Source organism: Tiliqua scincoides, chromosome 1 (assembly GCF_035046505.1).
Source record: "Tiliqua scincoides isolate rTilSci1 chromosome 1, rTilSci1.hap2, whole genome shotgun sequence".
Classification (NCBI taxonomy): Eukaryota; Metazoa; Chordata; class Lepidosauria; order Squamata; family Scincidae; genus Tiliqua; species Tiliqua scincoides.
In genome coordinates, this window is record NC_089821.1 from 4,586,551 (window position 1) to 4,710,530 (window position 123,980).

General features: G+C 43.8%; 2 protein-coding genes across 4 annotated transcripts; both read left to right on the forward strand.

The window, feature by feature from the left end:
• Positions 1–13,530: 13,530 nt before the first annotated feature.
• DTD2 (D-aminoacyl-tRNA deacylase 2) lies at positions 13,531–24,627 on the forward strand. The gene is made up of 3 exons (XM_066634428.1): positions 13,531–13,655; positions 17,301–17,370; positions 20,038–24,627. Exons 1-3 carry the CDS (start codon positions 13,539–13,541, stop codon positions 20,361–20,363), a joined length of 513 nt encoding a protein of 170 aa, XP_066490525.1. The 5' UTR covers positions 13,531–13,538; the 3' UTR covers positions 20,364–24,627.
• Positions 24,628–30,660: 6,033 nt separating this feature from the next.
• Positions 30,661–111,241, forward strand: HEATR5A (HEAT repeat containing 5A). 3 transcript variants are annotated; one of them, XM_066630626.1, is made up of 37 exons: positions 30,661–30,846; positions 43,950–44,175; positions 44,734–44,945; positions 45,665–45,773; positions 47,037–47,186; positions 49,391–49,562; positions 51,311–51,471; positions 53,876–54,131; positions 55,090–55,245; positions 56,554–56,804; positions 59,730–59,841; positions 62,751–62,903; positions 65,117–65,216; positions 66,115–66,224; positions 67,372–67,535; positions 67,627–67,802; positions 72,180–72,285; positions 73,246–73,436; positions 76,886–77,045; positions 77,832–78,021; positions 78,892–79,061; positions 82,663–82,689; positions 84,688–84,826; positions 85,045–85,224; positions 85,940–86,179; positions 91,225–91,406; positions 91,825–91,893; positions 93,465–93,644; positions 96,097–96,331; positions 96,688–96,936; positions 98,230–98,357; positions 99,874–100,021; positions 100,344–100,616; positions 101,541–101,765; positions 103,888–104,039; positions 106,892–107,105; positions 108,362–111,241. In XM_066630626.1, the coding sequence occupies exons 2-37, from the start codon at positions 44,050–44,052 to the stop codon at positions 108,664–108,666; spliced, it is 6,171 nt and encodes a 2,056-aa protein (XP_066486723.1). In that variant the 5' UTR covers positions 30,661–30,846; positions 43,950–44,049; the 3' UTR covers positions 108,667–111,241. The 3 variants fall into 3 exon arrangements, with proteins under 3 accessions (XP_066486723.1, XP_066486731.1, XP_066486738.1); XM_066630634.1 differs by having other exon boundaries at positions 30,661–30,810; XM_066630641.1 differs by lacking the exon at positions 82,663–82,689.
• Positions 111,242–123,980: the final 12,739 nt, after the last annotated feature.

Below are 123,980 nucleotides of genomic sequence, written 5' to 3' on the forward strand. Positions count from 1 at the left end.
AGAAGGAAGGCCCATAGCCAGGGAGACAGACCAGGGACACACTACACTTGCTCCCAGTGTGGAAGGGATTGTCGCTCCTGAATCAGCCTTTTCAGCCACACTAGACGCTGTTCCAGAACCACCATTCAGACCGCGATACCATAGTCTTTTGAGACTGACGGTTGCCAACTACTCACATGGCTTGCAAAACACTACATGTTGCTCAGAGCCACACCACAGGCGTGCAAGCAGCACCCTCCCCTTCAGAGCCCAGAATGGAGGGGGAAGGGGGTGCACCTTTTTCATGCATCAAATCTTCAGAGGGATTGGGCTGCCATCCCGTACACACTGACCTGGGAGCAAGGCCCATTGACTATAATGGGACTTACTTCTGAGCAGACATGGCTAGGCTTGGGCTCTTGTGCTCTGATCCCGAGTGGCAAACTGCCTTCTTGGAAGGACACACGTTTCCAAGTGGCAGGAAAAAGGGGAGCCAGTGAAGGGCAGGATGAGGATGGTGATGATGCTGTCAGGGGGAGCCCCCAGCAAGTGACCTCCCTCCCAGTGGTGTAGCTAAGCGGGTGCAGGGGGTAGCAGTCGCACCGGGCAACAAGCTTTAGGGGGGTAACAAGCTGAGCTTGACACTAGTGGCCAAAATTGTGAAAATCTTGGTATGTACAAATAGTACCATCATATTATATATCATTGGAAAGGTAATTTAATGCAGAATGCAATGAAACAAACCACATTAGAATATCTGTTTTCTATCAAAATTTATGGACAATTAACCAGAAAACGAAAACACAACTTCCTTAAGGAACAAAAAGTGGATTTCTTTAACTCAAAACTGACCTATAAGACTGATTGTTCTGAGAGTCAATGAGATGTTGTTATGATACAGCATAGAACCAATAAGGTGTTAATATGAGTCAGCTCTCATTTCCATGTACCTCAATATAGTTACTCCTGCTAACTTGTAAAGAGGTACTTTTTCAAGTGGTGCTCCTCTTATATTTAGCAGGGGGAGGATAACCATCCACCCCAGCACAGTGTCTTGAACCAATAAGTTTTATTTCTTTACTTAAGAAAGTACATGTTTTATTTCTTTACTTAATTAAATTTGATTTTGTCATGAAGGGGAGCTACAGAATCTTCTTTGATCCTAGGTAGCAGATAGCTGCCTTAGCTATGCCACTGGCTGGTGGGAGGTGGCAGATCAATTGGGTGGTGAGCTGCTGGGTGTAGGAGCCAGGTTTCCCCCCAATCTGCACTTTTAAAAAAGCCCAGGCGTGCTGTCACTTCTGGTTGTGACATCACTTCCGGGGCAACATTTTGAGCTTTGCACTACATGTTCATTAGTTACGCCACTGCTCCCTTGCACAGCTGGTCCTGGGCTTGCCACCTACCCGCGAGAGAGGCGAACCCCTTTTCTCCCGGATTCCGGCCAAGCTGCAGGGCGCCACCAGCAAGGGAAGTGCACTGGGCTGCATTTGCTAGGGGCTTGGGCTGCAATCCCATGCGTGCTTCCTGGGATCCAGCCCCATTGAACTCAGTGGGGCTTACCTCTGAGTGGACACACACAGGATTGTGCTGTTGGAGTCCAATCCTAGGCATGTCTACTCAGTAGTTAAGTCCCATTGAGTTCAATGGGGCTGACTCCCAGGAAAGTATGCAGAGGATTGCAGGCTTGGGGGAGGGATGCTGGTGTCTTTTGCAGCTCAGTGGCGTAGCCAGACGGAGGGGGGGCAAAGCACTAAGTTTTGCAGGGAGCCTCCCTGCTGCGTGCAAGCAACCCCTCCCCTGGGGGGAGCAAAACTGAGGCATTCCGAAGTGGAGGGGAGCCCCTTGCACTCTGCAGTGAGGCTCCCTGCAAAACTTAGTGCTTTGCACCCCCTCTGACTACGCCACTGCTGTTGCTTTCTGGACCCTGACAGCAGTGGGCACGGGAGTGGTGCTAGCCTCACCCCCAAACACTGGGGACAGAATGTCGACCCCTCAGCCCTATTGGCACCCTCTTGTGGGTTGCATCCCGCCCCCAACCCCCGCAGTCTACTGCCTCCTTCCCTGCCTCAAAGCTGTTTCAAAGCTTCCCTGTTTCAAAGCTGTGCCTGATGCTTCTTCTCTGCCACAGAAAGTCTCCAAAGGCAGCAGGCCCCTTCCCCAGTGGTAACGCTGTAGGTGGCCATGGTGGGAGGAGAAGTCCTGGGGCGCCACCTTCTTGGGGTGACCTGATGTCCTAACCGCCAAAGAGGACCAGGAACCGCAAAATGTAGGACCTCCAAAAAACATTTTGGACATGAGAAAATAAAAGCTAAAAACATTCCTGTAGAGATTTCATGTGGTTAATTTAAACACTATATTTCTTATTATTAAATTTAAAACTATATTACCTATAATGCTGAGGAGCCTGGGTGGACATCCGATCTTGGGGAGAATCTTGAAGAGGCCGTCCCTGCTGACCAGGTCGAAAGCCTTCGTGAGATCTATGAAGGCTTATAAAGAGTGGCTGTCGTTGTTCCCTGCATTTCTCAGCATCATCAGATCCTTCCACAAGGACATGAAGGGCACTGTTGTCTTCGATGGCTCCACATCAGACCCCTTTGACATCCGAAGCGGAGTGAAGCAGAGCTGTGTTCTTGCACCAACCTTGTTTGGGATTTTCTTCGCTGTCCTGCTGAAGCATGCCTTTGGAACTGCAACAGAAGGCATCTATCTCTGGACCAGATCAGACGGAAAGCTCTTCAACCTCTCCAGACTAAGAGCAAAGTCCAAAGTCCAGCTGAAATGTCTTCATGACTTCCTCTTTGCCAACGATGCAGCTGTCACTACCCACTCTGCCAAAGATCTCCAGCAGCTCATGGATCGTTTTAGCAAGGTCTGCCAAGATTTTGGACAGCCTAAAGAAAACACAGGTCATGGTTCAGGATGTGGACTCACCTCCCTGCATTACAATCTCTGCGCATGAACTGGAGGTTGTCCATGACTTTGTGTACCTTGGCTCAACGATCTCCGACACTCTTTCTCTCGATACTGAGCTAAACAAACGCATCGGTAAAGCAGCTACCACGTTTTCCAGACTCACAAAGAGAGTCTGGTCCAACAAGAAGCTGACAGAACATACCAAGATCCAGGTCTACAGAGCTTGCGTCCTGAGTACACTTCTGTACTGCAGCGAGTCATGGACTCTCCGCTCACAACAGGAGAGGAAACTGAACGCTTTCCACATGCGCTGCCTCAGGCGCATTCTCGGCATCACCTGGCAGGACAAAGTTCCTAACAACACAGTCCTGGAACGTGCTAGAATCACTAGCATGTATTCACTGCTGAAACAGAGACGCCTGCGTTGGCTCGGTCATGTCGTGAGAATGGATGATGGCCGGATCCCAAAGGATCTCCTCTATGGAGAACTTGTGCAAGGTAAGCGCCCTACAGGTAGACCACAGCTGCGATACAAGGACATGTGCAAGAGGGATCTGAAGGCCTTAGGGATGGACCTTAACAAGTGGGAAACCCTGGCCTCTGAGCGGCCTGCTTGGAGGCAGGCTGTGCAGCATGGCCTTTCCCAGTTTGAAGAGACACTTTGCCAGCAGTCTGAGGCAAAGAAGGAAGGCCCATAGCCAGGGAGACAGACCAGGGACAGACTGCACTTGCTCCCGGTGTGGAAGGGATTGTCACTCCCGGATTGGCCTTTTCAGCCACACTAGACGCTGTGCCAGAACCACCTTCCAGAGCGCGATACCATAGTCTTTCGAGACTGAAGGTTGCCAATAAGTATAAGTATTACCTATAATTTATTAATTCCAAGAAGGTTCTGTGCTGCCCACTCACATGGAAAAGGAGGGCATTTCAGTTCTTTTCAAGGATACGAGGCTAAAAAAGAGGACATGTCCTGAAAAAAAGAGGACGTCTGGTCACCCTGCACCCTTCTGTCCCCGACATCTTTGGCTAGGCATCAAGCTTGCCGCAGGGTGCTTCATAAAGGAGAGAGAAAACTGGCAACACATTCCAGTCGCTTTCAGCCTCACCTAGCTCACAGGGTTGTTGTGAGGACAAAAGGAGGGGAGGAATCATCCACACCACCCTAAGCTCCTTGGAGGAAGGAAGGGCGGCATAAAAGTGTGAAAAAGAAAATTAATAAAACAAATAAACAAAATCTGCCCCCACTGTGTAATTACACATTCCTTGTGCTGAAAAGATTTTGTTGTAGAAGAAATCACATAATCTGAGAATTGGCTCTGAGACTGCAAAACTAGGTCCCCAACCTGAGTTTTTCCTGAACTGTTTAACATTTGTTTGCTCTCGTGACCTCCAGAGAAATCTGTCTACTAAGGGATGCTGCCCCCTCCCCAAGAGATCTGTGCTGGTCAGGTCTACTGCTGCAGAGCCATCTTCCACCCTTTTCCCTGGGTTGCAGGACATCTGAGATTTGCAGGTCTTCTTAATACCTGTTCCAGAGAACCCTGCCTTCCCCCATGTCCTGCCAGTCATCTTCATTTCCATTGTTGTGTCACAGTTGTACAGTCATTATGGTCTCGTGGTGCCTCTGTGTGAATTTTTTATATGTATGTATGTCAGTTGTGTAAAGGATTGATGGGGAAAACAATGCATGCAGATTACAGTGTATCTCATGTACACGTGCATTCATAGATGCACACAATTGTTTACAGGGTTGATCCAGCTGGTACATGCCCCTGACAGCAACCACACATCCATCAGGATTGATCCTTGTCACTAATATGCTAGTGGGGATTTTAATGGTCAAGAGACGCTGTTGCTGGCATCCAGTGGCATAGCTAGAGGGGGTGCAAAGCAGGCCCTTTCCTTTGGAGCCATTCAGTACAGAGGGAGCAAAACAGCAGCATTTGCCTTCACTGTCCTTGTGCTCCATCCTGCATTCACCTCCATTTTGTTCCCACCACCAAGAATGGCTCCGAAGGGGAGGGGCCACTTGCATGGCACATTCAGGCACCTACAAAGAGCTTTGCACCCCCTCTAGCTACTCCGCTGCTGGCATCAGTTCTAGACTGAAAAGCTACCTGTTCCCCTTTACATCCCCACTGATTATGTTCTTATGATTCCTTGGCCACAGCTATATGCCTGCAGCATCTTCAGTGGCCAGGAGGAGAATCACGGTAGCCTTTTAGTGATGCTCTAGCACCAGGCCTTTGGGTGGCAAGTTTGAAAGGAATAGGAGGCGCCTGTTGACATTTCCACTCTTTTTGGTCAACCCCAGGGGTGTTTATACTAAAATCTCTCTGCTTCCCTTGGAGCCCCTCTCATGCAGGAAGAGGAAACAAAAGAAGATGCAGGGGTGCATCATAGCTCCCTACAAAGTGAATGAAATAAAACATATATTCAGAGTATAGCTGTTAGTTTTTCTCTACTTTCTTCAGTTAAAGTTAAGGGGGGTTGAAGAAACAGAGATGTAATTCAAAAGTCCTCCAGTACCGAAGAACCTTTGTACTGTGTAATGGGAGAATTGTTATGAGAAGTGACTTATTTTGAACTTGTAACATGTGAAGCAGCCTTAAGTGATTATGTGACTTCCTGTCTGCAAACCTAGTATTTCTCATGTTCCTCTGATATTTTTTTCTAATTGCTCCCTGCTCCCTCTAATGGAAAATAATTGAATAGCACCCATGCCAGGTAAAAAGCACTTCCTCCTAAGGATTTAATGTGGGTGAAGTTATACGAAATACAGTTGGCATGTGCTTAATGAGCAAGTGTTGCTTGCAAACAGCAATATGAATTAGAGTAGTTTGCAAAGTACTCTTCAGCATATGTAGTGTCCGTCATAATACTTAACTCAATCAACTGGAGAAGGGCTGTGCTTCAGCAATTGATTCATCTGCATTGCATACAAAAAAGTGCAATCCTGACATCTCCAGGTACAGCAGAGAAAAAAAAATCCATCTTGGACAATGCTGGTGGACCAATGGTCTGATTAGGTATAAGGCAGCTTCCTATGACCTGGAAGAAAGAGAACAACTGCTAACGTAGCCACTGAGTTGACCATGCAGAATATCCTACATTATCTCTCTTCTCTCCATAGAAATTTAGATGATAAACTCTTTAATGCAGGAGCCTGCTGTGTTTTTCTCCTGTGTCTACAACAGTGGTTCTCAAATTTTTCACACCGGTACTCACTTTTCAGAATGAGAATCTGTCAGGACCCACTGGAAGTGATGTCATGACCGCAAGTGACATCATCAAGCAGGAACATTTTTAACAAACCTAGGCTGCGAACCTACCCACACTTACCCAGGAGTCGATTCCATTTACAATCATTCTTAAAAGCAGTGGCGTTGCTAGGGGGTGCGGGGGTGCGGCCGCACCGGGTGATGCACCAGGGGGGTGACGCGCCCTGGGGGGGAGTGACAAGCTAACATAGTGGCATTAGGAGCTACTGCATCATGCCATACACCGTTGGATGTGGAATGTCCAGTGGAAAGCAATGCAAAAACAGAATTGAAATAGCTCCTTTCGTTCAAAAGTTATGGCCAAAAAACTGGAAAGAAAAAATGTATGGAGCCCTATGGAAAGTGAAAGTGAGCTATATCACACGTTTACTCGTGAGTAGGCATACTTGCCATAGTCTGCCAGAAAGGGTAGGCTGAGAGGACTCCAAGGATGTCAGAATGGTCGATCCAATGAATGCAGCCCCCAAAAACATCTGAGAAGGAGGTTCCTCCCTCCCTCCCAGTTGCAAAGCAAAGCAAAGCAGTCTCATGGTCGCATTTACTCATGAGTAGGCAGACTGCCTTGGCTGGTGTTCAGGCTAGGCAAAGGGGAATGTGAGGACACCAGAATGGTCCAGAGCCAAAGGAGCTGGAGCACAATGAATGCTCCAGCTCCATTGAGCATTGGAGCACAATGGAGCATTGCTCCATTGGAGCACAATGAATGCTCCAGCTCCATCCAGAAGGCATCCTTCTCCCCTCCCCCCGAAAAGTGCCCCCCCCTGAAAAGGACAAAAAAGAGGCTTCAACTGGTAAGGGGAAAGTTTTCTGTTTTGCACTTGAAAAGCCAGGTGGGTCTTGTATTGATATGACTGAAATAGAAGAACTTTAAACTGGGCACTGGGACGGCTGAAAATCTCACTGATTCTTTTGGGGGGGGGGGTGTTATTGCAGGCAGACTACAGAGTAAGCTCCATTGACCATTATGGGACTTACTTCTGAGTAGAAATGCATAGGCTGAGTAGACATGCTCACAGGCTGCAATTCTACCCACACTTTCCTGAGAGTAAGCCCCATTGACCACTATGGGACTTACTTCAGAGTAGATACACTTGGTAGAACAGGACTGGCTCCCCACTTATTTAATTACCTTTAATTTAATTACCTTATTTGTCACCTCTGGTCATGACATCATTCTGGTGGGTCCTTACAGATTTATTTTAATTTAATTATTTATAATTATTTATTTTAATTTGCTTGATGATGTCACTTCTGGCCATGACATCACTTCCAATGGGTCCTGGACAGATTGTCATTCTAAAAAGTGGGTCCCAGTGCTAAAAGTTTGAGAACTGCTGCAATAAGGTGTTAGTGAGTTGACAAGGGGTGTGTATGTGTGAGACTCTACAAGTTTTCAGAATCACTAAAATCAGAATTTGGAGGAATAATCCCATCCCATCACGCATCATTCAATGCGCAATATCATGCAGAATGCAATGAAACAAACCACATTCAATATCTGTGTTCTAACAAAAGATGCAGCCAAAAAACCAGTGGGGGTGGGGTGATGGTACATCACCATGCCCTCCACCTGGGGCGTTGCCCCGCCCACTGCATGGGGCGATGCGCAGGTCTCCTGCACCGGGTGACACAAATCCTAGTGATGCCACTGGTTAAAAGCATGTACATAATAGCCAAGTGTTTCTCAAACTGTGGCTCAGAACCCACTAGGTGAGTCGCAACCCAATTTCAAGTGGGTCCCCATTCATTTCCATATTTTATTTTTAATATATTAGACTTGATGCTACCATGGTATGTGACTGCATCTGGGGAAATGTTATAATAATAATAATAACAGGTATTTATATACCGCCTTTCTTGGTCTTTATTCAAGACTTTATTCAAGGTGGTTCACATAGGCAGGCTTTATTAAATCCCTTATTAAATAGGGATTTTTACAATTTCAAAGAAGGTTCTTTCTTTCAAGAACGACTACATTCAAGGTGTTTCATTCCGATCTGGCTTCACATTCTGGCCTCCATCCTCCCACGCTCAGAGCAGATGGAATTGCTCGGCTTCAGCTTGTCAGCTGCTTCAAGGTCGCACGGTGCCGGTGGCCTCGAACTGGCGACCTTGTGGATGTTATCTTCAGGCAGACGGAGGCTCTACCCTCTAGACCAGACCTCCTGCCCAATGTTACAGATCTGTACTTTTAACAGGCTCCTATGTAGATGCTTTTAACAATGATAGTAAGTGGGACTTACTCCTGGGTAGGTGTGGGAAGGATTTCAGCCTAGGATTATTAAAAAATTTTCCTGCCTGATGATGTCACCTCTGGGCATGACATCATTCTGGTGGGTCCTAACAGATTCTCATTCTAATAAGTGGGTCCCAGTGTGTGATAACCACTGTAATAGGCTATTAAAATTATAGATCTGTAATATTTCCCCAAATGCAGTTACATGCCATGGGAGTATCAAGTCTACTATATTAAAACTAAAATATTTAAATGAATGGGACCCACCTGAAATTGGTTCATGGCCCCACCTAGTGGATCCCAACCCACAGTTTGAGAAACACTGGTCTACAAGATACCTTGTATGTGGATACTTATTTATTGAAGAGTCTGCTTTAATTCTACCAGAACTTTATCCACAGTGTGGCAAGCTGAACACTCCCCTCCAGCTGAGAAAAAGTTACTTATTGAATTTTTTCCCATCATGCATTTATTAAAAGCATAGGAGCTGGGGGGGATGGCATTCTAATGTTGATAAATCAGTACAGTTTATCTCTTGGGAAAATCCAGTAGATCTTGATGTAGGAGATCATGATATAGCAGCTACATCCATCCCTATTGTGACATTACAAAACTGTGCAAAAGCAACTAATACAATTTGGATGGATAGTGAAATTCTTCTTCTTCCTGTTTCCCTTCATACTATAACTATTTTATACTGACTACATCTTTTTGTTATCCTTCTGTTTAATATTCACAGTAACAGAAAGAGAAAGAAAAGCACTTTTGATGATATTAAAATGCCAGTGTAAAAATGCACTTTCTAGCCTGAGATGCTTCTTAAGCCATGGTTGTCCTCAGTGAAGTTTGCATAAATGCAGTTTAAACAACCAGACCTTGAATGATTCAGAACAAAAAGGGGTTAAGTATGGGCTGGTCTGCATTAGTGGCACCTGGAGATTTCATACACACTATTGGATATAGTTTCATTCACACATGAGGACAACTAAGGTATCTGGCCAGCAGTAGTGACCCACAACTTTTGCACAGTGGTTTAGTAGACCGTCTCCTGTTTTCTATTGACTGTCTGCTTCCCTAAACCCTGCCTTCCAAATCTTGGAAGTATGCCATAGTTTGAGTTCTTGGTTGATAGCTCTGCTTTGGGTCAGAGATCAATGAAAACTGCCACAGTACTCTTCTGCAATTGTTTTGTGTCCATTCTAATCAGAAAAGTTTGCTCTGGCATTCTTCAGGAAACTTTATTCCATAATATCAAATGTGAAATGAGATGCTTTACCTCTCTTTAAAAAAAAATGTTGAGAAAAATAAAATATTCTTTCTCAATGCTGATAAAACTATAAAGCTTAAAACTGTATTACAAGTCTAATCATGAAGCAACGCTGGCACGCAGCCTATGTCTTATTAGGCTAAATGCATATTCATTAAGAATTTGAAAGTGTTAGCTTATTTGGTTGTTTCATTTAGTTATTTTTTTTCTCCTCCGAAAGCCAAAAGAAAAACAGCACCTGGATGGCTATTAAGGGCCCAATCCTATCCAACTTTCCAGCACAGGTGCAGCCAAATTGCAGCCCGATGGTAAAGGAACAAATGTTCCCATACCTTGAAGAGGCCTCTGGAACTGTCCTCTGGAACCTGGAGGCCTCTGGAACCTTGAGGAGGCCTCTGAAACACCACAGGATGCAGTTCATTGGCACAGCTGCACTAGCCCTGGAAAATGGGATAGGACTGGGCCCCAAGTCTGATCAAAACTTTATGAAAAGGGTGAGACTAGTGAAGCAAGCAGAGTATTGCATTAACGGAGGCAAGTTACTACAAAATGAGGGCTGACTTCACACCAAGTAGGATTCCGTGGTTGTTCAGGCTGCGATTTTTTCTGGCCATCTATTTCTCTTTTTAAAAGTGCTGAATGTATCCTACAAATATTTTTACTATAGAAGAAAGGATTTAGATCAGCAAAGAAATCTGTCGCAATCTTTTGCTTTTATTTAGTTTTTAAGTTGTAGACATCATCACTGTTCTTTGACCATGTCAATAGCTGTTTCGGATGTGCTGCTGCTATAATCACTGGATGAGGCTTCAGAACTACTTCATATTCTAAGTTAAATCTAGTTTAGTTACTTCTGGAAATCAAGTGTTAGTTCTGCACATCCCCACGGAGCAGGAATGAAAGTAATATACTCGTGATCTTTAAAACATTAGTTAGATTCCTCTTCATACAATGCATCACACCCGCATCCCTTTGTAGAGGAGACACTATGGAATACCCAGGCCAAGCGTGATGTTCAGAAAGATCTGAGGAATAAGTACACTGTGTGGCAAAGTTCTTGTTACCAAAATAATTCGTAAAATTTCATATAAATCACTGAGTGAAGGCCTCCAGAAACAGGCAAGGACCATGGGAAAGGGATGCGCATCATTCAGCAATGCTACACATGTGTGCGGAATATGGAAAGTACTTTTTCGCGCATGCGCTCACACACACCAATGTCAGTATTGCCTGCAAAACAATATTGGGGTAGGGGGGCTGGTGTGCTGTAGATGCATAATGAAAGTGGAATATAGTACCAACATATCAATTCCTTCGGTGTAACTGATGCAACCTTTGGCCCTGGGTGTGACAAAGTTGTAAAGAAGGAAACTGGGATAGTCAACACACCTGGATAAAGTTACTTTATTTCTAGGTTTTTCCTGTACGCATCACATTACATTGTTTGATTATTATCTCGATTAACAGATCTTATACTTTCTTGCGCCTTTTTACATGTACTTCCAGTCGTTACATATTCATAACTCTTAGTGGATTTGACATTAAAGTAGACAGTCTCAGCATTGTTGGGTGAATTATTTAAAATCAAAGTAACACACTGACTCTTAATTATTTTAAGTAATAGCAAACACAAGTTAGAACACCACCTTAGGGCCAAACTGGATTTTCTAAAATGCTGCCATTCTCTGCCTCTTCACTCTCTCTTCCTCAGACCAGTTAATACAAACAAAGTATGGTATAAAGTCATGCTGCTAAGCATCTTCCAATCCCCCCAGCCAAAGGTATGATGTAATGGCAGCAAGAGGGCCAGCATGATGATGGCACAGCACTTATTGTTGGCATTAGATGTTACAAGGAAGAAAAAGCAAACACAGTTGAGCAGCAGCAGGAAGAGCTGCAAAATGTCAGGTTTGGTCTTACATACAATAAATGTTTACCTTATCGTTAAAGAAGCGAACAGCCTTTCTATTTTTACCAACACACATTTATTATTTTCCTATTAAAGGCCACTGTTTATGAGTACTTTTTTTCCATTCTTTATCATCAAAAAGCAGCTGGCTCCCATTTTGAGGCAAACCAATTTCATAGGCTTAGCCTTACTACATTCAGATTAAGGAAATATACCAATAAGGACAAGAATTAACAACATCTATTTCAGTGGCAATGCATGAGTAGCCATTTCTGGGCCTGCAGCACAAAATTTTGTGAAGACTAATGTAATATTTCAAGAGCTGCAGAGGATTCACAGTCTGAACCCGGTTTCATAATTTGCACAATAGATTTTCTTACCTGCAAGGAAATGTTCTGCTCTCTTTCTTGCACCTCCAAAGCAACATGTGCTTTTGAAATGGTTGCATTAAAAATATATAAGGGCCCAGTCCCATCCAACTTTCCAGCACTGATGCAGCCATGGGGCGTGTGCTGCACCCTGTGATGGGGGGGCAGACATGTTCAAGGTGAGGTAATGCATTGCAGCTGCATCAGTGCTGGAATGTTGGATTGGACTGTGTCCTGAGTGAAGCAATTTATTTTCGAAATTGGCAGAAGGTGTGTTTGGTGACATTATAGACACTAGCCAATCAGTGGAATATGCTGGTTAGACAATCCTTTACACATTCATTTTATGCGGGTTTGCATACGCATCAAAAGATGCAATAGATTCAAAAGATTCATCCAGCCAATCCAATAGGGTCTTGATGAATATCATAGACCAGTGTTTCTCAAACTGTGGGTCGGGACCCATTAGGTGGGTCACGAGCCAATTTCAGGTGGGTCCCCATTCATTTCCATATTTTATTTTTAATATATTAGTCTTGATTCTACCATGTATGTGACTGCCTCTGGGGTAATGTTACAGCTCTGTACTTTTAACAAGCTACTATGTATGTGCTTTTAACAGTGATAGTAATTGAAACTTACTCCTGGGTAAGTATGGGTAGGATTGCAGCCTAGGATTGTTAAAAATGTTCCTGCTTGATGATGCCACTTCCGGTCATGACATCACTTCCGGTGGGTCACAACCGATTCTCATTCTAAAAAGTGGGCCCCAGTGCTACAACTGTGAGAACCACTGTATTGACCAGGAGTCTCCAAACCCTGGCCCAGGGGCCAGATGCGGCCTGTGGCAAGCCTCTATCCAGCCCACAGACAGCCTCTTGTCCCCTGAAAGCCCCTGGCCCACTTTGCCGAACATGACTGGAGCTGTGCTCTGGTTGCATCTGGAGGGTGTTCTAAGGGCCAGAGAGGTTGAATGAATGAGCCCATTCCTTCATTTATTCACACATCTAAGTTCCAGCTCTAACTTACTTATATAAATTTTATAATTAAATTTTTTTCCCAGCTCTCAGAACCGTGCCAGACATTTGATGCAGCCCGCTGGTCAAAAAGTTTGGAGACCCCTGGTATAGAGCAATGGTTCCCAGGCTCTTTGCCCTAGAAGCTGCTGCCCAATGCTGCCAGGGGGTGTGGCTATCATGGTGAGCAGGCAGCAGGGCACCCCCCAGTAGCAGCTTGTTGAACCCTTGATGCCCAGAGCCTCATCTGCCCCGTCTGGCTCATGACCCACTGGTGGGTCCGGGACCCACAGTTTGGGAACGGCTGTAGGATGATGAGCGCAACTACAGTGGGTGGAGCCCGGAATCTCTGCACCTGGGCAGGGAAGTGCTGGCTGGAGGAGAGGGCGAGCGGAGCTGGTTCCTGCGCAGGCCTGCTGGGGGCCGGCTCTTCCCGGCAGAGGCGCAGGAGGAGAGCGGCGTGCAGGGAGGCCCTTCTCCTGGCCGCTCCCCGCCAGCTCGGCCTCGGGAGCGCAGAGGGCGGCGCGTCCCTCCCGGAGGCGGTGCCGCGGAGGAGGGTCTCCATGGCCGGCTCCGGCAGCGCAGCCTCGCCGCTGGCGCGCGCGCTCCTCCAGCAGTGCCTGTCGGCCCGGCTGCAGGTGAAGCCCCCCGAGCCGGGCTCCGAGGCGCGCTGGGTGCAGGTGAGCTCCCGCCGGGGCAGCCGCTTCCTCTTCCCGGCTTTGCAAGGCGGAGCGTCTCCCTGGCCCGATCGGGGCTCCAGGGACAGGCTGCGCGCTGGGGGCTCCTCGCGGCCCCTCCTCAAGTAGTGCTCCAGGACGGGCATGTGGACGGGAGGGAGGGCAGGTGAGGCAGAGCCTCCCCGCTGGAGCCTTTCCAAGTGCGCTGCCCTCGTGGGAGGTGTGCAAGCACTCGGTGCCCTTTTCCAAGGACGCTGGTGAGGAGGCTCTGCCACACCTGCTTCCCCACCCCGAACCTCAAAGGCGATGCACTTCTCAAAGGACTCTGGAAGGGAGGCTGTGTCTCACCTGCCTCCCCACCCACTGCACATCTCTGGTCCAGGGGTGGGGGGAACCATGTGGGTTCTGAGTGCCTGTACATCTGACAGGGCAGCAGTGCTTCTTGGAGGGCTCTGGTGGAGAGGCTCTGACTCACCTGCTTCCCCTCCCCACCCGACCCCCACACATCCCTGCAGTATACTAATTGTATACTAATAGTATACTAACCCCTACTAATTGGGTAAGAGGCACTTTTTCAAGTGGGTGCTCCTTTTTTTAGCAGGGGGAGAGTAACTGGCCCACCTCACCCCAGCACTGTCTGTTCTAGTGGCTCTCTGCTGGTATTCATTTGCATCTTTTTAGATTGTGAGCCCTTTTGGGACAGGGAGCCATTTAGTTATTTGATTTTTCTCTGTAAACCGCTTTGTGAACTTTTAGTTGAAAAGCGGTATATAAATACTGTTAATAATAATAATAATAAATACTACCAGTACTTGTCATGCCAGGGTGAAACCTGAACACATTTTTAGGACAGAGTCCTGTGTTCTGCATTAAGAAAATGCTTCAAAGGCAATTTAAGCCTTGTGCATGAAAATGCAGGGACAGTACAGTCTTATATTTGTCTACTCAGACGTAAGCTCCATTGAGTTCAGTGGGACTTACTCCCATCTAAGTGTGTATAGACCTGCAGTCCAAGAGACTGAAGAGTGAGTGATGAAGCTTCTGGTTTAAAAGCCACAATTTCACTTGTTGGCATTGGGCATATCACAGACTCTCAGCATATGGAATTACAGAGATAGTTATACTGAATATTACTGAATATACTGAATAGGCCCATAGCCAGGGAGACAGACCAGGGACACACTACACTTGCTCCCAGTGTGGAAGGGATTGTCACTCCCGGTTTGGCCTTTTCAGCCACACTAGATGCTGTGCCAGAACCACCTTTCAGAGCGCGATACCAGAGTCTTTTGAGACTGAAGGTTGCCAATACAATATACTGAATATTACAATGAACTGTGGAAAAGTGTTGAATATGTTAAGTTGTTTAATGGCATAAATGCCAAGTGATGTAATTCTTGCAATAATTCCGTACAGTAGTAAAATACTGTACTGTGATCATCAACAAATGATCCAGAATCATCCAAAAATGGGTTAAGGGCACTCACAGTGCAACCTTCTGCATATCTACTCAGAAGTAAATCCCACTCTGTTCAGTAGGACTTACTCCCATAACAGTTTTTTATGGAAGCCCACATAATGCTTTGAGATAACCAGCAAGTGCTGTAGTTGTAGGCCTCTGGGCTGCATTTTTCAATCCATGCCATTTTTCAGTTGATGTACAAAAAATGGCTTTTTTTGGCACAATTTTTCTAATAGTATATCATTTATATAATTTTATATATAAATAATAGTATATATATTTAAATATTTAAATAATAATATTATATAAAAATATATATAATTTTAGAAACATTTTGCTGACTCTCCTGTGACTACATTTCAGACCTGTGTATGCAAAAACACACACACACACACACACACACACACAAAACTAGATAGCTATTTGTTCAAGAAATATAGAGTTGTATCCTAACAAACTTACAGCACTATCCTAAGGCTCCCTTGAGCCAATGCAGTTGTCCCCGTGCTGGCTCAGAGTTTCATAAATATGCCATAATAATAATACAGGTATTTATATACTGCCTTTCTTGGTTGTCAGATTTCTCCTCAGACTTTATTCAAGGCAGGCTATCCTAAATCCCCGTAGGGATTTTTACAATTGAAAGAAGGTTTTATCTTTCAAGAGCCACAACAATTCAGATGTTTCATTCTGATCTGGCCTCCATCCTCCCACGCTCAGAGCAGATGGAATAGCTCGGCTCAGCTTGCCAGCTGCTTCAAGGTCGCACGGTGCTAGTGGCCTCAAACTGGCGACCTGTGGATGTTATCTTCAGGCAAAGGGAGGCTCTACCCTCTAGAGCAGGGGTGCTCAAACTTTCAACTTTAGGGATGCTGGACCTTTAACAAGTGTATAGAAGTGAGAATTTCAGCAGGTGTAACTTGTCATCCCACAGATGACAAGCTGCACCTGCTGAAATTATCTCTCCTACACAATTTTATAGGTCCAGGATCCCTAAAATTGAAAGTCTGAGCACCCTTGCTCTAGACCAGACCTCCTGCGGCTACTCAAGAGCCAGCTGGGCCAGCATGAAGACCCATGCTGGCTTGGCAGCACCACATCGCATCCCTGTGCCAGCCAGCACAGGTACGATTGCACTGGGCAGCACAGGCTGGGAGAGGGTGGTGGGAGCGTGTGTTGGAGGTGAGGAGGGGGCATTGTTGGCAGGGGAGGGTGGAATTGGGATGATCTGGCCTGAGAGGAAGGTGGGATCAGTGGCAGCAGGGCAGCTACATTTAAACCCCAGCTCTGTAAGAAGCTTCTTGGATTTCTGCCAGCAATATAGCTTGCATGGATCTGAGCAGCCCCATAGGGATGGCTGGGGCTTTATCTGGGTTAAGGGGAAAAATATCCCTTCAACCGCCATGTGGACTCACTGCACCAGTGCAGTTAAGGATTGAGCTATCATTCCTTATTGCAATCCTAACCACACTTTCCTGAGAGTAAGCCCCATTGAACAAAATAGGACTTGCTTATGAGTAGACCAGGTTAGGATTGTGCCCTTAGAGAGCCAAGTTACAGCCCTATCCTATCTGCACTTTCCTGGGAGTAAGCCCCATTGAATCTTATGGGGACTTACTTCTGAGTAGACATGCATAGGATTGGGCTCTTTGTTGGATTAACACAAGATTTAGGAATCCTAAAACTGCAATCCTAAACACACGTGCTAAGGAGTAAGCCCCAGTGAACACTGAACAAACATGCATAGGATTGCTAAGAAACATTCCTCTGATAGAACCCAAAGAATATGGAAACAATAGTTTCTCACAGAGGCTGTTGCTTTTAAAAGCATGACATTTGGGATGCAGTAAAATGTATATTCTGTGTAGAAAAATTGTTCATTTTATTCCAAAGGGCTCTTAAAGGATTTCCTAACCCTGAAAGAAATGGAGCATGTGACCTTTTTTGACTATGGTGACATTTTATTTCAGCATGCCAGCAACTGAAAAATTGCCTTTGTTTTAGTCAAAATATTTTCATTGCTGTGAAATGTGTACTGTGTACTGAAGTGTACAAGTGTACTGAAATGTGTGGTTTCACAAATTAAGTGAGGTTTCATGCACAGAGCAAATTGGTCTGCTCAGTTATAGAGAAATACTGTGCAGCTATATGGTGGTATAAATATATTTCTTTGTTGGTTTGTGTAGATTGAACGAGGACTTATTATTTACATCTGTTTCTTCAAAGGGACCACGGAGGAAATTGTTCCAAAAATGGGTAAGTTTTTAGATGAAATAGTCTTAAAGCAGGTGATTTGAAAACAACAGTGCTAAAATAAAATACACACAGAGCAGCTGTTAAACCTAGCATAAGATAAGTTGTAAGAAAATTACAGGATTTCATGTAATGAAGTTTTGTAATTAGATGCTTTGATACAATGAAAACTGCTGGGGGGAATTATACCGAGCGAGTATTTCATTCATTCAGAGTCCTGCTGCATGCAAGTTAAATACACTTTTTAATTAACTTGCTCTTATTAAGATGGCTGTTAATAAACTTGTTGAGGCAGAATGTATTATTAATATAGTGCCATATTTAGCCTTAGAGTTGAGGCACTATTGAAGGAAGAGGATTTTTTTTACCTTTTCTGTTTATACTTGGGGTGAAATGCAGATTCTAATCATCCATTAGTGATTGTAAGCATGAACCTGGGAAAAGAGAAGAAATTGCTATTCCAGAATAGTTAGTGTAAGTTAGTATATGTGGATCATCTTGGCTCTGTAAACTGTCTTGTGAATGTTTTTTGTTGAATGTTGGTATATAAATGTTCTAAACTATACTGGGTAATAGTCCCTTGGCAGGCCATTCCAGTGTAGTGCATAGGGCAGTGGTTCCCAAACTGTTTAGCACCAGGACCCAATTTTTAGAATGACAATCTTTTGGGACCCACCTCAAGTGATGTCATTAACCTGGAAATGACATCATGGCCAGAAATAACATCAGTTTAGGTCTGAAACCTAAGCTGTGATCAGCCAAAGGTCCCTTTACACATCGCGCTTATGCTGTTATTTTGCATAGCTCAGAATTAAAACATTCCAGTTCGGAAGTCAAAGCAGAATGCAGACTTGGATCCTTCTCCAACCAGACAGTCCTCCCCCCTTTCAAGCATCCCATCTTTCCACCTATTCAAGGCAAAGCATCATGCCTCTCTCCCACCAAGAGTGTGCTCTGCCCAGCAGCTTTGTACCCTGTATTTTCAGCTCTGTATTTTCAATGGTGGCTGAGGTATGTGCTAAGCAACCCACCTTAAATTGGTTCACGACTCACCTAGTGGGCCCAAAACCACAGTTTGAAAAACACTGGCCGAGGATATGGGCAGAAAGGCCCAGATTTAGGGCCCAATCCTATCCAGCACAGGAATGGCAGTTCCAAACGACCAACACACTCCCTGATCTTGTGTTGGATTCAACCCCTTACCCCGAATAAAGCCCCAGCCTGCTCAATGGGGCTTCTCAAGTAAATGCCAGTTATTACACTGGCACAGACTCGAGAAGCCCCATGTCAGACTTTTGAGCTCGACAAAGGGCATAGAATTTGGTGGAGGAGGTCTCTGTCGGTCCCAACCGCCTCCTGGAGGTGTTGCCCCCCATTCTGCCCTCCCCCTGCACACTCAGCTTTTACCTGCCAGCAGCCAGGGATCGATCTGTGGTGTTGACAGAGTGGTGTAGGCCTCCCCATCACTGGAGCTGCAGCACCAGCAGTAGGGCAGCCTCGGATGGGGCTGCCCAATTCCTTCATAGCTATGAAACTTGCTGGAGATCTTAAGAATTTACTCAGCATAATTTACAAGATAATTTACTGCAAGGCTGCAATAAAGTAAGAATAGAATAAAGGAGTAGTTCTCAAACTGGGGTGTCGCGACGCCTCACCCTGAGGGCCCTGGACTCTGCCCCCTTAAGGGGCTGGGGAAGGCAGCGACACAATCCCCAGGATCACTAAGGGGGGGGCGCAGGGGCTGGCATGTACTTACCAGTCTCTGCAGCAGCCTTCTGGGGGTGCGGGGAGCCCTGCGTGACCCTCCACAGGGCTCCTCGAGCTTTAGAAATTGAAAGTGGTTTAAGGTTTAGAAAACCTTTGTTTTCTGAAGATTGGGGAGCCCTGCGGAGAGTCGCATAGGGCTCCCCTCACTCCCAGGAGGCTGCTGTAGGGACTGGTAAGAACATGGCAGCCCTTGTACCCCCTTTGGCAACACGATCCTGGGGATCGCGTCGCTGCCTTACCTGCTCTCCTGTACACATTTACAGTGGTTCTGGGAGATTGAGAACCTCTGGAATAAAGTGCAATAAAGTAAGAATACAGTACATTGGCCCTGAGCCCTCAAATGCTGAAAATTAAATTGTGTTTTTCCTTTCTGTCACTGGCACTTTTCAGATGAATTGTTGGGTTTACCATAAAGGGGCTTCATATGTGATAGCAGGCCAATTAAGAGAGCACATTTCAGGCTTGCATGTCACCCCTCTTCTTTGTGTTAGGCACATTCACTATACATAAGTGAATCTTCAGTTAGGGTTCACTTAGTAGTTGGTTATGTTGAATCTGCTGTTCTAGTTGTTAGTTTTATCTACTGTGTTTGTTACTCAATAGAATACCAAGTGATAAACCCAGCACAGCTTAGAAGGATTAGAGTTGCACATGTATTTCAAAAAAAACATTATATCAGGTAGCCAGTAGAGGGAGCTGATAGACAGGTAAATTTATTTCTCTTGGGCTGATGTGGAAGAGGCTGGGCATTTAAATTTCCAAATAATTGAAACAATTTATAGCTCTACAATTCATTGTGTGAGATGTCTTGACTTCTGTCATCATGGGTAGAATTTAACATGCCTCTTTGTTGAGGTCCAACAATTTAAAGACCTGCTAATACTAATCTCTTTATGTTTGCAGTAAATACACTCCTGAATGTGAAGTTAAGTGAGACTGAAGGTGGCAAATACGTTTCCATTCTGGATTTGCCAGGCAGTATATTAATAATACCTCAGGCCACCCTGGGTGGTAAATTGAAGGGAAGAAACATGCAATATCATGCCAACATTGAAAAGGAAAGAGGGAATGTCCTGTATTCCCTGTTGGTGACTCTGTGTGAAAGAGAATTGATGGCCAATGCCAAATGTTCCGAGGCGGGTGTTGTTCTGAAGCATGGCACATATGGAAACCGGCAGGTCTTGAAAGTGGACACAAATGGACCTTTCACTCATATGATTGAGTTTTGAAAAAGGAGCTGTTTTCTCTGGAACATGCTGGCCAGTCAAAATTGCACTGTTGTGCCAGCAGGTAACGAGATCCTTAAATTGCTCAGAATGTTTGGAAGCAAAGAACTTCAGTAAAATGATACCCAGCTGAATACACTGAATTATTCAGTTGGTCTCAAATGTCTCCTGCCTTTCTGTATATCTTGGGGTAAATCTGTGGTTGCCAACCTTTGATAAAAATAGGCTTATGAGCAGAATTCTGTTTTTGTCCACAAGTCTGTTCGGCCAAGCCCCTAATTTGGACCCCTTTCCTTCCTGCCCTGATGCTCACTTGTTATAGCATCCTGACTCCATATTACACATACATAGTTAGGAATCAATATCTTCTTAAAAACAACCCCACCCTAAAAGATAAGAGTTGATCTTCTCTTAACCAGTAACCCTAAAATGGAAAACCAGAATCACATATAACTGATTTATTGTGACAAAAAGAAGTTGGAAATGAAATCCGTACAAAGTTGACTATTCTTTTCACCGCTCTGAGTGGCATACACTTAACCGCCAGTAATCATCATATGCAGTAGGCATTTCTCCATCAATCTGCCATGACGTATAGCCCCATTCTATCTTAAATTCCCATGTAACAATGCAGTGGCGCTAGCACAGCTTCCACTACATCCCATTGGGGATTTTCAGCTGCTGGAGGTCTCCCTTGGGCTACGAGGACATTAGTCCCCTTGCCCCGGGGTAAACCCCAGCAGCTGCTGTAGGGCAACTCAGATCTGTGCCAGCTCAATCACTGGCACAAGTCCATATTGTTCTGTGAAGGTGGATCAGAACTGGGAAGGGGCTTGGGATTTGGCACACAGGGCCACTGATCCCGCCCCCTTCCTGGGCCTGAGCCACCTTCCTCATTGCCCACATCACTGCCCATTCCAACCCCCCCCCCACATTCTGTCCTTCCCTGCTCTGTTCAACTTCTCTTCGCCTCCAATCCCCTGCATAGGGTTACCTGCTCCAACCTTGCTGGTGTGGGCCTTGCTGGTCATTTTGTCTTGCTGGTGTATGGGAAGCCTCTGTGCTCATCTAAGGATGCTGCTTTATGACAGCCATAAAGCAGCCTCTGCTGGTGCAACATTAGGTGGAGAGGGCAAAAGAAACTGCATTGGGGCAAAAGAAACTGGATATTTAGCATAACAAAGATCAAGGGATGAGAAGCATTCACAGACTCATAACTTCCTGCCACACCTTGCCATATCTCTTCAAAATTCATTCTTTTTTGAGTCAGTGGAAGAGCAGGTCTTGAAACTTATCCAAATACAGAAGAGTCCAACAGTCATTGAGATTAGATGCAAGAGAAAGAAGGGATGGAGATTCTCTTAGATGGCCAGAAGAACAGGACTAAGAGACCACTGTGTCCCCTGATGCAGTCCAGCTGCCTTCCTGATTCTCAAGTGTAAGTCATCAGGTTAAGGAGATGAGCATTACACATCCAGCAGCACTGTTGGCTTTGGAAATAAAATACTGTCCATCAGGCCAACAAGCATTTTCATAAATTAACTGTACTGAATCTTCCCATTTGTGTTTTGTTCTTCATATGTTGTGGAAGGCTTCTGTCTGGGTTGGAATTGAGAAATGAGGTATTCAAAGGGACTCTTCATTACAGAAAACGAGTGCCTGCACACCCTCTCTGTTATGTAGTACTTTTAATTTCAATTTTATAGACCCATAGGTTGTTTGAGTATGGGCTCCCAACTCTAGTTTTCCATTTTCTATTCTGATAGTTACACAATGGCCATGGTTCCCAGACTTTTTCGACTGGTAGCTCCCTTGACCTACTGGGCCATTGGCCACAGCTCCCCAGTTGGGGCCCAATCCTATCCAACTTTCCAGCTCCAGTGTAGCCACAATGCAGCCCCATGGTAAGGGAACACATGTTCCAAACCTTTAAAAGGCTCCAGTGACTACCCCTCCCAGACAGGATATAGCCTATATCCCAGTGGCACCATTTCACCAGCATTGGATGGGATTGGGCCCTTGGGCTACAATCCTATACAGGTATAGAGTGGCAGGTTTTTCATGTGGATTTCACGGCTCCCCTAGTTGGTTTCCATGGTACCCCAGGGAACCACAGCTCAGTTTGGGAACCACTGCAAAATGGCCTTGCCTACCCCCTAGACCACAGAATTCTCTTGAAAATATGAAAAATCATGTAAATTACATTATCTAAGAAAGACTTCAATCGCATATATGCTTATCTGGGAGTAAGTCCCATTGAATTAAGTGAGTAAACATGCCTAGGATTCCACTGAAATAGCATGTATATAACTTTTACTATTTGACAGCTCTGAATTTCACTGTTGTATTTTATACACATTTTTTAATAGTCTTTGGATATCTGTCATAGTGAATCCTCTTATATCATCACATACTAAAACTGTGAATGTAAGGAACTTAAGGCTATTGAGATTGCAACATATTTTGGATTACTGATGAAGAGGAAAGGGTACTGAGGAGACCTTAATAATTGGGAAGGTGGCCTCATCTGCACCGTACTTAACACTTGTTTATTGCTATGTGAGAATAATGCATTTTTAAAACAGTAGACATGCCATGTTTCAAGGCAGAGGGAGATAAATGTATTTAAAGTCACCATAATTGTCTCTCCTTATTCAAACTTGTTCAAACTAGATAGAAGTTCTTTTTAACTAGATTATTATATTATATTGGGTAATATTTATAATTTTATAAATTATAATATAATTTATATATATTATATAGGGTAATTTCACACTTCATTTTCAAATTGCAGTTTATAATTATTGTACAGTGGTTTAGAACTAATACGGGAGGTATAATACCTACTTAGAAACAGTTTTGCAGATATGTAAATCACTGTTGTCTAGTGCAGTTATATTGCTGACTTTCTACAAACACAAAAGAGAGAATATTTGCTCTAGGGAAATAAGTCAATTTGTCAGAACTGGCTCCTGTTTTCCAAACTAGTTTGCAAGGAGCCAGTGTTACATTTGTGCCAAACACTGTACATTGATGACTGTGTATAACAATTATTACAATTTTTTTCTCTCTCTAATGCTTTAAGGGCCTTCTTTTCCAAGTAATATTAAAACCAGCTTTACTTGGTAGAGGGAATTTAATTATTAGAGAGTAATAAAAACAGATGTGAGGAATTTCTAATAGTAGTGACTTACTACTATGAGTAATTAACCTACCCAAGTGCCATGTTCATGGATGACATTATATAAATGAGAAATACTTTAGATTTACTATCAGAGAGAGAGTGAGAACTATGGACTATGTCAACCTTTTGTGCCAAGGTACAAGCCATAACAAGATACCAGTTTTATTGCATTAGTCAATAAAAATGTCTATAATACTTAGGCTGCAATCCTATCTACTGTTTCCTGGGAGTAAACCACATTGACTATATGGGACTTACTTCTGAATAGACAGGCATAGGCTTGGGTCTGAGTACAATAATTCTTCAAATACATATACCGTACCATGGCTGTAGAGATCAACACCATTCATAGGTAAATAGTGAAAATTAGCAAACCAGTAAAAAACTACAATTGTTAGAAAAGTATAATGCAGTCAGTAAAAATTGAACAAATTAATAAAAACATTTCCAAATTATTTGGCATCATCCACCTCCACATCATCCACATCCACCCCACCAGCATGTGGGCCCCAGACTCTGCCTCCTTAAGGGGCGGGGGGGGGGAAGGCATCAATGCAATCCCCAGGATCCATTGCTAAGGGGGCACAAGGTCATCTAACCCAACCCCGTCGGTAGCAGGTAATCGTGCAGGTGCCTGCTAAACCTCTGCCTGAAGATCTATAGTGAACTACCTCCCTTGGCAATCTGTTCCACTGCCAAACCTTACTGTCAAGAGTTTCTTTCTAATATCGAAATTAAGATAAAGGTGGTGCCTTTGTATCCACAGAGGATCTGTCTCTGGACCCCCTGAGGATAACAAAAACCATGGATAATCAAATCTGTAGTTTTTGGCCCACCTAAGCTCTGAATACGACTGGAGCCTTTCTGAACCCTGAAGCTCAGAATGCCATCTGGAGCCTTTTTAAGGCGACTTCTGGTTTCGCCAAATACCAGAAGCCTTGGGGAGGCAGCACACAGCCTCTCCGAGGCTCAGAAAACCTCTCAGACGTAACCAGAACAAGGTTCCGGTCACGTCTGGAAGGTCTGCAGAGGGGCGATCCAGGGGTTCAGCTTCTGTGATAAGGCAAATTGGCTGATGCCAAACCTGTGGATAAAGATTAAAATAAAAAACTAATGCATAATTGCTGATGTGTTTTCTTTTTTGAATTAGTACATACCAAGTTCTCCACTTATGCATTTTATGGTGATAAATTGCTCCACATTAGAGGCAGTGTTCTCTGATTAGATCATTGTGTGTAATAGCTACAAAGTGAATGAAATCAAAGATTCAGATTGGTTCACATTTTTTTGATTGCAGCAGGTAAATAAATGGGAAAAAATCATCATTACATTGATGGTAGAGCTGAGTTTGGCTCCAGGATCCTAGTCAGAGCCAGGTGCTGCGGTCTTTCCCAGCACATTTAGAGAAATAGGCTAGTTCACATCTATTCCTGTCATCTTCAGGAAAGGTCTGGCCCTAATTCTGCCCACAAGCAGTGCATTTCTCTTAATGTGCTGGCTGCTGTCCCGTTAAGGGCAGCGATTTTCATCACTTCTTTTTGGAGAAGCCGGAATTAGAACTCACATATCAAAAAGCAGGAAGAGGCTATGCAGATTCTTCAAACTTAAACATGCTGACATAACAGCAGAGCTTCCAGTTATTGGTTGTCAGAAATGTTCTCTTCACCAACCCTGCAGCAGAAAATTAAGCAGTGACATATATACACAGCTCCTTAAAGCTGGCAGTATCTATAGAAGATGGCCTCTTCTTTGAAAACAATGATACAATGGAGGACAGAGTGCTTATACCTTCAATCATTGTGTAGGAAGGAATTTTGACAAGTGCAGCTCAATAAGGGCTTTAAAAGCTGTACCTGCCAAAAGTCCTCTTCTATACAATGGTTAAAGGTATAGGCACTCTGCCCTCCATTGTATCTGGTCACCCTGAGGGGAGGGCTGATAGAAGAATGCAACTAGAAGAAATTCAACTGGGATGAGCTACAGTTGAAAATTGCATTGGCTGGAAGTTTCCACACTTTTTCTTCCTGTTTCTGTAATGGACTTCAGAGGGAGGGATAGAAATCACGGAGTGGCAAGGAGTCCACTCTTAGCATTATCTAAGCATTATCTATAAAAGAAAATTCAGCAAGAACAATGCATGAAAACAACCATTATACTTTCCAAAAGGCCCAGAGAAATGCAATAATATGTAGTAAGGCACATGTACTTCTAAGTAAACCTCATTTATTCCATTGGAATTACTGTACTTCCAAGTAAATGTATTTACAATCGTAATGTAAGTGATTTTGAGTGTGTGTGGGGGTGGTGGTGGTGTGAAGTTCTGCTTGTTCCTGCTTGTTAGCATTTTACTTATTATTATATTAAGGAAAGGAATAAATATATGGAGACATATAAAAAAGTATAAAATAGCATTCCAACCAATAATTACATGCAGCATTTGTACAGGTTTCCCCCCCCCCTTTTGGGTGTGCAAAGTGCTTCAAATGTATACATTATCTTGACGTAATCCTGACAACATCCCAGTGAGGTAAATAAGATTATCTCCATATTGCAGTTGGGGAGGAGAAAGAGTTAAGAACATAAGAATAGCCCCACTGGATCAGGCCATAGGCCCACCCAGCTTCCTGTAACTCACAGCGGCCCACCAAATGCCCCAGTTGTGTGCTTAGGGCCATATACAGCACAATCCTATGATGTCTATTCAGATGTAGTTTCTTGATGTTCACCAAAAGTGAGTAGCCACTCCCTGTTCTTAGTCCAGCAGTTGCAAAAGGAAGCAGTGGTGACTGAGGCAACACATTGCACAGCAAAAGACACGAAAGCCCAGAATGCAGGAGACAGAGATGCAGTTGCTGAGTTCCACTATGACCAGTAGCACTTACTCCCAAGTAATTGTGCATAGGTCTAATAGCTTCACAGCCTAATGGACAGAAGAATAACTGATTCCTTAAACTACTGGCACCCTGGTTCTCTGCAGGCAAGGGCTCAAACTGCTTGGCAACCCAAGGAGCATCAGCTTGCAAACAATCCACTTTTGCCAGCAGCAGGAACTGTCATTTCAATCCCAAGTCAGGTGCATAGCCTAGCTATGGAACCCAAGGGACAACATGTTAAATGTGCAGGAGAGCAAGCAGTTGTCGCACTCTAATAACTCTAGTCAGAGTGTTTGAACCTTTCTGCTGGTGTAATGTTACTGTCACTGGGGATGGAACTGAATTAGCCAACTAAGGGCCCAATCCTATCCAATTTTCTAGCACCAGTGCAGCTGCAATGCAGCCCCAATGTAAGGGAACAAATGTTCCCATACCTTAAGGAGGCCTCTGTGATTGCTGTCCCACCACAAGATACAGTGCATGCCCCATTGGCACAGCTGCACGGGCACTGGAAAATTGGATAGGATTGGGCCCTAAAATAGGATTCTGACTAAGCCCCCCTACGAATAACTAAGTGCACAATCCTAACCCCTTATGTCAGTGCTTTCCAGCACTGGCTTAGCAGTGCCAATGGGACATGTGCTGCATCCTGCAGTTGGGTGTCACCCAGCACCGGTGCTGGAAAATTGGATAGGATTGGGCCTTTAGTTGGCTAATTCAGTTCCATCCCCTTGTTGTTGGCAACCTTCAGTCTCGAGAGACTATGGTATTCGCGCTCTGAAAGGTGGTTCTGGAACATCGTCTAGTGTGGCTGAAAAGGCCAATTCGGGAGTGACAATCCCTTCCACAACGGGAGCAAGTGCAGTCTGTCCCTGGTCTGTCTCCCTGGCTATGGGCCTTCCTTCTTTGCCTCTTAGCCTCAGACTGTTGGCCAAGTGTCTCTTCAAACTGGGAAAGGCCATGCTGCACAGCCTGCCTCCAAGCGGGCCGCTCAGAGGCCAGGGTTTCCCACTTGTTGAGGTCCACTCCTAAGGCCTTCAGATCCCTCTTGCAGATGTCCTTGTATCGCAGCTGTGGTCTACCTGTAGGGCGCTTTCCTTGCACGAGTTCTCCATAGAGGAGATCCTTTGGGATCTGGCCATCATCCATTCTCACGACATGACCGAGCCAACGCAGGCGTCTCTGTTTCAGCAGTGCATACATGCTAGGGATTCCAGCACGTTCCAGGACTGTGTTGTTTGGAACTTTGTCCTGCCAGGTGATGCCGAGAATGCGTCGGAGGCAGCGCATGTGGAAAGCGTTCAGTTTCCTCTCCTGTTGTGAGCGAAGAGTCCATGACTCGCTGCAGTACAGAAGTGTACTCAGGACGCAAGCTCTGTAGACCTGGATCTTGGTATGTTCCGTCAGCTTCTTGTTGGACCAGACTCTCTTTGTGAGTCTGGAAAACGTGGTAGCTGCTTTACTGATGCATTTGTTTAGTTCGGTATCGAGAGAAAGAGTGTCGGAGATCGTTGAGCCAAGGTACACAAAGTCATGGACAACCTCCAGTTCATGCACAGAGATTGTAATGCAGGGAGGTGAGTCCACATCCTGAACCATGACCTGTGTTTTCTTCAGGCTGATTGTCAGTCCAAAATCTTGGCAGGCCTTGCTAAAATGATCCATGAGCTGCTGGAGATCTTTGGCAGAGTGGGTAGTGACAGCTGCATCGTCGGCAAAGAGGAAGTCACGCAGACATTTCAGCTGGACTTTGGACTTTGCTCTCAGTCTGGAGAAGTTGAAGAGCTTTCCATCTGATCTGGTCCGGAGATAGATGCCTTCTGTTGCAGTTCCAAAGGCATGCTTCAGCAGGACAGTGAAGAAAATCCCAAACAAGGTTGGTGCAAGAACACAGCCCTGCTTCACTCCGCTTCGGATGTCAAAGGGGTCTGATGTGGAGCCATCGAAGACAACAGTGCCCTTCATGTCCTTGTGGAAGGATCGGATGATGCTGAGGAGCCTGGGTGGACATCCAATCTTGGGGAGAATCTTGAAGAGGCCATCCCTGCTGACTAGGTCGAAAGCCTTCGTGAGATCTATGAAGGCTATAGAGTGGCTGTCGTTCCCTGCATTTCTCCTGCAGTTGTCTAAGGGAGAATACCATATCAGTGGTGGACCTGTTGGCTCGGAATCCGCACTGTGATTCTGGATAAACGCTCTCTGCAAGTACCTGGAGCCTCTTTAGTGCAACTCGGGCAAACAACTTTCCTACAACGCTAAGGAGAGAGATGCCACGGTAGTTATTGCAGTCACCCCTGTCGCCTTTGTTCTTGTACAAAGAATGTTTGCATCCCTCATGTCTTGAGGTACTCCACCTTCTCTCCAGCAGAGACAGAGGATTTCATGCAGCTCAGTGATGATGATCTCTTTGCAGCACTTTAGGACTTCAGCAGGGATGCTGTCTTTTCCAGGTGCCTTGCCAAAGGCAAGGGAGTCCAGGGCCACGTGAAGTTCTTCTAGGGTTGGTTCACTGTCAAGCTCCTCCAGCACAGGCAGGCACTCAATGTTGTTCAGCGCTTCTTTGGTGACTACATTTTCTCTGGAATATAGCTCAGAGTAGTGCTTCACCCAGCGTTCCATCTGCTGCGTCCGATCCTGGATGACCTCGCCTGTGGCAGACTTCAGAGGGGCAATTTTCTTCTGTGTTGGACCTAGGTTCCATCCCCAGTGACAGGATAACATTACACCAACAGAAAGGTTCAGACACTCTGACTAGAGTTATTAGAGTAACTGACATAAGGGGTTAGGATTGTGCCCTAAAGAGTACAGTTGTGTCTTACAGTGTATCCTAAGAAGTGTATCTGGTGCATATTGTGGGCTTAAATGCAGGTTTCAGGATGCACTGATGAAGCACACTAACCCCACAATGAAGCCTCTTTAGCTCTATGTTATTAGAGTAACTGCTTGCTCTCCTGCACATTTAGCTCTATGGAACTTGCATTCATTTCCTACCAGTGTAGGGCTGGGAAGAGGAGCTTATGTGTGGCTGCATTTTGAAATGGAGCAAGTTTGTCAGTTAAGCATATTTCCACAATAAGACTGCTGAGTTGTGATTGCACAAAATGGGACTGGGAGGACTGGGAAGAGCTCCAGAAAATGTTTCCTTAAAATGAAGACTATCTGGTACATAAGAACCTAAGAAGAGCCCTGCTGGATCAGGCCAAAGGGGGCCCATCTAGTCCAGCTTCCTGTATCTCCCAGTGGCCCACCAGATGCTTCAGGGAGCACAGAAGACAAGAGACCTACGTCCTGGTACCACCTCCTTGAACCTGGCATTCTGAGGTAACCTACCTCTACATCCAGGAGGTGGCACATGCCCATCACTGCTTGTCACCTGTGATGGACCTTTCTTCCAGAATTCTGTCTAATCCCCCTGAGCTCTAGGCCAGGTGCCACCCCCCACACCCAGTGGCAAGGAGTTCCACAGACTGTTATATGCACAAACCCATCATGGATTGCAAACTGTGATGGACGTTTCCTCCAAAAATGGGTCTAGACCCCTTTTAAAGTCATCCTGGCCAGGTGCCACCCCCACATTCCATGGCAAGGAGTTCCACAGACACCCCATTTTCCTGTGGGTTCCCTGGCTCTGGGGCTGTGTGAAGGCATGTGGGTCAGTGGTCACCCCCGTGTCCTGTGGCAAGGAGTTCCACAGATACCCCATTTTCCTGCGGGTTCCCTGGCTCTGGGGCTGTGTGAAGGCATGTGGGTCAGTGGTCACCCCCGCGTCCTGTGGCAAGGAGTTCCACAGACACCCCATTTTCCTGGGGGTCCCCTGGCTCGGGCTGTGTGAAGGCATGTGGGTCAGTGGTCACCCCCGCGTCCCGTGGCAAGGAGTTCCACAGACCAAGCACACGCCAGCCAGCCCGCGGGGGGGGCAAAACGGCTCCGTTTCCCCCCCCCCGGGAATGGCTCCGAAGGGAGAGGCCGCTTGCCAGCCTGAGCGCCTCGCCCCCCAGCTACGCCACCGGGGCCTTCCTGCGCCCGCCCGCCTCGCCTCCCTCCCCGAGTGGCGGCGCCGGCTGGAAGCCTCCTCGGCCCGCCTCCTGAGCCGCAGCTCCTCCCGCTCCTCCGCCCCGCCGAGGGGAGGACGCGGTTCCCCGCCTCAGCCGCCCGCCCGCCGCTGGAGCCCGCGGCAGCCCGGCCAGCTGAGCCCCGCCCGGCCCTGCGGAGGAGACGCTGCTCGGGACGGCTCCAGGCCGCCAGTAACCGGGCCTCGCCCGCCCGCCGGGACGGGGAGGGGCAGCAGCCTCCGAGGTGGGGGCGGCCTCGGGGTCCCCAGGCGCCTCAGAAGCCCCCGGGAGTGCCTGTCGCCGGCGCTTCAGGGCCCCGTTCTGGGCTGGTCTACTCCGGAGTAAGTCCCTTTGTAGTCAGTGGAGCTTACTCTCAGGTAAGTGAGGGTAGGACTGCAGCCTTGGAGTCCAAGTCTGTGCCTGTCTACTCAGAAGTAAGCCCCACTGTAGTCATTGGAGCTTACGCCTAAGAAAGTGAGGAAAGGGTCGCTTATGCCTGTCTGCTCAGAGGTAAGTCCAATTGTAGTCAATGGAGCTTACTCCCAGGAAAGTGAAGATAGGATTGCAGCCTTGGAGTCCAAGCCTATGCCTGTCTACTCAGAAGTAAGTCCCATTATAATCAGTGGAGCTTACTCCCAGGAAAGTGAAGATAGGATTGCAGCCTTGGAGTCCAAGCCTATGCCTGTCTACTCAGAAGTAAGTCCCACTATAATCAGTGGAGCTTACTCCCAGGAAAGTGAAGATAGGATTGCAGCCTTGGAGTCCAAGCCTATGCCTGTCTACTCAGAAGTAAGTCCCCTTATAATCAATGGAGCTTACTCCCAGGAAAGTGAAGATAGGATTGCAGCCTTGGAATCCAAGCCTATGCCTGTCTACTCAGAAGTAAGTCCCATTATAATCAGTGGAGCTTACTCTCAGGAAAGTTAGGATAGGATGGCAACCCTGGAGTCCAAGCCTGTGCCTGTCTACTCAGAAGTAAGTCCCATTATAATCAATGGGGCTTACTTCCAGGAACGATAGCATTGCTGCCTTATCTCCCTCCCCTCCTGTGGTCTCCTCTTGGGCTTGATTCAAAGTCCAGAGGGGTCCATGGCAGTGGGCAAGTGGCTGTCAAAGTAAGTCTGTCAGGATCCCTCCATAAAGGGAAGGAGGGTTGGAAGAAAGGAGAGACCCCCAAATATCCTAGCCCAGTCAGGTGTCAGCCCACTCCTATGCTTGTCTACTCAGAAGCAAGTCCCACTTCAGTTAGTAGAGCTTCCTCCCAGATAACTGTGGATAGGATGGCAGCCTTGGAGTCCAATCCTATGTGTGTCTACTCAGAAGTAAGCTCCATTGTAGTCCAGGGGGCTTCCTCCCAGGTAAGTGTGAACAGGATGGCACCTAAGTGCTTTGCCCCCCTCTAGTTACACCTCTGCAGCAGAGGTCATAGGGTGCTTGGCTCTCTATGTATGTGAAATAGACACTAGCTTCTGATTGCAGAACCCAGCCCAAGTCCAAGATCTCTTAAGGTGGATGAGTTGCTCCCTATTAAACTCTCTATCAGGGTGTTGAAGAGGAGTGATGGCTGTTACTGGTGAGAGACTAGGTTGAACTTGTCTTTTCAGTGTGTTTTTGCATGTATTTTCATTTGCTGATTTAGTGTCCAGTCTAGAATTATTCATGTCAAGGACAAATCTTATGTATGTAGTTCAGTGGCTGTAGAATGAATGTGAACTCCTATTGAATGAGGGAAAGTTTGAGCTGTAATCCATCCACACTCACCTGGGAGTAACCCCATTGACTACAGTGGGATTTACTAGGTAGACATGCATAGGATTGAGCTCTTAGCCTCTCTCTCTCTCTCTCTCTCTCTCTCTCATTTAATGAAAAAAATTAAGTTAAGCATCCATTGTTCCAAGGATTAAATAAGATAACTTCTTGTTGGTTGTTTTTATTCTTGGTATCAGTCAATTTGGGGTAAAAGCTGTTCTCTGGGTTCTGTACTCTGCCTGCTACCAATATGGAGCAGAATAACTACTGTTAACATATGTTAACCTGGATTAAAAGTGTTGGGAAAGCTCACTCTTTTACCAGTGTGTTGATATAAAAAGGGTGTTTAAAGGCTTTAGTCCTATGCATACTTATTTGGGAGTAAGTCCAGTTGAATTCATTGATGCTTACTGTCACAAAAACATGCACACAGTCAAGCTAAAAAAGGAGTAAAGAGAAACACTGAAAGATCTTGGAACATTTAGATAATGACCTGTTGCATTGATAACTGATTTTTGAACACACACACAAAGGAGAAAGAAAAACAGAGAAGGCTTAATCTTCTACCTAGTATCTATAAGCTATCGAAGCCAGTGAGTTTGCATGCATGTAACTAGTTGAGTGAGGACTGAAAACACAGTACAGCAGTCTTGCCAAAGCTAGAAAGACCTGCATCCTGTCAGAACATAGGAGAGTCTACTTGGGAACTCCAAATACCCTGCCTTGAGCTTCCTGGAAGGAAGGGGAGATATGAAACAAAGTAAAATACTTTGTGCAAACTATTAGGTACGTGGTTAGTTTCACACAAAAGGGAGCCAGGGTTGGACTAAAACCTAGAGTGCACAAATAGTAGATTGTCTGCATTCAAATAAATATATCCCAAGCTGGATAAATGCAGTGTTGGACACTTTGCAGGCATTCTGGTAGCAGGATTGGGAAAGACCATTCCATGAGGTCTTGGGAAGCAGCTGACTGAGAGCCCAATCCTGAGCTTGGCGCTCCAGCTTTCCACCGGAACGCACTATTGCAAATGTGCCATTAAGGCATGTCTGTAGGGCCAGGTGGGAGCCGGACCGCCAAGCTGCCGCGTAAGTGGGGGTGGGGTAGATGCGTTCCAGGGAGGGGGGAGGCGTGGGGAGGGCGGAGAGGGGAAGCGTGGGAGGCGTGCCGAGGGGAGGAAGGAAGGCGGGTTCCGTGGAGCTCCACTTCACTAAATCCAAGGCGTTCGTGTGGGGCTCGGCACCCTACACGAATGCCTTTACCACCAACCTTTTGTTTGGCAGTAAAGTGAGTAGCTCCATTGCAGGGCTGCTTCCCTTACCCAGGAGAAGGGGATGAAAGTCCCTTTCTCCGGAGGCGCTGCTCGCTGCAGGTGCAGCGCCACTGCAGCCGCCCACCCCGGGCAGCTCAGGATTGGGCTGTGAGTGGCCAGTGTTGGTGAGATGGTCTGTCTTGGTGTGAGATAGCGTCATATGGGTTATGAAGGCAGAGTGGTGGGTATAAGGAAAAGCAAGAAGACACCGCATCTTTTAACTACAATTTGATGACTAAAGGGGGTAAGTAAGGCCCCAGTCCTTTCCTCTGCCCCATTACAGCATGGAGCTATGCTAACAGAGGCTTTCGCTGCATGCTGTGGTGGGGAGGCCATTGGACAGTCTGCTGGAAGTAAGTAAAAATATTTTTATTTATCTTCTGGCTGCCTGATTGCCTCTGGGTCTCTTTGGGCATGCACCAGCCAACACGCCCCATTGTTCCCCTTCCCTTCCCATGAAGGGCCCCCAACCTGAGCTTACCTGCTCTAGTGCAGACCACTGACCACAAGAAGTGGCCTCTATTGCAGCCTCTATCGGAAATGGCCACAATGAGTTGTCAGAGCTAATTTATGACCATAGGACAGTGTCCCACTGCTGTGAATCCGATGATAGGATTGGACAGTAAGACATTAACTGATAGACCACATATGTTCCCAGCTAGTGGCATTTACAGAAGGAAAGACATTTGAGTTATGTTGATACTCATTTTCTTTGTGGTGTTCACACTGAAATTGCTCAGGTTACTAGGAGGGCTGGGATCAGGAAAGTCTCTTGGACAGATAGGACTCATCATTAACATCTTGTCTAGTTTTGGTCTCAGTTATGCCAGTGGTATTGCTTAAGTTTTAAATTTCCTAATTTGCTTGGGCTCTGTCTTTGTGTAAGGGCCTAACTGAATTTGTTTGGGAATGAATTAACAATATCTAAGGTTATGGCGTTTATGCTTGGTATACTTCTAAAGTCATACTATTAATTTTTGATCCTCTTCCACCAGCAAGAACACTTGATTTTATTACTGCTTGTGTGTTTGAGTGGTGACATGGACAATATTCCAGTTTTTCTTTGGTAGAATGAGGGGAAAAGCAAGTGGATCATAGCTTGCAAAAACTGCTGAAGCCTACTGAGCTACAGCAGCCCTCTGCAGATGCTGATGTGGCTCTGTGTAATGAGACTGAGGGCTGTTTTATGTGGTTAAAAAAGGTCACAGCCCTGTTGTAGAACAAACTTCCTTAAGACTTCAGTGTCTGGAAAGCATGTTAAAAAGTGTGGAGTGTTGGATAGAGAATCCTAAATATTTTAAGGTTTGATTATACTTTTCATTGTGCTGTATCTACTTGTGTGCGTGTGTGTGTGTGTGTGTGTGTGTGTGTGTGATTGAGTCTTTAAATCCAACTCCGTTTCTGTATCCACTTACATAGATGGATATTATTGTTTACTATCTCATACAAACTAAAATTGGGGTTTATACTAAGCTTGCTGTTAACATTTATCATCGTCTTTAATACTGGGATATATCTTTTAATTTTATCATGACTTAGTTTTTCTAAGCTGTCCTAATAATTGGGAAGATATTAGACATTAGAAGAAAACAGAATAGTTCTTGACATTAAGATCAGGAGGACCATTTATGTAAAATACATTCTCTGTACATTACAACTGACTCATGGAATTTGATTCCATTTTCAGATGGCTCATTTTAGATGGTTCTAGCGAATCCACAAATTATTGCACCTGACAAAATGGGAATTTGGGATGGATTCCAAAACTATTTTTATGTGCACTCTTGTTCACATTGCTAAAGTTTAAAAGAGCAAACGTCATTGTAATGATCTGAGGTGAAAATTTCTATACAGATTCTAGGTCCCAGTTTCAGTTATGGTGTCATGGCACAGGTTTGATCCTCTTGGATAGAAAAAAGCCTTTCCTTTGAAAGGTAGACAACTCCTCAAAGATAATTGTAATTTACACTTGAAAGTTGCTTAATCACACAATAAGGGTGGAACATTGATTGTCCTGTCATGCAGTTTGCTGATGAGTGAAGAAGCCCTCATTAAATTTTTACATAGCCACATAAGAGCAAAAATAATTAGAAGACGTAATAGTAACTTAGGTTTGTTAGGTTGGAAGGGAATGTATAGATAACAGACTCTCTAGCCTTCTGTAAAATTTTATCTCCTACAATAAAATAGGGAGAAAACTTAGATTGAGTTTCTCTTGCTGGGTAATAATTAGAATATTTGCATACTGTTATTCAACAGAGGAATTTCACAAAATAGTTTGCATAGCAAAGGAATAAGAAAATGGTTTTCTGTCTAGAAAAGGGTCTGAAAAGAAACACAAAATTAAGACAGGAGCAACAGACACGAAGCAAGAAGAGCAGGAACAAATAGGCAAAAGCGGTAGGCGCAAAAACATGAGCAACAGTCATTAGGAGGGATGCTATAATGGAATAGTTGCTATCCCACTAAATCAGGGGTCTCCAAACCCCAACCCAGGGGCCAGTTGCAGCCTGCAACAAGCCTCTATCTGGCTCACAGGAAGCCTCTGGTCCCCTGCAAGCCTCTGGCCTGCTGGAACGAATGTGACCAGAGTTGTGCTCCAGTTGTGTCTGGCTGGGGAGGCCAAGCATCTTTCCTCAGAATGCTTTCAGAATGCTTTTCTGAAAAAACAGAAGTGACATTTTTGGGCTATGTCTTAGGTTTTCTGAGGCTTTCTAGTGTATTTATTTAAATGTTATATTTATTGATTTATTTATTTTTCCAGCCCTTGACACCATGCCAGATAATTGATGGCCCTCTGGCCTAAAAGTTTAGAGACTAATGAGTATGTATGCATTCGCTGGCTGAGAAAGAGGTGTTAATGCCTTCAGCGGTTCCACTTGGAGAATAAAACTTACAATTACTTTGTAGATACTATCTTTCCTTATCAAAGTATTACTGGAATTGGCTGTAGTTTTTTATTTGGGCAGAAGGGGAAATTATAACTGCTACGCATTGCTAAGTTCTCTGCCCTCTTCCTTTGCTGCCTAGAAAATAAGGCTGGTTGAATTGTCTTCACTATACCTTGGATGTGTATTTCAGGACAATGTATGTTTTCTGTCCACTGTGTACCGGACAATGTATGTGTCAAGTTGGGCTTATTGGGCCACCTTGCAAATAAATTCTTGGTCTGCTTACTTTTAGAAACTTGATTACTTTCATGTGATTCATAAGAGCCATTCTGGTATTTGTGTACATGGTAGGGTTGTGCACATAATTGGTTTGCTTTGTGTACATTATGGTTGTGTAGGAGGTTGCTTCTTAGATTGAATAAAGTTATGAAAGTGATTTAGCTGGATTCTGCCAGCAGTGTTGAGCAGAAGTCTGGTCAATGTGCACCAAAGAACTAAGAGATTGAAAAGGGGAGAAGCAGCTTCTACAAATTTCCCATATGATTCCTATGATGGGGATCCTGAATGCTACTGTATTCAGAACAAAAAGAAAGTGTGAAGCAAATAATTTTCCAAAATGGGCAATGAAGACTGGTGAGAGAGAAAAGCAGGGGGCTTTGCAGTGAGCAGGATGGGAGCAAGGGTTTATCACGGGGAGAAAAGGGCCAGTGATGGAGAAAGAAGGGATTCCATTGTTAAACAACTTTGAATGCACGTTGCAGAAGGCGGCATACATGTTTTTAGAACAAATAAATCTGGGCATAGTGGGCCTGGATTCTTATTATATAGACCATTATCCCTTGAATTTTTAAAGGATGAAAGAATTGTTCTGTTGGATGCTTCATCTGTTTAGTATTTCAACTTGTAGAATCTCCAGGTCAGGATTGCGTAAATTGGGCAAAGACTATTTGTTTTCTTCCAACTATTCATTCATTCTCAAAACTACAGCATACCAAATTATATCCGTTGTTCTTATTACCTGGCGATTGACAGAGATGGTTGTGCAAAACTTCTTGAGTTGGAGCCCATCTTTCACCAGGTGAAAGAGAGGTGTGCTTCATGAAATCGTGTGTGGCTTCTCATTATTTCATTTTCACTTACTTTGGATGTAACCCAGTATTTGAGCATGATGAATATGAAGCAGCCACACAGTCAGCAGACCTTTGTATCATTCAGTATCTTGGTTGTTTTGGAATGGATATAGGATACTACAGTATTTGTTTATACTGCTAGCTTATGAAAATATGTATAATTTTTTTTTTATCAGAATGCTCCATGCACAATTTTGTTTGAAGGATTCCTGAGATAATGTAAGAGACTTCAAAAGCATTACTCTCCACATTACTCCCCACATACCACAGGCTTAGGTTAATTCCTGGTTCCCACTAGGTGACTAGGTTAATTCCTCGTTCAGCACAGAGTTGCTGAAGTAACTTGAATGAGGACCTGAAGTTGAACACCTTCATTCCCCAAATAGCACTTGGGCCCAACTCAAATACACATGCTACCAGAAAACTGTGTCCTTTGAAGTGTCCTAGCATCATGTCTAGCTCAAAACTTGATTTTCTTACAGGGCACTCGGTTATGATGCTCCTCTGCCAATTATATTCTTTCCTTGCAAATACAGGTGACAGATAAGGAATGAGGAACACAATTCACCAAAATAAGCCTTAGGCAGAAACAATTGTAGAGTGAGTTAGGCTAATGAGTTAATACGTTTTCATGAATTAGAAGCTGCTTGATCAGATCAGTGGCTTCTGACAAACAACAAGAAGCCTAACAACTTTACTGTGGCACTGGAGAGGACACTCTGTTCCAGAACCACTATTCAGAGCGCGATGCCATAGTCTTCCGAGACTGAAGGATGCCAACAATTGACAGATCCATTTGATCAGATCTTCTGTCCATGAAATGCCACAGTAAAGTTGTTAGGCTTCTTGTTGTTTGTCAGGTTGTTTTAGAGAGAATCTATGGATAGCGTGAACAGTGAGATCTTAAATTCTCTTAATGAAATGTTTACTGATAGCTATAAATATTTCTTTTGCTAAGACATTTCCTAAGACATTGGTTCCCAAACTGTGAACTGTGGCTCCCAGGGTAGCTGCAGAATCCTCACAAAAAACCCCTTGCCCTGTATAGGATTGTGCTCCTAATGGGGAGTTGTGGCCAGTGGCCCAGTAGGTCAAGCGAGCCACCAGTTGAAAAAGTTTTGGAAACGCTGTGCTAAGAGTATATTCAAAATCAGTTACTATATATTGTATTGTAGTTCAGGAAATGATTCCCAAGCTATTAGGTAGTGTTACCAGCCGTTCACCCATTTTATGGGTTAAATGGAGAATTTGCACACCATCTACTGTAATTCACTAGGGAGATGAAAACTGTAATGTGGGTAGAACTTGCTTATCTACTTATATGTCAGACCTGTGTATGACTGAGCAGGCCTTGGATGTAAATTCACATTTTGATTGTTAACAAGACAAAGACTTTGGGTATATTTTGTTCCTGAACATACTTGGAAGTAAGTCTTGTACTTGGTAAGTTTCTTAAGTATGAATGATAGAGAGCTTAAATTGGGGTGCACTGGGGCAGGGGTTCTTCCTATGTTAGAAAGTAGCTAGCATGACTGTATCAATTAATGGGACCTTTCTCTTGAACCATAACAGATAATTGCATCTTGCTGGATAGGGAGGCCTTCAGCTGCATTCATGTTTATCACTTCCTCCCATGGAGTTGTACTCTTAGAAAATGATCAAAGGCATTAAAGAAAATGCTCATGCGGTCCAGATCAAATATTATGATCTGGAAGGGTGAAGTGTAGGCCAACTAACTGGTTTTGCTGGTGTCATTCATCTTTTCCAATAATTACTTTTTCTTCACATTGGTTACTATGTTGTCTTCTTAATTTAGCATCTTAAATCGATTTATGCTTATGTCCCGTGGAGCCTATTTTATTCCTATTTCATCCACTGCTGCAGTGTCCAACCCTAGCTGATGCATGCCATGAGACCAAAAGTCATATTTCCTCATAAGGAAATAGCTTCTGGTCCCAAACCACCATTTACTTCTGCATTCTAATCCCGCCAAATGACTTTGGCAGACTCAGAAAGCAAGGAGCAGAGGTGTGTGTGGTGTGCTTTTCTGTCTCCCTGCTGCACCATTCTGGCTTCTTCTTCTCAAATAGCTTCTGATAAACTGGTCCCCAAATGTCTCTATTTTTTTGGAAAAAAATACACTTCTAGAAGGATGTACTCCTCTGTATTTTGTATTCTCCTTTGTAAACGGTCATTAAAACTGACAGAGGAAATAAATTGTTACGTAATGACTGTGAAATGCATTACAGGATAGAGTGCTGTGGTCTGTGGTGCCACATGTAACGGAATCATCATACAAAGAGGTGATTCATACTAAAAAAATTGTGGAGTCATTGCGGGGCATGAAGGTATTCTCAACTGAACTGCCAGTGTTCCGTTAGTTTTATGCAGTAATTTGAAACTGAGGATGTTGGTTTTTCAGCTGCAGCCCTTTCAGTAACTCATTCGTACCTCATTTTTATTCTGGTTTTTGGAATAAATCAGCCTTAAATTGTGACTGTGAGATCCTCTGAGAAAAGTATATTTCATATAAAGTATTGTATAAATGCTTTCGTTTCTACCACCAGGTTCTTATAGTTATGTATGTACGTAGCCATTATTTTAACTGATGGAGTCTAAATTTCTGTGAGATTTTGATACTAAACTTCATGTCAACTGAAGCACTCTTTCTTTCAATGTCAAGAAATGCTTCATGCCTGCAGTACTGAAGAATGAATAAAGAATGGCTTTTTTGTAGAAATGTTTACTGTGCACTATATTCAGGTATGTTGTAACTTCTAGGGCAGGGCGATCCAGCTTCAGCATCCAGGGGGCTGCATGACCCTTGTGTGACCCCCACCTGTGCCAACCCGGATGTAATTGGCAGTGACATCATCACGTCACCACCAGTTATTTCTGCATTCTAATTCTGCCAGAGTCATTTGGCAGGCTCAGAATGCAAGCAGCAGTGGTGGGTGTGGTAGGGCTTTTCTTTCTCAACTAATGCACCATTTGGCTCCTTCTCCAAAGGAGAAGCTGGAAAGGCATGGCAGGGAGACAAAAAAAAAAGTCTGAAGTGGGAGGAGGTGGGGAGGAGGCCAGGGTTTGGGGGGCTGCCAAAAAGGGTCTTGTGGACTGTGGGCCTTGTGTTGGACCACCTGCCTGGGGTGTTTTCCCCATCGTCCATAATGGGAGGTCCACCACTGGGTACGGCACAGCTACCTTACATAAGCATATTAAAGAACACCTGTAAATCATGTACCTTATGTACCTAATCAAGCTCAATTAACTTGTTTCCTTGCCATCCTATGAAACTGCATAAATCTTTCTGGGTTGGGTAGCGTTAGAGAAGTTTTTACTGCTCATAAAGTATGTTACTACCATTGCAATTAGCTGTGTGCATTGTTTAAGAAGCGAAAAACTAAGATAATATCAGCAGTTTGGCACCCTGATCCTGTAAATGTGTATACATGAAGGAAGGCAGAATGGTGGTACTTTTTGGTTCGATCTTAAATTGATTTTATATTAACATTTCTGTCCAACGTTGCATATACGCAACAGGAACCAAATGTGAAACCTGTGGGCCAGGCAAAAAAGTCACACCATATGGGGTACAGGGGTTCCCTAGAGGCCCTGTCTCACTTGTCCTCCCAGGTAGGGGGAACCTGTAGCTCTCCCTGACCATGACTATGCACCTTGAAAGGACACTTCAGGGTATAGCTTTGGAACTTGTTGTACGGGAAAGAGGTTCCCAACTATAGGATGTGGATGATCTTTTCTCTTCCTACATAAGAAAGTACTGAGATCACTGCCTCCCTTCGTAAGGCCATGAGGGACTCTTCAATCTTGCATTCTTCTTTCATTCGACTTGGGCCAGGAATGAATCTCTAACTGTTCAGTTGCATATTCTCTGTTGAGGTGTGGCATGGGTAAGGATTGGGGCCTTACCCAGGCACCTGGTCCATATGGGTGTTCTATCCTTGGCCCCACTGTCCCAACACATAGCAGCCCAGGATCTTCCATGCCCAATTTAGTTCTTAGGCAGACTAGGCACTTAAGGGAACCCATTATCAGTGTCAGGCCTACAGTTTTTGGTTGGAGTTCTTCCTTTACTTAGTCTCACAACATACCTCAAGACAGCACGGCATAGTTCTTAGCCAAATAAAACAAATTAGAGTACCAAATCTTGGTAGGACTGCCACCACCCTGTAAGTTCCTCAGTAAGTTTTGAAGTAAGAACTTGGTAAGTTCCTGTAAGTTTTGCCAGTTCCTCAGCTCAGGGACTCTGAGGACCTATGGGCTTACACCAGCCCCTGCAGACTCTGGGCTCCCTGCTACGCAGGGACCCATACCTCAAGGCTAGACTTTTACGTTGGTAGCTAGACTAAGCAGCTAGGCTGGATAACTGACTCCCATTCCACAGTACTCAAGATCAAACACAAGCCTATAAAATAAATTTTTGTTTATTAAAGATTATCCCATTTTTACCCAGCCCACAGAGACATTTGGTCTCTATGGCTTGTATGCACAGTTGGGCAGAAATGTCTTAAGGTTACACATAAATGACAAGGCAGCAATTGCATGAGTTAGACTTACAGGAATAAACCAGTTCTAAAATAATAAAACTAGCTACCTAAACTACATTTCCTGTCTCTCAGCCGTTTCATCCAACCATGAGAGAAAGCAAATGGCTCCCAGGCTACCTGTCCTGCCAGGTACCCGTGTTAGAAGTCAGAGCCAAATGAATATGAGCGGCAAGCAAGAGACACCCCTTACCCTTAATGGTCCTTTGATGGCCCTTATGATAATTACACTTGGTGCAGCCAGCCAGAATGCAGAATGGTCAGAAAGGCTGGGCAAGCAGGCTACTTTCGGACACTGCTCTGCTCCTCTCAGCCAGAAGCCAACCCATTGTAAGCAATCTTCTTTGATGAGTGCATCCTTGGGCACCTGACTCCATCACCTAGTTCTTTCCTAGTTTCTTTCCCACCAACTGTAGGGAGGCAGTTGCAGGTTCCAAGATGGAGGCACCCTTGGGCATAGCTCTTACCCAGGGGTGCTCAATAGGTGGATCGCGATCTACCGGTAGTTCGCGAGGCAAAATGAGTAGATCGCGGAGTGCCGACCCCCCCTTCAGGTGCCTCTGGGAGGAAACGCCAGGAGTAAGGCCCATTGTACTCAGTGGGGCTTACTCCCAGGCAAGTGTGGCTCACAGCCTAATCCTAGGCATGTCTAGTCAGGAGTAAGTCCTGTTATACTCAGTGGGGCTCAAGGTACACCAACATACATTGTACACATAAATGTTATATGTTATGATGGCGCGAACATTGTAAAAAAAACTCTGGTAGATCTCCGGGCCTTGCTGGGTTTCAAAGTAGCTCTCGAGCCAAAAAAGTGTGAGCACCCCTGTTCATGACATGGGGTTGATTGGTTGCACGTGTTCCATTAGAGCTTATCCAGTCATAGGCAACTGTTGTGCTGGAGCTGGAATGTGACCCGTATTTTGCTCCTATTGCCCTAGTAATGGAGCATCTCCCTGGAAAATGTGCCTACTTGTTCTGTATTCATTGGGTGATTCTGGCAATCTGTTTGTTTGGAGTGAAGAAGACGGTTCGTGGCATGGCAGCTGGCCAGGTAGACTGAGGAGGTCTGCCTTGGCAGGCATACCCAGATATTCCATTCATGTAAGGGATGAGAATCTCTCTGATTTCCCTCTGCAGGCCTCTCTTGGGGGAATGACACAGGAGGCTGTTGTGCTGGGGGGGGGGCAGCAGGTACATCTGTTTGCATGCTGTTTAGACCCTAACCCAGAGTTCAAACTGTGGCCCGGAAGCCGGATCCAGCATTTGTGCGGATCTGCTTGCCCGGTGAGCAGACCTTTCTGTTCCGCTCAGGCCCCATGCAAGGCCCCCCCTCGATCGGGGGACAGGGATGCTCTGGGCAGTTGCATCTGCCCAGACCATCCTGACACACGGCTTTTTGGGATGCCAGGCAGATAACACAACTGCCCAAATGAGGAGGACTTCGCCTGGATGGGGACAGCATTCTGGGCACGCAGCAGTTGCAACTTTGAGTGCCGCTGCCCTAACCCAAAGTAGCTACAGCATAGTTTTCTGCTTGATTTGCAAGGCTAGTCCATCCTAACAGGCTGCATGATGTTCTGGTGTCATGCTTAGCACCTGAAAACCTGCTATTGTGGTGTAGCAGCTGGTGTTGGCAGCACTGTACTGCTGCAGTTCCCTTGACTCTGCCTCCCAGTGCAAGTGTGCGGCCACTGCTTGTCATGTTACAGCCGAGCAATTGCTAGGTCCCATCCTGATCCTTTCTGCTCATGGTGCAACCCACGAAATCTGATATTAAGCCTGAAATGTATGGTGCAACACTTTTCCTCTGAACATTTAATATGTCTGTTTATTCAGGTGATCTGCTGGTGGATAAGTAATGGTAATACTACTTTGCAACCATCCTGTGTGTCTTCATGAGTGACTTTTGGATATTGGGAAAGCAGCGGTTTAAGGAATGGAGCTGGCTCACAGCTTATTACTTAATGAAGAAGCCTATAACCAGTTGGGTGATTTCCAGAAAGCAGAATTTGCTTTTGAATGGCTGAGATTTTTGGAAAAACTTTTACCAGCAACCAGTCCGGTAAATATTATACAACTGGAATCACATTTTAAGAAAATGATCTTTGTTTATGCTAAAATATTATCCTAGAAAGCCATAGTGTGGGCTGGGAAAAAATGCTTGCTTGGTTTTAAGGAGTTTTTCAAGGTTTTGTTCAAATTATCACCTGCTGGAATTGGCAAGCAGGTTTTAAATGAGAAGCAACTTGCCTTTTCTATAAGGTGAGAGATTGCAGTGAACACATTCAGTTTGGATCCAGCTATGCTCACACTTCTCCCTTGTAGAGCAAACAAATTACCATCATTTTAAGCAAAGTTTTAAGAAAAAAATGTTCAATCAAACATACACCTCTTGGGTCAGTAGGACAAAATATGTTTGATGCTCAAAAGGCATTGAATAACTTTATGATTAAAGTAGCTTGAATGCTAACATTTAAAATACTTTGTTTTCTTTCCTTGTGTGCAGAAATGTCAGCAGTCAGAAAGAATGCCTCTTGCAGGTTTCTTTATGTTGGGGAAAATGTACAAGTCTCTCAATCCCAAAATTGCATTCTAACTTTTGTTATACTTTTGTTTTCAGGCTGATATAAGGGAAAAGCAGAGACACCTTGTTGTACAACTGACATCATTATTAACCAGCTCACCAGGACCGCCTGCCAGACAGCTCATTGCCAAGAACCTTGCTATCCTTTACAGCTCTGGAGACACATTCTCTGTTCATCAGACCATTGACAAATGCAATGAACTTATTCGCAGTAAAGATGATTCACCAAGCTATTTACCCACAAAACTGTAAGTATAAAATGCTGCAAATAAGTCATTGTTGGCTACTCTTTTTTCATTATAAACAGAAGAGGATCGCTGTGGGACCTTGAATAGAAAGTTAACAAATGATTCTGGATTGAGCTTTCAAAGGTAAGAGCAGGACTCTTGGGCTCATTTGAAAAGTGGAGGCAAATTCAAGTTTCTTATTCATGTAATAATGAAATCAGTCTGATATTTGGTTCTTTTATTTGTTAAACTGCTTATGAAATAATCATAGCGAATGCAACTCTGATGGTTGTCCATAGTTTAGTCTAGGGGTGTCAAACTCATTTCATATCGAGGGCCGAATAGTATTCACGATGCCTGCTGAAGGCCGGAAGTGATGTCATTAAACAGGTCAAAACCAAAAATAAGCACTGTTTCTCAGTTAGGAACTCATTAGCTGCAAATAACAGAAGAGAAAACACACAAAACCTGATCATATTTCAAGAGATTGGAGAGCCCAATTTTCAGGTGGGCTGCCCTTTCAGTAGTAACTCCTCAGCACTGTTCAGCAGCTGAGAGCTTGAGGGCTTGATAAAAAGCTTCCGTGGGCCACATTCGGCCTCCGGGCCTTATGTTTGACACCCCTGGTTTAGACGCTTCTATTGTACACCGTAAAATGCTGACTGTCAATTTTTCAATGAAAATAGTGTTTCATAAACATTCATGCAAAGTCTTTGTGTTTCTAATGTTTTCTTAAACAGTGCTGCAGTGGTTTGTTTGGGCTATTTGTACAAAAAACTGGGAAGAATTTTGGGCAACAGCTTTGTGGATACCATAGGGAATGTCCTTAAAGCAATGAAGAATGCAGAGGTAAGGCTCAACAGACTCAAAAGCAGAAGGGGGGAAAAGTGAGACTGGATGGGAGAATGTTCAAAAAATGAACCAATTTATTGGTGAAATATTATAGTTGCTGAAAACTTTTTTTTTCCACTGAGAATTGAGCTGTAGAACTGTGAGATGATGAGGCTTGACAATTAACTTTTTGTGTGTATGTTAGAGCAGTATGTATATTATTATACATTTAATGGAAACATCTGCAGAACCACTTTTTCACATGAATCAAACTTCATAAGAACATAAGAACAGCCCCACTGGATCAGGCCATAGGCCCATCTAGTCCAGCTTCCTGTATCTCACAGCGGCCCACCAAATGCCCCAGGGAGCACACCAGATAACAAGAGACCTCATCCTGGTGCCCTCCCCTGCATCTGACATTCTGACATAACTAAGCTTGTCCTTTTGCCTTAATATAGAGCCTTTCTAATAGTATTAATTGTTGGTTCCTTTGTCTGTATGTGGACAGACTTTAACCAGAAATCTCTCTTCATACCCTTTAAGTGATTTTCTTGCAAAGATTTCTTTCTTGTCCATAACTATTCATAACTAAGCTTGTCCTTTTGCCTTAATATTTGTATTGGCAACCTTCAGTCTCAAAAGACTATGGTATCGCGCTCTGAAAGGTGGTTCTGGCACAGCGTCTAGTGTGGCTGAAAAGGCCGATTCGGGAGTGACAATCCCTTCCACACCGGGAGCAAGTGCAGTCTGTCCCTGGTCTGTCTCCCTGGCTATGGGCCTTCCTTCTTTGCCTCTTAGCCTCAGACTGTTGGCAAAGTGTCTCTTCAAACTGGGAAAGGCCATGCTGCACAGCTGCCTTAATATAGAGCCTTTCTAATAGTATTAATTGATGGTTCCTTTGTCTGTATGCGGACAGACTTTAACCAGAAATCTCTCTTCATACCCTTTAAGTGATTTTCTTGCAAAGATTTCAGCCCTAATCATAGTTTAATTGAGGATTTGTACTCAGACAAATTTTGGTCCCACTATGGTACAAATACTGAAATACTAGAGCTGGATGGATGGATGGAAACCTTGCTCAAGATCCCCGCCCGCCACCAGGACCGTCACTGATTGGTCTTAGGTTAGGTGAAGTGATCTTGTCTATCTCACCTCAGTGCTATGATTCTGAAACTCTTGGTCTGAGCTCTTTGGAGAAGGAATGGGATGAAAGTGTAAGGAACAGAACAATGCGCTTATGTTGCAAAATGAGATGACCTTTTTCTCTTACCTTCTCAGTCTCAAGGGCGATATGAGATCATGCTAAGCTTGCAAAACATATTGAAAGGTCTGGGAGCTGCTGCTATTCCATGCCACAGAGATATTTACAAAGCTGCCCGTTCGTGCTTAACTGATAGATCAATGGCAGTTCGCTGTGCTGCCGCAAAGGTAAAGTGCCTGATGGATTTGTGTGTGTGTAATTAATCTTCCAGTATACAGTTGCATATGTTAAATTTGGAATAAAACGATCATTTTTCTCCCTCGCGCCACAGAAAGGGTTTTGCTCTATCTAAACTTAACTTTTGGTAAACAGTAACTCTATACCATTTCACATGTCTTTGCTAGGAAGTCATTCCATCATGAAAATAAATGCTTGCATTTTTAATCACTTTTCTGTGGAACCTTATATTGTAGAGCAGCGATTTTCAACCACTGTGCCATGGCACACTGGTGTGCCACGAGTGGTCCACAGGTGTGCCACAGGAATTTGGGGAAGGTCATTTATTAGGGCCAGTGGGGGATGTGAGCTCCCACTGGCGGCATGGTGTACCTTGTCAATTGTCAAAAACCTGATGGTGTGCCTTGAGAACTTTAGTGCCTTGTCAGTGTGCCATGAGATGAAAAGGGTTGAAAATCACTGTTGTAGAGCAGGGATATCAAAGTTTATGGCAGGAGGGCCACATTGTCTCTCTGATACTGTGCAGGGTGCCGGGGGGGGGGGTGGAAGGAATTAATTTACATTTAAAATTTGAATAAATTTACATAAGTTTGCATAAATGAATATATTAAAGATGAACTTATATGAATGAATGAAGGTCTTGCAATAGCTCAAGGCCTATAAAAGGCTTTGCACAAAGCAAGGCTGGCCTTTCCTTTGCTGCGGCTACTGCATCACAGACGTGAAACAACAAGCAGTGGAGGGAGCTCTCATCCCACAGCTCACGCAAGAGGTCAAACAGTCGCCCTCAAGCTGAGAGCAGTTGCGTTGGGCCAGTGTGGGCTCCAACAAATCTCCGGAGGGCCAGAGGCTCATTGGAGACTGGGGGCTCCCTGAGGGCCGCATTGAGAGGCCTCGAGGGCCACAAGTGGCCCCAGGGCCGGGGTTTGGGCACCCCTGTTGTAGAGTAAGAGTTTTGTGTCATCCAAATGAACTACAGTATTTGCAGTCTTGACTGCTCTTGTACATGTTTAGCTCTGACTGCAGCGAGATGCAGACAATGTGTTTCTGATTTTTAATGATTTCAGGTCCCCTTCCTGTACTCAGTGTACAGGAAATCCTCAATTAATGGGGAGAAGACAGTGAAATCCACAATTCTCATTCTTTATTCCCCACCTTTAGTTTAATTGGCCTGCCTTAGCCTTCTGAAAAGAGATCAGGGCCTCTCTGGCCCCCATGTAACTTGGACCCTGAAACTGACTCGCAGCTGTAGGTCTGTGTCAATGAACAGATATTTTCTTTTCTTTTTTTTTTAAGCTCCATGCATTCATGCTTTTGTTATCACCATTCATTCCTATGTACTGGAAGGTGATACTGGCATTTTGAACCAGCAGCTTTTTCCTCTTCCCGCCCAAGAAAGCAATCTCCTTTTTAGTTTGCAGGACTTGAAAGTAGACTAGCAGGCTTGGGCCCCCATTAAAAGAAGGCTAAGGAGGTCCTCTGGCTTACCTGAAGGTGCTTTTTCTTTTCATGCCAGGTTGACTTCATAGTCACAGTTGCACAGTTTCTTCATTGTAAAGAAAAGGGGAGTCTCGGCTGCCTGCACTGGTAGAAAGTTGGGACTTGCATTTTGATTTGAGGAGTTCTCTTTCTGTGTGGAGGGGCTTCCACAACGAAGGCAAAGATGTGGGCATCCTCTGTTTGTCTGCTCAGATATTTTGCTTTATAGGCATAGTGGTGCTTTTCAGCAATACAGTAATATGGATCTTTTGGGTATAATAGGCTGGGAGTACTTGGAAACTTGATTATCTTGTTTTCAGACTTACTCAAGTGGAGCTAAGTTCAAATGGAAGTCATTCCCATCCTCATCTCCAGCAGCAGCCTCTTGCGCTTTCCCCAAAGATTAGAGTTGGGGGATGCTAGGGAACAACTTGGAAACGTGGTGCAGGTACCGTAATTGCAGTGCATCTCTGCTGAAGGTGTCCTTGCCCAGTTTCTGAGTCTACCCTGCTTTTGCTGCAGTTTCTCCTCCTTCTGCTGCAGACTCCTTGCCATATCCAGAGGAGCTTATAGGAGGGGGAGGGAGCTGTGATGGGGAGCAGGGATGGGAAGATTCCCCTGCACGCCTTTGCACCAGTCTAGATCAAAGCCAATAAGTGTAGATTTTTGTGCACTCTTGAATCACTTCCTTTTGCCTTTGCTTTTTTTGGTACAGTGTCTTCTAGAACTTCAGAGTGAAGCCACATTTATGTGGAGTACAGACTTGGATAGTGTTGTGACTTTGTGCTTTAAGGCCTTTGAAAGTTCTAACTATGAAGTACGATTAGCGGTTTCTAAGCTCTTAGGCCATGTGTTGGTTAGTGCTGTAGCATCTAAACAAGGCACAGGTAAGATGAATATTGTTCTAATATTACATGAATATTACATTAAGAGTTTAAAATATAAGTGCTGCAGATTGCATAGGGACATTGGGGTTATCATACTCTTCTTTTTTTTTAACCTTTCTCCTGTGTATATTTAGTGGAGTGGCCAAATAGTAGTTTGGGAAGAACATGTAGATCCTGAGTAGCTCAGATGGGGAGGGGTGGTGGCTTCCTGGCTGCTCAAAAACTGAAAGTTGAATTAGGATTGCACCCCATTGATGCTTTCCCTCCATAGGAAGGGTAAAAAAAAAAAAAACAGTGTTCAGATACAAGTGAGAATGAGAGATGCCTGTTGTGCCAGGTAATTACTGATTGGCAGTGAACTGCCTTCCAAACAAATGCACATGTGGTTAAAACACATGGAAGTGTTTGTAGATTCTTTCCTACATGTTGCAAACTCATGTAGGAAAACATGAAGAATGGTTCAGTATCTCTACTGTGCATTTGCGGTGGGGCAAAATTTAAAAAGGAACAACTTCTTTTCCTCACATACTGGGATGGAAGGGAAAAGGTAAGGAAAAAAGGAATGTGTAGCATTAGTACCCCAGCTCCAGTCCTGGGTATTTGAGGGATCGCCTCCTTCCTTACACTCCTGCCCGTACTCTTAGATCATCTGGGGGGGCCCTTTTGACTGTGTCGCCACCAAGAGAGGTGAGAGGGGTGGCGGCCAGGAAGAGGGTCTTCTCGGTGGTGGCCCCCGAACTTTGGAATACCCTCCCCTTAGAATTGAGAACTGCTCCCTCATTGCTAATATTTCGGTGTGGACTGAAGACCTTTTTATTTCAAAAAGCTTTTAACTGTTGACAGGCTGGCTGGCTGTCTTTCTCCTTTTATATTAGAATCCACGGGGTTTGTTTTAGATGTTTAATCATTGAGAATTGTTTTAATTATTGTTTTTAATTGTTAATTTTGTATTTTTAATTGTCGTAGGCCGCCTTGTGTGCCCATGGGGCAAAAAGGCGGGATATAAATCAATAAAATAATAATAATAATAGTGTGGTTGGTGGTGTCCCAATATACAAATCTTGATTAATTGTTAACTAAACTTAGCATGAATAGTGGAAGATAGAAAGGGCAACTGTTTCTGGAGAAGAATGAATGTTGGGGCTGTGGTTCACTTGACTTTTACAGTCCGACTCCTGCTCAAAGCATTCCTCAACATATCCGGTTGCTTTTGGGAGCTCAAGTCAAGCCTCCATCATAGGTTTGGAACCTGTGGTTAGTTAAAACTGCAAGTTCCAAATCTGGACATATAGAATCTGTATATAATGGGTGAGAAGGCGCTATTAATACAGGCATCCGTTGTTTACATATCCGCAGGGAGTCCCGGGAACTGATCCCCGTGGATATGGGATCATGCCTGTATATATTTAGGATCAGGCTGCATAGCACTTTTCAGACCTTCCATGCAGTAATGCTGTTTTGGTAATAGCATAATATTAATGGTAATATTAAAAAATTTAATATTTGGATTTGTTATACTGTCTGAAAAACAAAGGGTGGTAACCAGAAGTTATGTGACCGCATAAGTGGAAATCTCTTTCCAAAGCCTTTGAGCCCTCTGGAAAGTCTGTAAGAGTCTTAGCAGAGGTATGGGATAGAGCAGTGAGGGAACTTCTGGGGAAGGGAGAACTGCAGCAGTAGAACAAGTGTATAGCGCTTTCAGCTAATTATTCTGATACATCATTTCCCCCCTTTCTTCAAATGAAAAGCATCTTCCAGACAAAATGTTCGCAAAATTTCATTTGAGGAAGCTTTGGAACTGCTGGGGACAGGCTTCCTTCGTGGGAGTTCAGGATTTCTACGAACCAGTGGTGATATTTTGAAAGGGACCAGTTCAGTGAGCCGGGATGTTAGAGTTGGAATCACTCAGGTTTGGCTTATAGTACATATGTATTTTTAAAATGGCTTTACTGTAGTGTGCTGCTCTTTCATTTTCTTATTTCAGGGAAGTTACCTGCTGGATCATATGATGTATTGATGACATAGCTTGAGTATGTTACAGCATGCTATTTGTCTTCTAATGCTTTCTAGTAGTATACCTTGGATGCTAATGTTGCTAATTGTTGATAGCAAATTGACTAGCATTTATTCACAATTTCCTGTTATGATGTTGAAAACACATCTCCTTTTCTATATGGTTTCTAACATTTGAAGTTGTAATAAGTTGATTATTATTATTTTTTTTAAAGTTTGCTTCCTAACTTAGAAAAGGACTTGCCTTTTAGCAGGAAAACTGTTCAGCAGCTTGCAGTGCTGCAGCCCAGATTCCTGACCTTTTATAAAAACTGAATTCTCCTCAATTTATGTCTGAAAAAACTTGCTCCTTACAAACATACCAAAGCTTTCATGGCTGGATGAGCCATAGCATGACATAATTTGAAATGTTTTTCAAGTTTTTAAGCTATGGATTAAAGCACATTGTAGGATCTAGTTCCAACGTTTCACTTTCAGCCGTGGAAAGCATTTTCAGGGGTTACAAAGCATTTGTAGAATTGTACAAAGAATTGTTCAAAATTGAGAGGACACAAATTCTTTGTAACCCCTGAAAATGCTTTCCACAGCTGAAAGTGAAACATTGGAACTAGATCCTACAATGTGCTTTAATCGGTGGCTTAAAGACTTTAGAAACATTTCAAATTATGTTTTGAACTTGCTCCTTGATTGTGTATGAAAAAGCTACTGTTAGGCAAATCTTTCACGTTTCCCAGAAAGTGACTGTTGGGGCCAATCACATAACTGACTTCAAGGTTAGATACCATTAGAGATGGAGAAAAATAGCAAATTCTGTAACAACCATGTTTTGCAAGCTGGTATCTGACCATGTTCTACAGTGTCAATTGACTGACTGCTGCACGGTCAGTTTATGAATTTCCTTTGGGGACTTCAGTACAAATCCAGCATTTCAGAGGTGAAGGGGAGAGACTTAGGCCCAATGGGACGTGTGCTGCATCCTGCAGTTGGGGAATCAGATTGGTAGGGGAAATTCACAGGGTGCCAGTTCTGTGCTTGCCTTTAAATATGTATGTGTGCAAGTCTTCTGTTCCCCCCCCCCCATGATGCATTCACCAAACTGCAAAAGTCTAGTCCTGAGAATAAGTGTTTGGATGAAAGATAAATTCATGCAATAGCCTTACTCTTCTAAGTTTTTAGTATTGTAATACACAGAAAGCGCCACTGAAATTGTTGAAAACATTTTTGCCCTGACCTTTTATATCATTAAAATGACTCTTAAGGGAGCTGACAAGTGGTCTAATATCTTAAAGATAATAGTAGCATTAAGAATTTTAAAGAATTAAAGGAGATTGGAGTAACAGAACAAAATGTAATCAGTTTTAGAAATTAAAAATAATTGGCCTTGCGTATTATGTGAATTATTACTGTGATGAAGGGTTTTCCCCTTTTTCTCTGTACTTAATGAAATGAGAACATGTACTAAAATAATTTCTGAAATTAGTTAGTTGGCTGCAACATGATTTTATTAATGAGGATAGTGATCGGTGTCCTCACTGCTTATTGTAGCTGCTTATCTGGGCGAGTGCAGTATTTATAAGTAAACCAACTCATTACTTGATGAGTTCAGGTTGATGCATAGCAACATAGGTGACCTTCAGAGTAAATCTGTGAAAAGAGCTCTACATTCTGCTTTTTAGTTGCAATTCCCATAGGTGAATAAAGGTTAAGATTGATATGCAATGAGCAGGAATATTTCAGTAGTTGCATATATTCTCTAATTCAAATTGGTTGGGTGGAGGAAGAATTGCCAAATCCTCACAAGGCTGTATGCCTTTGGAACCTAACAGTTCTTAAAATTCATTCATACATAAATTTGTACTCCATGTACAGAATGTTTAAACAGCTTGGAGCTCTATTCACTGAAGTCAAATCCAACATTTTACATAACAGATAACTCCTCTGCAGTGTAACATAGCATGAACAATGACCCAAATTGATATTATAACCAAGCCAGGCTTGATGTTGCTACTGTTCAGTTTCAGAGCATTTTTTTAGTGGTATTTCTAATTTTAGCTAACGAGGAATAGGGACAAATGATTAAAAGCTAAAATGTTCTCGCCTTACTTCAGTTATGGAATATAGTGGAATGTTGCCTTTTAAAGATGCTTTAACAAAATAGGGTGGGTGTATTTTTTTTTGTATAGTACCTAACAGTGTTGGCTGTTTGCTTCTTGAAACTGAAGTGTTTACAATTTTGAAGATGCATGACAATTTTGTGGTGGTTTTGATTTAAAACTTTTCTTTAATCAAATCTCTTTCAGGCATATGTGGTATTTATCTCCACATTAGGAGGGCAGTGGCTTGAAAGAAATTTCTCTGCCTTGCTTTCCCATCTTTTAGACCTGGTCTCTCAGTCTCACCCCAAAGCTATTCAGACTCAGATGGACGCAATCTGCTGCCGCCGCTGTATTTCATTCATCCTCCGGGCTACAGTAGGAGGCCTTCTTGGGGAAAAAGCTCAAATTGCAACTGCCAAGGAGATTTGTCAAGCCATCTGGAAGCTGAAGAAAGTTGTGGGTATGGGTCTAACAGGATTATGTGCTTGCCGCCTTCTGCCCTTTTCGCCAGCGCTTGTATCATTTTCTAATCTACTCATGAAGGATATGGAGTGATGTTTCCTTGATATAATACCATACAAAACAATTTAGCACAGTCCTCTGAAAAAGTGTGTTTCAGAGTAGTTGTTATAAATCATAAAGTTGGCACTAATTTAAGCCTTAACTGTGTCAAGGCTGATTAGGGGAATTCACACTGTAGAGAGAAACGGCTATAGAGAGGAAGCACATGATTTTTTGACCTGTTCCCATTGTTAAGGAATTGGGAGTGTTTTGTGTGCAGCTTGCTCATTGGGTTAACTGCTTGGTATGTTTTCTGTTTGGGTATGATATTACTTCAAAATATTGCCTGCCAACAGTTCAGTCCTAATAGCAGTGGCGACTGCTGTATCAACCGGCCCCACTGGTGCTGCTGGAGGCCTGCTCAGGAGAAGGGGACTTTCATCCCCTTCCTCCCAAGTAAGGGCACAGGGTCTGCAGTGGATCTCCTCCAGTCTGCACTGGCTATTTTGCCGGCACAAACTGGAAGAGCTTCATGTTGGGCTTTTTAGCCCAACATGGAGGATAGGATCTGGCAGAGCAGGGCTCTGTTGGTCCCACCCTCCCCCCCCCACTCTGGAATGCCTGTCCTCCCGCCCAGAAACTCTGCACCGTCTCCCGGTGGTGTGCTTTACCTCTATCACTTGCTCAGTGTTGGCCTCCGGGCATTGGGCTCGGCGCCAGTGCTCTTTGCTCTCCCAGTACCATAAACATACCACATGTTTACAACACCCAGCATTGGTGCTGGAGCTCAGCATCAGCACTGGGAAAGGATAGGATACGGCCCTAACAGTCATACCCACTAGGTTCCTTCCCCCCCCCCCCCAAAAGTTAATCTTTTAACTTAATGTGACAAATAATTACCTTTTTCATACTGCTAGATGCTGCAATGAGTGACTGTAATGTGGAAATCCGGGTCAGTACAACAGATGTAGTAGCAAGCCAACATATGCTGATATGTGCCCTAGAAGAGCTTGGAAATCTCATACAGAGTTTAAGCACTACTGCTGCACCAGTGCTACAAGATTCCAGTATAGGTAATAGATTGCTCTGTATCTGAACATGTCTTGGGATTCTTGAGCCTCTGGAAATGTGGAAATAACAAGTAAAGAGTAGGAGAGGTAGAAAATGCAGCAGATCCTAAAGTTGACTTTTTCTGAAGTGTTCAATGCTAACAGTATCAACACTACTTTTTCTTGGGCTTTTTACCCAAGTTAACACAAGCCTTTTAGAACACAACCATATTTTAATATTATTATTTATGAAGGACTTGAAATTACTAGGCACTGTACAGAAATTAAAACTGAAAATGGCCCTTCTTGTTTGCGTACAGCTTACCAAAAACAAGACAGAAGGGGCTGAAAGGGGAACAAGGTGAAAGGAAGAAGTGTCAGTCTGGAGAAGACAGGGTGAAAAGATGGCTTGAAGATATGCATGATCTTGGAGAGGAGAGTGGGATGCTGGTCAGAAGGACGTTGAAGTGATGGGGAGCTGCAGGGGAAATTGAATGGAGAGGGTGATCTTAGATTTAACTTGGACAGTGGTTCTTATAGAGCAGCAGTCTCCAAACCGGCCTGCAGTGCGCTCCAGGATTAGCCTTCCGGGCACAACATGGGCAAAACCTGACTGTTCTGCACTGCAGCCTCCAGTTTTTGCAGCTGATCTTTGCACAAACTCACACTGGGCAGCTGCTTCTGCTTTCTGTTGCACCAGAAAGCTCTGCCCCTGATTTGTGGAGGGGGGGAGAGCGGCTGCCCAGTGTGAGTTTGTGCAAAGATTGGTTGTAAAAACTGGAGGCTGCAGTGCAGAACAGTAAGGCTTTGCCCACACTGCCCGGAAGGCTAATCCTGGAGTGCAGCACAGAATGGTAAGACTTCGCCTGCGCTGTGCCTGGAAGGCTAATCCTGGCATGCTGAATGCAGTCCACAGGCCAGTGGGCTCATTGGAGGCCCCTGTTGTAGTTGAAAAGAGTCCAGGCAGAAAGTAATAAGGATCTAAATTAAAACTGGCCATGTCCGTAGGCAGAGAACAAATTTTGAGATACTTGTATATGAGGAGAGACAGTTCAGTTGAAAAGGAGCATTTGACAAGAACGTAGATGGAGAAAAGGATGGACAAGTATCAGAGTGTTGCAAGATTTTGAGCCTGTGGAGAAGAACAAGCAACAAGGTAATCAAGCCAGAGGGAGCAAGGTTGAGATGTGTTAATGACATACAGTATCCCGCTTAATGGAGTTTGTTATCCAACATACTTAGTGTGTCCAGTATGAATACATCTTGATCCCTCTTTGTTCTCTGATCCCAAAATTGCTATACTAACTCGGCAAAATTTCTGTGACTTTCCAGGGGTTCTGGATGCCGTCATCTCCATTATTCTTCATCCTAGCATTTCAGTCCAGCTAGCAGCAGCGTGGTGCTTGCGTTGCATCACTGTAGCGTTGCCCTGCTTTGTGTCTCCACTTCTGGATCGTTGTATCGAGCGGCTCACAGCCCTGAAATCCTCTCCAGAGGCAGTGACCGGCTATAGCTTTGCTATTGCTGCCTTGTTAGGAGCTGCCAAACAGTGTCCTTTAGGGCTTCCTCACTGCAAAGGGAAGGTAATTATTAGAACTATGTCTTGAGTATTTATTCCAGTGTTACAATCACATTTGTCAATTACATTTTGATATTGCTACAGGTGACTGAAGTACATGATTTGAATACTGAGCTGTGTTTTTGTGGTTGCCTGGAGTTTTTTGTAAGAACACTGCCTATTCATTTCACGTGCATGTTCCTATGATGATTTTTCTCATATGGCTTCAAGTTGTGCAACTGGAGAGCTGGCTTTGCAGTTGATGAAGAAGGTGATGATCAAAAGCTTGTAATATTTTTAATGACTTATTCCAATTCAACGGTTTGGTTCATAAGCCCTGTATTTTTTCATTAATTAATAATTTCATTAACCGTTAAACACAGTCTAATACTTTTATTATGAAGCCTACATTCAAGTTTATATACTTACACTGTCTTAAATTTTGAATTTATTTTTGGATGCGTTCAATCACCGACTTTAGTTTTTGAACAAGGTTTGTGGAAGACTGAAAATAACTACTGTGTGGTTCTTGGGTAAACAGACTGGTAGAGAAATCAGCATTACTGTTAATAATGGAGATTTGATTCAAAGAATACTGGATTATTTTTTTGTCTGAAGAAGTTTCCTGGAGTTGTTTTCAGAATTCCTGTCATTTAAGTAACAAATTTTTCTTTCTCAATGTATTTGTTTTTTGTTCTTTTTTTGTGAAAAGAGCTAGTGAAATCCTTAGAAGATTCAAGCTTCTATAACTTCATCCTGGCTTCATTAGTCTTAAATTGGCAGGTTACCATAGCTCGCCAGTTTCCCACAGCCATCACAGTTTTATCAATGGGGAAGAAAACAAAATCCGTGGCTATGTTCTTACACAATGCAAGTGAAACTCATTCACCCTTGCCAAGGAAAAGATTTCCTTTCAAAATGGCTGGTTGGCAACCTTCAGTCTCGAAAGACTATGGTATAAGCCTACAGCACCTGGTTTCCCAGGCAGTCTCCCATCTAAGCACTAACCAGGCCTGACCCTGCTTAGCTTCCAAGATCAGGCATGTGGAGGGTAACAGTGGCTAATTAGAAGTATATTCACAGATTGTTTGTTTCCACTGCAAGGCAACTTTGACCCAAGGGTTTGCATATTCCATGCTGCTGTTCTTCATAATTACTTTTCTGGGTGAGAAGTAGGTGATTTGCACACCTACTGCTTACCTTAGACCTCATAAATGTTCATTGGGCTCCTTCTCTGGAAATGAACTCTGATTCCCCATCATCATCATCATCATCATCATCATCATCATCATCATCATTATTATTATTATTATTATTATTAACAACAGTATTTATATACTGCTTTTCAACTAAAAGTTCACAAAGCGGTTTACAGAGAAAAATCAAATAACTAAATGGCTCCCTGTCCTAAAAGGGCTCACAATCTAAAAAGATGCAACACCAGCAGACAGCCACTAGAACAGACACTGCTGGGGTGAGATGGACCAGTTACTCTCCCCCTGCTAAAAAAAGGAGCACCCACTTGAAAAAGTGCCTCTTAGCTGTTAACTGTCCTGTATCTGAAGGATATGGTGAGCTACAAAGATACGCATAAGGAATATTTGAGTCAGCTGACACCTTCCACCACTTTTTAATGCAGTGCTGTCCCAGACCATAACACATGCCAACACATATTTTGCTTCCTTAAACGTTACACCGATTCCTGGGTATATTTGGGGTGCCGATTCCAAAAATGGCATCCGTTTTGCCCTATCACATCTAGTTTTGGAGACATGGCATAGCCTCTTCAGTGAATGGTTCAAGCAGCTTCCTCATGAGGAAGTTGCTTGAACCATTCACTAATGAGGCTATACGATATCTCCGAAACTTGACGTGACAGGGCAAAACGGATACCATTTTTGGAATCAGCACCCCAAATTCTTATCAAACCACCATGAAGTTTGGGAAGAACTTTTCTGACCATCAGTTTTGTAGGCCTGTGTAATCTGTGTTTTAAGATCCATTTCAGCTGCAGAAGTGCATACATCCATGCAGCTTTACCCCATTTTTTCACATTTTTATACTCCCTTCCTCCAAGGAACTCGGGGTGGTGTACATAGTTTCTTTCCCCCTCTTGTCCTCACAACAGCCCTGTGAAGTAGGTGAGGCTGAGTGATACTGACTGGCCCAAGTTCAACCAGGAAGCTTCATGGCTGAGCAGGGATTTGAACCTGAATCTTCCCCACCTTAAAGCCAACTCAACAGTTTATTCCAGTTCATGGACACTCCTGATGGGACTGATCCTCCTTTTTGCTTCATCAGAATCGCTTAAGCGCAAGAATAGCTACTGAGTGGTGGCTGGGATTTCTTTTGACTCTTTAACCTGCATGTGATATCTGCTTGTGGTTAAAATCCAATTTCTGGCATAAAATGCACTCAAAAGATATTTAAACACTAAAAATCTTAAAATCTAGAAGAGATAAATGCAGCAAAACATCTGAGAAAAATATACATTAAGTGCAAGTCTGAATTTAAAAAAGTTTTTCACAACCCATTTAGAAGTTAGTAAAGAGGAAGATGGTTGGTTCTTCCCAGGGAATTCCACAACTGTGGCTCTGCCACTTCATATGTTAAATTTCCACTACACCTGTGTGTATAGCCATCAATGCTGCTGCTTCATCCATCTGATGGAATTATGTCTGGTCCACAAAAGCCTATGTCACAGTATATTTATTCTCACATGTGACAAACCTCTTTCACGAATAACAAAACTGCTACTCTGGAATGTTAATGAAAGAGTTAAGAGTCTTCCTGACTGCTTTACCCTTGCCTTTTTCAGGTGATGTTCACAAGCATGAAACGTTACTTTGGAAACTGTCATGTGCAGAAGCAGCATGTTTCATTATCTCTGAAAGGGTTGAATTTTTTTACATGCCATGTTAAGACAACAGTGGCTTTTGCTTTCCTGTAGGTTATTATGGCTGTAGCTGAGGATTTACTGCGTTCTGCTTCTCAAAATAGTCGCATTTCAGTGCAGCGAATGCAGTCAGGATGGCTACTGATAGCTGCTCTAATGACACTAGGTAAGATTGACCTTTGTTATATCTCTTCAGTCTGTATTTCCTTGTACTTTTTAAGTGTTTCAATATAGAAATATGCTTTTCTGTCCTATAATCTGGTATTCTTTGTATTTCACAAATCTGAATTTCTGTCCATATGTATCTTAATTATTGGCCATGGTCAACAGTTTCCTTCATCTGATAGACTTTTTTCCTTCAAATGTACCTGTGATGACAGTTCTGAATTCTGAAGAACAGTTCTGTAATTGTAATTTTTCTGAGACATCCATTTGCAATATATGATACATTTTGGGTTTTTTCAAATAACATATGTCCATGTCTGCCTTGTAAAGTATGCAATGACTTGAAAGTCTGTCTTGTGCTGCATCTGTATGTTTCCATGTTGTGTACATTGTGAAGGAGGGTATTGGTTTTGAGAACAAAACAGCTAATATTATAATGCCATTGTACAAATCAATGGTAAGGCCACACCTGGAGTATTGTGTCCAGTTCTGGTCGCTACATCTCAAAAAGGATATGGTGGAAATGGAAAAGATGCAAAAGAGAGCAACTGAGATGATTACTGGGCTGGGGCACCTTCCTTATGAGGAAAGGCTACGGTATTTGGGCCTCTTCAGCCTAGAAAAGAGGCGCCTGAGGGGGGACATGACTGAGACTTACAAAATTATGAACGGAACGGATAGAGTGGATAGAGAGATGCTCTTTACATTCTCACATAACACCAGAACCAGGGGACATCCACTAAAATTGAGTGCTGGGAGAGTTAGGACAGACAAAAGAAAATATTTCTTTACTCTGCGTGTTTTTGAACTGTGGAACTCCTTGCCATAGGATGTGGTGATCTGGCATCTGGCCTTTAAAAGGGGATTGGACAAATTTCTGAAGGAAAAATCCATTACAGGTTACAAGACATGATGTGTAAGTGCAACCTCCTGATTTCAGAAATGGGCTATGCCAGATGCAAGGGAGGGCACCAGGGTGTGCTCCCTGCGGCATTTGGTGGGCCACTGTGATATACAGGAAACTGGACTAGATGGGCCTATGGCCTGATCCAGTGGGGCTGTTCTTTTGTTCTTATGAGGGGAGTTGTGTAATTGCCTTATATTTTGTAGAGTAGAAGTGGATGCACACAGTTTCTTTCATTTATACCAGTTTCTATAGAGACAGGTACATGCGAATTGGCCCTGTGCTGTGAAACTTGTGTTGCCTGAGCCTTTAAACTGCCAGTCAGCATCCATACTTGGGGCATATGTTTTGGAGAGAATGTTTGAGAACAGTGTTGTTGTGCTCTGGCCAGTGGGCAGTTAAGCTTAATGTATTATTTAGGAAGATGTGTGCTTGCCAAAATGGGAGCTCAGATTTGCCAGACCTTAGAGAAGGTTGACGCACAAGTGCTTGCAGTGATTCAGGCAGCAGGCATTGATCAGAATCAGGATCACTGATCCTAAGAGTCAATGGCTCTTAGGTAGCATGATCTTGATTAGAAAGGGAAGCTATGCGGCACCCCCTCTAGGGAGAAGCCCTTGATGACCTTCTGGAATAGCTGTCAAGGAGTCAAGATGTAGTTAGGAGAGACTGTACTTTTGGAAAAGGGTGCCATTAGCAGTACCTGCCATCACCCCAATAACCAGGAATGAATTGGGTAGGGAGCAGAGGGGAGTATGCTGTTCTGCTACTTTTCATTGGTGGAGCAGAAGTTAAAGATTCACTTAGGCCAAAGTTTGCTAAGGGTTAATGAAATTGTTGAAAACTGTTTTGAACTGCACGAACGGCAAACCTCTTTGTATTGCTTGGCGGTCCTCCACAGCAGTGTTTCTCAAACTGTGGGTCGGGACCCACTAAATGGGTCACAAACCAATTTAAGGTGAGTCCCCCCCGCTCATTTCAATATTTTATTTTTAATATATTAGACTTGATGCTACCATGGTATGTGACTGTATTTGGGGACATGTTACAGACCTGTACTTTTAACAAGCTACTGTGTATATTCTTTTAACAGTGATAGTCAATGGGACTTACTCCTGGGTAAGTGTGGTAGGATTGCAGCCTAGTTCCTGCTTGATGATGTTACTTCCAGTCATGATACCACTTCTGGTGGGTCCTGACAGATTCTCCTTCTAAAAAGTGGGTCCTGGTGCTAAATGTGTGAGAACCACTGCTTTGCATACTTATTATATAGTATGGCACGGTGGTTCCCAAGCTTTTTAGAGGCTCTAGAGGCTGCTGCCTGATTTATAAATGCCAAGGGATATGATAATAATGGTGATTGGATGACAGTGCCTATGGCCCCCCCCCAGCAGCTTTTTTAACCTTTGATGCACATAGCCTAATCTGCCCTGTCAGTTCTGCGAACCAGCAAAAATAGGGTCACAACTCGCTGGTGGGTTCCATACCCACAGTTTGAGAACCACTGGCATGGTGCATTGTGGACCCCTATGCCATTCGCACTATGTAGTGCAGTCACGTCTGCCAAACAGTTCTGATTTGGATAACAGCCCATCCTAGAGATGGGGGGGAAGGTATTATAAGCTTGCAGGCATTTGTAAGACACATCCCTCTAGCCTCTGAAAGATCAACGTCTAGTGATTTTTGTGATGGTCCCAGTTTTTTCTGGCTGTTCTTGGATTTTGTAAGCTGCTCCACAAAAGATACCAGAAAATAGTGCTTTGAAATTTTCTTGCTAGAACTGGGGAAACAATCTTGAATTGAGTAACCAGCACTAACATTTAACTTCAGGTGTCTGTGGGCTTGTATGCAGCATGTATTGTGGAGCTAGCAGTGAGCTCTTTTTGCAAATCTGAAAAAAAAAAAAATGAACTGTGCCCCCCTGGGCAGCTGATGTGGTCTTTGGGGACTCGCATAATAGCCGGCTCAAACTTGTTTGAGAAAATTGCCAATCTTAAAAATTACAGGTCCTGCAGTTATCCAGCATCATCTTCCAAGAATGCTGTTACTCTGGAAGTGTGTGTTCCCACTGTCTCCGAAAGATTTGGAAACTGAGAAGTGCCGGGGAGATTCGTTCACATGGCAGGTGACCCTGGAAGGACGTGCTGGTGCTCTCTGTGGTAGGTGGTATGTGCTGTTGGGTGTTTTTCCTCTCTCCTTTTTGAGCTTTCAAAAAATGTACAATAATAGTATTAGTTGCACTTTTTTTGCTCTTTGGAAATATAATATACAGCAGACACCGCCATAGTGCGGGAACAATGCTAGGAAGAAAAGAGAAGAAGATATATAATATACAGTGGAGTGTCAAACTCGTTTCATATAGCGGGCTGAATACCATTCATGATTATGACATCATGGAGATAAGCTTTTTTTTTCTCAGGAACACATTAGCTTGTGCAAATCAACATATGCATCAGCTTATGCAAAACTTGATCATATTTCAAGATAATGGAGAACCAAATTATCATGTGGGCTGCCCTTTCAGCAGTGCCACCTCAGCACTGCTCAGCAGCTGAGAGCTTGAGGGCCAGATAAAAAGCTAAAGCGTGCCATATCTGGTCCCCAGGCCTTGACACCCCTGATATATCTCTCTTTGTGTGTGAGAGAGAGAGAGAGTTTCAATCTATATCAGAGGTGCCCAAACCCCGGCTCTGGGGCCACTTGCAGCCCTCAAGGACCCCCAGTCCGGCCCTCAGGGAGCCCCCAGTCTCCAGTGAGCCTCTGGCTCTCCGGAGACTTGCTGGAGCCCACGCTGACCTGATGCAACTGCTCTTAGCTCTCAGTCAACAGTTCAACCTCTCATGTGAGCTGTGGGATGAGGGCTTTCTCCACTGCTTGCTGTTTCACATCTGTGATGCAGCAGCAACAACAAAGAAAGGCTGGCCTTGCTTTGTGCAAGGCCTTTTATAGGCCTTGAGCTATTGCAAGACCTTCATTCTTCCATGTAAGTTCCATCTCTAATATATTCATTTATGTAAATTTATTCAAATTTGGAATGTAAATTCTTTTCCCCCCGGCCCCGACATTGTCAGAGAGATGATGTGGCCCTCCTGCCAAAAAGTTTGGACACCCCTGATCTATATATCTAGCATCACTGTGTGTATCTTGTTAAATTAGCCTTTGCTCCCATAGCATTGTTGGATACTTACGTCACAAAACTGCTGTTATTATTACACCGTCAGTGTAAATGCTGCTTTACATCAGTGGTTTCCAAACTGCAGAACTGCTGCGTTTCCGAAAAGCCCTCCCCGTTGTGCGTGTCTCTTACTGTTCCGCATGGCTGCTCCTTATCTTGATACTAAGCTAGGCAGCATTGTTGCACAAAGTCCCTGACATGGCCCTTTTTTTTGTCGCAGGTATAATGATACTGTATTCTTTTGTGTGCAGTACAGTCGGTCTTTGGCTGTATATGCAATACAGTCAGTCCACAGAACCCTCATGGTTGCCAAAATCTTCAGATAACAGGATCCATGGGTGGGCCCATTGGGGACTTCTGGATGTGACTGGAGGTGTCCTCCAGTTGTGTCTGAAGGTATTCTGAGATGTAGGGAGGCCATGCACAACCTCTCATGTCTCAGAGAACCCGTCTGAGGCCTCTAAGACGCACTTCTGCTTGTTCCGAAAAACCGGAAGTGTGTTTAGATGCTTCCAACAGGCCCTCTGAGGCATGAGGAGGCGGTATGTGGCTTCCCCATGCCTCAGAACACCTCCAGACATGACTAGAGTGTACTGGAGGACACAAAACAGAGGGGAAACATGTTGAGTTGAATCCGCGGGTTCCGAACAGGACCATCCTGTACTTGCTATAGCCAGGCTATGGGTTTTTTTTATAAGTAGTAGAGGTACCACAATGTGTGTTTTCAAAGGAGTATGTTTTCAAAGGAGGAAAACCATTGAGACTCAGCTGGATTTCTCGGTCCTGTTCTTTCAAAGTGTAGCATCTGTTTTAACTGTATATTTTTGTACTCCACAACTCATGGTTGTGTGTTATGTATGAACGTGAAGGGGATATTTATTCACAAGTCAAACACTAAAGATGTCCATCCTCAACTTCCCCAAATTAATATTAAAATATTGTGAATTTAAATACATGGAAAAGCTTATCTTAACAATGCAGAATAAAACAATGATAATCCTACAACATGTAGAACCTACTCATTAGAATTAGATATTGCCAGTTAAATAGAAGACATACTGTTCTTCTTCCTGCTACTTCTGCTTTTGAGGAGTTATGTAAAGCGATTACATTCTCGTGATTTAAATAATGATAAGAATGTAGAATGGTTATAGAAAGTAAAGCCTGGCTTGTTCTAATCAGTGACTCTCTTCGCAGCTATTAAAAGCTTTATTGTCCATTGCGGAGGGCTCCTTACGGATGAAGTGATTCAGCGACTGCTTCCTCCCCTTCCGTGTGCTATTGATTTACTGACACAGTAAGTTTTGCAAAAAGTGCCCAATTTGGTGAAGCTGTTAAAACAGTGTCTTGTTGATCTGTGTTTTAAATAAAAACTTTGATTTGAGCTGTGATTTCATTCAAAAACACTGTTTCTCTCTAATCTCCTCTACAAAGATAAACTATCTTTGAAATACAGGTGTGGGTTAGTTAACGACAGGGATATGTTCTCCTATCCCTGTTGTTATGTGATTAGGTCATTAAGTGAATATTCAACCAAATCTAGTGCCATTGTTGTGTAAATAGACACTACCTATCAGACACTCTGATGCACAGGCTACTGGAGACCTATTGCTTCTTCTTTGCATTAAGAGCTTCTTATTTGTTGTGTAAACTGACACTGCTGCAGGCTATGGGAGACCTGACTGCCTCATTAAGAGCCTCTTTGTTGTGTTTTGACCACCACCGTATGTGTGGCCTGTCATTAAGCGGTCCGTCCTTAAGTGATGCATGACTGTATTGGTTTGTGAGTATGCCATTATGTTAGAGCTGTAAGAACAAATGTGGCTTTCAAAGGCAACATTTTATGTATACAGAAATGATTGCTTGGAAAGTCAACAGTGCAAGGTTACACTTAATGCAGTAAATGGCTGACACTACAGTACTTGTGGTTTCTGAAATGATTTCCACAGTATAGGAAACATTTCTTACTTCCTTTTAGTTATTTAGCTATATTCTTATTCAATATACTTATACTCTTAAACACTTAAATTCTTAAAGGAACAAGGTGAATGTTTTCAGAATGAATATAAATGTCTATTGCTGTGCAGTGGCTTAAATTTTTGTAGTTTCCAGACAATGAAGTTCAAATAAGGTCCAGTATACCCTTGTAAATGAAAATAGTTCTTTAACTCTAGGATATGTGCTTTATTTTTAAGACTCCCTTCGTTAACAAAGACCTATGGCAATCCTCTAAAACCATCATCTGTGATGTACAGGAAAAGACTTTATGAACTGCTGGCTTTGTTGCCTCCCAAGACCTATGAAGGTAAGTGTTCCCTCAGACACTTGCCCTACGATAGATACCCCACATGTTTCTTTGCTTTTTGTTGACAGATGGGAAATAAATCTTGCTTTAAATGAAGCAAGCAGTTTAATGTTATGAGTTTATATTTTATGTAATTATCAAAATGAGGCTTAGCATTAAAGACAGCACATGACATGAGAAGTCTGCTCCTAAAGAATGCAGGGGGCCCAAATGAAATCTTAATAGTTTGAGGAAGTGGTTGTTTAGATTGTGCTACCTCTGAGTGAAGATTAAATCTTATAAAGATGGGGTATTAACAAATTTAAAAATGTTGCTACTTGGTGTGTGATGGGTTTTGTGGCTTAATTCAAAGTTATTATTATTAATTATTATTAACAGTATTTATATACCGCTTTTCAATGGAAAGTTCACAAAGCGGTTTACAGAGAAAATCAAACAAACAACTAATTGCTCCTTGTCCCAGAAGGGCTCACAATCTAAAAGGATGCAAAAGAACACCAGCAGACAGCCACTAGAAAAGACACTGCTGGGGTGAGGAGGGCCAGTTACTCTCCCCCTGCTAAATAACAGAGCACCCACTTTAAAAAGTGCCTCTTACCCAGTTAGCAGGGGTCAAAGTTCACTTGAATCCTTAACTAACTTTAGAACCACACTATTGTTTGCATTTCCAAAAGTACAGGCAAGCTATGGGTTTAGAGCTGCTTGTCTGCTTTAATTTTCCATCTGCCAAATCTGTTGGGTACAGAGAGATAGTGATGTGTTAATTCTGACATCACAGTAAATCATAAGCTATTTTGTGGCCCAATCTGATCCAATGCTGGCACAGCAGATTTGTGTGCTCACACTGTATCTCTGGATTTGTGCAGGTGGGAGGTCTCCTCGGAGATCTCCTAGTGCCAGCGCTTGGAAACCTTAGCATTGGGCTGCCCATCATATTTGAAGTGATGCCTTAATTTAGCTTGCAACTGTAACATTAACATCTTAAAAGATATTGAGTTATAAATGTTAAAAAATATGCAGGCTTCAAATCAGCTTGACTCATTGAGAAAAAGCGCAAACCTAATCCAATGTCATTTCTGTCCTTAAACATCTGTTAGGCTGTTCCCTGTATGTAAAAATAGTTTCCTTCTACTGCCATTACTTTCAGGAAGTGTTTCTGCCATTCTCAAAGAACTAGTGCCTGATCTGACTCAAACCGATAACCAGATGGCAGCCTCGGCTGCGTATCTCCCATCTGTCTGCCACCAGTATGAGCTTACCTTACTTGGTCCCTCGCTACAGGAGACAGAACATAGGTTCATTGAAGAGCAGGTATTTATGTATACTTATTCACTGAAAAATGTTTGATATCCTGTGATTTAACAAGAAATATATAACAACGAAATTTCTCCTATCTCTGCAGCTGCTCCTAGTTAATAGTATAACAGGAGGAAGCCTGGAGTATGACCCATATTCAGTTTATGAAAAAGCATCAGAAGGTAACTCTGTGCCTAAACCACTACCTCCAGCATTATCCATTATCAATGCAGCAACTTGTCTCTTTGGAGTGATATTTTCCCACGTTGCGGAGTCCCAAAGGTAAAATGTTAATTACATTTAGTAGTGTAAAATGGTGAGTGTTACATGGGTTCTGCGCAATGAAATTCCAAAGACTTTTTCCTGTATTAAGCAAATATAGAACTAGCTTTTGGCTTTGATGAAGAAAAAAATAAATCAAGAACCAGTATTTTGATATGAAACTGCTTTCTGCTCAGTCAGACCTTTAGTCCATCAAGGTCAGTACTGTCAGAGACTGTGGTCATTCTTAATATTTGTTCAGCCCCCAAGGGGGCAACAACAAAATTGTTGCCAATTTGGCTTCTCTAATGGGGTGCGTGGGGTTTAGGGTGAAAACCGACAAGCGGATCGACAACTCTGCACCATGCAACAGAAAACAGAAAACTACTGCCCTAAAGCTGGGCACCTGGAACGTTAGGACAATGACACCTGGCTTCTCTGATGACCTGCAAGAAATAGACGACGCACGCAAAACAGCTGTCATCGACATGGAGCTGAGCAGACTGCAGATGGACATCGTCGCCCTTCAAGAGACTAGGCTGCCAGATTCCGGATCTGTCAAGGAGAGAAATTTCTCATTTTTCTGGCAGGGAAAACCACCAAACGAAACCAGGGAACATGGCGTTGGCTTTGCGGTCAGAAATACCCTGCTGAAATCCATCATCCCACCTACTGTGGGAAGTGAAAGAATTTTGTCCCTGCAGCTCCAGTCATCAGCAGGACCTATCACTCTCATCAGTGCTTATGCACCGACTCTGTCGTCTCCAGCAGAAGCCAAAGACAAATTCTATGATGACCTGGCCACCACTGTCAAGAAAATCCCTGTAAAAGAGCCATTGTTCATCCTCGGCGATTTCAATGCTAGAGTTGGTGCTGATAACAGTTCATGGCCCACTTGCTTAGGTCAGTTTGGCACTGGGAGGATGAACGAAAATGGCCAATGCCTGCTAGAGTTTTGCTGTCATCACGGTCTCTGTGTCAGCAACACGTTCTTCAACACAAAGCCCCAACATAGAGTCTCTTGGAGACATCCAAGATCAAAGCACTGGCACCAGCTCGACCTGATCCTCACCAGACGCTCCAGCCTTCCCAGCATCAAGACCACACGCAGTTATCATGGTGCTGCCTGCGACACTGACCACTCCCTGGTGTGCAGCAGAGTGAAACTGCAAACAAAGCGACTGTATCACACGAAAAAGGAAGGAAGACCTCGCATTGATACCAGCAAGACCCGGGATCAGAGAAAAGTGGAGGAATTTGCACAAGCGCTTGAGGAATCTCTTCCAGGCCCGGCCGACGCAAACGCATCCAACAGATGGGAACATTTCAAGAATACCGTTTACAACACCGCCTTGTCCATATTCGGCAAGAAGACCAACAAGGTGGCAGACTGGTTTGAAGCCCACTCTGAGGAGTTGACACCAGTCATTGAGGAAAAGAGGAGAGCTCAAGCAGCATACAAGGCCTGTCCCAGTGAGCGCAACCTGCAGGTCCTCCGAACTGCTCGCAGCAAAGTCCAACAGACTGCCAGGAGATGTGCTAACGACTACTGGCTCCAGCTCTGTTCCGAGATACAGATAGCAGCTGACACGGGCAACATCAAGGGGATGTATGATGGTATCAAGCAGGCCCTAGGTCCAACACAGAAGAAAATTGCCCCTCTGAAGTCTGCCACAGGCGAGGTCATCCAGGATCGGGCGCAGCAGATGGAACGCTGGGTGCAGCACTACTCTGAGCTATATTCCAGAGAAAATGTAGTCACCGAAGAAGCACTGAACAACATTGAGTGCCTGCCTGTGCTGGAAGAGCTTGACAGTGAACCAACCCTAGAAGAACTTCACGTGGCCCTGGACTCCCTTGCCTTTGGCAAGGCACCTGGAAAAGACAGCATCCCTGCTGAAGTCCTAAAATGCTGCAAAGAGATCATCGTCACTGAGCTGCATGAAATCCTCTGTCTCTGCTGGAGAGAAGGTGGAGTACCTCAAGACATGAGGGATGCAAACATCATCACGCTGTACAAGAACAAAGGCGACAGGGGTGACTGCAACAACTACCGCGGCATCTCTCTCCTTAGCGTTGTAGGAAAGCTGTTTGCCCGAGTTGTACTAAAGAGGCTCCAGGTACTTGCAGAGAGCGTCTATCCAGAATCGCAGTGTGGATTCCGAGCCAACAGGTCCACCACTGATATGGTATTCTCCCTTAGACAACTGCAGGAGAAATGCAGGGAACAACGACAGCCACTCTTTATAGCCTTCATAGATCTCACAAAGGCTTTCGACCTGGTCAGCAGAGACGGCCTCTTCAAGATTCTCCCCAAGATTGGATGTCCACCCAGGCTCCTCAGCATCATCAGATCTTTCCACAAGGACATGAAGGGCACTGTTGTCTTTGATGGCTCCACATCAGACCCTTTTGACATCCGAAGCGGAGTGAAGCAGGGCTGTGTTCTTGCACCAACCTTGTTTGGGATTTTCTTCGCTGTCCTGCTGAAGCAGGCCTTTGGAACTGCAACAGAAGGCATCTATCTCCGGACCAGATCTGACGGAAAGCTCTTCAACCTCTCCAGACTGAGAGCAAAATCCAAAGTCCAGCTGAAATGTCTGCGTGACTTCCTCTTTGCCGACGATGCAGCTGTCACTACCCACTCTGCCAAAGATCTCCAGCAGCTCATGGATCGTTTTAGCAAGGCCTGCCAAGATTTTGGACTGACAATCAGCCTGAAGAAAACACAGGTCATGGTTCAGGATGTGGACTCACCTCCCTGCATTACAATCTCTGAGCATGAACTGGAGGTTGTCCATGACTTTGTGTACCTTGGCTCAACGATCTCCGACACTCATTCTCTCGATACCGAGCTAAACAAGCGCATCGGTAAAGCAGCTACCACGTTTTCCAGACTCACAAAGAGAGTCTGGTCCAACAAGAAGCTGACGGAACATACCAAGATCCAGGTCTACAGAGCTTGCGTCCTGAGTACACTTCTGTACTGCAGCGAGTCATGGACTCTTCGCTTACAACAGGAGAGGAAACTGAGCGCTTTCCACATGCGCTGCCTCCGACGCATCCTCGGCATCACCTGGCAGGACAAAGTTCCAAACAACACAGTCCTGGAACGTGCTGGAATCCCTAGCATGTATTCACTGCTGAAACAGAGACGCCTGCGTTGGCTTGGTCATGTCGTGAGAATGGATGATGGCCGGATCCCAAAGGATCTCCTCTATGGAGAACTCGTGCAAGGAAAGCGCCCTACAGGTAGACCACAGCTGCGATACAAGGACATCTGCAAGAGGGATCTGAAGGCCTTAGGGATGGACCTCAACAAGTGGGAAACCCTGGCCTCTGAGCGGCCCGCTTGGAGGCAGGCTGTGCAGCATGGCCTTTCCCAGTTTGAAGAGACACTTTGCCAACAGTCTGAGGCTAAGAGGCAAAGAAGGAAGGCCCATAGCCAGGGAGACAGACCAGGGACAGACTGCACTTGCTCCCGGTGTGGAAGGGATTGTCACTCCCGGATTGGCCTTTTCAGCCACACTAGACGCTGTGCCAGAACCACCTTTCAGAGCGCGATACCATAGTCTTTCGAGACTGAAGGTTGCCAATATATATAAATGGAACATTCTATAAAATACATGCAGCACTTACATGACCAGGGCAGGAAGTCTGGTCTAGAGGGTAAGAGCCTCTGTTAGCTCAAAGATAACATCTGAAGGTTGCCAGTTCGAGGCCACTGGCAGCTTCATGAGTGGTGAGACCTTGAAGCAACTGACAAGCCAAGCTGAGTTATTCCACCTGCTCTTTGGTGTGAGCGAAGAAGCGTCTTGGCTGCCCTTCAAGTGGGAGACGAAGGAGCTGCTTGTCGGCCAGCATGGGAGGCAACTGGGGGCCAGAAGTGATACCAGACCGTGAAAGATCCATCTGAAATGTTGTGCGGTTCTTGAAAGACAGAACCTTTCTGTTATTGTAGAAATCCCCTCGGGGGTTTAGAGAGAGCCTGCCTATGTGAACTGCCTTGAATAAAGTCAGAGGAGTAATCCGATGACCAGAAAGGCGGTATATAAATACCATTATTATTATTATTATTATTATTATTATTATTATTATTATTAATAATAATAATAATAATAATAATAATAATAATACATAACTCTTGTGTAAAATATTCAATCACAAAACAGAGGGGGAATATGCATACTGAGGAAAAACCAGCCTCAGTGAATTTGGAGAACCAGAATGGTTCTCAAATGCCTTTCAGCTGGAGAAAGAAGAAATCATAGGTGACTATTTGGAAAGAGTGAATTTCACTAGGAGATCTACCACAGTAAATGTACAGTTGCTTTCCAACATAATAATAGGAGAAAGAAGAACTTCATCCTGTTTCCTCTCCCTTTCTGTATGTTTAAGGCTGCAGGTATTAGAGCAATTATTGGCTTCTATAAAACAAACCAAAGGATCACGGCAGCAGATAGTGCAGCAGAACGTAATATCGGCATTCTCTAGTTTTCTGAAGGTGAGTCTTACTTCTCCCCTTTGAATATCCAAATAAGATCAAAATACCTGTTTTTAGATCATATTTCATGTCCAGTTGCACTGATGAGTTCAAGTTTCTATGCATCTGGAAAAAATAAGTAGGTATTAAAATCTGTTTCCTTCGAAATTCACCATGTTCTTGCAGGTGGGTATTACATTTATCCTCTGATAAGTATCCATCTTCTCCCAGAAAGACTAATTGGAGCTTGAACATGAATTGGATTAAAACTTGTTCAGATACACATGTTTGAACATCCTTTCTTCTCTTTCATCATACACTTGCCCTCTTGTTCTGTGTTTAGGCTTAGACAGTTCACATATTCCCATTTTATCGACCCACCATACTTGGAGTGCATGCATCATTTGTTAACTTCGTGTACACAATGGAAATGCATGATGGGAACCGGCCTTGGCTTCCTCTTAGGTGTTTGCGTTCATTTTGTTCTGCCCCTTAAAAAAATGTGCTGTATTACCATAGAAAAATACTGGTACAGTGCAGGGGGCCATTTTCTACGATTGTCAAGAACATCTCAGGGAAGCAGTGCTTCCCTAGCTGCAGATATCCTAGGTTGGCAACATATTGTGTCTAGTGTCAAAGGAAAAATGGTGGCAACCTGCCTCTCATGCCCCTGCTCTGTGGTGTCAGAAGCACTTTTCCCTTGGAACTGTAAAATGTTCATACACATATGAATAGTTTCTTTTGACCTTAAATTGTCAGGAAGCCTTTTCTTGTCCTTCTCCCCACAGCCCCTCTCAGATGATGTTCCAAAATATTGCCTCTAAGAATAGCAAAATACAGTGTACAAGTTATTCCTGTAAATTATCCCACATACAGTATTTCTGCTTTTTTCTGTATAGTGTATTACCTCCATGTTCATAGAGAATAACAAGTTCACTTGCAGTTCAGTAGCTGAAATTATGAGTTGTTCATTTATTCCAGCACTTGGCCAGCTGCAAGGGAGATTTAGGTTCTGAAGAAATCCGAAGATGTTCCCTCACCTTAGTGATGAGTGCCTTAGAAAGCAATAACCCAGTTCTAAGGTGTTCTGCTGCAGAATCGCTAGCAAGACTTGCACAGGTTGTTGCTGACAATACTTTCACTGCTGCATTGGCACAAATTAGCTTTGACAAGTAAGTTCCTCCTTTTCCCTGCATTCCATTGTTACCAAAAGGGCTGTTTTGTTTAGGGGAATTAGTACACTACCCTTACTGGAACCTCAGGATCGCAGGCTGGATAACACGACGGCGTAATGCAGAGAAATTCCCTTTAGCTTAAAGACGAGACTGGGAGAAAGTTAACTTTTAACAAAAGATTATAGCTTTATTACAAAAGCACAAAGGTAAACATAATGCACATGGAAAAATGAGTAAGTGTATGTTTCTTGGTCCCAGTACCTGAATCCAGTGTACCTAGCTTTCATGGTGGTTGCGTGTGGAGAGTATTTGGTGCATCTGAGGAAATTAGAAAAAGGAAAGGTTGTAGGGAAGGATTTTAGGGGTCCCTGGTCTGCCAAACCCAGTTGCTGACTAAAGATGGGGAGAGAAGGGGAGAAAAAGGGGGGGAAGAAGGGAAAGAGTTCCAGATGCAAGATAATTACCTGTCTGTAGAGCAGTTGGATGGGGGAAGAGAGTCCTGGGAGGAGGACCCTCTAACACAACACAGATGTGTTGGTCCTTGGAGGGGGGAAGCCAGAGAGAGCGACCATGTGGCAGAAGCCCTCTTTTAAAAAGGGGTTTGCTGGCTGTCTGAGCCAGACAGCAACTTGCTTACTACCACCAGCAGGGTGTTTGGAGTCAGGATGTCCCTTACCAGTAAAATTCAGTGGGGTCTAATGGCTGGCTTCCTAGCTGGGGGAACTCAAACAATACCATGAATGGGCAACCCAGGAAGGCAGTTCAAATTTTGCATACGGTACTTAAGCAGTGATTGAGTTAAAACAATACAATGAATAGGAGACACTTAAAGAATGATTTACTGTGCCAGACTTCTTCCTATGGAGGTGAATTTTGTAACCATGAGCTTGTGACTTGACCAGAGTTTTTTTGGAAAAGTGTGCTGGGAGAAGTGTGGCCCGCATGATGTTTTAGTAACATAACCAGATATAAAATCACAACTAAGGAAAAAGGGGATTTTCACGTAACGCCATTGCTCCTGCTTATTTTATTATGTGTGGAGGGGGTGATGGTTATCAAAAGGTCTGGTGGTTTTTCAGGTAAGGGTTTGATATTCCAATTTTTTCTGTAGTGACTAGAGATGATTCTTTGAAAATGTCCTTGTTATATGGCAGATACATACTTTTTTTTGTATTTATAAAGATCATGCATTCTTTTGAAACCTTGCTTTATGGCATTTGGAACATAAGAGCATAAGAACAACCCCACTGGATCAGGCCATAGGCCCATCTAGTCCAGCTTCCTGTATCTCACAGCGGCCCACCAAATGCCCCAGGGAGCACACCAGATAACAAGAGACCTCATCCTGGTGCCCTCCCTTTCATCTGGCATTCTGACATAGCCCATTTCTAAAATCAGGAGGCTGCACATGCACATCATGGCTTGTACCCCGTAACGGATTTTTCCTCCAGAAACTTGTCCAATCCCCTTTTAAAGGCGTCCAGGCCAGATGCTGTCACCACATCCTGTGGCAAGGAGTTCCACAGACCAACCACACGCTGAGTAAATAAATATTTTCTCTTGTCTGTTCTAACTCTCCCAACACTCCCAACACAAAAGGAACCCCTTTTATAGCTCATATTGAGAGGGGTACTATGTGGTTTCTGCTTGGTTTACAGACATGCTTTATGTCCAAGGGTAGATGGACAGTGATTCCCAAATTGTGCCCTGTAGCACCCTGAGGATATTCACAGCATCCTCTTCTTTCCGGCTCTCCCAGGCACCCCCATCTTGCCAGCTCTTCTGGACGCAGCTATCTTAGATCGTGCAAGATGTTGCGCTATCCAAAATAGCAACACCTGGAAAAGCTGGGAAGGAGAGGTCGCTGTGAAAGAAGGGCGCTGTGACCTCAATAAGTTTGGGAACCACTGGTGGATAGACATAGAAGGGTTTCTTTTTTATTACAATTTGCAATTTTTAGTGTTTATGCATGAGAGGTATTGCACCATTTATACCTGTTCTATAGCACAATTCTATGCAAGTTACTCAGAAGTCCCATTGTGTTCAGTGGGGCTTACCCCCAGGATATTGGGCATAGGCTTGCCGCCTTTGCTGTTTGGTGGTGTTCAGCCCAATTAAATCAGAACTGTAGTTTTCTTTTCTTTGATTGTAAATAAAATATAATTCTCATGAATAGAAATACAGCGGGTTGATTCCAAAGGTGCTGTGTGCAAGCAGAAGTAACTTTCTCTCGTGGGGTGTGATTTCTGCCAAATTCCAAGAAGTTTATGCAGGGTTGACATTACATCCAGAATGTCCTGGGCCAGTCCTGGGTGGGCATGGTCCAAGGGTTCACGCCCCATGAAGGGGCCCATGCCCAGCTGTGCCTATCTGTTCCTGGCAACAGGCTCACTGCCACTGCTGCCCCCAGCATGCAGTACACATTCCCATCACTTAGCAATTTAGCAAGTAATGGGGGGGGCAGAACAGGACGAGCTACTTCAACAATATAGTTTCCTTTTTCCCATGAGCCATTTTAAAATTCCTAGATGTCCTGCCCCCAAAGCATTGGGAATAGGCCATCCAGGAATTTTAAAATGATGCTAGGGAAGTTGGAAGACCAACTGCTACAATTCCTGCTATCTCACCCTTGTCACCCGATGAACCTGGGAGTTCAGGAGGTTTACTAGGCAATGAGAGGAAGCAGTGGAAGAGCATTTTACTCTTGTGCTGCTACTGCAACAGCAGAAAACTTTTCTCCATGTCCTGTTCTGGTGTCTCAGTGGTACCTAGAACTCTCCTCCATCTCTTGTTCAGTTTCTGGGTGGTGGTGAAGGGAACTGGCGGGCACAAACTCAAACACATAAGCATGTGCAAAGAGGAGGGTCCTTGCTTGTCTTGTGCCCGTAGCCTCTGCGAATAAACTGGCACTGATTTTGTTCCTCTTTTGATATAGTCAACACCTCTTTATTCTTCCAGGGCTCCTAATATTAAATAAAGTGAAATATGAAGTTTGATTACTGTTCCATATTTTCATTGAATTATCTCATTAATGTTAATTTAGTTTTATGGTTCTTGAAGAATTCTGTCTGAACTGTCTTGGGAGTATTTTGTTAAAAGGTGGTATATAAATACTGGAAACAAATTGTGCCATGGATGTACAATGGTGCTTTATAGACTTAACATAAGCAAACCAGGGAGCTTGTAGTTTAAATTTTAGCAATGGGTGGGTGGGGAGATGACTGGAGGATGGAGGCCATGTCATACATGTAACATTTGAATGACAATATGAATGAACCGTCTGAAATTATCTTGGATCACACTGAATCTGGAGTGGATGTGTATTTTTTTTCCTGCTTTCACCATAAAATTATTAGAGAACAGCTCAGTGGGACCAGTGAGAATATATCAGACAAGGTAGTTCATGTAGATACTTCCTCTTTTTTTTCTTTTCTTACATTTTTCAGGCTAAAATCTGCTAGAGATGTGGTATCGAGAACAGGACATTCTTTGGCTCTGGGATCGCTCTATAAATATCTAGGAGGAATTGGCTCTACTCAGCACCTGAATGCATGCGTTGGAATATTTTATACATTATCTCAGGATAGCACATCACCTGAAGTACAGGTATTTTGGTATTTACTTTAAGTGTGCACTTACTTAACAAAATAACCATTGAACAAGTATGTATCCTTACCTAAAAGTTGTTTGCAAAAACTTCAGATTAACTGAACTTTTAATTCTTTTGGTGGCCATCCAGATGGTATTGAGCTGGTGGCAGTGAGGTCTTATCACAAACAGTGCATGCGTCTGGAATAAAGTTGTTCTGAATGGTCCTATGACCTATCCTTTTCTCCTTGCAATTCTGCTGGGTATCACAACCTCAGCTTTTTTCTTCTCAAAAGGGAAACATGTCATAACAGAAAACAATGGTTTCTGCTAACTTGTTAAGAACTTGCACCATTAGTTGAACTTTCAAAAGTTTAGGCAGCAAATCTTGGTTCAGAGCTCCTTGTCTGCTCTTATTTCCTGTCCGCTCAGAACTTGGTTCATAAACTGTCTCCCATCTCCATGGTATAGCAGCTTCTTGGGGCCGAGCCGTGGCCCTAACTATGGTTCATCAATGATCTTGAAGTTCAGTCATCCCAAGAAAAACAGGAATTAATTCTTGTTCCTGGTGGAGGGCAGGTGGAGGGCTGTAATCCTGTCTTACTCACTGGGAACAAACACCTCTAGCTATATGATTCCAGTGATCTTATTCTACAGAATTATGAGCTTGTTGTTTTTCACCTTCTCACTGAAATGCACTCATTTTACACAATTTTATTTGCGATTCCAGTGTGCAGATTATTTTGTTTTTGTGTACATGTGTGTCTCTGTGTGTGACAACACTACATTTTTGGTATTTTACAGACCTGGGCACTGCATTCTCTGTCACTGATCATTGATTCTGCTGGCCCTCTGTATCACATGCATGTGGAACCTACCCTCTCTCTTGTTCTCATGTTGTTGTTGACTGTGCCTCCTGCTTATGCTGAAGTCCATCAAAGTCTTGGTTGCTGTTTAAATGCACTTATCTCCACTTTGGGTCCTGAGTTGCAAGGTATGCATATATTGGTAGCATCATGATGGACAGGAGTCAAGTTGAAAGATATTGTGCTAGTATTCGCTTATGGACAGGTGTTCATAGTACTGCAAGACTCACCTTAAGTGTTCAGATTTTTGCAGCAATTATGTTCAAACTGTCACCTCCAAATCTCAGAGAATCTCCTTTGCATTATTTCTATCTCTTGAAAGTTATTTAATGGTGAAAGTGGATGGTGACTTGCACACTCCTCTTTCTGTGACTTCAGAGAAACTAGAGTTCCCCTTTTCACTGGCCAGAGACATCTACTTTCCTTCTTGGCAAATTTACACACCAGGTAGATAGAGGCTCCCCTTTCCCTGATTGCTGAATGAAAAGGACCTCAACTGTCTTACAGCATAAGAAAGATTACTTTGATCAAAGAGGGGTTTGCCCTTTTCTACCTGGAGTTCATACTCCAGGGGCATTTGGTGGGCCGCTGTGAGATACAGGAAGCTGGACTAGATGGGCCTATAGCCTGATCCAGTGAGGCTGTTCTTATGTTCTTATGTACTCACACATGCACATTCTTACCAGCAGGGGGAAGGAGTGTATTGCCAGCCATTGGTGTGAGAATATAAACTGACTCATTTGCAAACAAAGGAAGAGAGCTTTTGGTTAAATATGGAAAATCTTTTGAGAATACTGCTTTAGATCCTATAGGTGATGCTCTAAATTCCTATTGATACCATTTAATTGGAATGAACTACTATTTGCTAAACATGAACCTTTGCTTATGAAAAAAATCATATGCGTATTGTTGTAATTTGGCTTTTAATTATGTTAAGTACTATTAAAGAAAAACGATGGAGGCAAATCTCTCTCCCTCCATTTTTGTCGTATTTATAGGCAGCAGCTCTGCAGTTTCAGCCTTACGGGCATCTTGTCTCCTGGGCTGTGCAGTGATGCAGGATAATCCCGATTGCCTTGTCCAGGCACAGGCCATCTCTTGCCTTCAGCAGCTTCACATGTTTGCTCCACATCATGTAAACTTGTCCAGCCTTGTCAGGTGCCTGTGTGTAAGTATCCTTCTGGGTTATTGAATGTTCTTTGTTTTGTGTATTGAAGCTAGGTAATTTTCATGACTCTTAAAGCACAGGTTTATTCAATTCTGTGCACATCTATTATTATTACAGTATTTATATAATTTTCTATGCCAAGAAAGGTCTTATGTATGTATGTATGTATGTATGTATAATGATTTTATGCTCTCGCTTGGGAGAAAGCCCGCTTAGTACAGTAGGTCTTTCTTTTCCTTGAATGTGCATTGGAGTGCACTGTAAGCAACTTGACTTTCGAGAAAGCAAAACAGCTTTTGAATGAAGATTCAGCAGAACATTTGAAAGAATGAGAGTTCAATAGGTTACAGTAACGTAAATTTAATTTAGAGTCTTGTGGCACCTTAAAAGTCTAGCAGATTTGTTGTGGCATAAGCATCCATATACGAAAGCCCCCTTTGCCAGATGTGTGAAATGGTATACTCAGTAGGCAGAGACATACATACTCGTGTATATGGAAACATACAAAGATACATGTTTAGATCCAGCAGACATGAGATAATTGTTTGCAAAACTCAGGCGTGTACAGTAAGTTCTCAGTTTAACAGACTTCAGTTCAATAGACTCGAAGGATAACTAACAATTTCTGAAGTTTGCCAAGGTCTGTTAAATCCTTCCTTCCAGGGCTCCCTCAGTGCTGGCACAGTGGATCTTCTTCCACCCTTGAGTGGGTGCCCTAAGAATTCAAATGTTTCCTTCCTGAGATACTTCCTGTATGTTTTCCTGAGGAACTTTCAAATCTTAGAGTGGCCTTAGGAATGAAGAAACAACACCTCCATTCCTAAGGCACGCTGCCCAAGGGTGGAATGGAGAGTTGCAGCACCAGTTCCAAAGCAGGCCTGGAAGGTGAGCAAGCCTGCCGCCAAGCCCCCTCCAACACTACGTAGGTTGGAGAGCACCACCATTCCTCCTCCCCATTCCTAGAGCACCTTGATGGAGACTAAAGCAGAACAGCAGCACTGAAGGAGCTTTCTAAGGTGGGGTTTAATGGAATAATAATGGTGTCTGGATTTAATTTTTAGCATTAATGGATACCGCTCCCCCCATTAGTATATTAAATTGAGAATTAGCTGTACTGGTAAAACAGTCCATACTCCACAGAGCTATACAGGTCCAGCCTTGTTATACACGGGTTTGACTCAACACGAATGGCCCCTGCAAATGAGAAGGAATGTGCTGATCCCTGGAGAAAGGGAAAAATGCATCCCTTTAAAATCAGTTTTAAAAACTGAACAGTCCTTTAACAACAGCCTCCTTAATGAGAGAGAGAGAGAGAGAGAGGGCAACTGGCTGACAATCCATCAGTCCTTCTCTCTCCAGGTGACCCCTCCCTTCCCCCTGAGCACTGAAAGAAAGGTGATCACTTTGCATTGGTGAAGGGAGGGGCTGAGTGAAGCACCTTTCTAAGTGCTTGGAGGGAGGAGGACTGATGCATTGTCTTCTTCATGGCTCTTATCTTACATCACAAAGGTCAGCAAGGCTGTTTTTAAATCACTGGAGCAAAGAAACTTTGTTTTTTAAATTGATTTGCTATAGTGCATTTTTTGCCATCCACATAAGTTCTGGGAACGGAACCCACGCAAATAATTAGTCTCAACCTATACTTGGTAATACAGTAATACCTCTCATAAGGCAGGGGATCAGTTCTAGAAAGTTGCATGGTTATATAAAGCATTGCTATAGAACAGGGATGTCCAAACTTTTTGGCAGGAGGGCTACATCATCTCTCTGACATTGTGTTGAGGGCCGGAAGAAAAAAAGAATTAGTTTACATTTCAAATTTGAATAAATTTACATAAATGAATATATTAGAGATGGAACTTATATGACTGAATGACGGTCTTGCAATAGCTCAAGGCTTATAAAAGGTCTTGCACAAAGCATGACCAGTCTTTCCTTTGCTGCTGCATCACAGATGTGAAACAGCAAGCAGTGGAGAGAGCCCTCGTCCCACAGCTCACGTGAGAGGTCGATCAGTTGGCTGTCACACTGAGAACAGTTGCATCAGGCCAGCGCGGGCTCCAGCAAGTCTCCAGAGGGCCAGAGGCTCATTGGAGACTGGGGGCACCCTGAGGGCCAGATTAGGAGTCCTTGTGGGCCGCAAGTGGCCCTAGGGTCGGGGTTTGGGCACCCCTGCTATAGAATACAGGAATCTAAAAGGCAGGAAATGAGATCTGATTGACCCAGAATGCACTGCTCCAATTGGCTAGAATAGCTGTCAATCACACTGAAATAGCCTGCGCTATAAGGAATCAGTACTAAAGGAAGCACCATTAAGCGGAATGTTTCTGAAGTACATTCTTATCACAGTGGCTAAAAGACTGGATTGAAAATCAGGACTTCCCTGGTTCAGATCTCACCTTTGCCAGAATTGTTGCAAGGACAACGTCAAGATAATATACTTGAAGCTCTTTGCCCAGTCAGAAGTGCTGTGTAGGTGGTGGTGGTAATGGTTCCTAATTTGGTTGATTTGATTAATAGTACTGAGAGAGCAATCCATACTTATGATTAAGACCTACACTAATAGAATCAAATTTACTGACCTAGAATTTATCAGCGGTCATATGCTGAAATCAGCTTCTGAAGGGTTTTTTGTTTCTGTTTTTGGAAGTGTAATTTTTCTGAATAGCCGCTGGGTATTCTGAAAGACTGAGAAATATTCTGTCACTGGTTTCTGAATCTTGCCATTTGTTATATCAGATTGTGGCCTATTATGGCCTATTACATAGATGTTGATCTCTTTATCCTGTGTCATTGAAAGGCGAGCATTGATGGCAGTTGATGGCTTGGATCCCTTTGCAGAATGCACAGGTGCATGTGTACCTGATAAGGCTTATGACTGTTGCCTTCCTGGTTATGGGGTGAAAGACAACACCGTAAACGCTTCCTCCATGTCTGCATCTTAAAATGTGGGACACTCTGAACGTCAAATGAAGTATGGCATGTCAGATCCATGTAAATATGTGGACTTGGACTGCTGTCCTAAGATTCTTTCCCCAAATACCTTTGTAATGGTCCTTTGGTGGTCTGACTCATAGACCTCTGTATCTGTATGTTGATTTGACAGCTCTGGAAAGTAAATATATTGGTCAAGTGAGAAAATGTAGCATCCGGTACTGAATACTTGTGAATTTAGCACCTCACTTTACAGAAGTTATTTTTAATCATTACTGTTTACTGCACCTTGGATCTAAAACTGGCAACTCCTGTGAGCTCTCATACGGGCTTTGTGCAAATGGGCTGCACTAGATTCTAGCCTGTGCAAATTGCTATTTTTTGTTGGTGATTTGCTTTTCATCTAAACCACAGGCTCTCTGATATAAAATTAAAACATGAAGTTTTCTAATTTTGTTTTGTACTGGCTTTGCGCACCTCCTAATATAGACAGTTGGCTTATTATTTTAAGAATCTGGAGTATTGGGTATTGACAATAGGTGCTTTCCCTGTGGCACATTTGAAGTATAATCATGCAATAAATTTATTACTTATAGTGGAGTCAGGATCACTGTGATAATGTTACCTGGTTTTTGTCATGACTGGATTATCATTTGTTTTTGTGCAGGAGATCTTGTTGGAAAATTCTGTGTTGGTAGGTCTCTGTGCATTGTTAAAATTTCAGCAATGTTCAGTGCTGTTTTCATATTTTTTTTTTATTTTTTCCTGTGTTTAACCATTAATGTAACATAAAATACTTTTTAGCATGTTGAGTGATCTTTTGTTTCAGCCTAACTAAATCTTCTCTTAACATCTTTATAGCTGACACTCAGATTTTGTTGTGTACACCTTATTTTTGCATTAATTTGACCAATAACATTTTCAGTGCTCAGAGACCACTTTGGGGATGTGTGTGTGCGTGTTGCTTGCATTTTCTGTGTTTGTGCTTGTCATTTTCCTTGTTCTCTTAAAGTAATAGGATAATGAAAGAGATGAGAAATATGCATTTTGCTTTGCCTTTCAGTTCAGCTTGTGTGCTCTGGCTTCATAATGAAAAATGGAACGGGCAAACTTCAGTTGTTTGTTTTCAAGCATGCCTGAATCTAAGCCAGTGTGTGGTTAGCTTGGATGAAATATCAATTTTTGTACTTGAATTTTTTTCTTACAAGCATCCTAAAGATATAATAATGATCTCGGTGACTTAAAAAATGCACAGGGCATATTTTTGTATGCATTGCCTTCTATAAATTGGTGTGCATGCAGAAACATACAAAAATATAGACACAGAGTTGGTTTGATCACTGATTTCATAGCACTTTTGTGTCCATGTTACCTCCTTTTGTCACTGTTTCATTCCAATGATGTCTCATTTACAAATGAGGTTCATGACCTCCCAACAAGGCTTTTCTGCAGCAGGTGCCCACTCACATCTGTCCTGTTTTTTAGGTTTCCAGTGTGTGACATTTAATGTGTGCAAGACAGAAAATGCTGAAGAACAATGTCTTTGCTTTGTGTATACCTAATTGCCTGCCGGTTCTCTTTCTGCAACCATTTTTAGAATTTGGATTGAAGCTTGGCAATTTGGCTAAATGCTGGTCTAGATGCAGTTTAGCAGGTTTCATGTGTCTGTGAACTCCTTTTCTTAAAATTTTAAGAACTCTTAAAATTTAGAAACAAAGAACCCATGGTATATAGCATTTTAAACATGCTAATTTTTGTTCATTGGACTCTGCCAGTTAAGAAAATGAAGTTCTTTATTCCACTCAAGTTATAGTAATCAAGTGCACACAAGTGCAGTAATCTTGCATTGTGTATTAGATAATGGAAATCTCAATCTTCTTGCATTCGCTGTACTATGTTTTCTTTCTCTATTGTAACTTCATGTTTAGACCATCACATGACTTTTTCCTGTTCATAGCTATTCTGTGTAATGTTCTATTCCAAATTTTCATATTCTGACAATAATTTGAATTTCTTTGGAACTGAGATTAGATAATACAGACTGACTTGCTACAAGTGAAAACGTGGACCTGGATCCAAAGGAGCACTGATTGAACTCTGCTAGTTGAACTCTGGGGGGAACTTCCCCCCTTCCCACTACAGGCTCCTGCCCCCTCCCACCCATGCAACTTCTGAGGGTTAAGGGTGTCAACAGAACATCAGGCGAGATATGGTATTGGGGTCTGCACAGGAAGTGAAAATTGCTGGGAAGGGAGAACATACCTTGTGCAAGTGGAAGTACCTTCTACTCAACACACAGGCACCAAGTTTCAAACCATAATCTTATTTAAAGAATTCAACTTATGGAAGTAATTAAAATGCAATTTTATTCAAAGTCCTAACTTCGTCTCCACAATGTGTGCTTAAGGTGACTTGCAACCATTTTTTAAAATTATAAATTCACACCCAGCCAAACACAGTCAGGATAGCAGAGAGTGGATGAGAACTTTCAGGTTAGCTCTGATTGTTAAGTATTTTTGTGATGTGCTGCACCTGCCTTTTTTTTTCTGTTGTCTTGGCTTTTGTTTTCTAATCTCGGATTTCCAGCTTTATCTCAGACCTGTTTCTCAGAAAGCTTCAGGCTCCTGCTTTTCAGGTACAGTTGACAAAAGTGCGACCTCACTGATATCCTTCTGTCTATATACCATTTCAGGTGAATCTCTCCAGTTCTTATCTGTCGTTGAGACGAGCCGTGCTGGCTTGTTTGCGTCAGTTGGTGCAAAGAGAGGCAGCTGAAGTGTCTGAATTCGCTGTGGCTTTTGCAAAAGATGGCAGAGAAGACTTTACTCCAGGTAGTGATGAGCATTAAGAATACAGAGACTGGCCACATGGAAAAGCACTCTTTCTTCTCCCAATGAGTTTTGTCTTTCTTGGCAAATATTATTGTGCTGTATTAACTGCTTGCAGTAATTCATATTCATGCTTTTGTATTGTATTTGTAGCTTCCAGACTCACTCAGTTGCTATCATTTATATGTAATAGCACTCGTATTGCACTACCTTCTTAACAGGCATAAATATCAGAGAAATAGGCCTTGAAGGAGCATTACTTAGCCTACTGGACAAAGAACTGGATCCAAAGCTGTGCCAAGATATCAGAGAGACCCTGAATCATATGCTTATAGCAACGGCAGTTGAAAAGCTCTCTTTCTGGTTGAAGCTCTGCAAAGATGTTCTTGCTGCCTCTGCTGGTACGTACGTGTCTTCTTATCAGACTTGCCAGACTTTTTATCAGACTTATCAGACTTCTTAAGTCTTGCCGCACATGTCTTCTTATCAGAGAGGAGAATTGTCTGATCCGTTCAGTCTGGGGGGGGGTGTCTTAAACTGTCTTATAACGAATAAATGACAAGTTCTAGGGCATGTACTAAGCAAGTTCTAGATCTGTTTAGTACCTGGATGGGCTTGGCAGCTGCATGTACAACACCTTCAGTTTTATGGCAGAAGAAAGGGAGAAAATAAATGCAATAGATTAGCAGCACTACACAAAAAACTGGTAGGAGTAAGGAGGCGGTCAAAAGATGAATTCCTTTGATTCTCTCCTCAGCTGCTCTATTTCCTCTGCCTTGTCCCCTCCTCTTTTCCTATGTGGGGTCTCCCCACACCTCAGGAGGCCCCTTGGATATGACGGGAAGCCATTTCTGGTTTGCCGGCACAAACTGGAAGTGGTTGCCAGTCACGTCTAGAAGCGTTCTCAGGAAGCCGTACGGGACCCCCAGGTAAGTAATTGTGTCCCCCCATGGATTTCATTATCTGCAAAATTCTGTATCCATGGGGGGTCCTGGAGCTGATCCGCCACGGATACTGAGGGCCCACTGTATATCCACATTTGGTATTACTCTACTCTATTAATTATAGTACACAGCCCAATAAGAAGTCTGCTTCCCTTTTTGTGTCTTCATGCAGATTTCGAAATAGTGACTTCTGTGGATACCACCCAAGAGGAAGAGGGTGCTCAGGAGGATGATGGATTTGCCTTTGCCTTGGAAAAGGATGAGAAATTGTACCCCTTCCCCCATCCACGATGGTCTACTCGCGTTTTTGCTGCAGAGTGTGTTTGTAAAATTATCGAGCTGTCTGAGAACGCAGGCAGTGCTCACTTTGATGTAGCTTTGGCACAGGAAATGAAGCAAAGGGATTCAAGAGGTATGTGTGAACATTAGCTGGGACGTCAACCTGGAAGTGTTATGGAGTGTCTTAATGGAACTTACCATTACAAATATCAAGGTATCTAGAGGCATGTATGCATTCAGGTATAGTCGTTTGTTATCTGATTAGATGTATAAATTGGACGACGCTATTGGAAGATGCTTTTCTTGAAACACACAGGCTGGAACTTATTGGCTCATCATAAAAAGTTGGCCATCTGCAATTGTAATTACTCCCTGCTGCAACAAATAGTAGACCAAAGGGATGTCCTTGTATGCAATATGTGAATATATACTTCTAAGAAAGCATAAGGTATGGGTTATGGAAATGCATGTTTTAGGAGCCCACACTATAAAATTAAAACTAATATCAATTAAAATGGAGATGGACCTAAGGAATAACCTTGTCACAGAAGTTTGGAAACCTGTGTAAAAAATAATGATTAATATCAATCTCATAAGAACAGCCCCACTGGATCAGGCCATAGGCCCATCTAGTCCAGCTTCCTGTATCTCACAGCGGCCCACCAAATGCCCCAGGGAGCACACCGGATAACAAGAGACCTGCAAGGCTTCCTGGGAATTGTAGTTAAGAACATAAGAACAGCCCCACTGGATCAGGCCATAGGCCCATCTAGTCCAGCTTCCTGTATCTCACAGCAGCCCCACCAAATGCCCCAGGGAGCACACCGGATAACAAGAGACCTGCATCCTGGTGCCCTCCCTTCCATCTGACATAGCCCACTTCTAAAATCAGGAGGTTGCACATACACATCATGGCTTGTAACCCGTAATGGATTTTTCCATAGTTGCCCTCTTTTGCACCTTTTCCATTTCCACTATATCCTTTTTGAGATGCAGCAACCAGAACTGGACACAATACTCCAGGTGTGGCCTTACCATAGATTTGTACCACAGCATTATAATATTAGCTGTTTTGTTCTCATTATCTTTTTCTAATGATCACAAGCATAGGATTGGCCTTCTTTTCTGCCGCCGCACATTGGGTCGACACTTTCATCGACCTGTCCACCACCACCCCAAGATCCCTCTCCTGTTCTGTCATAGACAGCTCAGAACCCATCAGCCTATATGTGACGTTTTGATTTTGTGCCCCAATGTGCATGACTTTACACTTACTTACATTGAAACGCATCTGCCATTTTGCTGCCCATTCTACCAGTTTGGAGAGATCCTTCTGGAGCTCCTCACAATCACATCTGGTCTTCACCACTCAGAAAAGTTTGGTGTCATCTGCAAACTTAGCCACCTCACTGCTCACCCCTGTCTCCAGGTCATTTATGAAGAGGTTGAAGAGCAGCGGTCCCAAGTCAGATCCTTGGGGCACATCGCTTTTCACCTCTCTCCATTGTGAAAATTGTCCATTGACACCCACTCTCTGTTTCTTGGTCTTCAACCAGGTCTCAGTCCAGGAGAGGATCTGCCCTCTAATTCCCTGACTGTGGAGTTTTTTCAGTAGCCTTTAGTGAGGGACCATGTTGAATGCCTTCTGAAAGTCCAGATATATAATGTCCACGGGTTCTCCCGCATCCATATGTCTGTTTACCTTTTTAAAGAATTCTGAAAGTTTTGTGAGGCAAGACTTACCCTTATAGAAGCCATGCTGATTCTCCCTCAGCAAGGCCTGTTCATCTATGTGTTTTGAGATCCTATCTTTGATGAGGCATTCCACCATCTTACCCGGTATGGATGTTAGGCTGACCGGCCTATAGTTTCCCGGGCCCCTCCTCTTTCCTTTTTAAAGATTGGCGTGACATTTGCTATCCTCCAATCCTGTGGCACCGTGGCCATTTTGAGGGACAAGTTGCATATTTTAGTGAAGAGATCAGCAACTTCATTCTTCAGTTCCTTAATAACTCTAGGGTGGATGCCATCAGGGCCCGGTGACTTATTGATCTTTAATTTATCAATGAGGTCTGAAACATCTTCTCTTTTAACCTCTATCTGACTTAATTCCTTGGTCAGGAGGGGCCGTTCAGGCAGCGTTATCTGCCCGACTTCTTCTGCTGTGAAGACAGATGCAAAGAACTCATTCAATTTCTCTGCCATCTCTAAGTCTCCTTTTATCTCCCCTTTCCCTCCCTCACCATCCAGAGGGCCAACCGCTTCTCTGGCGGGTTTCCTGCTTCTAACATATTTGAAGAAGCTTTTATTATTCCCCTTAATGTTGCTGGCCATGTGTTCCTCACAGTCTCTCTTGGCCTCCCGTATCACCTTCTTACATTTCTTTTGCCACAGTTTATGTTCCTTTTTATTCTCCTCATTAGGGCAAGACTTCCATTTACGGAAGGAAGCTTCCTTGCCCTTTACGGCCTCTCTAGCTTGACTCGTTAGCCATGCGAGCACCCTCCTGGACTTAGTTGAGCCCTTTTTCCTTTGCAGTATATCCTTCCGCTGGGCCTCTATTACTGTTGATTTGAGCAACCTCCATGCTGTCTGTAGAGCCTGACTCTTTTTACCTTCCCTTTCAACCTCCTTCTAACCAGCCTCCTCATTTGAGGGAAGTCCACTCATCAGACTTGTGGGGTTTTTGTGAGAGATTTGCCCGGTATTCTTCCCCCGACGTGCATGTCGAAACGAATTGCAGCATGATCACTCTTCCTCAACGGCTCAGTAACATTGACATCTCTAACCAGGTCCTGGGTACTGCACAATATTAAATCCAGAGTCACCTGTCCTCTGGTGGGCTCCATGACTAGCTGCTCTAAGGCACAGTCATTTGGCATGTCAAGGAATCCGCTCTCCTTTTCGTGACCAGAACACAAATTGACCCAGTCAATATGAGGATAATTGAAGTCCCCCATGGTTACAACCCTGTCCCTCCTTGTTACCTCCCTGATCTGTTTCCTCATTTCAAGGTCCCCTTCCGGTTTTTGGTGTGGAGGACGATAGTACGCCCCCAGTATTACATCACTCCTCAGGCCTGGTAATTTAACCCATAGAGATTCTATGGACCCACCTTCAATCTCTACTTTGCTGGATTCTATCCCTTCCTTAACATAAATGGCCACCCCACCTCCAACACGCCCCTCCCTGTCCCTCCTGTAGAGTTTATAGCCCAGGATTATGGTATCCCACTGATTCTCTACATTCCACCAGGTTTCTGTTATGCCCACTATGTCAATGTTTTCCCTTGTCACCAGACATTCCAGTTCGCCCATCTTTGCTTGGAGACTTTGGGTATTTGCATAAAAGCATTTGTACATGGAATGCCCCAGGGTGGGCTGCTTATTAACTCCTTTATCCCTGAATCCTCTCATTGTGCCAAACCGTCTATCACATCCCATCATGCTACTATTCCCAATTTCTTCTCCTACTCTGTCTTTGCCTTGTTGTTCTCTAACTTCCCCATCCTCATCCCATAGGGATGAGGAATCCCGAACTGGATGCCCCTCGGCTCCTGTCGGCCTTCCCCCAGGGATCAGTTTAATAGCTGCTTTGCCACCTTTTTAATGTTATGTGCTAGCAGTCTGGTTCCATTCTGGTTCAAGTGAAGCCCGCCCCTCTTGTACAGGCCCCGCTTGTCCCAAAACATTCCCCAGTGCCTAACGAATCTAAACCCCTCCTCCCTACACCACAGTCTCATCCACGCATTGAGACCCCTGATCTCTGCCTGCCTAGCTGGCCCTGTGCGTGGAACTGGTAGCACTTCAGAGAACGCTACCTTTGAGGCCCTGGCTTTCAACTTCCTACCTAATAGCCTAAATTTGGTCTCCAGGACCTCCCAGCTACACTTGCCCACGTTGTTGGTGCCAACATGCACCACAACCGCTACCTCTTCCCCAGCACTGTCTACCAGCCTGTCTAGATGAGAAGTGATGTCCGCAACCTTCGCACCAGGCAAGTCGCCATGCGGTCCTCACATCCGTCGCAAACCCCCCTCTCTATGTTTCTAATAATCGAATCCCCCACTACAAGAAGGCCCCTCCCGCCGAGGAGTATCCTGAGTGCGTTCTGATACGGGCGCGTCCCCTGGAGAAGGGGTCCCCCCTAGGGGATTGTTTCCCTCCTCTCCAGGATGACGTCCTCCAGCCCCGAGACTTCCCACCCGGGCAGCTGAGGAGCTGCATGCCTGAGGTTGGGACGAAGCCTGATCGTCCCCAGAAGTCTCCCCACGGTCCTTCTCTGTCTGCCTGCGCTTCTCCAGGTCGGCCACCAAGGCTTCAAGGGAGTGGACGCGTTCCCTGAGTCCCTGGAGCTCCTTGCACCAAGGACACACCCATGACTTATGCCCCAGAGGCATACATGTTGCACTTGATGCAAAACATTGGATAGCCCCCACCCTGCTGCTGGCTGTCTGACTGCATCTCAAAGAGAATACGCGCAAATTTTTTTTAACTTCGGAGGCTCAACAGGTTATATCCCCCATGTAGTAATGGTTGCAAGAGGAATGATAACCCATGAACAGATCTGCTGCATGTTTTCTGCACTTGCCCCGTGATTGATCTTTCTTTCTGGTACTGTGTATTGACAAAATGACAGGATACGCACTTTCTGTAAATCCTTGGGTTGTCCTTTTTGGGAGCGTAAAATCATAGTATTGGTAGACAATAAATTATCATCCATCTTTTTAACTGCTGCCTGATTAGGCATTTGTTGTCACTGGAAAGTTGCAAACCCACCAACTTTAACAGACAGCCTGAATACAGTGTTGGAAGTTGCCCTTCTGGCTTACCTAACTGTTCTCCTCAGAGTAGGAGAGCACCTTGATGACAAGTCTGTTTGTACTTTTTGGAATGATAAAGATCTAAGATAATGTACGGCCCTTTATTTTAATACTTCTAAACTTAACTTTCACATAAAACAATTGTTTTCCTTTTTTAGTGATAAATTTTATAAATTATGGTATTACTGTTTAATATTGAACTCTTTATTGATGTGCAAAACTAAAATTTAGTAAGGGATAATGCTGTACAAATTAGATGATGTATTTTATGTTTTGCAAAATTAAATAATTTGTCTATGGACAAAAACCCGAATGTGTTGCTTAATAATTATTTTTCTCCCTCTTATCGTTCTCAGATGACTTCCTTGTATTGCATTTGGCTGACTTGGTCCGCATGGCTTTTATGGCTGCCACAGATCACAGTGACCAGCTTCGTATTTCTGGCCTTCAGATGTTGCTAGTTCTTGTTCGAAAGTTTGCCACTGTGCCAGAGCCAGAGTTCCCAGGCCATGTAATTCTAGAGCAATATCAAGCAAACGTGAGTAGCTTCTGATTCTAGAGGTTTTTGAAAACGGAGAATTGATATAAAAGTTGTCATAAGGAGACCTTTATTGTACATGATTGCGTACATATTACATTTTTAATCTGATATATTACAGTTGATAAAAAACGAAAGTTCAGTTGCCTAAATCAAGCATGTGCACCAATTATCATGCGTGGTAGCTGCCAAATTACTTTAATATGCCTGTGTGGTGGCTAAAATGTGCACCTTGTCCCTGAGACATCCAATGTCTGCAAAACTAGTAGGAATCCTGCAAATCCGTTAGCACATTATCTCGGCTTTTTCCTCTCAAGGGCTATACATTTGTGAATAATGTGTCAACTGAACCCATTTCTCAAATTACAGAGGTTTTTAATGTTTCTTAGTACAGTACTTTATCAATTTTTTTTCTTAGGTTGGTGCAGCACTTAGACCAGCTTTTACCCCAGAAACACCACCTGATGTAACAGCAAAAGCATGTCAGGCAAGTTTTTTTTCCTCTTTAGAATTTAAGTGTCATAAAGTCTTCTTCACCAGCCATGTGTAAAAGTTGATATGAAAAACAATGGTATATTTGTCTTGTCTCCAAAATTTAGCATTTGGGATTGCTTCACCTGCAAGCATTAAAGCTGACTGCACAATGAATTCATATAGTTTCAGGAACTGGGTTGTCTGGATGCTTGAGGTCTGTTAAATTGAGGGTTCACTGAAGTAAAATTAAGTTCTGTGTTGCGTCTAAACTCTAGCGCTGTGTATACATACTTACATTGTGTTTTTACTTCACTTATAAGTTGTTGGCATTCTTCAGTCTCGAAAGACTGTGGTGTCACGCTCTGAATGGTGGTTCTGGAACAGTGTCCTCTCCAGAGCGCGAAGCCTGGGTAAAGTAGGTATGGAGGATAGGCTGTTACCCATGCAGCAAATCCCCCCTCTCCACGTCGCTGAAATGGTCCAATGGAAAGGCAGAGGCCAATACGGTTGGTTCCAGCGACGTCGCAGGAGTTGCCAGAACGTGGCTGTGTTCAGCCATGAACTGCCTCAGGGACTCCGGCTCTGGATTTTGCCTCGAGGTTGACTCCTGAAGCCTTTTCCATAACTGGATGTAGCCACAAGGCAGTGGAGGTTTGGGATCAGAGTTTTCCTTCTCTCAGATGAGCTGCCTTCCCAGGCTAACGAGTCCCATCTACCCGGTGGCTGTTTAGTTGCCTCTTACGACAAGTATAGCCAAACTGAGGGCCTATTCTTATCCCCAGCCCCTACTTATAAGTAGGGAGAAGTAAACCAGGGTCAAAACATAGTTTCAGATCTTAGTATGTTAACTTGCTGTGGTCTGAAGTACACCCCAGTTCCAACTCACCATGGTACTGTGGCTTCCTTCAAAGTGAAAGTAAAAGCTAAAAGAAAAACCAGACCTTAGTGTCACGGGTTTTAATTCTTGGGATCAAACCATGTTACATTAAATGCACATACTGGCCTTTTCTTTTGTATTGTTCTTGTTCAAAATAGCACTGAGGGGTCTCTATGGGGGAGCGTTGATGTTTTGCTCCCAGTGATTCTTGTTGTGTGCCTGTGCGCTATTAGACTTACTAAAAATAGCATGTTGGTGGTACACCGCAGTAGGACCAAAACCCCCTACAGCTTTTAACAAAGACCAATTTCCCCTCCGACCCCCCACAAAACCTTAATTCTCCATCTCCTTTTGGCCCTTGAATCCTTACAATTCTATGATTTAACATCAGTGAACGAGTTCAGACATCATGCCAAGCCATGGAGGCATGAATGATACCTGTGTTGATGCACTTCCATCCTTTCTCCCACATTTTGATTTTCTCTGTCAGGATTTTGCAGAAAATCATAATGGGCCCAGTTCTGACTTGGAGCATGAGAGGGGCGGAAGGGGCACACGCATGGGCACACGGCTCATTCACCTAGTTCTATACCGTGGTTTGGCTCTCCGTCTGAATCAACCCAGTCTGTTGTCTGTTTTCTCTCGTTCAGGAATATCCTCTGCGGCATTTCAAGGTAACCATATCATTCCCTGTTGTATCCTACTAGGTTTGTAGTGCCTGGATAGCAAGTGGGGTAGTAAGTGACCTTAATGACCTCCAGAGGGTTCATCAGTTGCTTGTGACGTCCTTGACCAAAGTACAGGCTGGAAAAGAAGCACAAACTCAGTTGTACAACGAAGGCACTTCCACAATGGAGATTTTGGCGGTGCTCAAGGCTTGGGCAGAGGTACTTAAACTATATATGATAAAATTGCGGTCGTAGTGCTTTTGGATTGCGTTTGTCAGGCGAAGGTATACATCTAAAAATATCACTTACTTGAATTGTTGTTGGGCCAAACAACAATCTTATAGCAAGCTCTTAACACTGTTGAGCAATCTTTTCCAAATTGTTTCTGTCCTTTCAAACCAGTTGGTGTAGAACAGGGGTGTCCAAACTTTTTATCAGGAGGCCCACGTCATCTCTCTGACACTGTGTCAGGGGCCGGGAATAAAAAAGAATTAATTTACATTTCGTGTGTTGGCAACCTTCAGTCTCGAAAGACTATGGTATCGCGTTCTGAATGGTGGTTCTGGATCAGCACCTAGTGTGGCTGAAAAGGCCGATTCGGGAGTGACAATCCCTTCCACACCGGGAGCAAGTGCAGTCTGTCCCTGGTCTGTCTCCCTGGCTATGGGCCTTTGCCTCTTAGCCTCAGATTGTTGGCCAAGTGTCTCTTCAAACTGGGAAAGGCCATGCTGCACAGCCTGCCTCCAAGCGGGCCGCTCAGAGGCCAGGGTTTCCCACCTGTTGAGGTCCACTCCTAAGGCCTTCAGATCCCTCTTGCACATGTCCTTGTATCGCAGCTGTGGTCTACCTGTAGGGCGCTTTCCTTGCACGAGTTCTCCATAGAGGAGATCCTTTGGGATCCGGCCATCATCCATTCTCACGACATGACCGAGCCAACGCAGGCATCTCTGTTTCAGCAGTGCATACATGCTAGGGATTCCAGCTCATTCCAGGACTGTGTTGTTTGGAACTTTGTCCTGCCAGGTGATGCCAATAAATTTACCTACATTTACATAAATGAATATATTAGAGATGGAACTTGTATGAATGAATGAAAGTCTTGCAATAGCTCAAGGCCTATAAAAGGCCTTACACAAAGCAAGACCGGCCTTTCCTTTGCTGCTGCTACTGCATCACAAAACATGAAACAGCAAGCGGTGGAGGGAGCCCTCATCCCACAGCTCATGTGAGAGATCAAACAGTCACCCTCACGCTGAGAGCAGTTGCATCAGGCCAGCACAGGCTCCAGCAAGTCTCAGAAGGGCCAGAGGCTCATTGTAGACTGGGGGCTACCTGTGGGCTGGATTGGGAGACCTTGCGTGGCCAGGTTTTGGGCACCCCTGTTGTAGAACTATATTTCCTGCATATTGGACAACAGTATAATCTTCCAAATTAGAGATTATGTTGTTGAGTTATAAATTTAAAATCTGTTCTTGGCCTAGAGATCTTTTGCGGGACATGTAGAATTTTCCCCACTCTATAGTGTATGGAGGAAACCATCATAAACTTGAAGAAAAGATTCAGATAATTAACACCCATGCTGGGGTGTGTATTTTTATATTGCCTAATATATTTACCTGTCAGCTCATGTAGTTAGCATAAGAAGAGCCCTGCTGGATCAGGTCAAAGGCCCATCTAGTCCATCTTCCTAGTTGTTTATATGTAGTGCACAGTAAAGATTGGTTAACACTTCATGTGCTAATGGCTAGATGACCTTCTTCTAGCACCCCCACACTTTGCTTTATGCTCTCAGGAAGGAGAAACCCGTCACTGCTTTCCACTATCAGCAGCCTTGCTCCCTTTCTTGACAGAGGGGGCAAGAAAGGCACTGACCCAACTTTCTTTCTTCCTTCTACTTTCTTCTTGCCTTGTCCTTTTTTGGCATTGGCTGCCTTCTGCTTCTCTTTTTGTTCTTCGCTGTAAGCAAAAGCAGCCTCTGTCAGGAAGTCCAGAGGAAACAGTTGTGGTATTGACTTACTGTTTGTTCTCTCAAGATAAAGCATGGCTGCTGCAGCTGCAAGAAGCAAAATTAGTGGATCTCTTCTGACAAGAGAGATCTCGGAGAAGGATCTGCAGGCACCTGTCTGAAATGGTAGCCACTGCATGCACTTCTGTATGTGGGGTGCCTCAGTTATTAATGTGCAAACTGATTCATTTTTGAATGAATTGTTGCTGCTTTTTTGTGAGACCCTTTGAGCACAACTCCCAGTTTGCGCTGGGAAAATGGAATGCAAATTAAAATCTAACCACTGCAACTTGTTCCATGGTGATCCTCAGATTTAGGTAGATGATGATTTGTCTTACTCGTAGGCTTGATAACTGACTGCATATATCCATATATACTGTCAAACATCATTTCTGTTGAGTCACTATTTGCATCATAACACCAGTCTGGTGTATTTTTTCTGTTGCAGTAATGTAGAAAACTCTGTGATGGAAATCCATTTTCACTCAATTCTGGGCACTGTTCATATGCATATTTAATAAAATATTTGCCTATGTAATTTGCCAGTAAAATTAATTGGAAGAGAAGAAATGCTGTTAAATGCATCTAGGGAATTGAGAATCCTAGATCCTGCTTTGGTCCTCCCTCAGTACTATTGAGTGACCTACCCTCTTGCTCTTTAAACAGGTCTATTTAGTAGCAGTACAAAGACAGAAAAAACAAAGTGTCATCAACCAAAGAACACCTTTGGTGATTGATGGTGTAGAGGAGAGCTGTAAGGATCAAACATCTTCACTGGATGAACTTTTGGAGCTTGTCCAAGCAGACCTGGGAAATCTCAGCAAACTCTGGCTCTCTGCCCTCCAGGATTTTGCTCTCTTAACATTGCCTTCAGAATATGCCTCTCAACTTCCAGCCGAGGGTAGGAAGGCAAATAAAGCTATAATGATGTTATTGAATGCAATTTGGCCAGTGAATGCTAATTCAGATACTGCCTGTCTTGAATTTGATTGCTTCAACTAAAATGAAGCTTGAAATATGTCTACATATAAGTCCATTTTTGTGGATGCTTAAGTGAAGGGTGGGCATGCAATGTTGCAAAGTAAAGTTAAACTTATTGAGGTTGTCTTGAGTTTTTATGAAGAATGTTACTTGCAAAGAATGACTTGCCAAAGCCTTTGATCACTCTTACAGTGAAGTAGCAGAATTAAAATAATCAGTGCAAAGCATCCCTAGGCTGTTTGGGAAATGTGAACTATTTATTGCTTCCTCTTGTAGGTGGTGCTTTCTATACTGCAGAGACAATTGAGAATTCAAGACCACACTATCAAAACTCCTGGGCACAGATTCTCCATGCTACATCCTTATGGCTCACCAGTACAGGTTTCCTTGCAGGGGATTCCGATGAAGGTCTCTGTAATCTCTCTCGACCTGTCACTCCAACCACCATGTGTCAGGATTCTACGTCCAGGGCTGCTGTAAAATCACCTGAAGATGTGAATACTGACCGGTTTCATCTTGTTTTGGGTCAGTGAGCATGTGAATTTCCCTTGATTTTATCTTTTCAAAGGTCATTTTTGCAAGGTGCCTTCGGAACTTGGTTTGAGGTGTTGTGTAACTTTCAAAGCAGTTAATCTGCTGCCTTTGATAGAATTGGCTCATTCAATGGGATTACAGGTGGAGTGTCAGTATTCGCAAGGGTTCCGTTCCCAGAACTCACCTGGATGGCAAAAATCACATTCAAGCAAATCCATTTAAAAAACAATGTCCCTTTGCTAGGTGACTTAAAAACAGCCTTGCTGACCTTTGTGATGTAAGACAGTCATTAGGCAGAAAATCCATCAGTCAGTCTCTCTCCAGGTGCTTAGAAAGGCTTCACTTGGAGCCAGGGACCCCTCCCTTCACTGCTGGGAAAGAATGTGATTATCTTTCTTTCACTTGCTCAGAGGGAAGGAAGGGGTCGTTTGCCTTGGAGTGAAGCTGTTCTAAGTGCCTGAAGAGAGAATGATTGATGGATTGTCGGCCAACTGCCCTCTCTCGCATTGAGGCTATTGTTAAATTACTTTTTTCTTCTAATTTAAAGGGCCCTTCTCATTTATATATAAATGAGATAAAACAGCGACTGAAAAATCCATGGATAATTAGGATATACCTGTACTGTGCTATATTATGATAAAATTAATTGCATTATAGGTTGAGTCTCAGTATCGACAAGGGTTCCATTCCTAGAACCCTTGCGGATGCCAAAAATTGCATTAAAGGAAATCCATTTATAAAAACAAAGGCCCTTTGCTCAGCTATTTAAAAGTAACCTTGCTTTTACCATTGTAATGGTAAACAGCAGGCAAACAATCAATCTCTCTCCAGCTGCTTAGAGCAGCTTCAGTCCCAGGCAAGTGATCCCTCCCTTCGCCCAGAGGGAAAAATGCAAAGAGGAGGTGATAATCACTTCCACTTTGCATTCTTTCACTTGCTCAGTGAAGCTGTTCTAAGCACCTGGAAAGAGATTGATTGTTTGCCTGCTGCAATAGCAAGGCTATTGTTAAAGGACATAAGAAGGACATAAGTTTTTTTCCTTTAATTGAAAGGGCCCTTTTCATCGCCTTGAGATTAAAACTGTGTGTGAAAAATCTGTGGACCATTAGGTTGTACCTGTATATTGAATTGGGCCAATGGTCCATCTTAGCTGAGGACTGAGGTCCAGGTCGCCAGAATATATGCACTTGGTTTCCACATAGAATACAGTTGATTGATTGTTTTACTCTAATTTTATTTACAAAATATTTACAATAATGACTTTCTGTCCACTACCTTCTGTAGGAATTTGTGTGGAGTTTCTCTGCTCTCTTCGGTCAGATGCAGCAGTGGAGAATATCACTGCTTGTCTGCATGCCCTTCAGGCGCTACTTGATGTACCTTGGCCGAGGTCTAAGATTGGTAGTGATCAGGTAAGAGTCTAATTTGGTTCTGAATTGCCAGGTTTGGTGTTGCTGACGGCCTTTGTCCTATTTCCTCCTGTGTCTGATCATGACATCTTGTGGATGTGACCACAATGTGTAGGCCACTTGAAATAGCCTCTGTGGTGCAGCTGCTCAACATGGAGTGCTATGCTGAGAATTATTGCAAACTGAAATGGATCCCAACTGCATAGTTTGTCTCCAGGAATAGAAGACCTGCATCTTACAAGGTGAAGAGTGGATAATCTGCATGCTGATCTGGTGTGCACAAAACAGCTTGCTACGTAGAGCATCTGCAGTGTTGAGGCAGTTGAAAAGCTTTCACTTGATCATGAAGAATAGCCAGTTGGCTGACTTGATATTTAGTGCACTCACATTAATGTTTAGGGCACTCTCCAGAATAAAGAACAAAAAGATAGGTCCATGTCGAGGAAATTCAGTGCACAGAGAAGCAAATGATAAACAGGAGGGTGATGGAGGCAAAGATGATAGGCATTTAAATTGTACTGTACTTGGGCTTAGTTTCAGTATAATCCTGCTGTGTTAAAATTGGCAGTTCCTTGAAGACCAGGACACCTCAACCATTTTTTTTGCTTATGGCCATTCTAGTATTATGTGTGGATTTGATTTTTTGTACGCTGCTTTGGATTCCTCTTTGTGGCTAAGAATGCAGAGTATGAATCTTTAAACAAATTTTAAAATGTTTCAACATGTAATATATAAAATTTGCTCAGTCCATTTTCAGTTTTATGATGTGTGTCAGTATTTGTTGATCTTGCTTTGATTTCTGGAATGTATGTCCAGGGGTGTTAAGAACATTAGAACAGCCCTGCTGGATTAGGCCATAGGCCCATCTAGTCCAGCTTCCTGGATCTCACAGTGGCCCACCAAATGCCTCAGGGAGCACGCAAGACAACAAGAGACCTGCATCCTGGTGCCTTCCCTTGCATCTGGCATGTGTCTTTCATTGATTTCTGCTTTGGACATCATTTTTGAGCTTCTAGGTCCAAACCAGCTTAGCTTTGAGCTATGTTATGTGAATGACGTTTGGGCCATTGTTTTGGACAGTCAGTACAATCTGAGGAAGATCATATTTTGGAGATCTGTCTGGGGAGGGGAGTTGATCCATTGGGGGCTTAAGCTAGCTCTTTTTGTCATTTTGTTAACTTTACTGTTGCCAAAACCTGTGACGTAGGGCAGTGTCAGTAGTGCTTTCACTGCCTATGGGCTGTGTACCATCTGGTTCCCAGGGGAGTCATTATAATAGTAATGAGGCTTTTTGTGTATTACAGCCATAGCTAGGAAGTATCTATGTTTTCCTAGTATTGATCCTAAATGTGATGATGTGATCGATAGGGTGTTGGACTTGAACCATGGAAAATCCAGTCATTGAGTGACTTGGATAAGTCATTCTCTCAACCTACCCTGCCCTACAGGGTGAATATAAGAATGAAATGGGCATTGTTGAAGGTTAATGTACAAGCCTTGCCAACTTCCTTTTTTACAGGAGCTGAGTGTTGAGCTACTGAACGTTTTCCATCGGCTTATACTGACTAGAGAGTCCCCTGAAATTCAGTATGCTGCTCTAGAAGTTGTTCGGCAGATTCTTTTTGCAGCTCAGGAACATGTCAAGGAAAAACGAAGAAGTGCAGAAGGTATAGTTATGTGTCGTCATGGTGTGATGAAACAGACCAGATTTCTCATACTTGCTCTGTAGTGCTTTGGTCACTATTGTGGATTTTTGGGATCCAGGTAATCGAGGGTGAGGAAGGTGTATGAGTATAACTCAAGCTTGATCTAAGAAGGGGATCTGTGCACAATTTCCATGCATGGATTACACCTCCTGTCACTTGGTGATCATATTTTGTTATGTGCTGTTCAAATATAAATTGAAATTATAACAGTGCAAGCAACTGTTGTGTTTAAAGACTCTCGTCAACAGGACCTCTGAGACCTTGTACATCTTTTTCGTTTCAGTTGACGATGGGGCTGAAGAAAAGGAAACTTTGCCAGAGTTTGGAGAAGGCAAAGACACTGGAGGACTGATCCCTGGCAAATCTTTAGTCTTTGCAACCCTGGAAATGTGTGTGTGCATCCTTGTCAGGCAGCTTCCTCAACTTAACCCTAAGATAACTGGTAGCCCGAAAAGTGCCGCTGGAAAACCTCAGTTGTTATCAGAGAATGGGAGCAGGCTGGTATCAGCTGCGTTGGCTATTCTGTCTGACATTCCTGCAATCTGCTCCCCAGAAGGTAAAACGTGGTCCCAGAATAGTTTCCGTTTTGCAGAGAAACAATGAAAAGCCAGCGAGGGGAGAGATGGTGTTTGCCACTATATTTTCAGAATATGTGTTGAGGCAAGATCTTCACAATTTTCCTCTGTCATTTCAGTTGTAGTTAGTCGGTTAAGCATAAACTACTGTACGTAGAGGGAGGGGTTCTGATGAGATGCATAAAAGAGCATCTCAAGAGCAAGTTGTGTTAAAATAAAATTTTTAAAAAGGTCACAGTTCAGCATGAGCTTATGTATGAAGCTGCCTTATACTGTCACCCATTGTCCCATCTAGCTCAGTATTGTTGCAGCTAACTGGGGGCGGCTTGCAGAAATTCAGATGGAGGCCTTCCCCAGCTTGGATTAGTTAGGAATTGCACTTGAGACCTTCTGCGCACAAAGCAAGCGATCTGCCACTGAACCACAGCCCTCATGATTCATGAGTTGGCTTGAGTTGGCTGATCCATAGCTATGCTCTTACTGTGCTTGTTACAACAGCTGCAAGCATATATACTGTTATTGTTATGTTGCAGTATAAAATTGTGTCATTTTCCATTTATTTCCTTATGTTAATCTTACTAAGATACTTAGCTAACTGTAAATGGCCATAAAATGTTTGATATGCCCATGAGAACTGAAGATTCTTGTTAAGTGGATTGTTGGACTTGGGAGAGTGTACAGGTGTTTCCCCATATCTGCAGGGACTCCGTTCTGAAACCCTTCCCCCTCCCCCCCGTTGTTAAGTGACACTGTGGATACGGGCAAACGCTCTCTACCAAGAGAGTGGCATGGGGAGCTTTGCAGATACTGCCCCCCCCATAAAAACCAGTGAGAAGAATGCTTCTGTTTTTGCTCAGTGAGCCCTGGAAGGACTTTTTCTTAATGACATCCTTCTTTTCTTCCAGGAAGCACTGCCGTACTTCCCACCATCTTGTACCTGATTATCGGAATCCTCAGAGAAACCGCTGTGCAGCTGCCCACTGGCCAGTTACCCTTGACAGTGACAGCCTCGTTGCAAGCTCTCAAAGGAGTGTTGTCTTCGCCCATGGCTCGGGCTGAGAAAAGCCGAACCGCTTGGAATGAATTGCTCCGTAGTGCTTTGGTCACGATTCTGGATTTTTGGGATCCAGGTAATAGAGGGTGAGGAAGGTCTATAACTCAGACTTACTGGCAAGTAGTATCTGTGGAATTCTCTCCCCAAGAGAGGTATCAGGCTTCCCCTCTTGCTGTTTAATTTGCAGTGAAGGAAAACCTTTTTTGACTGGCTTTTTTTTTGTATTTAATGGCTTTTATTGAATGGGCTTAGTTCTTTTTAACTGGAAAGGCAGATACATGGGGAGAGGGGTGGTTCACTAAGCACATGCACCATATTGAGAGGTGCCAAAAGTTACACAAGTGTGTATGCTGTCTGGGTGCAAAAACCGGGTGACCATTAGCACCCTGTGTCTTAAAAAAAAAAAGTGGTTCTGCTGTCTGGCATTTGAGTTGTCAAAGGACACATTTCTCTTCCTCCCATGTATGCTGTTGGTTGTTACAGTGCCCGGCTGCTGCCTCTTCTTACCCTCCCTCCACTCCATTTTCAGTGGAGTGTAGGTGGCACACAATTCACCTGGTCAACTCTCCTTTGGCCATTTTACCATTCTTTACTTTCTCCACAATTTTTGTTGATTCTTCTACGCATCTGTTTAAGATTCAACTCCACTTTCTCTCTTCTTCCTCTTTTTGCACACAGGGTTAGTTAACAAACCATGGCTACTGTGCAGTGACATGCAGAGCCATACGTAGTCTTGGTCTTGCATGCCTGCCCATGTTATCCATTCATGGTTTGAAATAAACTAGTTTCCCCCCTTTAATTCAAATATAGGAAACAGTGGTTTGTACAAACAAGAATATTAAACCAGGATCAAAAGGTTTATTTATATATGAACCAAGTCAATAAAACTGTTTTCTTCATCACTTCCCCTTCCTTTTTAATCCTTATTTATTTTTTAAAAACACTTATAGTCTTATCTCTCCAAGCCCTTTGACTGCTCAGGACTGCTCAGTTTTTTTTTGTTTTTTTTAATAAAAAAAAGAAGAAGAAAGATATAAGCAAAAACTGATATAAACAACAAAATGATTTTAAACAACAGTAAGAAAGAAGCAAGAACAAAATTAGTAGCACAACAAATCCAAGCCAACTCAGCGAAGGAGAACAACAATTAAAGACTAGAGGGAACAAGGAACTTCTAACTTTTCTTCAAAATGCCAGAAGAGGGTACTGGTGGTTCTGGTCTCAGCTGGGAGCAAATTCCACTCCACTCTTCATCCACACCTCTTCTTTTCTCTCAGTGGTCTTCCCTGAAACAAGGGGGTTGGAACTTTCCAGGGCATACCCAAGTTAGTCTCAGCCCCAGACAATTTGTCCTAGTGGTAACGTAGATATGCATGTAGGAAGCTGTCATACTGAGTCTGCTCCAGCTGGCACAACAACTTGTCAAGAACTCAGGTGACAGTTCTCTTTAACCCTGCTGCTTGAGATCCTTTGAACTTGATATGCCGTGGATTAAATCTATGACCTTCTGCATGCAGAGCATGTGCTTTGCTCCTGAGCTATGGCCCTCTACTTTCAGAACTGGAACACTCAGGTGAAGAAAATCTACATCCAGTGTTAAGTTGCTAGCAAGAATTGTTTGGGGCTTAGAGTTGTAAATTGAGAAAAGAACCTCTCTTCAGGCCCAGTCTACCCTCACCCAATGGTTGACAACCTTCAGTCTCGAAAGACTATGGTATAAGCCTAAAGCACCCAGTATTCCCAGGCGGTCTCCCATCCAAGTACTAACCAGGCCTGACCCTGTTTAGCTTCCAAGATCAGACGAGATCAGGCATGTGCAGGGTAACAGTTGCTGTCCTCACCCAATGATCCCTGTAATTTTTACAGAGACTGTGCAGAGCCTTAATGGAGCTCTGCAGCATCATAATCGCCAAGCTCCAGAGCAGTATAATAGAAATTGTGCAGGGATCTGATTCAAGCAGTGCAAGTCACACAGCTTAGAGGAAATGCTGCGCCCACCCGCACCGCCCTGAGGCAACATGACTCCTTGGTGGAGGGTGTATATGCATGTGTATAAGAGTATCAAAAATGTGCTTCCTTTAGCATATGTTAATAGAATAACTTGGTAGTTTGAATCAAAAATCATATTGATGTGTGGCAGAACTTGTCTTTTATATTTGTTTCATAATGCAATGTAAAATTGTTTTTATCACTGCTAGATTGTACTCATCAAGAAATGGATAAAGGTAGTCTACTCACTGCAATTACTGTATTTATTTTGTCTGCAAGTCCAGAAGTTACTACCATTGAGTGCCTTCAGTTGCGTTGTATTGAAAAATTTAAATCTGCCTTGGAATCTAAGAATCCTGTTGTAAGTACTGAATACTGCTGTACTGTGTACTGATTTTGTTTAGAGATTGACTAGCATTGCCATATGGTTATGTTCAGCCTTTCCACTTAACCTAAATACTGAATTTTGATTTTTAGCTCTTTTAGTTCATTGTTTTAAACCAGGAGGCAAGAATTAGTGTGGGGTGTCTGTGTGTGCACCTGCGTGATTGACAGTGATGTTTAAAACACCCTGCATAGAAATTATTGCTTACCCCTTAGTTATCAGCTTATCATCTGAGAAGTAATGTCTCATACTTTTGATGAACGCATAAGAAAATTGTCTAGATTTATTTTTTTTAATTCGCAAAATATATATCCTGCCTTTTCCATGTCGAAGCAAATGCCCAAGGCAGCTTACAAAGCTCCATAGTAGAGTATAAATGAGCTTTTACAATAAGAACATAAGAAGAGCCCTGCTGGATCAGGCCAAAGGCCCATCTAGTCCAGCTTCCTGGAACTCACAGTGGCCCACCAAGTGCTTTAGAAAGCACACAAGACACAACCTGCGTCCTGGTCCCCTCCCCTGCATCTGGCATTCTGAGCTAGCCTACTTCTAAAATCAGGAGCCTGCACATACCTATCATGACTTGTAACCCATGATGAACTTTTCCTCTAGAAACTTGTCCAATCGCCTTTTAAAGGCATCCAGATGAGATGCCATCACCACTTCCTGTGGTAAGGAGTTCCACAAACTAATTACATGCTGGGGAAAGAAGTATTTTCTTTGGTCTGTCCTAACTCTCCCAGCACTCAATTTTAGTGGATGTCCCCTGGTTCTGGTGTTATGTAAGAGGGAAAAGAACATCTCTCTATCTACTCTATCCATCCCCTGCATAATTTTGTATGTCTCAATCATGTCCCCCTCAGGCCCCTCTTTTCTAGACTGAAGTGCCCCAAACTGTCTTCATAAGGGAGGCCTTTCTTCATAAGGGAGGTGTCCCAGCCCAGCAATCATTTGGTTGTTCTCTTCTGCACCTTTTCCATTTCCACTATATCCTTTTTAAGATATGGTGACCAGATCTGGACGCAATACTGCAGGACTCCTGGACGCCTTACCATCAACTTGTACAACGGCATTATAATATTAGCCATTTTATTCTCAATACCTTTTCTAATGATCCCAAGCATGGACTTAACCTTCTTCGCCGCCACACATTGGATCGACACTTTCATTGAGCTGGTCACAAGCACCCCAAGATCACTCTCCTGATCTGTCACAGACAGCTCAGAACCCATTAGCCTATATGTGACGTTTTGATTTTTTGCATCAATGTGCATGACTTTACATTTACTGACATTGAAACGCATCTGCCATTTTGCTGCCCGTTCTGCCATTTTGGAGAGATCCATCTGGAACTCTTCACAATCACTTCTGGTCTTCACCACATGGAAAAGTTTGCTGAGTCCTGTCTCCAGGTCATTTATGAACAGGTTGAAAAGCACCGGTTCCAGGACAGATCCTTGGGGCACACCGCTTTTCACTTCTCTCCATTGTGAAAATTGTCCATTGACATCCACTGTCTGCTTCCTGGTCTCAACCAGTTTCTTTTTCTATAGGCAGCTTGTAGAACCCCTCTCCTTCAGATGGAATCCTTCATGGTGTGGTTGTCACATCCTGCATCTGTATGCCTTCCAAGTTTTCAGCAGGAGCGGTTTCAGGTTGGCCAAGCTATAAAACAGTGACTCCTGCTGACTCCTGTTGTCTCACGACAGCTTTATCAGCTTTCAGTCTCCAATCCAAAATTCAACCAGGATCGCTCCTGCTTAGCATTCTTTGAGCAGCCTTCTGCTCAAGCACCACTGTTTTCTGCCCCAATGCAACATCTAATGAATTCTGTTCTGCTGGGAGGCCATCTTATATTGTCTTTTCTTAACTTACTGTCAAGAAAGAGGGACGACTCTTACCATGAATATTGCACCAACCTGTCAGTCCCAGTACAGGTGTGCTCCCCTTTGAGACATATTGACTTACACCAGGATCGCATATCTGATAACCACGTGTGGTCACAGAGTCGTCAGGGGGCGCACAACCCCCCTTCTGAGTGCGAGGAGAGCTCTGCTCCCCTTACCTCCGGAGGTTTGTCTGAACCTCCCAGATAGGCACACATCCAAGCGCTACCTTTGCAAGGCTCAGACTGAGGGAAATCACGTGTCTCGTGCAATTTCTGGTTTCCTCCATGAAACGTCAAGTCGTGCGTGAGACTCGATTTCCCTCAGCCTGAGCCTTGCAAAGGCAGTGCTTTAAAGTGCGCTGCCTCTGGGAGGCTTAGACAACCCTCCAGAGGGGAGGGGAGCAGAGCATCCTCTTCCCTGTGGAGGGTCTACATTGCGTCAAGTGCTGCTTGACGACGGGATCGTGGACCTGATCCCAATCCCGATCCCCATCATTAAGTGGCGCATGACTGTAATACAATCATTCTGAAGTCTCCTAGCCAAACGAACCCCTAAGCTTAGTCTTCATGAATGCACCGCATGGGATGTGTGATGTCCATAGGTTCATGAAGGCAGGGCGGTTTTCGAACAGAAATCTGAAACTTCTGGCTGGAATAAATAGGCTGGTGCTTCTATAGTTCATATACTGAGGCAGAAAGGGAGTATAGATGCTACTGAAACCAACTGAAGTTGGACTGAGAGACGCTGTCTAGACCAAGAGTCCGTAGCATGAAAGAAGAGCAGAACTTTGTACGTAGCACAGCGTATGAGGATTGGTATCTGACAAAGCCACCAGTATTAATTCTCCTGATGCCCTTCCTCCTCTTCTGCTGGGTTTAACAGCAGGTCTTGCACTTGACATGTGTACAGGTAGTTAATTCTTTTCTCCATTTTTGTTAGGTGCAGCTTAAATGCTACCAGCTGCTTCTCACCATTTTCCAGTATCCAAACCCAGCGGTATCCTATCCTTACATACATTCATTGGCATCACTAGTTGTTGGCAAACTGAAGGAATCGGAGAAAGCAAAACCTGAGAATTCTGCTGAACTCCAAGTTGTTCAGGAAGGAATAAAAGTGGTGGCTGCTGTCATAGCCCTTGCCAAGGAGGAGCATCGTAAGTGTCCTATGCAGGGCAAAACAGACTTAGGGCTCAATCCTAACCCCTTATGTCAGTGCTTTACAGCACTGACTCAAGGGCAATGCAGCTCCAAGGTAAGGGAACAAACATTCCCTGACTTTGAGGAGGCCTCCGTGAGCGACACCCAACTGCAGGATGCAGCACACGTCCCGTTGGCATCGCTATGCCAGTGCTGGAAAGCACTGACATGGGGTTAGGATTGCGACCTTAATCTTCTAGTAATCATTTATTGCATGTTTACTACAGTGTTTTCAATAGAAACCATTCCTTGTGAAAGTGTATTGGGTCCTCATGATGCTGTTAATCTGTTTATATCTCTTGACTTAGAAAATGCTTTTAGAATCATATTGAAGTGCCTTTGCTGGATTGAGCCAATCTGCTCACATTGGAGGGAAAAACCTTTTGTGTACAGATCCTGCTTTTAGCTGTTGTGCTTTAAGGGGGAGAAAACACATCTAGCTCTAGACAAATGCATAAAGTAGCAAACAGGCAATGAGTTGTTTTGTGTCTGCATCCACGGGTGCTGTTACCCTGCGCCCCCAAATTGATGACAGTGTTGAAGCTGTTGGTGGCAAAAATGTTTTCAGCAGGAGATCCTAAAGTGTGCAACTTTATGCTGTCTGCGTCAGGGCCCAACACTGGATATTTAGAAAGGAAAGGTATGATTCTGAAACATTGTGTGACACCTTTGAATTTATTAAGGACAGTTTTGCACTTGCACAGAGGAAAAAAAATACACACACATTGATGGGACGGATTCCTATTTGAGTTTTGAAACAACTTGTTAGTGGATGTGCAATTCTGAGAACTCAAGCTGGTCTTCATTTATTGAAAATCTTTATATTCTGGTGGTTTGTTTGTGTGAAAGTATTCAAATCTGTTTGCTGTTCTTAAAGTCTCTTTTGGGGAATTTCCCCCCACTCCAGAGTTTGGGGCTTGATGTGCTATTAAGAAATGATGGGAAGGATCAGATATGGGGACCCCTAGAAGAGCACTTCCCACAAACAGGAAGTAGTATGTCATCTGGAGGCCCTTCAGGATGTTCTGATGATGTGGACTAAAGACTGGAAGTTTCAGTGCATGTCCATTTTTTGCACACACCAAGATTGACCCTGGGAAGACCCAACAAAGCAATAATGCCTGGATTAATTAGCTGAATAATGAGGCATTATGTTCTGCTAATTGAAAAGTGACAGGTATTAATGGGTGTTTGGGAACTTTGTCTTTCACAGAGACGCAGCTGGTGGCTTGCTTCCTGCCGATGCTCATTTCTTTTCTTCTGGATGAGAATGCCCTTGGATCAGCCACAAGTTCAGCAAGGAGTCTGCATGAGTTTGCTTTGCAATATTTGATGCAAATTGGTCCACAATACTCCTCTGTCTTTAAAAAATTAATGGCTTCCTCTCCACCAATGAAAGCCAGGCTTGAGTCAGCTGTGAAGGGCAATCAAGAAAGCATCAAAGACAAGACCACGCCTAAGCATGCAAGGGGTTCTGGGAAAAGTTCAAGTATTCAACTGAAGACCAACTTTCTGTGAAATAAATTCTTCCAAATCCTGAGCACTTTGTTAACACTACAAAAGTCCCTTTTCATTTCAAAATGTTCTCATGATAAAAGCATTTTTGTTTCCAATTCAGTTATGCTTAGCTTCTAATAAAAGTGAGCACATTATACAGCTGTCCCAAAGGAGGATGAGCATGTGCCTGCACACTTATCTACTGATCAGAAACTTGACTCCATCAGTAGCAAAAACTCTGCAAACAGCTGTGGCTGCTGAAAGTGAAAATGGCAATATGCTGCATCCAGAGCCAGCCCATCCATGAGGGCAACTGAGGCAATTGCCTCAGGGAGTGTCCCTCTCTGATAGCTCCTCCTTCTCTTTCCACTCCCTGGATTGGAAAAGAAGAGAAGAAGGGAAAGTGTGGAGGGCTGGAGAACGTTGAGCTAGAACATTGGAGCGTGGGAGGATCAGAGACTGGCACATCATTGGGTAAAGGGGGGCAGTATTTGGCATGCTTCTCAGGTGTCAGGAGTTCTTGGGGCCTGCCTTGGCTGTATCCATTTGCATGCTACGTTCCCAGTCCTGAAAAGGGTCCCTCTTACTTGGTCAGGATATGTACTTCATTTTTAAAAATATTGTTTTTGTATACTATACAGTGTTGGGCATAAAACATATCAAAGATTCTATTAGGTATGTTGGTATCTGTGATATAATTATATTAATACACCTGCATTTTTATGTAACACTTTCTGATTTCAGCACAGATTACTGGGAAAGAAGTCATTCCTGTGACTCACCAGTATATGTTCCAGAAGCACACATACACTTGAATTTTCTGTATTGTTCTGGTGTGGCGGTTCCCAGTGTGCAACAACAGAACTTAAAAAAAAAAAAAAAGAAATAAAAAGTACTCATTTGGAATGTTGAAAAGCAGTTTGCAGATGATTGACAGCTGCTTCACAAAAATCCTATTGGAATGAATCTGTGTGTGTTCACTGTCAACTCCCACGGAGTTCTGTAGATGTGCATACTTGACAACAAAGAGGAAAAAGTTCTGCCACTGGGATTAATGGCACAAAGGCATGTGGCTACTTCCCCCCTGAAAACACTGTAATGCACGAGGTGGTGGTTTGGTTCAGAAGAGAGGCGAGTGCTGCTAGGACTGTTGCGTGCGGCAACGAGTAAGTAATCCATAGGCTTGGATTACTTACTTATCAAAGTAAGTCCTATCAAAGACTAGTGCTGGCCTGCCACAAAGCAGCTGTAAAGCATTCTGTGGCAGCACAAGCTGCTGAATGTTGACCCATAGCAGCTGCTGCAGCTTACCTCTGGGCAAGGGGACTAATGTCCCCTTCTCCTGAGGAGACCTCCAGCAGCAAAAACTCCCCCACGGGATGCAGCAAAGGCTGCACCAGTGCTGCTGTATTATCGTGCAGGGGTTTCAGTAGGTAATTGGGCTGCCCATTACTTGCTGGGATACCCTTCAGTCTTAAACATTAAATTGCAGTCATTAAAAATACTAATGTTATCACAATTTAATTCATAAATGATTTACAGTTCTGTAATCTTAAGCTATTTCTGCCCAATGCTGCATATACGCAACTGGGATCAAATGTTTACGCCTGTGGGCTGGGCAGAAATGGGTTAATTTAGTAAACAGAATCATGAGTTAAAACATTAGATGTTCTTAAGGTCTGTGACAGTCGATAAAATTACTGTTATCTAAAAGTCCACCTATGTCTGAGGCATTAAGAGCTTTAAGTTCTTCTGAATTCCAAAGCTATTGACAGCTTTGTGATAAAACTCTACACCTGCAGTAGTTGGGAGCCTTGCTGCTTAACAAATGAAACACACGTGTTTAACTGCTGCCTGTATGACACCTGACTGTCTCCCATCCCATCGATTCAGTAAATTTCCATCTTCATGTTTATCATACCTTCAGGATTTAAGAACTGTTCTGACATGCAGTGTCTCTGCAAAAGGCACCTCATCTGCCGTGATCTTTACATGGTCAAATTGGCATGTAGGTTGTGCGCATTCAGATACATATAATCTAAGCAGAATAGCCGGGGGGGGGGCAATGCAGCTAAGTACAGCAGGCACTGCAATGCACTGTGTAAGCAGCTCCTCCCCCTTGCCATCAGAGCAATTTGGAACAGTGACAGCAACATGCAGTGGGACTGCCGCTTACTCTGCCCTCCCGGCTGCACTTCTGAATCTAAGGGCAATGGGAAATGTATTTAAGTGGGCTTGTGTCCAGCTGCAGCAATCTTAAGGCCAGAATAAAATGGTACTCCTTAACAATGGATCACGTTTTAAGTCTAACTATCAATTGCTTCAGCTGTGACTTATTTTTAGAACTGTATTGGCAATACTGCCTTGTGTGTTTTTTATGCCAGTATTACCCAATGTAAACCAAATGCTAAGACAATTATACTATTTCTGTCTATGAATTAGTGGGGGGGGGGGGGAAACACCTATAGAACCAAGACTCAGGAAGAGTATTTTACTATAAATTTTGTACATAAAATTGTAAATTGTACAGAATTAACCATTTGGACAAAGTTCTAATGAGTCATTTTTCTAATTTACATAAAGCTAATTTTCTTCACTTAAATGTCTGCGCTTGCTATTTTATTAATAAAACCAGAATTTGTGACAACTGTGTTTTTCTAACCTTCAATCACTATCTTAAGTACACTTATTCCACAAGTTAGTATTACTCTAGTGTCTGCTTACATATTCAACTTGACATTGACTTTTAGTACTTTATGTAGAATTAGAATTTCTCCTGATGGAGTATACTTTTGAGATAACTGTGCTAATTCTGTCCTGTAGATCTGACTAGATTTTTCCTGTAGCCTTTGGACCCAGTTGATCAAGGGCATTGATACTGCAATGTGACCTTGGTGAGACCACTTCTAGGGTGTTGATCCTTTGTACTTTTTCATTACCTCTACATTCCCAATAAAGAATGTGATGAATGCCCTATTTCTGGCCCCCCAATTTTTCCTTATTTTTTAGACCAGAGGTTCTCAAACTTTGAGGGAGCTTTACTCCCTCAGTAAGTTCTTGCGGGGCAAGGGCAATGACGCAATCCCCAGGATTGTGTTGCTAAGGGGGGGCGAGGGGGGGTGCTCTGCACTCATGTAGGCAGGGCTGCAGGAGGTGCAGGGAGCCCTGTGCAATCCTGCAGAGCACTCCCCGAGTGCAGGCCTTGCGCCTGCTTTTAGCAAACATTCCAAGCAAAGATCCTGGGGATTGGGTCGCTGCCTTCCTCCCTTTCGCCTGCCCCTTAAAGGGGCATGACCAGAACTGTGACATGGAGGGTGTTCTGAGGGTGTTCAGACATGTGTCTGGAGGGTGTTCTGAGGGCCAGAGAGGTTGAATGAAAGAGCCCATTCATTCATCTATTACAGGGGTGCTCATTAGGTGGATCGCGATCTACCAGTAGATCGCGAGGCAAAATGAGTAGATCGTGGAGTGCTGACCCCCCCCTTTCAGGTGCCTCTGGGAGGAAACGCCGGGAGTAAGGCCCATTGTACTCAATGGGGCTTACTCCCAGGTAAGTGTGGCTAGGATTGCAGCCTCACAGCCTAATTCTAGGCATGTCTACTCAGGAGTAAGTCCTGTTATACTCAGTGGGGCTCAAGGTACACCAACATACATTGTACACATAAATGTTATATGTTATGATGGCGCGAACATTGTAAAAAAAACTCTGGTAGATCTCCGGGCCTTGCTGGGTTTCAAAGTAGCTCTTGAGCCAAAAAAGTGTGAGCACCCCTGATCTATTAACTCATCTAAGTTCCATCTCTAATTTATTTATTTAAATTTTATACTTAAATTTTTTTCCGGCCCTCCACACCATGCCAGATATTTGATGCGGCCCTCTGGCCAACAAATTTGGAGACCCCTGGTCTAGGGTAAAAGGTTGGGATGGAAAAGTCATGTGGGTCCTGCTTCTCCAATCAGGTAACTTGAGTACATAATCAAACCCTAGTTATCTAATTATGGCCAAGGAATTGTGGGGGTGTTCTGGCAGCTTCTGCCCATGATATCTGATGTTGATTCACAGGAAGTGTACCCACTTACTCTCCAGTGAGTGCAAGAACAGAGGATTCTTAAGAACTCTGCTGGATTACACTGAAGGTCAGGGATGGGCAAATTCAGCGTGGCTTGAATCAAATCATGAATCTCTGCTCTCAGTGACTTGACTCAAAAACTAGTTGTAATGGGCATTTTCTGAGTTGCCTGGAGCGTTTTTGTGACTCAAAAAGACTAAAGTCTTGAGTCATCCCTTTAAAAAGCCTGCCACAGAAAAACAAAAATGGCCGCTGCCAGGCTGTGTGTGTTGGAGTTCTCTAACTACTCCCCTGATGTCCCCATCTCATCTGTGAACAAGGTGGGAGGGGATGCGACCAGCTGCGTGAGAGTGGGACAGAAGCAGCAAGAGGGAGGAAGGTGACGTGAAGCAGTTGCGAGGCTTACCAGGATGACCCAATCCTTGGCAGTTCTACTAGAAGTAGTCCCATTTTCACCAGTTGTTCAATGAGGCTCCCTCCTCCCAAGTAACAGAGCCATGCATATGGAAAGTGTGATCGCTACAAACCACCTCATCCCCGACCCTGGGCTTCTCAGGGCTTTCCAGCAAATCCCAAGGCAAAAACCCCCCTTGGGCTCCTCCTTCAGCCCTATCTCAACCAAAAAAAAAAAAATGTCAGACAGCCCATCCTTCGTCCAATGTTCATTGGTTCTTTCAGAGATGGGCAAGAGAGCCTGCTCTCACCTCCTGTTTGGATGCAAAAGCAAACATTGACCCCTCCCTGCCTCCTGGTGGGAACTTTCCTGCTGCTCACCGGGTCTGAATGATGACCCCACGAGTTCTTGCACACCACAAAAAAAGTAAGCAAGCCCACCCAGACAGACTCAAGTCTGTGTGCATGGGGACAAGTGCTGAGTGAAGGGGCCCTTGACTTGTGTTTTGCCGAGTCACATACGTGACTCAAGTGTACATGAGTCAGCAAAAAACATGCATTTTTGCCATTCAGATTTGAGTCACCTCCTATTCAGATTCGGATTTGAGTCACCAACACTTTGGGCCCAATCCTAACTGCGCCCTAGGCCGGCTCAAGGGACTTGTGCAAGGGTGCAGGAGGGTTGCAAATGTGCCGTAAAGCATATTTGCACCTCTTTGGGAGACCACTGGGCTGGTGCAGGGATGCACCACGGAGGCCCACGGAGGCTGCATGCAGCGTCTGTGCTGACTTGGAGTGAGAGAGTTGTTTTGGCCAAGCTCAGCTGACGCAGGGGTCTGGGTAGGCTGGAGGGAGGCGTTCTGGGGTGGGGGGAGGATGGTCCCAGGGCAGGGAGAGGGAGGCGGGACTAGGATCGGCTGTTATGCTGGATCCCAACCTCATTCCCTGAAGTGTGGAGCGGCTTGAAACAGCTCTGTTCTCCTTAAACTTGTGCCAACTCCTGAGGTGGCGCCTGTCTGAGGAGACCCATTGGGGCTGTGGTGGCTTACCTTACTTTTACTAATGTACTAACCACTAGGCACAGCCTGCTTGCTTGAGTAGAGAAACATTCAAACACTTGGAGGTTTGAAAGTAGCTAGTAATGGAGAATCCGGCTGGCAAGGGAGACCCCCTGGAGGCCCCACAATGCCTACTGCTTTGATGGAAGTGAGGCTGCTCTCAAGTCGAGTATGGTCTGGGTTTCCATGCTCAACACATACGTTTGTAAATAAATATTACAAAACTCAGCATTACACACTATAATGCCCGAGGGCTTCTGGGTAATGACCCACCAAAAATCAATTCACAACTCATGGTTTAAGAAATGCTGTTATGGGGGGGGGGGGGTGACACAGACTTGCACTGCAATCCTATGCATGCCCTCTGTTCAACAGGACTTACTCCTTGGACAGTGTATAGGATTGCAGCCCTAAAAACTTTTAGGAACGTCTATGAAATTACATTTCATTTCATGACATGGATTTAATATTGTGTGGTACTCAGAACTTGGTTAGAGATGTCAATGTTACTGAGCCATTGAGGAACAGTGATCATGCTGCGATCTGTTTCGACAAGCACATTGGGGAAAGAATACCGGGCAAATCTGTCACAAAAACCCTTAACTTCCGATGGGCGGACTTCCCTCAAATGAGGAAGCTGGTTAGAAGGAGGTTGAAAGGGAAGGTAAAAAGAGTCCAATCTTTCCAGAGTGCATGGAGATTGTTTAAAACAACAGTAATAGAGGCCCAGCAGAAGTGTATATCGCAAAGGAAGAAGGGCTCGACTAAGTCCAGGGGGGTGCCCGCATGGCTAATGAGCTAAGTTAGAGAGGCCGTAGAGGGCAAGGAAGCTTCCTTCTGTAAATGGAAGTCTTGCCCTAATGAGGAGAATAAAAAGAAACATAAATTGTGGCAAAAGAAATGTAAGAAGCTGATACGGGAGGCCAAGAGAGACATTAAGGGGAATAATAAAAGCTTCTTCAAATATGTTAGAAGCCCGCCAGCGAAGCGGTTGGCCCTCTGCATGGTGAGGGAGGGAAAGGGGAGATAAAAGGAGACTTAGAGATGGCAGAGAAATTAAATGAGTTCTTTGCATCTGTCTTCATGGCAGAAGAAGTCGGGCAGATACCGCTGCCCGAACGGCCCCTCCTGATCAAGGAATTAAGTCAGATAGAGGTTAAAAGAGAAGATGTTTCAAACCTGTTTGACAAATTAAAGATCAATAAGTTACTGGGCCCTGATGGCATCCACCCAAGAGTTATTAAGGAACTGAAGAATGAAGTTGCTGATCTCTTGACTATAATATGCAACTTGTCCCTCAAAATGGCCATAGTGCCAGAAGATTGGAGGATAGCAAATGTCACACTGATCTTTAAAAAGGGAAGGAGAGGGGACCAGGGTAATTATACGCCAGTCAGCCTAACGTCTGTTCCAGATAAGATGGTGGAATCAAAGATAGAATCAACAAAGATAGAATCTCAAAACACATAGACGAACAGGCCTTGCTGAGGGAGAATCACATGGCTTCTATAAGGGTAAGTCTTGCCTCACGAACCTTTTAGAATTCTTTGAAAATGTCAACAGGCCTGTGGATGTGGCAGAACCCATGGACATTATATATCTGGACTTTCAGAAGGCGTTCGACAAGGTCCCTCACCAAAGGCTACTGAGAAAACTCCATAGTCAAGAGAATTAGAGGGCAGGTCCTCTCCTAGATTGAGACCTGGTTGAAGACCAGGAAACAGAGAGTGGGTGTCAATGGGCAATTTTTCACAATGGACAGAGGTGAGGTAATGTGCCCCAAGGATCTGTCCTGGGAACGGTGCTTTTCAACCTGTTCATAAATGATCTGGAGAAAGGGTTGAGCAGCGAGGTGGCTAAGTTTTCCAGCTTTTCCGAATGGTGGCAAACACCAAACTTTTCCAAGTGGTGAAGACCAAAAGTGATTGTGAGGAGCTCCAATAGGATCTCTCCAAAATGGCAGAATGAGCAGCAAAATGGCAGATGCGTTTCAATGTAAGTAAGTCTAAAGTCATGCACATTGATGCAAAAAATCAAAACGTCACATATAGGCTAATGGGTTCTGAGCTGTCTGTGACAGATCAGGAGAGACATCTTGGGGTGGTGGTGGACAGGTCGATGAAAGTGTTGACTCAATGTGCGGCAGCAGTGAAGAAGGCCAATTCTATGCTTGGGATAATTAGAAAAGGTATTGAGAACAAAACAGCTAATATTATAATGCTGTTGTACAAATCAATGGTAAGGCCACACCTGGAGTATTGTGTCCAGTTCTGGTCACCGCATCTCAAAAAGGACATAGTGGAAATGGAAAAGGTGCAAAAGAGAGCGACTAAGATGATTGCTGGGCTGGGGCACCTTCCTTATGAGGAAAGGCTACAGTGTTTGGGCCTCTTCAGCCTAGAAAAGAGGCGCCTGAGGGGGGACATGATTGAGACATACAAAATTATGCACAGGAAGGATAGAGTGGATAGAGAGATGCTCTTTACACTCTCACATAACACCAGAACCAGGGGACATCCACTAAAATTGAGTGTTGGGAGAGTTAGGACAGACGAAAGAAAATACTTCTTTACTCAGTGTGTCGCAAGTCTGTGGAACTCCTTGCCGCAGGATGTGGTGACGGCATCTGGCCTGGATGCCTTTAAAAGGCAATTGGACAAGTTTCTGGAGGAAAAATCCATTACGGGTTACAAGCCATGATGTGTATTTGCAACCTCCTGATTTTAGAAATGGGCTATGTCAGATGCAAGGGAGGGCACCAGGATGCAGGTCTCTTGTTATCAGGTGTGCTCCCTGGGGCATTTGGTGGGGCCGCTGTGAGATACAGGAAGCTGGACTAGATGGGCCTATGGCCTGATCCAGTGGGGTTGTTCTTATGACACTGGGATTGCTGCAAGGAAAGTAGAGAGCCCTTGCTAATTTTCATCACCTTTGTTCAAAAGGCTACATAAGCCCTTCCCTCCTCCCCCCCCCCAAGGGAATGCTCAGTCTTCCAAAATTTAATGCTGCACTAGCATCTGAGAAAAACCAAAAGGTGCTTAGAGGATTGTTTAAAGTAACTATGTGGAAAAGTCCTGACTTTGGGAATGTAGAGAGGAGACAAAGTGACTTCAGTATGTTCTTGACAGCAACTCTCAATATTCACATGTCATTGGCCGGGCTTCCCAGATATCTGCAGGCTGTCCAAAGAGATTCTAAAAGCACTTGGGAAGCCATGAATGCGCCATATCTAAAATCAAGACTCCAGCAAGTATAGTTTGTTTTAAGTGCTGCTTCAATGCTATAACTTTTTTCAAACACATTAGCCCCCTATTGAAGTACAGGTGAGGTCCCAGGGGCCTGCACAGAACTCAAAACATCTGGTTTTTGTTAACCTGGAGCTATTGCACCCATGCAAAAGCACCACCAAAAATGTACTGTGCCTTCACAAAAGCACCAACACAGCCATTGTGTATCTAATTTGACCCGTAGACAACAACCCAGGGAACTTATTTAGGTGTGCTCAAAGACCTGTACTTGTAGAGGGATGGAGTTTTTTCTCCCCCTGCGGAGCTGCGGCCTTGCCCCATCCCACTTTGAAAGCTATTGTCAAACTTCTCCCTGAGAGCAAATTCTGCTGTTTGGCAGCACCTCAAACAAACTCCAAAAGTCCCAGTGGGCGTGGAAAGTTACTGAGGTTAGAGTTAACCAAGTCAGGCTGCCAAAAAAAGTTACCACCCAGCCTATTCTAAGACTATGAAGGTTACAGCAGGGCAAAAGTTTCACATGACCAACAAACGGGGATGGAGTTCTCTTTCAAGTGCTCTGTTCTGATTGGCAGAAAACAAAACCTGAAGCCTCTCTAACTGCTTTAGTTCTGAGTAGCACAACAACAATCAGGATGTGTAAGTAGGGAGTTCACTTCCTGTCGACTGGACTTGTAAGTTGGAGGCGGTGACATCTATAGAATGTTCACTTCACTTAATATAGATCCTTCATAAAGCAAAATAGCTGGCTCAATCCTGTTTAACTGTGCTCAAAGGCAGACTCTGGTCATAAATCTGTGTCTCAAGAGCCAATCATAAATCTCTTCTACCATTCTTGGAAAGGCAGGCTGGTTAAGACAAGTTGTGCCAATTATTCTGGAAACTGCATAAGTTTCCGATTTTGATACACAGTTATATAAATGAAAATCTTCTGAACCTGTCACCTTTTTTTAAAATAAACTCTCTACTAAAGTGCACTTCCAAGTTTTATTATATAAAATACTCAGACACAAACCACGTCATCATGACTAATCCAAACATTTGAAGACTGTAGTAGGCAACCTTTGAAACGCTCCTCATTGCAACCTGTTGCACAAGCCGGCAAGTGGTAAACACTGCATTTTACATATGACGTAACTCTATACTTGTGACTGCCAGGATCCAAGATTTCAGACAGTGACACTTTGGAAAAGTCAAGAAGTCAGTTCAAAGTTTATACTCTCAAAAGGCCACCAGATGGATACAGGACTGCCATGCTATGATCTTAATGCAAAGCTTCACCCAAAAAGAAATACCATTATTATTTCCAAGGGAAAAGAATCAAAGTGGGAATAATTTCTTTCTGGATTAAGGTATTTTTGAAGACAATGTTTGAAAAGCCAGCCAAACTAAACAGTTTACTGCGTAACTCTGCAAGCAGATAAAGCAAGTAACTATCAAGTTTTGATCATCCCTTTGACTGAAATCAAGCAACAGTCTGAAACAGAGAAAATTCTTGTGTAGAAAAGGCAAAGCCTGGAAATGTCAGTTTCTTCAAAAAAAGAAATTGTTGGAAGGAACGAGATGGAGAAGGGGAATTTTCAGCATTCAGTGCTAGGTGGGGTGAAAGAGTCCCACAGCAAACAACACTACTAAGCATTTTTGACTGTACTGTGAATAAATGTAACTGCTCTGTCCTACTTATACTTGGAAAGCAGAGTCATCCCAAGCACATGGCTACTATCTCAGAGGTCATTCAGAGTTCTCATACTACACTTTGATTCTGTCACCCAGGAATGGTTTTACGCATTTAGTAGCATCAACTTCCTCCTAGCCAGGTTGTGTTTTAGAATAAGACTGCTGAACTTCTCAGGTTTGATAATGACAAATGTAAACTGCAAAGATTCTGGCAACACCATAAAGACCAACACATTTATTAAGGCATAAGCTATTTGTGGACTTCATCAGGTACAAGAAGAGTTTTCCTCTGTTTGCAGATGTAGACATATATAATCAAACAAATATGTACATTATATAGAGCAGTGGTTCTCAAACTTTTAGCACCAGGACCCACTTTTTAGAATGGGAATCTGTCAGGACCCACCGGAAGTGATGACATGACCAGAAGTGACATCTTCAAGCAGGAAAACCTGCTTCATAAATGACCTGGAGACAGGGTTGAGCAGTGAAGTGGCTAAGTTTGCAGATGACACCAAACTTTTCCGAGTGGTAAAGACCAGAAGTGATTGTGAGGAGCTCCACAAGGATCTCTCCAGACTGGCAGAATGGGCAGCAAAATGGCAGATGCGCTTCAATGTCAGTAAGTGTAAAGTCATGCACATTGGGGCAAAAAATCAAAACTTCACATATAGGCTGATGGGTTCTGAGCTGTCTGTGACAGATCAGGAGAGAGATCTTGGGGTGGTGGTGGACAGGTCGATGAAAGTGTCGACCCAATGTGCGGCAGCAGTGAAGAAGGCCAATTCTATGCTTGGGATCATTAGGAAGGGTATTGAGAACAAAACGGTTAGTATTATAATGCCGTTGTACAAATCTATGGTAAGGCCACACCTGGAGTATTGTGTCCAGTTCTGGTCGCCGCATCTCAAAAAAGACATAGTGGAAATGGAAAAGGTGCAAAAGAGAGCGACTAAGATGATTACGGGGCTGGGGCACCTTCCTTATGAGGAAAGGCTACGGCGTTTGGGCCTCTTCAGCCTAGAAAAGAGACGCTTGAGGGGGGACATGATTGAGACATACAAAATTATGCAGGGGATGGACAGAGTGGATAGGGAGATGCTCTTTACACTCTCACATAATACCAGAACCAGGGGACATCCACTAAAATTGAGTGTTGGGCGGGTTAGGACAGACAAAAGAAAATATTTCTTTACTCAGCGCGTGGTCGGTCTGTGGAACTCCTTGCCACAGGATGTGGTGCTGGCGTCTAGCCTAGACGCCTTTAAAAGGGGATTGGACGAGTTTCTGGAGGAAAAATCCATTATGGGGTACAAGCCATGATGTGTATGCGCAACCTCCTGATTTTAGGAATGGGTTAAGTCAGAATGCCAGATGTAGGGGAGAGCACCAGGATGAGGTCTCTTGTTATCTGGTGTGCTCCCTGGGGCATTTGGTGGGCCGCTGTGAGATACAGGAAGCTGGACTAGATGGGCCTATGGCCTGATCCAGTGGGGCTGTTCTTATGTTCTTATGTTCTTAAAAGTTTTAACAAACCTAGGCTGCAATCCTACCCACACTTACCCAGGAGTAAGCACCATTTACTGTCATTGTTAAAAACATATACATAGTAGCCTGTTAAAAGTACAGATCTGTAACATTTCCCCAAATGCAGTCACATTCCACTGTAGCATCAAGTCTAATATACAGTATTAAAAATAAAATATTGAAATGAATGGGGATGCATCTGAAATCAACTCATGACCCAGTTTGAGAAACACTGATATAGAGAGAAGAATTTAAAACAGCGGCATCAAATAGCAATGAAATGGACAATATCCAGCTTTTCTTGGAGTGCCAAATCAAAAAATGGCATTGGTTTAGCCCAACAGGCTCTAGTTTTGGGGTATGACTTAGCCACCTTATATGCTTATTCAAGCAGCTTCCTTGTGGGGAAGCCAATGTCATAGCTTTCTCATGAGGAAGCTGCTTGAAACAGCACATATAGCGGTTACAAGCAGCTTCCTCATGAGAAAGCTATGACATACCCCAGCAGTCCTGAGGAGTTTATGAGCTGCAATAAGTCTTTGTTGGAAGGGGGGAATGCAGCTACACAATCCCCAGGATCATGCTTCTGCCAGGGACAACAGGGTCTTCATTTTACTTCATTTTACAAGCAGCAGCCTTCTGGGGAAGCAGGGAGCCCCACAGAAGCCTTCACAGTTCTCCCCAAGCCTTGGAAATGTAAAAATAAGGATTGCAACGCAATTCCAGTTTTGTGATGGAAATCTGAAAGTACGTCACAATCTTTATTTTTACATTTTCCAAGGCTTGGGGAGAACTGTGGAAGCTTCCATGGGATTCCCTGCACCCCGGGGAGGCTGCTGTTGCTGGTGAATAAAATGAAGACTATGTCGCCCCTAGCAGCCATTTCCCCTCCCTGTCCCTTAAATGGGCAAAGAAGAACTCTTCAGGCTGGGGCATCATGATGCCCCAGTTTGAGAACCTCTGTCATATCCCCAAAACTAGAGTCCATTAGGCAAAACTGATGCCATTTTTTGATTCAGCATCTCAGAAATATGCTAAATGTGTTCAAATATCCTTGGTAACTGGAAAAAAAAACTACTTTTTTGTTTTATTTTGTGTGTGTGTCTGTGCCTGTGTTATTTGTTTTGCTGGGTTTCTACTATCACAAAAGGGGTTTGTTAAATTTCATTAACTATCCAATCATAACTAAATCCACCTCCTTGTTGATGTAGTTTTGCCAATGGTGTGTGCACTGTATCTTGCCAGGGGGCAGTCCTGGAGGTCCATGACAGATCAAATACTTACATACATAACTTATTTAAAGTAACAGCCAGCGCTTGGTCAGTCTGCCTATAAAGGGCATTTGCTTCCTTGTCCTGGTTCTCCAATTTGGTGGAGTGGGAGAGGGATGCTACAAGCCCCACTAGCCCCCCCCCAAAGAGCCTACTAATACACTGGGCTGTATATTCCCTTGTTATTGTTTCACAATTTTCATTCAGGAATTATTAAAACATCACTGTTGGATTTTGGTATTTTTAAAGATGACTAGTGTCATTTTACACTTACAACAGCACTGACACATCGCATGTGACACTAATCAAAAGCCTTTCTCAGATGATGTCTAACTAGAGACTTCAGGGTAGGGACATGTGACTGGCTATCCCTGTGTGGGGAGGAGGAGCTTCCACTGCCTTCAATGTTCTCTTAATATTCCCTTTTCCCTGGTGACTACAGGAAGGTACCTTCTATGCTATTTAACCAGAGTATAATCTTAATAATTATAATTATATTAACCACTTCTTTTGACTAACAGTCCAGTCCTATTCACACTTTCCTGGGAGTAAGCCCCATTGACTCTAATGGGACTTACTTTTGAGTAAACATGCATAGGCTTGGGCTGTAATTCTCTTACCAAAAATGCCAAGAACACTACAAGATGACTATGGTAATGATCAAATGTTTGAATGTAGATTTTTATTCTAAACATTTAACTCACAGCATACTGCAAAAAATAATTATATACAGTATGTTCTGAGTAGAGGCTTCTGACTTACTGATGCATCTCAGAACCAGAGATTATAGGTTTGATAACTATTGAGCTATACTCCAGCTTAGAATATAAATGTTCCACCTCTGTCCTAAACATACTCACTGCGGACTAAGCCCCATTAGTTTCACTGAAACTATTATTCCCGTAATGTACATTCAGAACTGCAGCTTTGAAAGTCTTAGTGCAACAGCTGTATCTAAATTATGAAATATTACTTTAAAATAATAGAGCTAGGAAAGAATATACCAACAAGCAGCAAACTGAGCCACTCATGGAAGTGCATGGAATGCTTGCCTTTTGTGGGAGCTTCGCTCCTTGGGGAAAGGGAATGCTGGACTAAATGGGCCACTGGCCTCCTCCAAAAAGGGCTCTCCTTATATTTTATTTAGGGCGCAATCCTAACCCCTTATGTCAGTGCTTTCCAGCGCTGGCATAGCGGTGCCAATGAGACATGTGCTGCATCCTGCAGTTGGGTATCACTCACGGAGGCCTCCTCAAAGTAAGGGAATGTTTGTTCCCTTACCTCAGAGCTGCATTGCCCTTAAGTCAGTGCTGGAAAGCACTGACATAAGGGGTTAAGATTGTGCCCTAGTGTCCCACAAGCTCAGTTGGCCAGTGGGGAATGAGAGGTCAGTGGGAAGTGCCTCTGTCCCTGCTAACTGGGTAAGAGGCACTTTTTAAGTGGATGCTCTTCTTTTATTTAGCAGGGGAAGAGTAACTGGCCCTCCATACCCCAGCAGTGTCTTTTCTAGTGGCTGTCTGCTGGTGTTCTTTTGCATCTTTTAAGATTGCGAGCCCTTCAGGACAGGGAGCCATTAGTTGTTTGATTTTCTCTGTAAACTGCTTTGTGAACTTTCCATTGAAAAGCGGTATATAAATCCTGTTGTTAATTAATAATAATAATAATAATAATCTCAAGTCATGCAGGCACTTACTCCTCTCTCCCTCACATGGGTCAATGGAGTATCTTCCCTGCGTGCCCATTGGCTACTGCAAAATTTGCAAAAGACCCCCTTAGGGAGGGCCACAAGACCCCCCTGAGGAGCCGCCTCAGGGCCACAAACCGCCCTCAGGGAGGGCCACAAGACCCCCCCCTCAGGGGCCGCCTCAGGGCCACAAGACCCCCTCAGGGAGGGCCCCAAGAACCCCTCAGGGGCCATCTCAGGGCCACAAGACCCCCTCAGGGAGGGCCACAAACCGCCCTCAGGGGCCGCCTCAGGGCCACAAGACCCCCTTAGGGAGGGCCACAAGACCCCCCTGAGGAGCCGCCTCAGGGCCACAAGACCCCCCTGAGGAGCCGCCTCAGGGCCACAAACCGCCCTCAGGGAGGGCCACA

What these genes read in the sequence shown, in the direction of transcription:
- DTD2 (XM_066634428.1), top strand. Translation starts at nt 13,539, where the DNA reads ATGGCCGGCTCCGGCAGCGCAGCCTCGCCGCTGGCGCGCGCGCTCCTC. An exon ending in CCGAGGCGCGCTGGGTGCAG is followed by an intron (nt 13,656 to 17,300) that starts GTGAGCTCCCGC and finishes TGGTTTGTGTAG; the next exon opens with ATTGAACGAGGACTTATTAT. An exon ending in GGAAATTGTTCCAAAAATGG is followed by an intron (nt 17,371 to 20,037) that starts GTAAGTTTTTAG and finishes TTATGTTTGCAG; the next exon opens with TAAATACACTCCTGAATGTG.
- HEATR5A (XM_066630626.1), top strand. Translation starts at nt 44,050, where the DNA reads ATGGAGCTGGCTCACAGCTTATTACTTAATGAAGAAGCCTATAACCAG. An exon ending in TTTGGGTCCTGAGTTGCAAG is followed by an intron (nt 78,022 to 78,891) that starts GTATGCATATAT and finishes TCGTATTTATAG; the next exon opens with GCAGCAGCTCTGCAGTTTCA. An exon ending in CAGAGAAGACTTTACTCCAG is followed by an intron (nt 84,827 to 85,044) that starts GTAGTGATGAGC and finishes CCTTCTTAACAG; the next exon opens with GCATAAATATCAGAGAAATA.